This window comes from Oncorhynchus mykiss, chromosome 21 (assembly GCF_013265735.2).
Source record: "Oncorhynchus mykiss isolate Arlee chromosome 21, USDA_OmykA_1.1, whole genome shotgun sequence".
In the NCBI taxonomy this organism is placed as follows: domain Eukaryota; kingdom Metazoa; phylum Chordata; class Actinopteri; order Salmoniformes; family Salmonidae; genus Oncorhynchus; species Oncorhynchus mykiss.
The window spans coordinates 40476951-40621129 of record NC_048585.1 but is presented as its reverse complement, the minus strand read 5'-3'; the positions used below and the strand labels follow the sequence as shown (position 1 = coordinate 40621129).

Here is a 144179-nt window from a genome sequence, read left to right as displayed (position 1 = left end):
GAAGAGAGAAGAATGGTTGGTAGGTGATCAAATACTTATGTCATACAATAAAATGCTAATTCATTACTTAAAAATCATACAATGTGATTTTCTGGATTTTTGTTTTAGATTCCATCTCTCACAGTTGAAGTGTATCTATGATAAAAAAAAAAATACAGACCTCTACATGCATTGTAAGTAGGAAAACCTGCTAAATCGGCAGTGTATCAAATACTTGTTCTCCCCACTGTAGCTCCTCCTTATATTTATATATTCCTTATTTCCTTTGTTTTAGGTTGTGTGTATTGTGTGTATTGTTGTGAATTGTTAGATATTACTGCACTGTTGGAGCTAGAAACACAAGATTTTCTCTACACCCGCAATAACATCTGCTAAACATGTGTATGAGACAAATAACATTTGATGTGATTTGACATGGAAAGGTGTAGAAAGGACCAGGGGCTACCTAGGTAGCCGAGAGGTTTTGTGTGAATTTTGACATTACTTACGTACAAGTTGTAGAATGGGGGACTCAGACCCTGGTGCTGCCGTGTCTGTCTGGGACTCTGGGACCCTCAGTGAATATGTCACACCCTGATCTGTTTCACCTGTCTTGTGCTTGTCTCCACCCCCCACCAGGTGTCTCCCATTTGTCCCCATTATCCCCTGGGTATTCATACCAGCGTTTTCTGTTTGTCTGTTGCCAGTTCGTCTTCTCCTGTCAAGTCTTACCAGCGTGGTTTCCCATTTTTGAGTCTTTCTAGTTCTGACCATTATGCCTGCCCTGGCATGTCCCCTTGTATAATATATATTTTGACCTGTTTCTGGGTCATATCCTGAGTCATGATAGAAGTGAACCTGAATGACATCATGGTACAGATTCAGCCTGAACAGGCACAGGACATAGAGACTGAAGTTCTTCTCAGATCCAAGCACCAGCCCTAGCCAAGACAATCAGCAACTGCCAGCCAGACATGTGTAACCTTCTGATGGAACTAAGAGCCATTAAGGCCCGACTAACAGCTTCAGAGAACATTTGGAGAAACTGAAAAACATTGAGGCTGCTGTTGACTCCAGCAGGGGTAACCAAAAGTAATCAAAATAAAATGTTTAAACAGATATATTTCTATATCATGTATTCAAGGGTTCAGAATGAGAATGTGTTTGTTTTGTAGCCACATGCCTGTTAGCCGAAGACAAATGTCCATTCCTAACAAGAATGGACAAAGTTTTGAACTTAAAGGGGAAGTTCACACATTTTTATATGTGGCCTTATTTTAACTCTTTATGTGCTTGTAATTGTTCCCCCAAACTGTTTTTTAAGTTTTTTAAATATTTTGTCATAACTTGCCATAGACTACAACGCATTATTAAAATGTGTCTAAATGAAGAATGATGAAGAAAAAAATAACTGTTTGGCCATAATGACCATTGTTATGTTTGGAGGAACAAGGGAGATGCTTGCAAGCCGAAGAACACCATCCCAACCGTGAAGCACAGGGGTGGCAGCATCATGTTGTGGGGGTGCTTTGCTGCAGGAGGGACTGGTGCACTTCAGAAAATAGATGGCATCATGAGGGACGAAACTTATGTGGATATATTGAAGCATTGAACATCTGAAGACATCAATGGGTCTTCCAAATGGACAACTCCATGTTATTGGAGTGGCCATCACAAAGCCCTGACCTCAATCCTATAGAACATTTGTGGGCAGAACTGAAAATAACATGTGCGAGCAATGAGGCCTACAAACCTGACTCAGTTACAGCTATGTCAGGAGGAATGGGCCAAAACTCACCCAACTTATTGTGGGAAGCTTGTGGAAGGCTATCTGAAATGTTTGACCCATGTTAAAGAATTTAAAGGCAATGCTACCAAATACTAATTGAGTGTATGTAAACGTCTGACCCACTGGGAATGTGATGAAATAAATAAAAGCTGAAATAAATAATTTCCTCTACTGTTATTCTGACATTTCACATTCTTAAAATAAAGTGATGATCATAACTGACCTAAAACAGGGAATTTTTACTAGGATTAAATATCAGGAATTGTGTAAAACTGAGTTTAAATATTTTTGGTTAAGGTGTATGAAACTTCCGACTTCAACTGAATGCTTCTAAGAGTAGTTCCATTCTATTTATTTTTCATGGAGTCCTTGAACATGTACCCTTGTTTCCCTGAGTCCTGAAGACACGGTAACATTGCACAATGTTTCATGCGTAACGATGGGTGCACACCATCCACCCCTTTTGAGTATATAATATACTATAATATACCATATATAATATAGTATAATGTTCAGTCTCTGGATATAAAATAGACGAGTTCAGAGCGAGAATCTCCTTCCGGAGAGACATCAGGGATTGTAACAATCTCTGTTTCACGGAAACATGGCTCTCTCGGGATATACTGTCTCTGTAAGTAGAGCCAGCTGGGTTCTCAGTATATCGTGCAGACAGAAATGAAGAACTCTCCGGGAAGAAGAAAGGAAGGGTGTATGTTTCATGATTAACCACTCATGGTGTGATTGTGATAACATATAGAAACTCAAGTCCTTTTGTTCTCCCAACCTAGAATACCTCACAATCAAATACCGACCGTATTACCTCCCAAGAAAATTATATTCGATTATAGTCACAGCCGTGTATTTTCCACCTCAAACTGATACTACAACGGCCCTCAAAGACCTTCACTGGACTTTATACAAACTGGAAACCACATATCCTGAGGCTGCATGTCACGGTTTTCTTGATGAGAAGGAGAGTCGGACCAAAATGCAGCGTGTAGATTGCGATCCATGTTTTAATGAACAAACGTAAAACACGAATCAATGCAAACACTACAAAATAAAGAACGTGATGAACGTAACGAAAAACACATAGACAGGAACAATCACCCACAAACACACAGTGAAACCCAGGCTACCTAAATATGGTTCCCAATCAGAGACAATGACGAACACCTGCCTCTGACTGAGAACCATATCAGGCTGAACATAGAAATAGACAAACAAGACATGAAACATAGAATACCCACTCAGATCACACCCTGACCAATCAAAACATAGAAAATACAAAGTAAACTATGGTCAGGGCGTGACAGTACCCCCCCCCCAAGGTGCGGACTCCGGCCGCAAAACCTGAACCTATAGGGGAGGGTCTGGGTGGGCATCTGTCCGCGGTGGCGGCTCTGGCACTGGACGTGGACCCCACTCCATGACAGTTTTAACCCCCCTCCTAAACGTCCCTAAATAGGTTACCCACCACAATGATAACATGGGACAGAGGGACAGCTCGGGACAGAGGTAACTCGGGACAGATGGGTAGCTCAGCACTGAGAGGAAGCTCAGCACTGAGAAGAAGCTCAGCACTGAGAAGAAGCCCAGGCAGGTAGTAGAAACTACCAGAACCTGGCTGGCTGGCGGTTTCAGCAGATCCTGGTCGACTAGCAGATCTGGGAGAATCTGGTCGACTGGCGGATCTGGGAGAATCTGGTCGACTGGCGGATCTGGGAGAATCTGGTCGACTGGCGGATCTGGGAGAATCTGGTCGACTGGCGGATCTGGGAGAATCTGGTCGACTGGCGGATCTGGGAGAATCTGGTCGACTGGCGGATCTGGGAGAGTCTGGTCGACTGGCGGATCTGGGAGAGTCTGGTCGACTGGCGGATCTGGGAGAGTCTGGTCGACTGGCGGATCTGGGAGAGTCTGGTCGACTGGCGGATCTGGGAGAGTCTGGTCGACTGGCGGATCTGGGAGAGTCTGGACGACTGGCGGATCTGAGAGAGTCTGGACGACTGGCAGATCTGGAAGAGTCTGGTCGACTGGCAGATCTGGAAGAGTCTGGTCGACTGGCAGATCTGGAAAAGTCTGGTCGACTGGCAGATCTGGAAGAGTCTGGTCGACTGGCAGATCTGGAAGAGTCTGGACGAGTGGCAGATCTGGAAGAGTCTGGACGACTGGCAGATCTGGAAGAGTCTGGACGACTGTCAGATCTGGAAGAGTCTGGACGACTGTCAGATCTGGAAGAGTCTGGACGACTGTCAGATCTGGAAGAGTCTGGACGACTGTCAGATCTGGAAGAGTCTGGACGACTGTCAGATCTGGAAGAGTCTGGACGACTGTCAGATCTGGAAGAGTCTGGACGACTGTCAGATCTGGAAGAGTCTGGACGACTGCCAGATCTGGAAGAGTCTGGACGACGGGCAGATCTGGAAGAGTCTGGACGACGGGCAGATCTGGAAGAGTCTGGACGACGGGCAGATCTGGAAGAGTCTGGACGACGGGCAGATCTGGAAGAGTCTGGACGACGGGCAGATCTGGAAGAGTCTGGTCGACTGGCAGATCTGGAAGAGTCTGGTCGACTGGCAGATCTGGAAGAGTCTGAACGACTGGCAGATCTGGAAGAGTCTGGACGACGGGCAGATCTGGAAGAGTCTGGTCGACCGGCAGCTCTGGAAGAGTCTGGTCGACCGGCAGATCTGGGAGAGTCTGGTCGACCGGCAGATCTGGGAGAGTCTGGTCGACCGGCAGATCTGGGAGAGTCTGGTCGACCGGCAGATCTGGGAGAGTCTGGTCGACCGGCAGATCTGGCTGCTCCATGCTGACTGGCTGCTCAATACTGACTGGCAGCTCTGGCTGCTCCATGCTGACTGGCAGCTCCATGCCGACTGGCAGCTCTGGCTGCTCCATGCTGACTGGCTGCTCCATGCTGACTGGCGGCTCTGGCTGCTCCATACTGACTGGCAGCTCCATGCCGACTGGCAGCTCCAGCTGCTCCATGCTGACTGGCTGCTCAATGCTGACTGGCGGCCCTGGCTGCTCCATGCTAACTGGCAGCTCTGGCGGCTCCTTGCAGACTGGCAGCTCTGGCGGCTCCTTGCAGACTGGCAGCTCTGGCGGCTCCTTGCAGACTGGCAGCTTTTGCGGCATCCTGCAGACAGGCAGCTCTGGCGGCTCCTTGGAGACTGACAGCTCCTTGCAGGCTGGCAGCTCCTTGCAGGCTGGCAGCTCCTTGCAGACTGGCAGCTCTTTGCAGACTGGCAGCTCCTTGCAGACTGGCAGCTCCTTGCAGACTGGCAGCTCCTTGCAGACTGGCAGCTCCTTGCAGACTGGCAGCTCTGGCTGCTTCATGTAGACTGACAGCTCTGGCTGCTCCTTGCAAACTGACAGCTCGGGCTGCTTCATGCAGACGGACAGCTCAGGCTGCTCCATGCAGACTGACAGCTCAGGCTGCTCCATGCAGACTGACAGCTCCTTGCAGGCTGGCAGCTCCTTGCAGGCTGGCAGCTCCTTGCAGACTGGCAGCTCCTTGCAGGCTGGCAGCTCCTTGCAGGCTGGCAGCTCCTTGCAGGCTGGCAGCTCCTTGCAGGCTGGCAGCTTTAGCGGCATCCTGCAGACAGGCAGCTCTGGCGGCTCCTTGCAGACTGGCAGCTCCTTGCAGACTGGCAGCTCCTTGCAGACTGGCAGCTCCTTGCAGACTGGCAGCTCCTTGCAGACTGGCAGCTCTGGCTGCTTCATGTAGACAGACAGTTCTGGCTGCTCCTTGCAAACTGACAGCTCAGGCTGCTCCATGCAGACGGACAGCTCAGGCTGCTCCATGCAGACTGACAGCTCAGGCTGCTCCATGCAGACTGACAGCTCCTTGCAGACTGGCAGCTCATTGCAGACTGGCAGCTCGGGCTGCTTCATGCAGACTGGCAGTTCTGGCTGCGCTGAACAGGCGGGATACTCCGACAGCGCAGGAGAGGAGAGAGGCTCCGGCTGCGCTGAACAGGCTGGAGATTCCGGCAGCGCAGGAGAGCAGAAAGGCTCTGGCTGCGCTGAACAGGCGGGAGACTCCGGCAGCGCAGGAGAGTAGAAAGGCTCTGGCTGCGCTGAACAGTCGGGAGACTCCGATAGCGCAGTAGAGAAGAGAGGCTCTGGCTGCGCTGAACAGGCGGGAGACTCCGGCAGCGCAGGAGAGGAGAGAGGCTCTAGCTGCGCTGAACAAGCGGAAGACTCCGATAGCGCATGAGATGAGAGAGGCTCTGGCTGCGCTGAACAGGCGAGGCGCACTGTAGGCCTGATGCATAGTGCTGGCACAGGACGTGCAAGGCTAGGGATGGGCACAGGAGGCCTGATGCGTGAGACTGGAACCAACTTCACCAGCCGACTAAAACGGACCTCAGGACGAGTATGGAGCGCTAACCCAGGTGCCATCAAATCCCTGACACGTTCCGTCAGGCGAATTCTATGCAAAATGCACCAACACAGCAACTCCCTCATTTCTCTCTCCTCCAATTTCCCCATTAACTCCTTCACAGTCTCTGTTTCACTCACCTCCAACACCGGCTCTGGTTCTGCTCTCCTTGGCTCCTCACGATAAACAGGGAGAGTTGGCTCAGGTCTGGCTCCTGACTCTGCCACACTCTCCCTGAGCCCCCCCCCAAGAATTTTTTTGGGCTGACTATGGGGCCTCCGTCCGCGCCGCCTTGCTTGCTTCGCAAACTCCATTCTCCTATATCCTTCCGCGCACTGCTCCATCGAATCCCAGGCGGGCTCCGGCACTCTCCCTGGGTCGGCCGCCCACCTGTCGATCTCCTCCCAAGTCGTATACTCCATACTGCACTCCTCTTTGGGCTGCTCCTGTTGTTTCTTCTCCCGCTGCACCTTTGGGCGGCTACACTCCCCTGGTTTAGCCCAGGGTCCTCTCCCGTCGAGGATTTCCTCCCATGTCCAGAAATCCTTATTACGCATCTCCTCGCGCTGCTCCTGCCTGTTGACACGCTGCTTGGTCCTTTTGTGGTGGGTGATTCTGTCACGGTTTTCTTGATGAGAAGGAGAGTCGGACCAAAATGCAGCGTGTAGATTGCGATCCATGTTTTAATGAACAAACGTAAAACACGAATCAATGCAAACACTACAAAATAAAGAACGTGATGAACGTAACGAAAAACACATAGACAGGAACAATCACCCACAAACACACAGTGAAACCCAGGCTACCTAAATATGGTTCCCAATCAGAGACAATGACGAACACCTGCCTCTGACTGAGAACCATATCAGGCTGAACATAGAAATAGACAAACAAGACATGAAACATAGAATACCCACTCAGATCACACCCTGACCAATCAAAACATAGAAAATACAAAGTAAACTATGGTCAGGGCGTGACACTGCATTTATTGTAGCTGGGATTATAACGCAGCAAATTTGAGGAAAACGCTACCGAAGTTCTACCAACCTATTGAATGTAGTACTCGTGCTGCTAAAACACTCAACCACTGCTACACCAACCTCCGGGATTCCTACAAAGCCCTCCCCCGCCCTCTCTTCGTCAAATCTGATCACAACTCCATTTTGCTCCTCCCTTCCTATAGGCAGAAACTCAAACAGGAAGTACCTGTGCTAAGGACTATTCAACAATAGTCTGACCAATCAGAATCCACACTTTAAGATAGTTTTGATCATGCAAACTGGGATATGTTCCGGGGTAGTTAAGTTCCAGGGTTCTTAGCTTATTGCTGAGGTTTGAGGGCGCTATGGTGTAGTCAATGAGCTGTAGTCAATGAATAGCATTCTCACGTAGGTGTTCCTTTTGTCCAGCTGGGAAAGGGCAGTGTGGAGTGCAATAGAGATTGCATCATCTATGGATCTGTTGGGGCGGTATACAAATTGGAGTGGGTCTAGGGTTTCTGGGATAATGGTGTTGATGTGAGCCATGACCAGCCTTTCGAAGCACTTCATGGCTACAGACGTGAGTTCTCGGTAGTCAATTAGGCAGGTTACCTTAGTTCTTGGGCACAGGCACTATGGTGGTCTGCTTAAAACATGTTGGTATTACAGACTCGGACAGGGAGAGGTTGAACATGTCAGTAAAGACTCTTGCCAGTTGGTCAGTGCATGCTCGCAGTACACGTCCTGGTAATCCGTCTGGCCCTGCGGCCTTGTGAATGTTGACCTGTTTAAAGATCTTAATCACATTGGCTGCGGAGGACATGATCACACAATCTTCCAGAACAGATGGTTCTCTCATGCATGTTTCAGTGTTATTTGCCTCGAAGCGAGCATAGACTTATGGCGGAATACAGCTCATTCAATGCTGTCTTAGTGCCAGCCGCTGACTGTGGTGGTATGTAAACAGTTACGAAACATACAGATAAAAACTCTCTAGGTATGTAGTGTGGTCTACAGTTTATCATGAGATACTCTACCTCAGGCGAGCAATAGCTCGAGACTTCCTTAGATATCGTGCACCAGCAATTATTTACACAAATAAAAGCTGGTGCCTCAAAGCGAGCATAGCAGTAGTTTAGCTCACCTGGTAGGCTCGTGTTGATGTCCACCATTGCTCCTCTACCCAAGAAAGCAAAGGTAACTGAACTGAATGACTATCGCCCAATAGCACTGACTTTTGTCATCATGAAGTGCTTGAGAAGCTAGTTAAGGATCCTATCACCTCTACCTTACCAGATATGTCATGTACTGTCATGTTGTCTTGTCTCTGTCCTTTCCCTTCACCCTGTCTCCCTCTGCTGGTCGTGTTAGGTTACCTTTTCTCCCCCGCTTTCCCCCAGCTGTCCCTTGTCTCCTCTAACTACCCATTCACCCCGTTCCCCACCTGTTCCCTTTTTCCCTCTGATTAGGTCCCTATATCTCTCTCTGTTTCTGCTCCTGTCCTTGTCGGATTCTTGTTTGTTTGTGTCATTCATGCCTGAACCAGACTGTCGTCATGTTTGCTGTAACCTTGTCCTGTCCTGTCGGAATCTGCCGGTCCATCTGAGCCTACCTATGTTTGGTAATTAAAGAAGCTCTGTTTAAGTTGATTCGCTTTTGGGTCCTCATTCACGCACCGTAACAGAAGAATCCGACCAAGAATGGACCCAGCGACTTCGGATCCTCTCCACTCAGCCGTCGAGATCCAGGGAGCGATGCTAGGCAGACACAAGCAGGAATTGTCTGCTGCTCGACATGCCGTTGAGACCCTGGCCACCCAAGTCTCCAACCTCACAGAACAGGTTCACCATCTCCGCCTCGATCCACCGGCCACTTCCAGGGCTTTCGAATCTCCGGAGCCCAGAATCAATAACCCGCCGTGTTACTCTGGGGAGCCCACTGAATGCCGCTCGTTCCTCACCCAGTGTGATATTGTGTTTTCTCTCCAGCCCAACACTTACTCCAGGAGCACTGCTCGTGTCGCCTACGTCATATCTCTCCTTATTGGACGGGCTCGTGAGTGGGGCACGGCAATCTGGGAGGCAAGGGCTGAGTGTACTAACCAGTATCAAGACTTTAAGGAGGAGATGATACGGGTTTTTGATCGATCTGTTTTTGGGGAGGAGGCTTCCAGGGCCCTGTCTTCCCTATGTCAAGGCAATCGATCCATAACAGACTACTCTATTGAGTTTCGCACTCTTGCTGTCTCCAGTGGCTGGAACGAGCCGGCCTTGCTCGCTCGTCTTCTGGAGGGTTTCCGCGCAGAGGTAAAGGATGAGATTCTCTCCCGGGAGGTTCCTTCCAGCGTGGATTCCTTGATTGAACTCGCTATTCGCATTGAGCGACGGGTTGATCTTCGTCACCGAGCTCGTGGAAAGGAGCTTGCGCTCTCCGTCGCCTCCCTCTCCGCATCACTACCATCTTCCTCTGCCGGCTCGGGTGCTGAGCCCATGCAGCTGGGAGGTATCCGCATCTCGACTGAGGAGAGGGAACGGAGAATCACCAACCGCCTCTGTCTCTATTGCGGTTCCGCTGGTCATTTTGTCACTTCATGTCCAGTAAAAGGCCAGAGCTCGTCAGTAAGCGGAGGGCTACTGGTGAGCGCTACTACTCCTGTCTCTCCTTCAAGATCCTGCACTACCTTGTCGGTCCATCTACGCTGGACCGGTTCGTCAGCTTCCTGCAGTGCCTTAATAGACTCTGGGGCGGAGGGCTGTTTTATGGACGAGACCTGGGCTCGGGAACATGACATTCCTCTCAGACAGTTAAAGGAGCCCACGGCCTTGTTCGCCCTGGATGGTAGTCCTCTCCCCAGGATTCAGCGTGAGACGCTACCTTTAACCCTCACTGTTTCTGGTAATCATAGTGAAACCATTTCTTTTTTAATTTTTCGTTCACCTTTTACACCTGTTGTTTTGGGCCATCCCTGGCTAGTTTGTCATAATCCTTCCATTAATTGGTCTAGTAATTCTATCCTCTCCTGGAACGTCTCTTGTCATGTGAAATGTTTAATGTCTGCTATCCCTCCTGTTTCCTCTGTCTCTTCTTCACAGGAGGAGCCTGGTGATTTGACAGGGGTGCCGGAGGAATATCACGATCTGCGCACGGTGTTCAGTCGGTCCAGGGCCACCTCTCTTCCTCCACACCGGTCGTATGATTGTAGTATTGATCTCCTTCCGGGAACCACCCCCCCCCGGGGTAGACTATACTCTCTGTCGGCTCCCGAACGTAAGGCTCTCGAAGATTATTTGTCTGTAGCTCTTGACGCCGGTACCATAGTCCCCTCCTCCTCTCCCGCCGGAGCGGGGTTTTTTTTTGTCAAGAAGAAAGACGGGTCTCTGCGCCCCTGCATAGATTATCGAGGGCTGAATGACATAACAGTGAAGAATCGTTATCCGCTTCCTCTTATGTCTTCAGCCTTCGAGATCCTGCAGGGAGCCAGGTTTTTCACTAAGTTGGACCTTCGTAACGCTTACCATCTCGTGCGCATCAGGGAGGGGGACGAGTGGAAGACGGCGTTTAACACTCCGTTAGGGCACTTTGAATACCGGGTTCTTCCTTTCGGCCTCGCTAACGCTCCAGCTGTCTTTCAGGCATTAGTCAATGATGTCCTGAGAGACATGCTGAACATCTTTGTTTTCGTTTACCTTGACGATATCCTGATTTTTTCACCGTCACTCCAGATTCATGTTCAGCACGTTCGACGTGTCCTCCAGCGCCTTTTAGAGAATTGTCTTTTTGTGAAGGCTGAGAAGTGCACTTTTCATGCCTCCTCCGTCACATTTCTCGGTTCAGTTATTTCCGCTGAAGGCATTAAGATGGATCCCGCTAAGGTCCAAGCTGTCATTGATTGGCCCGTCCCTAAGTCACGCGTCGAGCTGCAGCGCTTTCTCGGCTTCGCGAACTTCTATCGTCGTTTCATCCGTAATTTCGGTCAGGTGGCAGCTCCTCTCACAGCCCTTACTTCTGTCAAGACGTGCTTTAAGTGGTCCGTTTCCGCCCAGGGAGCTTTTGATCTCCTCAAGAATCGTTTTACATCCGCTCCTATCCTTGTTACACCTGACGTCTCTAGACAGTTCGTTGTCGAGGTTGACGCGTCAGAGGTGGGAGTGGGAGCCATCCTTTCTCAGCGCTCCCTCTCTGACGACAAGGTCCACCCATGCGCGTATTTTTCTCATCGCCTGTCGCCGTCGGAATGTAACTATGATGTGGGTAACCGCGAACTGCTCGCCATCCGGTTAGCCCTAGGCGAATGGCGACAGTGGTTGGAGGGGGCGACCGTTCCTTTTGTCGTTTGGACTGACCATAGGAACCTTGAGTACATCCGTTCTGCCAAACGACTTAATGCGCGTCAGGCGCGTTGGGCGCTGTTTTTCGCTCGTTTCGAGTTCGTGATTTCTTATCGTCCGGGCTCTAAGAACACCAAGCCTGATGCTTTGTCTCGTCTCTTCAGTTCTTCAGTAGCCTCCACTGACCCCGAGGGGATTCTCCCTGAGGGGCGTGTTGTCGGGTTGACTGTCTGGGGAATTGAGAGGCAGGTAAAGCAAGCACTCACTCAAACTCCGTCGCCGCGCGCTTGTCCTAGGAACCTTCTTTTCGTTCCCGTTCCTACTCGTCTGGCCGTTCTTCAGTGGGCTCACTCTGCCAAGTTAGCCGGCCACCCTGGCGTTCGGGGTACGCTTGCTTCCATTCGCCAGCGTTTCTGGTGGCCCACCCGGGAGCATGACACGCGTCGTTTCGTGGCTGCTTGTTCGGTCTGCGCGCAGACTAAGTCCGGTAACTCTCCTCCTGCCGGCCGTCTCAGGCCGCTTCCTATTCCCTCTCGACCGTGGTCTCACATCGCCTTAGATTTTGTCACCGGACTGCCTTCGTCAGCGGGGAAGACTGTTATTCTTACGGTTGTCGATAGGTTCTCTAAGGCGGCTCATTTCATTCCCCTTGCTAAGCTTCCTTCTGCTAAAGAGACGGCACAAATCATCATCGAGAATGTTTTCAGAATTCATGGCCTTCCGTCAGACGTCGTTTCGGACAGAGGTCCGCAATTCACGTCTCAATTTTGGAGGGAGTTTTGCCGTTTGATTGGGGCTTCCGTCAGTCTCTCTTCCGGCTTTCACCCCCAGTCTAACGGTCAAGCAGAACGGGCCAATCAGACTATTGGTCGCATCTTACGCAGTCTTTCTTTTCGCAACCCTGCGTCTTGGTCAGAACAGCTCCCCTGGGCAGAATACGCCCACAACTCGCTTCCTTCGTCTGCGACCGGGCTATCTCCTTTTCAGAGTAGCCTCGGGTACCAGCCTCCGTTGTTCTCATCTCAGTTCGCCGAGTCCAGCGTCCCCTCCGCTCAGGCTTTTGTCCAACGTTGCGAGCGCACCTGGAAGAGGGTCAGGTCTGCACTTTGCCGTTATAGGGCGCAGACTGTGAGAGCTGCTAATAAGCGTAGAACTAAGAGCCCTAGATATTGTCGCGGTCAGAGAGTTTGGCTCTCCACTCAGAACCTTCCCCTTAAGACGGCTTCTCGCAAGTTGACCCCGCGGTTCATTGGTCCATTCCGTATCTCTCAGGTCATTAATCCTGTCGCAGTGCGACTTCTTCTTCCGCGATATCTTCGTCGCGTCCACCCGGTCTTCCATGTCTCCTGTGTTAAGCCCGTTCTTCGCGCCCCCGCTCGTCTTCCCCCCCCCCCCCCATCCTTGTCGAGGGCGCACCTATCTACAGGGTCCGTAAAATCTTGGACATGCGTCCTCGGGGCCGTGGTCATCAGTACCTAGTTGACTGGGAGGGGTACGGTCCTGAGGAGAGGAGTTGGGTTCCCTCTCGGGACGTGCTGGACCGTGCGCTGATTGATGATTTCCTCCGTTGCCGCCAGGTTTCCTCCTCGAGTGCGCCAGGAGGCGCTCGGTGAGTGGGGGGGTACTGTCATGTACTGTCATGTTGTCTTGTCTCTGTCCTTTCCCTTCACCCTGTCTCCCTCTGCTGGTCGTGTTAGGTTACCTTTTCTCCCCCGCTTTCCCCCAGCTGTCCCTTGTCTCCTCTAACTACCCATTCACCCCGTTCCCCACCTGTTCCCTTTTTCCCTCTGATTAGGTCCCTATATCTCTCTCTGTTTCTGCTCCTGTCCTTGTCGGATTCTTGTTTGTTTGTGTCATTCATGCCTGAACCAGACTGTCGTCATGTTTGCTGTAACCTTGTCCTGTCCTGTCGGAATCTGCCGGTCCATCTGAGCCTACCTATGTTTGGTAATTAAAGAAGCTCTGTTTAAGTTGATTCGCTTTTGGGTCCTCATTCACGCACCGTAACAAGATATCCTAGACCGACATCAATTTGCTTACTGCCACAATAGATCCACAGATAATGCAATCGCCATCGCACTACACACTGATCTATCCCATCTGGAGAAGAGGAATAGCTACAGTGGGGCAGAGAAGAGAGAAGAATGGTTGGTAGGTGATCAAATACTTATGTCATACAATAAAATGCTAATTCATTACTTAAAAATCATACAATGTGATTTTCTGGATTTTTGTTTTAGATTCCATCTCTCACAGTTGAAGTGTACCTATGATAAAAAAAAAAATACAGACCTCTACATGCATTGTAAGTAGGAAAACCTGCTAAATCGGCAGTGTATCAAATACTTGTTCTCCCCACTGTAGCTCCTCCTTATATTTATATATTCCTTATTTCCTTTGTTTTAGGTTGTGTGTATTGTGTGTATTGTTGTGAATTGTTAGATATTACTGCACTGTTGGAGCTAGAAACACAAGATTTTCTCTACACCCGCAATAACATCTGCTAAACATGTGTATGAGACAAATAACATTTGATTTGATTTGACATGGAAAGGTGTAGAAAGGACCAGGGGCTACCTAGGTAGCCGAGAGGTTTTGTGTGAATTTTGACATTACTTACGTACAAGTTGTAGAATGGGGGACTCAGACCCTGGTGCTGCCGTGTCTGTCTGGGACTCTGGGACCCTCAGTGAAGATGTCACACCCTGATCTGTTTCACCTGTCTTGTGCTTGTCTCCACCCCCCACCAGGTGTCTCCCATTTGTCCCCATTATCCCCTGGGTATTCATACCAGCGTTTTCTGTTTGTCTGTTGCCAGTTCGTCTTCTCCTGTCAAGTCTTACCAGCGTGGTTTCCCATTTTTGAGTCTTTCTAGTTCTGACCATTATGCCTGCCCTGGCATGTCCCCTTGTATAATATATATTTTGACCTGTTTCTGGGTCATATCCTGAGTCATGATAGAAGTGAACCTGAATGACATCATGGTACAGATTCAGCCTGAACAGGCACAGGACATAGAGACTGAAGTTCTTCTCAGATCCAAGCACCAGCCCTAGCCAAGACAATCAGCAACTGCCAGCCAGACATGTGTAACCTTCTGATGGAACTAAGAGCCATTAAGGCCCGACTAACAGCTTCAGAGAACATTTGGAGAAACTGAAAAACATTGAGGCTGCTGTTGACTCCAGCAGGGGTAACCAAAAGTAATCAAAATAAAATGTTTAAACAGATATATTTCTATATCATGTATTCAAGGGTTCAGAATGAGAATGTGTTTGTTTTGTAGCCACATGCCTGTTAGCCGAAGACAAATGTCCATTCCTAACAAGAATGGACAAAGTTTTGAACTTAAAGGGGAAGTTCACACATTTTTATATGTGGCCTTATTTTAACTCTTTATGTGCTTGTAATTGTTCCCCCAAACTGTTTTTTAAGTTTTTTAAATATTTTGTCATAACTTGCCATAGACTACAACGCATTATTAAAATGTGTCTAAAACATGTTATAAAATGCTCCAAACCAACTCATATTACATCAGAGTCTCTGTCTGGATAATGTCTCTGCACTCAATTTAAAAAACAAATGTTCCACTGTCCCATAAAACCATACTGTATGTAACCCTCTCACTAGAGAGGGTTTGTTTTACTCCATGTGTAACTCTGTGTTGTTGTATGTGTCGAACTGCTTTGCTTTATCTTGGCCAGGTCGCAATTGTAAATGAGAACTTGTTCTCAACTTGCCTACCTGGTTAAATAAAGGTGAAATTAAACCAGGCTTGAATTTGACTCTCACAATATTACCTTACATAGAATATCTCAACAGCATGGGATGTTTGGTGAGAAGCACATCTCCAATAAGAATCCCTATTGTAAACTATCTAGGGTGATGACAACTAGGGTTTAACTTCAGATAGAATGATTTTTGTTATTGTATAAGGATTTGCTTTCCGATGCATTAAATTAAATTGAAACTGTAAATGACTCCATCAAAGCAACATACACAAGGTTCAAGACGTGTATTATTACATTTTCAAAGCACCAAATCAAAATAAATAAAAAATAATAAACCCCAATGAGTCGTGCGCAACCCCCACGTCCAAGTTATTTCAAGCTTGGTTAAACCCCGTTGGCGCGCGTTGGAGCTCAAAAGAACGAGGACACACATAAAGTCACCCCACCGTTGTGGTTACTCACTACTCGTAGATATTCCCTCAGTGAAGTATATCAGTTCCGGGAAGGTTTCCTCACAAGATCCACAGCAAGTACCGCTATCAATGCAGACAGTACTCCTCAGCAATAACCGATATCCCATGGGACAATGAACTAGTTAATCTTCCCCAAGCAATTCTCTCTCGGGGGTTGCACGATGCTAGGCTATCCTCAAGGCTGTCAAATACCTCCACGATGAGACGGTAGCTTCAATCTTTAGTAAGTCTTTCTTAACAAAATTATAATAACTCTTATAAAATCAAATCAAAACTCAGTAGGTATGGGTTTTGTTCTATTTTTATCGTACTCTTTTATCATTTTTCTTCACCAACGGTCATAATGTAATGTCCATCCTTTTTCCAACGTCTCCCTTTCTACCAGGTCATCTCTCCCATTGGCCACAGCTTAACAAGCTACCTTATTGGTCAAAACTTAAACTTAATACTTGGTTCTAACAATAATAAACTCAATACTTGGTTCTAACAAGGGTATTAAACATATTTCCATATATATTTTTTTGTTGTTGTTGTAAACAGTATCATTCACTGTGATTTTATTTGTTGTTGAGCATAGACACTTACTGTAATACATTTCCATTAAAATGGGTCAAAATAGCTTTTTAGTGGTCTCTGTGGGGAGGGGAAAACTGAAAACTAGCTGTTATTGGCAGATAGTTTTCAAACTCTCTTTGTTATTTTACATTTACGTGTTTAGTCATTTAGCAGAAATTCTTATCCAGAGCTACTTATAGGAGAAATTAGTGTAAAGTGCACATTTCACCTTGTCAGCTCAGGGATTCGAACCAACAACTTTTTATTGGTTTATTAACCCGTTTACTGCATAGTGATGTCACCATTGAAAGCCAAAATTCTTGCCCATGCAAATCTGTTGATTAGAAGGTCCTGTGAAGACAGGAAATAACTGATATAACACTGGAAATAACACTGATCCAATTTTTTCACACTTTACAGTGTTAGTTTCACCAGCTGTTGTCAAAATGATATATGATCTTCCTAAATATACGATCTGCCTAAGTATTTGTTATTACATATTTGTTCAAATAACTGTTTTCCATTTCAGGAGAGGAAACTTCAAGCTTTGACATTGAGGGCCAAAACCACAGAGTTCAGAGAGGAACAACAGCAAACCCTGCTGGACGAACTGAGAAGACAAATTGAAGGTAAGGGACAAGGGATATTGAATATGAGCCACAGAATGATACAGTACATCTCGGGTGACACTTATATGGAGTAAACAGTTAAAGTCTGTGCAAAAATACTGTAAAACCCATTGCAATCTGGCAGGGTGAGTTAATTAAAAACTTTTCTTCAATGTAAGGAGGTAATAAACTATAGTTTAGTAAACTGAGCAATACGTAAATATAATACACGTTGTTTAATCAAAGTTTCAAATGGTTTAAACCGGCCATTTTATTTTAAGGTTTAAGGTATTTTTTTTTTAACCTAGAGCAGTATCTAATCTGTGTGTACATAACATTAGGAACACCTGCTCTTTCAAAGACTTCCGACTGACCAGGTGAAAGCTATGATCACTTATTGATGTCACTTGTTAAATTCACTTCAATCAGTGTAGATAAAGGGGAGGAGACAGGTTAAAGAATGATTTTTAAGCCTTGAGACAATTGAGACATGGATTGTGTATGTCTGTGCCATTCAGGGGGTAAATGGGCAAGACAAAAGATCAGTTCTGTAAAGTACTTAATTAAGTAAAAATACTTAAAAGTACTACTAGTACTTAAGTAAAAATACTTTAAAGTACTACTTAATTCGTTTTTTGGGGTATCTGTACTTTACTTTACTATTTATATTTTTGACAACTTTTACATTTACTTCACTACATTCCTAAAGAAAATATTGTACTTTTTACTCCATAAATTTTCCCTGACAGTCAAAAGTACTCTTTACATTTTGAATGCTTAGCAGGACAGAAAAATTGTCAAATTCATGCACTTATCAAGAGAACGCGTGGTCATCCCTACTGCCTCTGGCAGACTCACTAAACACAAACGCATTTTTTGTAAGTAATGTCTGAGTGTTGTAGTGTGCCCCTGGCTATCCATACATTTTAAAAACCAGAAAACGGTGCCGTCTGCTTTGCCCCTTCTACCTACATGTACATATTTCCTCAATTACCTCAACTAACCTGTACCCCAGCACATTGACTCCGTACCTGTACCCCCTGTGTATACTGGAGCCTCATATTTATTTATTTATTTACTTTAGTTATTTAGTTTTTTATAACTCTATTTTTCTTAACTGCATTGTTGGTTAATAGTTTGTAAGTAAACATTTCACGGTAAGGCCTGCAACTGTTTTATTCGACGCATATGACCAATAAGATTTGATTTGAACGTATCTGTTTGATTTATAGAGATAACACCTATACCCATTTGTAGCAGACAGATGGAAGCTGTTCCTATCACATTTTGAATGTAATTGCTTTGATTTTGATTTGATTCCATTTTTAATATAAGGAATTTTAAATGATTTATACTTCAACTTTTAAGTTTTGATACTTAAGTATATTTTAGCAATTACATTTACTTTTGATACTTAAGTATAATTAAAACCCAATCATTTTACCAAATTAGAATTTTACTGGCTGACTTTTACTTGAGTAACTTTCTATTAAGGTATCTATACTTTTGCTCAAGTATGACAATTGGGTACTTTTTCCACCACTGCAAAAGATTTAAGTGACTTTGAATGGGGTATTGTAGGAGGTGCCAGTAGCACCAGTTTGAGTGTGTCAAGAACTGCAACGCTGCTAGTTTTCCCGTGTGTATCAAGAATGGTCCACCACCCATAGGACATCCAGCCAACTTGACACAACTGTGGGAAGTGTTGGTGTCAACATAGGCCAGCATCCCTGTGGAACTCTTTTGACACATTGTAGAGTACATGCCCCTACGAAAGGAGGCTGTTCTGACGGTAACTCAAAATTAGGAAGGTGTTCCTAATGTTTTGTACACTCAGTGTATATGACTTTTTAATGTTTTAAATGAACATACATGAAGTAGATTAAGTTTAAAACTAATTTATTATGCTTGTTAGCAGATATTTGTAGTCCAAACTTGTATTGAATACACTTTGCTTTCCCTGAATCATTTCAATACAGATCTTCAAAGGGTTTTATTGCAACATTGTCAATTTTATAGAATCACCACTTAATGTAAACTAGTATTAGATTGAATCAATGGACAAAGTTGTAGTTGTGTAATATACCCTTTTCAATTTGTTGTGAGAAAATTATATACAGATTAAATCATGTTGACAGTAACAATCTAGGAACAAGCTCAGTAGCAGAGCTGTCTGGGATAAATACTTACAGTAGGTCTCTACGACCTACTAGTCATAGATTCATTCGAGAATGAAATTTGCTCATGATTACAACCTGCAGGCCTTTCAGGGTGTCAGAGTCACACTGCCAATACCCGTGTTCCTGCCATATTTCTTGTTTATGCATCTTTCACAGTCACGGAGTAGTCTCAGGTGTCTAAGCAACAGTCTATCTTAGGAATGAACAAGATGATATCACTCAGATCGTCCAGGCTCTCCTGTAGCTGTTCAGCAGCCTGTCTGATCGTCTGGATGAACTTCGTGGTCTCTGACGTGACGTCAGCCTTTGGTTCTTCACATCCAGGGTTCAGCTCCGTGGTGGAGTCTGATTCCACCATTTCTAACTCATCAGTATCACCAGACTGTTCATTCGCCTTCGACTGTCGGATGGATCTCTTTGGCATCCATGGCGATGAAGAAGATATCAACCGCTACAAAAAAAGCGGAAAATATTCCTGTCGCCACCTCTGCCACACGCGCTGCCACCTTGCCAAGAGCTCTGGGATGCACACCAGGTCCCTCCCAAAATACCCCAGAATTTGCATTGAAATTGTAATTTCCTATGTTAAAAGAGACACTTGCCCTCAGTGTCTCCAAATCCTCAGCGATGTCTTGTAGAGATGTCACCACAGAGTTCATCTTCTCCTGGAACTCCTCGATGATGTTCTTGATGGCTCGGTGGTCGGTGGACTGATTGACCATGTTGGTAATGTTGGATATTGGCTCCACCACCGACAGCCACCCCAACACCAACCCCAGTGACGATCGGGGAGGCGCCCAGAGTGAAGGGAGCCAGGATAAGCCCCACTATAGAGGTGATTCCTCCAGCTGCCCTAATAACACCTCCCCTCAGACTGCCTATGGTGGTGCCTTTGTGCATACTCTCCAAGCCGTCTGCCAGAGTTCTCAACTTGTCCAAGGTGGTCTGGAGTTCCTCCACAGTTCTCACTCTATAGAACATTTATTTATACAGATCATTTGATTGAATGAAAGAATGAATGAATGCATTTATGGATGGATGAATGGATTAATGAATGAATGAACAAACAAATCATACGATTTTATCATACAATCTTGAATTGCAAACCTTTTTTGTGAGGAAACTGATAATGAAGGGTTTTGCCATGATGTCCCTGAAGGCCGAATGGTCGGGTCTTGTTGGAAGGTGTCACACGGGAGGTCGCAGATCTCAGATGAGAAGCTCTCTGGTAGAGATGGGTAAGAATGTCTCAATATTTGGGGGATGAGCTTGATTGTGCTTGCTGCAACAAACTGTCAAGAAAGACTGAAGAGCTCCTCTGTTTAAAATGTTTTTATGTTCATACTGTGGTAACTTGCAAACATATTGGGATGATGTTCCAGACACATATTAATCCTAGTCCTGGACTAAAAAGCATTCTCAATGTAGTTTAAATCTGTGTCCAGGAAACCACCCCTAACATCTTCTTTCTAAACTGAAAAATAAACACAAATATTAGTCACCTTGGAAAGAGTTATTGTGGCTTACAGTATGGGGTGAGTTAACTGCAGGAGGTTTTCAACATCAGAGAATATGTCTCCAGCACTAGAGTCAAGTCTGACGTCTGTTAATTCTTATGGCGGCAATCACGTTAACGGGATCGATATGACAACAGCCAGTGAAAGTGCAGAGCGCCAAATTCAAACAACAGAAATCTCATAATTAACATTCCTCAAACATACATGTGTCTTATACCATTTTAAAGGTAATCTTGTTGTTAATCCCACCAAAGTGTCCGATTTCAAATAGGCTTTACAGCAAATGCACCACAAACGATTATGTTAGGTCACCGCCAAGTCACTTCAGCCATTTTTCCAGCCTAAGAGAGGAGTCACAAAAAGCACAAATAGAGATAAAATTAATCACTAACCTTTGATGATCTTCATCAGATGGCACTCATAGGACTTCATGTTACACAATACATATATGTTTTGTTCGATAAAGTACATATTTATATAAAATAATCTCAGTATACATTGGCGCGTTATGTTCACTAGTTCCAAAAACATCCGGTGATATTGCAGAGAGCCACATCACTTTACAGAAATAGTCATTATATTTGACGATGAAAATACAATTGTTAGACATGGAAATATAGATACACTTCTCCTTAATGCAACCGCTGTGTCAGATTTGTTTTTTAACTTTACGGAGAAAGCAAACCATGCAATAATCTGAGTACAGCTTTCAGACAACAAAGCAACAAAATGATATCCCCCATATTGGGTAGTCAACAGAAGTCAAAAATAGCATTATAAATATTCACTTACATTTGATGATATTCATCAGAATGCACTCCCAGCAATCCCAGTTCCACAATAAATGTTTGATTTAGTTTGATAATGTCCATCATTTATGTCCAAAGAGGTACTTTTGTTAGCACGTATGGTAAACAAAGTCGTGAAGCGCTTTCCCTAGTTGCAGACGAAATGTCAAAAAGTTACGTTACTGTCCATAGAAACATGTCAAATTATGTATGGAATCAATCTTTAGGATGTTTTTAACATAAAACGTCAATAATGTTCCAACCGGAGAATTCCTATGTCTGTAGAAAAGCAATGGAACAGGAGCTAACTCTCTCGTGACCGCGCCACAGAGCCTGTGGCAATCTGCCAAACACCTGGCTCAGTCCTCTCACATTCGCCCCCACTTCACAGTAGAATCCTCAAACTATTTTCTAAAGACGGTTGACATCTAGTGGAAGCCTTAGGAAGTGCAACATAACCCATATTCCACTGTGTATTCAATTGGGTCTGGGTTGAAAATCGACCAACCTCAGATTTTCCACTTCCTGTTTGGATTTCTTCTCAGGTTTTTGCGTGCCATATGAGTTCTGTTATACTCACAGACATAATTGAAAAGTATTTAGTCAGCCACCAATTGTGCAAGTTCTCCCACTTAAAAAGATGAGAGAGGCCTGTAAAAAATGAGAAAAAAAATCTAGTAAGATTTTTAATGAATTTATTTGCAAATGATGGTGGAAAATAAGTATTTGGTCAATAACAAAAGTTTATCTCAATACTTTGTTATATACCCTTTGTTGGCAATGACAGAGGTCAAACGTTTTCTGTAAGTCTTCACAAGGTTCACACACATTGTTGCTGGTATTTTGGCCCATTCCTCCATGCAGATCTCCTCTAGAGCAGTGATGTTTTGGGGCTGTTGCTGGGCAACACGGACTTTCAACTCCCTCCAAAGATTTGCTATGGGGTTGAGATCTGGAGACTGGCTAGGCCACTCCAGGAACTTGAAATGCATACGAAGCCACTCCTTCGTTGCCCGGGCGGTGTGTTTGGGATCATTGTCATGCTGAAAGACCCAGCTACGTTTGATCTTCAATGCCCTTGCTGATGGAAGGAGGTTTTCACTCAAAATCTCACGATACATGGCCCCATTCATTCTTTCCTTTACACGGATCAGTCGTCCTGGTCCCTTTGCAGAAAAACAGCCCCAAAGCATGATGGTTCCACCCCGATGCTTCACAGTAGGTATGGTGTTCTTTGGATGCAACTCAGCATTCTGTGTCCTCCAAACACGACGAGTTGAGTTTTTACCAAAAAGTTATATTTTGGTTTCATCTGACCATATGACATTCTCCCAAACTTCTTCTGGACCATCCAAATGCTCTCTAGAAAACTTCAGACGGGCCTGGACATGTACTGGCTTAAGCAGGGGGACACGTCTGGCACTACAGGATTTGAGTCCCTGGCGGCGTATTGTGTTACTTATGGTAGGCTTTGTTACTTTGGTCCCAGCTCTCTGCAGGTCATTCACTAGGTCACGGGGGGTGTGGTTCTGGGATTTTTGCTCACCGTTCTTGTGATCATTTTGACCCCACAGGGTTTTTTTTTGACCCACAGGGTGAGATCTTGCGTGGATACCCAGATCGAGGGAGATTATCAGTGGTCTTGTATGTCTTCCATTTCTTAATAATTGCTCCCAAAGTTGATTTCTTCAAACCAAGCTGCTTACCTATTGCAGATTCAGTCTTCCCAGCCTGGTGCAGGTCTACAATTTTGTTTCTGGTGTCCTTTGACAGCTCTTTGGTCTTGGCCATAGTGGAGTTTGGAGTGTGACTGTTTGAGGTTGTGGACAGGTGTCTTTTATACTGATAACAAGTTCAAACAGGTGCCATTAATATAGGTAACGAGTGGAGGACAGAGGAGCCTCTTAAAGAAGCAGTTACAGGTCTGTGAGAGCCAGAAATCTTGCTTGTTTGTCGGTGACCAAATACTTATTTTCCACCATAATTTGCAAATAAATTCATTAAAAATCCTACAATGTGATTTTCTGGATTTTTTTCCCCTCATTTTGTCTGTCATAGTTGAAGTGTACCTATGATGAAAATTACAGGCCTCTCTCATCTTTTTAAGTGGGAGAACTTGCACAATTGGTGGCTGACTAAACACTTTTTTGCCCCACTGTATTTATATATTCTTAATTCTATTCCTTTACTTAGATTTGTGTGTATTGTTGTGAAATTGTTAGATATTACTTTTTAGAAATTAGTACACTATTGGAGCTAGAAACACAAGCATTTTGCTACACCCGCGATAAGATCTGCTGAACACGTGTATGTGACCAATAACATTTGATTTGATTTGAGTTCAACAGGTGCGTCCCCTTATGATAGTGTTAGGGTTCAACATTATCCATGATATTTTAGGAAACAATCTGCAAAAATAGACCAATAAGGATATGTTATGATATAATCCTTTGAGATACAGTTGTTGACCAGAATAAGCACACATAAAGCACACATAAACAGCAACATGTCTACGATTCACATATATACAGTAATCTTAATAATTTTTGTATGTTTATTGGCATCACCCACAAGAAGTATTATTACAGTTTCTATAGAATACTACAGAACTTAGTGTAGTATCCCGCAATCATAGGGCTCCCGGGTGGCGCTGCGGTCTAAGGCACTGCATATCAATGCTGGAGGCATCACTACAGATGCCCTGGTTCAATTCCAGGCTGTATCACAACTGGCCATGATTGGGAGTCCCATAGAGTGGCGCACAATTGGCCCAGCATCATCCGGTTTTGGCCCGGTGTAGGCTGTCATTGTAAAAAAGAATTTGTTCTTAACTGACTTGCCTAGGTAAATAAAGGTTGCATTTAAAAAATAAATAAAATGTGTAGTACTTACTATAGAATGTTGTAGCATACTGTAGAACACTGTATATCATTTGCATATACCCTGCCCATTCGCCTCCCCCATGTCGCAATTTGTGCCACCCATAAGTTAGAAACATACATTCACCATATATTGTGTTCCCTACCAGTTATCTCTTCAGACCTCAGTCCTACCTAAAAGTTATGGAAAATGTGTTCTTTTAGCATTTCTCCAGTAGCTTTCCTGAAGCCTCCACTTCTATGTCAAAGATAATAAAACAAAAATACTATAGTAAATACTACAGTAATGTCTAGAAAAACACTACAGGAAATACTACAGTATAATACAGCACGCAACAACACCACAGTAAATACTACGGTGTCGTACAGTGCAAAAACACTACAGTAAATACTACAGTATTCTACAATCCGCAAAAACAATACAAAAACAATATACTATAGTATATGCTACAATTTTCTTTACAGTATACTGTAAATACTGCAGTATACTACAGTAAATACTACAGTATTATACTGTAGTATTTGTTACGTGGGCATTCAGAGTTTATGGTCCATTCCACAGATGGATAATTCAGGGTCCAGTGTATTATAAGTAGTGTGAAAATTCAGTGTGTGCAATCCTCATTAATTGAGCTTGAGAAATTCTGTACAATATTTTTTTTTACCAGTTAACAGCAGCATGTTTACAATTCACACATAACTAAGGTGACCACAATACTAAACATTTACTGACATCATTCAGAGTTTATGGAAACCCAGAAACAAACTTTGCATGCTGGCCATCCTCTTGATCAATGGGATAATCTGCAGTTGCTAGAGTACATCCATTTTTAGATATTTAACGGAATAATACACTCCCCTCTGTACTTATTTGCACAGCGAAGCTAAAATGTGTACATTTTATGCTCTATGCTCAAATGTTTCATATGAGGCGACAGTACAGAATGTCAGCTTTTATTTGAGGGTATTTTCATACAGATCTGTTTTACCGGTTAGAAATGAAAGCACTATGTATCTAGTCCCCCATTGGAATTATTTTTTATTTTTATAAATTCATAGATAGTGTACTAAAGTAGTCAACATTTTAGTATTTGTTACCGTATTCATAGCACACAATGACTACATCAAGCTTGTGACTCAGAAAACTTGCTGGATGCATTTGCAGTTTGTTTTGTTTGCGTTTCGGATTATGTTTTGACCAACGGGCACAAAATGGTGAATAATTTATTGCCACTTACATTAAATAAGATCAGAAGATGTTTCTGAACACTTCTACGTGAATGTGGATGCTACCATGATTATGGATTATCATGAATGAACCATGAACTATAAATACAATATGCTGAGCTCTTTAATATTACCAATATCATGGTAGGTTATGTAAGGTATGTCAGTCTGCCACCAGACTATAATGGAATAAACTCTTTTGAACTGTTTGTCTCGATTGAATTGACTATGTTTTATTGTGTTGATGCTTTGTGTATTTTGCCTGTAAACATCTCCTAAAAAAGTGCTATACAAAACAATGTATGGTCATTAGTGTCTCTTTCTAATGTCTCTCAAATACAATAGATTTTTCTTTGTCAAGCTGTCATTAATTTAACTGTGGTGCATAATCTATTTCCTAGAAAAGGTTTGTGGAGCGTACAGTATGTCCTAATCATTGGTGACCACAGGAGGTCGCTGTTACATTTTGTAAGGCTGTTTGTATGGGTGAGAAATAGGGCCATTCAGTAGGCCTATATAACATTGTTGGAACCATATTCCCAGGGCTGGATTAAGAAATCATAGGCACCGGGTCTGTGCTTTTTTTATATACCCCCCCCCCCCCCCCCCCACACACACACACACACACACAGACACGCACACACTTCCCGACACACCATCATTTTCTGTAAACGAATCCGTGCACCAAGATGCAATTCGACGCGTGGTAAATGTACTATTGAAGAAAAAGCCCCTTTATAATTAAGCCATAATCCAATTTGCAATGTGGCATAGGCTACAGTTGAGCAGAGGCGTTTTTACGATTTCCACTCATGGGGAACATTTGTTCAGGGTCCAGAAAAAAAGGCTTTTAAAAATGCATTTCATGCAATTCTAAGTCATTTACATGGAAGAAGACATTAGCTGAATCTTTTTTAATACCACACAAATGACCGAAATGAGTGGTTACTCTGACACAGACAAATTGAGATCAATCTGGTTTGGAATTTAAACAAACAATAGCCCAGGCCAATGAAGCAACACACAGATTGTGCAATAATAGGAGGCAATATATAGAGCATGTACTGTATATATTATAGACTACAGTAGGCTAGGGGAGACAGGGGATAGTTGTAACACTCCCAATATCTCTAATCAGGAACAAGTGACAACTAACGACACCTGCCTCTGATTGAGAACCATACTAAGCCGAACACAAAAACCAACATAGAAAAACAAACATAGACTGCCCACCCCAACTCACGCCCTGACCATACTAAAACAAAGAATAAACTAACAGAACTATGGTCAGAACGTGACAAGCTACAATCATGTGACTCACTGTGCAATTGGTCAGTTTAGTCCTCAACCATCATGTGAAGAAGCAAGACCCTGTGATAGACTCTGCAGGTTTGATTGACAAAACAATTTTTTGTTGTTGTTTGATGGCATCACCTGCTTTGTCATTAGATTCACCAAACTTATATCTGGTTTATAACCAGTGTGTGTAGATATATTTGATGTAAGTTAGCAATGCTAAAGTTTGAACATGTAGCTAAAATTGAAGATAGCTAATGGCTGCAAGGGTCAGGGTTAGTTGTAACAAGCCTAAGAATGCCTGGGTTCTGGGAATGCAAATTATGGGCCCACCAAGCCTTGGGGATTTCATTTGTTTTTTCCATTAGGAACACCACAAACATTCAATTGTTTAGTCCACATGTTGTTGTTTAGTTGTCAGATGTTGTTGTTTAGTTGAGAAGGGCCAGTTAATGGATCGTATTATTATGTTATTTCTGCTGCACAAAATGTTAAACATGGCAATGTGGTTCTCATGTTCTCAATAAAGGCGTATAATATTTAGTTGCATGTCATGATATACGATTTTTCTTTCAAACTGTTCAATTTCACCCCAAGCTTTGTTACAACTGACCGGGGAGGTGGGATAAATTGTAACATTTCACTCGTTGTATATGTCACACTGGTATAAAGGGATCGGGAGACAGGCGCAGGAATGCGTAATAGGGTTTTTTATTTACCCAAATTACCACGTGCCATGTAAAGGCACGGGGACGAAGACCAAACAAACACGTATACAAGACACAGGGTTGAGACCCAAACAAAAGAGCAAGGAGTACCTCGAATAAATACACCGGGGCGAGACCCGTAACATACACTCACACAGTGATACCACACGGGACGACACCCGTAATCATCTGCGCAATACAAGCGGCACGAAAGCCAAAACAAAACAGCACAGGTACTCACACAACCAATGGACATTGTAACAATCATCAACAAGACAATAGTGAACAAAGGGCACACTTATACAATTACTAATCAGGAGAATATGGGGACCAGGTGTGCGTAATGACAGTTCAGTTCCTAGAGGCCGGTGACGTAGACCTCCGAAACCTCCGAAACTGGTGCACGGAATGAGCAACAGTACCGGAGGGATCCGTGACAGTTTGAACTAAAAATTGTCAAAGACTCCAACCACCCTAGTCATAGACTGTTCTCTCTGCTACTGCACAGCAAGCGGTTCTGAAGTGCCAAGTCTAGGTCCAAAAGGCCTCTTAACAGCTTCTGCCCCCGAGCCATAAGATTACTGAACAATTAATCAAATGGTTACCCGGACTATTTGCATTGACCCCCCCTCACCCCTTTTTTTTACTCTGCTGCTACTCGCTGTTCATTATCTATGCATAGTCACTTTACCCCTTCCTACATGTACATATTACCTCAATTACCTCGACTAACCTGTATCCCCGCACATTGACTTGGTACCCCCTCTATATAACCTCGTTATTGTTACTCTTTTATTTTTTTAACCTTAGTTTATTTAGTAAATATTTTCTTAACTCTTATTTTTCTTAACTGCGTTGTTGATTAAGGCCTTGTAAGTAAACATTTTACGTTAAGGTCTACCTACACATGTTCTATTAGCGCATGGGACCAATAAGATTTGATTTGAACGTATCTGTTTGATTTATAGAGATAACACCTATACCCATTTGTTGCAGACAGATGGAAGCTGTTCCTATCACATTTGAATGTAGTAGCTCAAACAATTTCTGAGAAATTGACAAAAAATGCTAAAAGTGTTACAACCATCCCCGGTCTCCCCTAGTACATACAATTTCCAGTAGCACACTAACTCATGCACTCACCTAATAATGATGATGAAGCCATAGGCTACTACTCATGGAGATGGCCTGTGTGCGCATCTTGGCAATAGTCTATCTCAAGACGAGCTACTTTGAAAAACAGTGCTGCTGTTTGCAAAAAAAAATTGAGTTGTTGGTTCTACAGACAGATTAGTCTGCTCTTTTAAGCAGTAGGCATTTGCTTTCCAAACTGCACATTTTTTCCCGCTACTGTATATTAACAATTTGCAAAAGGCAAACAGACAACCATAGAAATATCATCCATAGATGGCAGTACTCATTCAGGTCAGGACTGGCAGCCATTGCTAGTGTACCAATCAGTTTAATAGTCAAATGGCCAGGGTAAGAGGTTCCAAAACCCTTCTATGGAACACATGTCTATGGCCACAATGCAACAGGCTGTATATGGGGTGTGCATGCTGGCCAGCCTTCCTAATGGAGGGCAACCCGTAACTGCCAAAATAAAGGAAACTGTCACGACTTCTCCCGAAGTCGTAGCCTCTCCTTGTTCGGTCGGTGCTCGGCGTTTGACGTCACCGGTCTTCTAGCCATCATTGATCCATTTTTCATTTTCCATTGGTTTTGTCTTGTCTTCCCACACACCTGTGTTCAATCCCATTCATTACCTGTTGTGTATTTAACCCTCTGTTTCCCCTCATGTCTTTGTCAGAGATTGTTTATTGTCAGTGTAGTGTTTTTTGTATAGGTGCGCGACGGGTCTTCGAACCCATATTTGTTTATATTAATTTTTCTTATTAGTGTTATGGAGCATGTTACTTGGACATATATTAAAAGACTCCATTTTACACTCCGTTTGACTCTCCTGCGCCTGACTTCCCTGCCACCTATATACATATATCTGACAGAAACACTTGAGTAAATGAGGGATACAAATATGTCATGATGTGGTGTATTTTTCCTTGCATGGTTTAGGTCCCCTTGTAGAATCTATGCCAAGGCACATTGAAGATGTTCTGGCAACTCGTGGTGGCCAAACACCCTCTTAAAACATTATCTTGCTGTTTTCTTTATTTAGCCAGTTGCCTGTATTTACTTGTGTTCAGATTTAATACAAAGTAATTTTTTTGGCTAAATTATGTTCTCTGGTGTATTTTGAACATTGAGTGCAGACTCATGTGGTTGGATGAAAAATATATCACATATATATATTTTCCATTTTTTTTTGGGGGGGGGGGGGGGGGGGGGTCTTGGGCCCCCTACAGGTTTGGGCCCTAACTCGGACTCACACAATTGACCAGTCAAATGTATTTATTACGCAGTTGTTATTTTTTATTTATCACAAGCAATAGACATTAGACCGGTGGAAGTCTGTCCTTTGGTCTGCAGAGTCCAAATGTGAGATTTTTGGTTCCAACCACTGTGTCTTTGTGAGACGCAGAGTAGGTGAATGAATGATCTCTGCCTGTGTAGTTCCCACCGCGAAGCATGGAGGAGGAGGTGTGATGGTGTTTTGCTGGTCACATTGTCTGTGATTTATTTAGAATTCAAGACACACCTGGCCACCACAGAATTCTGCAGTGAAATCCCTTCCCATCTGGTTTGTGCTTAGTGAGGGGAACCATCGTTTGTTTTTCAACAGGACAATGACCCAACACACCTACAGGCTGTGTAAGGGCAATTTGACCAAGAAGGGGAGTGATGGAGTGCTGCATCAGATGACCTGGCCTCCACAATCACCCGAACCTCAACCCAATTGAGATGGTTTGGGATGAGTTGGACCTCAGAGCGAAGGGAAAGCAGCCAACAAGTGCTCAGCATATGTAGGAACTCCTTCAAGACTGTTGGAAAAGAATGCCAGGTGAAGCTGGTTGATAAATAAAATCCAAATAACTTCACAGATCTTCAACACTGTTGAAGGAAACACTGTATCCCATGCTTGTTCAATGAACCATAAACAATTAATGAACATGCACCTGTGGAATGGTCGTTAAGACACTAACAGCTTGCAGACGGTAGGCAATTAATGTCACAGTTATGAAAACGTAGGACACTAAAGAGGCCTTTCTACTGACTCTGAAAAACACCAAAAAGAAGGGTCCCTTCATGAGGACTGCAGATGTGGCCAGGGCAATAAATTGCAATGTCCGTACTGTGAGACGCCTAAGACAGCGCTACAGGGAGACAGGATGGACAGCTTATCGTCCTCGCTGTGGAAGACCACGTGTAACAACACCTGCACAGGATCGGTACATCTGAACATCACACCTGCTGGACAGGTACAGAATGACAACAACAACTGCCAGAGTTACACCAGCAACGCACAATCCCTCCATCAGTGCTCAGACTGTCCGCAATAGTCTGAGAGAGAATGGACTGAGGGCTTGTAGGCCTGTTGTAAGGCTGGTCCTCACCAGACATCACCGGCAACAACGTCGCCTATGGGCACAAACCCACCGTCACTGGACCAGATAGAACTGGCAAAAAGTGCTCTTCACTGACGAGTCGTGGTTTTGTCTCACCAGGGGTGATGGTTGGATTCGTGTTTATAATCGAAGGAATGAGCGCTACACCGAGGCCTGTACTCTGGAGCGGGATCGATTTGGAGGTGGAGGGTCCATCATGGTCTGGGGCGGTGTGTCTCAGCATCATCGGACTGAGCTTGTTGTCATTGCAGACAATCTCAACGCTGTGCGTTACAGGGAAGACATCCTCCTCCCTCATGTGGTACCCTTACTGCAGGCTCATCCTGACATGACCATCCAGCATGACAATGCCACCAGCCATACTGCTTGTTCTGTGTGTGATTTCCTGCAAGACAGGAATGTCAGTATTCTGCTATGGCCAGCGAAGAGCCCAGATCTCAATCCCATTGAGCACGGAAGTTTACATACACTGAGGTTTGAGTCATTAAAACTCGTTTTTCAACCACTCCACAAATTTCTTGTTAACAAACTATAGTTTTGGCAAGCCGGTTAGGACATCTACTTTGTGCATGACACAAGTCATTTTTCCAACAATTGTTTACAGACAGATTATTTCACTTATAATTCACTGTATCACAATTCCAGTGGGTCAGAAGTTTATATACAGTAAATTGACTGTGCCTTTAAACAGCTTGGAAAATTCCAGAAAATTATTTTATGGCTTTAGAAGCTTCTGATAGGCTAAGGTGTATGTATACTTCCAACTTCAACTGTATATATAATATATACTGTATATATTTCCTAAAACATATATTTTTTTTGCCTCTTGGTCCAGGGGCTTCAGCCCCAGTAATTAATCCCCCCTGCATTAATCCATTAATCCGGCACTGCATATTCCCATTCTCATTCATTCATAACCACATTGTATTGTAAACCTTGTATACAAAATAATCTATTTTCAAAAGAATTGATTTGGATGTTGAGGTATCAGCAAGTGGTGCAGTGCATTCGGAAAGTATTCAGACACCTTTACCTTTTTCCCACATTTTGTTACATTACAGCCTTGTACTAAAATGGATTATATGTTTTCTTCATCATCAATATACACACATTACCCGATAATGACAAAACAAAAACTGTTGTTTAGAATTTTGTTTTAAATATATTAAATAAAAAACGGAAATCTCATATTTACATAAGTATTCAGACCCTTTACTCAGTACTTTGTTGAAACACCTTTGACAGCAATTATTGCCTTGAGTCTTCTTTGGGTATGACGCTACAAGCTTGGCACACCTGTATTTGGGGATATTCTACCGTTCTTCTCTGCAGATCCTTTCAAGCTCCGTCAGGTTGGATGGGGAGCGTTGCTGTGCAGCTATATTCAGGTCTCTCCAGAGATGATCGATCGGGTTCAAGTCCAGGCTCTGGCTGTGCCACTCAAGGACATTCAGAGACTTGTCCCGAAGCCGCTCCTGCGTTGTCTTGGCTGTGTGTAAGGGTCATTATCCTGTTGGAAGTTTAACTTCGCCCCAGTCTGAGGTCCTGAGCGCTCTGGAGCAGGTTTATGTGAAAACATTTTTTTCCCCCTCATCAATCTACACACATTACCCCACAATTACCCCATAATTACCCCATAATGACAAAGGAAAAAACATTTAATTTAGATTTTTTTATATATATTAAATAAAAAACTGAAATATCATATTTACTTCAGTATTCAGACCCTTTACTCAGTACTTTGTTAAAGCACCTTTGACAGCGATTAATAACCCATTCAGCACTAGAATACATTTTTAGCTGCTTGGCAATTAAACTCGGTTAACTAAAATCTCGCGTAATCGGTCATTACCTGGCCAATATGGGTTCGCTTTACACTAGGTCTACAGTGTAAGTATATAATCTATTCTAGATATTAAACATAATTGTGTATAAGGAATAAGAGGTACAATCCCTGTATGTAAGGACAACACGATTCTCTGTGAAATAAATACAAAACATCCTACCTGCGTGGTCTTAAAGTTTGGAACATTTATCATCTACGAGAACTTTGAATGCATGTTTTATGATAAAGTTTCAAAGTGTGCGTGTAATTCCTACGCCTATAAACCAAGGAATTGTAGGTTAATTTAACGAGCAAATATCAAATGCGCTAATCATGGTATAAAATTAGCATCAATAAACATAATGTAATTACATGTGGGTGGAGTGACAACGTTTGATTGTTTATTCATTTCTTTAACGCTGGAGGAAAAAATGGAAAGTTTGAGTGGAGCCCCGGCGGTTGAAAGTCAGACTGTAGCTCTCTTGTTAACTGTGTGAGGCGCACGGAGAGAGGGAGGAGAGGGAGGGGTGTGGGACCAACATTAGGAGACAGGGAGGGAAAAAAATTGTACACGCTTGCCTTGCAGAATCGGAAATAACGGCAGAGGCGGAGATTGACGGGGAAGACCGTGTGACGCCAATCATACTGTTTTCTCTTGCATGTTGTCTGTGAAACAAAAGTTCTCAGTCACAACCGACAACACACTACCCGACCACGTTGCGGGACTACAACGGATTTAACGGGCCATTGGAATAGGGGAATATTCTTGCGTGGAGACATTAATATAGTCTCTATAGCAGTGGATGGTTGGAGGAAGCGGGTCCAGGAAAGTCACAGACGACAATGTAGGCAGCCCAGCCGGAGTCATATCATGGTAAGTCCCTTCTGTTCTGCAGACTGTAGCCTAGGTATGTAGAAACAGGCGGCCATAGTTTCCTGCCTGGCCTGCTTTTATACCCGAAACAACTATAATGGAAAATAATGCAGTTTTAACGAAATGATAAAGCAAGTAAAATCATATACTATTTGATGTTATAGGCCTATAGACCATAGAGTAGTGGCTATAGGTTATTCTTGCTATTGTCCTAGACATAGCCTATCTATCAGTATAATCACGACTTTGTTAATGGAACGTTGCAGGCTAGTTTATAGGCCACTATGTAGTTTAGACATTGCAATAAAGAGTTTAACTTTAACTTGCCGCCTCTCTTTGCAGATATGTACTCGTTTCCCCCTTAAACAAACATGGAAATTCCCTAACAGCAAACTAGCCTGTCGCGTTGAATTTAATGCGTCCTCCTCTTTGAATAGCCTGTCGACGTTCAGCATAGATACAATATTTAGGTTTAGGAATTTAAATGTAGGTTTTTATCTCAGTGTGTAGGCTATTGCATACGCATTGACATGGCGTTAAAGTTGCATGCTACATATTAGGGCTAAATGGTGATGCTAGGAAAGTCTTCTCCATGTTTTCATCATTATGTCTATTTCCAGACTGGATCATTGAGAAGGAGTGAGCAATGGAACAGTCACCGAGACCTCTCTGTATAACAATACCACTACTGTTCTTCTTTTGACACCCAGACTTCAATTGTTACCACTATTTTTGACAGACTGACAGAGACAGGGCGAGACAGAGAGAGGGTTGGGGGGGTGGGGGGGGGGGGGGGGGGGTGGAGACAGACAGACATAGAGAGAGATAAACAGGCTCACAGAGAGAGAGAAACAGAGAGGGAGAGAGAGAGAGAGAGAGAGAGAGAGAGATGGACAGAATTAGCTCTTTTACGGTTTCTCCCGCTGTGGACTGGGTGGAGCCGCCTGGCAACTGTGAGACAGAGACAGACAGAAAGAGTGAGTGAGAGAGGAGAGAACGAGAGAGAGAGAGGGAAAAAGAGAGAGGGGAAGGGGGTGGGGACTTTTAAGAGAACTTGGAGAGTAGCGACAGTGGTTTGGGTGATGACGCATTTTCCACATTGGACCTGAAATAAAGAAAGAGAGGGAGTGAGAAAGAACGAACGAACAAGGGATGGAGGGAATGCAGGGGAGTGAGAACATGAGTAGAGGGATTTTATTTCTCTGTTTATGAAGAGGCAGAGTGTGGAGGAGAGAGGGAGAGGGGGATGGAAACACCACTTGCGCCACTAAACCTCAACTTGATCTATTTCTCTCTTTTTTCTGTCATTCTTCTTTTTCTTTCTCTTTCTGTCTTTCTCTCTCACACACATGCACACGTGCAAAATCGCATGTGATATTGCAAACGTGACACTGATGCAAGCATACAAATACACACACATGCAACTGATGCAAGCGTACACACACACACACTCACATACACACTCACAAACACACACACACTGAGAGTAATTCTCAGTGCCAGACGGCATTCCATTGCCTTGTCTCTAGTTATTTTGAAACACTTAGGGGACATGCCAGGCTGACCAATCAAGGCAAGGGGGATAATCACAAGACAAACTGTGGCGAAAGGCTGAGATGAGGCAAAGACAGGGATGAGGAGGAGAGGTGACAGAATGAGAATGATTATTGAGACGGAGACGCAAATCCAACATATCAATGATTCATTTGTAGACAAACTGGAATGAAAGCCAGACTAAGTCGGTGGCCCGAAAGACACATCTCCTTCAAATGTTGACATTTAGTTACATTGACAACCAAACACAATTCAATAGCACTTTTGCAGTGCAGTAAATAGCCTATTAACTATTAACAAATGATATGTAGGATTAACATCTCCAACTAAACCCAAAATAAAAATTAAAGAATAGGATTAAGCCAGTGGCTCAGATGAAACCACCCAAGCCTTAGATATCCTGTAAATGTCAATATTGAATATGACTTTTGTAATACCGTAAGTAAATAGCCTAAAGTTAAGGCTATCTCACAAACTACATAACAGTATTTATTCAACCTTAAAATGAGTAACACATCCATGGCCACATTCTGACACTAGCCTACTGTAACTATAAATGTCTTACTATGTGATCATAGAAAGCGTTCCTGTTCAAGATAGCATGCAAATGAGGCAGGTCTGTGGAGATGTTCCTAATTGCTATAATCATCTGTGCAGAATCTCGAACTGCATTGATCATTTGCACGATGTACTTTTAATGTCATCTCAACTGCAATCCAGGTCATTTGGTTGTGCCATTAGATGAAGCACAGTGACAACACGTTAAGTTGTTGTGTTAAAACAAAATATCTGACACAGTTTTTTTTCACTGGAATGTGGCTGTGCTTTCAAATGGTTGAAAGGATAGTGATGAAACACTGAGAATCCTGCAAACGTCTTGCTCATTAAGAACTCTTTTTATTTTTTTAAATATTTTTTTTTATATATATTGACTTTCAATCTCGTTTGCCAATGTCTCAACCAAATATTACTCAGATTTCCACGTTGAAATGGCGTGGTGTGCCCAGTGGGTTTCCCTCTCATGGTTTTTGTTATTTAGGGGGATTCGGGAGAGGAAATCAGTATCTTTATAGACTGCCTTCCATCTCACTCTCACTCCCTCCCTTTTCTATCTCCCTCGCTTCATCCCTCTCGCTCTCTACATCTGGTTCACATCACTATTGTTTCCCATCGATCTCTCCAAGTAGTTTAGCCTCCTCCTTCTCTCTCTCTTAGCCCCCCATCTCTCTCTCTCTCTCTCTCTCTCTCTCTCTCTCTCTCTCTCTCTCTCTCTCCTGCTTCGTCTCTCCACCTCTGACTTTTCCTCTGCACTCTTTTATCTCCCCCTCTCTCCCTTTTCTCTTTCTCTGCCAAGCATCTGTTTGGAGGGCTCCTCTAGCCTGTCTTCCGTTCCAGGGCTGTGTGCTGCATGCAGGAGAGAAAGGCAGGAAGTCTGACGGAAGAATGACATACCCGTGCCCTGACCATGCAGAGGCCTCCAGAATAATCACTACAGAGTACACACACACACACACACACACGCACACATATGGACACACGTATGCACAGTGTTGTGAAAAATTATTTTTTTCTTTATTTTTGCATATTTTGGACACTGAATGTTTGTATATCTTCACCCAAAACCTAATATTAGATAAAGGGAACCTAAGTGAAGAAATAACACAACATTTGGATCATTATTTTAATTATGTTATAAACAAAGTTACGCAACACCCAATACCCCTGTGTGAAAAAGTAATTTCCCCCTTACACTCAATAGCTAGAGTGGCATCTCTAGCCGCACTGGCTGCGACCAAACACTTCCTGTTGTTGTTGATCATTTCAGGTGCTGCCACAACATTTCAATCGGGTAAAGGTCTGGGCTTTGACTTCCTGGTGTGTTTCGGATCAGTGTCTTGCTGCATGATCCAGCTGTGCTTTAGCTTCTGCTCACGAATGGGTTGCCTGAATGCATGGTTCCTTCAATGATGGCAAGTCGTCCAGGTTCTGAGGCTCTGCATTCCACAGTAAGAGCCTCATACCAACGGTCAAGCATGGTGGTGGTAGTGTGATGGTTTGCTGCCTCACGACCTGGACGACTTGACGTCATTGAGGGAACCATGAATGCTGCTCGGTATCAGTTCGTTCTGAAGGAGAATGTCAGGGCCTTCCGTCCGTGACCTGAAGCGCACCTGAGTCATGCATTTCTCCACAGCGATGTGAGTGAATGATCAACAACTACAGGAAGGGTTTTGTTGCGTTCATTGCAGCTAAAAGAGGCACAACCAGTTATTGAGTATAAGGAGGCAATTACTTTTTCACACAGGGGCATTGGGTGTTGCATAACTTTGTTAATAAAATACAAATAATTATCAAAACGTTGTGTTATTTATTCACTCGGGTTCCCTTTATCTAATATTAGGTTTTGGGTGAAGATATACAAACATTCAGTGTAAAAAGATATGCAAAAATAGACAAAAACAGAAAGGGGGAATTACTTTTTTCACAGCACATTATGCACACAGTCACACACACATACAAACACACACATGGACACACATATGCATGTATACAGACACACACACACACACACACACACACACATTCACACCCTTGTACGCACACACACACACACACAGTACAGTACAGTACTACCTAAGTTGCGCTAACCTGCCCTGGAGAACCAAAGCACAGACCGGACAAAACACATCTAGCCACTTAGTTAAGATGGAAAGCCTCACTCGGAGGGAACTAATTTCCTTCTACATTTTACATTTACCCATAGAGTTCTGGTCAAAAGTAGTGCACTCTTTGGATAATAGTTTGCCATTTGGGATGCAAGCAGAGACTGTTTCAGAGGAATGAGGGCATTAGAGCTGTACTTTGTATACCCTTTATTTTACTACAGGAAGTCACAAAGCGATAAAGAATACATTTCCCAAGGTAAATCTAGGCCCGGAATAGGTTAGCATAACCAGAAACGTTTCAATAGGACGTGTCAATAGCATTAAACGTTACACATATACGCACTAACATTAAACTGTACAGAGCATACATGTTTTGCTGTTGAGTCTGTGGAATGGATATTCATAGCATTCGGAAACCATAGTAAACAGTAGGCCTGCACGCTGCAATCTGTTGTACTGTAACTTGATAACGATCCATTTCTTTCTTTAGAAATATATATCGTAGATCAAAACATTGAATGTTGGATGTACATGAAACACTAGTAGGCAATACATCCGTCTGTTATTGGTAGGGTTAGGGTTAATAATAACTTCATGAGGCTGTTTTCATACATAGTAGTGCTCAAAACATTGCGGTGAGACAAATATGGCGAGGCCTAGGGCTTAGAGCAGTGGTACCATGCAGAAGGACAGTGTTGCATCTAGAGGGAGTTGGTGAAGAAAGATGATTTGGCTTTGAAATAAAAAATGCACATAAAGTTACATGGACTCATTCTGTGTGAAATAATAGGAGTTGACAGGATTTGTTTGATGACTACCGTTTCCTCTGTCCCCCGTACATACAACATCTGTATAAGTCCCTCAGTCAAGTATTGAATTTCAAGCACAGATTCGACTACAAAGACCAGGAAGCTTTTTTTCCTGAAAGCCTCATAAAGAAGGGAAGTGATAGATGAGTAACGATAATGAATCAGACATTGAATATCTCTTTAAGCAACGTCAAGTTGAGAATTATGCTGAGGGATTTTTTCCCCGGATGAAACTCAACGGGATGGAGCTAAGCACAGGTTATGTCCTAGAGGAAGACCTGCTTCAGTCTGCTTTACACCAGACACTGGGAGAGGAATTCACCTTTCAGCAGGACAATAACCTACAACACAAGGCCAAAGCGGGAGTCGCTTACCAAGAAGACAGTGAACGTTCCCGAGTGGCCAAGTTACAGTTTTGACTTAAATGTTCTTGAAAATCGATGCCAAGAAGTAAAAATAGATGTCTAGCCATGTTTCCCAACACTTTGACAGAACTTGAAGAATTTTAAAAAGAATAATGGGCTAATATTTCACAATCCAGGTGGGCAAAGCTTTTAGAGACTTACCTAAGACGATTCACAGCTGCAATCGCTGCCAAAGGTGTCTCTAACATGCACTGACTCAGGGGGCGAATACATATCCAGTCGAGGTATATTAGTGTTTCCATTCATCTTTAAAAAGTGTTAGAATTGTTCTTCCAGAGTATTTTTGTGTAGATTGTTGATAGAAAATGACAAGTAAATCCCTTTTAATCCTACTTTGTTAACACAATAAAATGGGAAGAAGTCCAAGGGGGTGAATACTTACTGTGTGATACTACTGCTCATTCAGCGATCCACCTTCACAGTGTGGAGTATGCCGATATTATGCAGATTATGCAGAGTGTGGAGTAAGGATGCAGATTATGCAGCGCGTGGAGTAAGTATGCAGATATCATGCAGATTATGCAGCGCGTGGAGTAAGTATGCAGATATCATGCAGATTATGCAGCGCGTGGAGTAAGTATGCAGATATCATGCAGATTATGCAGAGCGTGGAGTAAGTATGCAGATATCATGCAGATTATGCAGAGCGTGGAGTAAGTATGCAGATATCATGCAGATTATGCAGCGCGTGGAGTAAGTATGCAGATATCATGCAGATTATGCAGAGCGTGGAGTAAGTATGCAGATATTATGCAGAGCGTTGAGTAAGTATGCAGATATTATGCAGAGTGTGGAGTAAGTATGTAGATATTATGCAGATTGTGCAGAGCATGGAGTAAGTATGCAGATATTTGGAATATGTAGCTAGAATGTACCGTATCTAAACTGGGACTGGCATTATTTGAATTGGGAGCTTACTCTTATTTGAAGTGCACTTCTCAGGAGTAGTCAGCAGGAGGTCGTAGACTCTGTACCCTTTAACAGCATTTATCTCTACCTAGAGCGCAACTGATTAGTGACTGATTTAACTTGGTCCCAGACCTGTTTGTACTATCTTGCCAAGACAATAGTATGGTAAATGTCATGCAAAACAGCTCAAACAGATCTGGGACCAGGCTAGTGTTGATATATAATCAATCTTCAACCAATTACTCCTATAGACTCCCCAAGGTCATATTACAGATGATGCATGAACTCTAGTTAGAGTAATCAATGGTTGGAATCACCTACAGTAAATAATTTGGCTCTGCAGCTTGAATAGTTACTTAGGGCTGTTTATCTTATTAAGTCCTGACCTGGGCTAAGTAGAATCATTCATGCCACTGACCCCGAACAACATCTGCTGACCTCTTAGTTAGATTAATTTCAAGTGTAGAAAAAGTTATTTTGTGTAAAACAGTTCGTACTGTGCTCTAGCTCTGTTCTCTCTCTATAGCTCTCTTTCTTATTCTGGTTCTCATCCTCTCTCTCTCTCTTCCTCTCTGTATCCTCTCTCTCTCTCTCTCTCTCCCTCTCTCTTTCTCTCTCTCTCTCTGCCTCTTATTTGACTGTTAGTCCACTTCCAATTCTTTTGGCCACATTCTTTCACAGTTTGTTTTTCTTTCCCTCCCTCCATCCCCCCTTTTCCAATCTTTCCCCCCTCTCTCTCCCAGAAACCCCCTCCCGGCCCTCTCTCCCCAGCCGTCCTTTTATTTTTCCACACACTTGTTTTACCATTCCTCCTTTCTCTCTTTCTTTCTCAGTCTTTCTTTACCCATCAACATAAGTATTTTCTAGAAGCTCGGCACAATATGCTTTCTGTGAGGGGGATCTCACCATAATTATTGTCAGATGACTGAGAGATTATGAGAGCGGGAGAAAGAAAGTAGGAGAGAGGAATTGGGAGAGTATGGAGAATGGAGGGAAAATGATGAAAGAAGAGCGGTAGAAGAGGAAACATGGAGAGAGGGAGGGAGGGAGGTAGGAAGAGAGAAAAAAAGGTTATGGGTCGCCATGCCGACAGTCCTGTATAAAAATAAACAGTGTGCTGCTAGCTCTCTACTCTGTCACCCTCCACCTCTCTGGCAGACCTATCGTGTGTGTGCATGTGCCTCTGTGTGCATGTGCGTGTATACGTGGATGAGTGTGCAAGTGCGTGTGTGTGCATGTGCCCGTGTGAGTGTGTGCGTGTGCGTGCGTGTGTGTGTGTGTGAGAGAGAGAGAGAGAATGAGCAAGACTGAGTTAGTGAATAGGAGTGGGAGCCCAATCTGTGCACTATATACAGTACTAGTCAAAAGTTTGGACACACCTACTCATTCAAGGGTTTTTCTTTATTTGTACTATTTTCGACATTGTAAAATAATAGTGAAGACATCGAAACTATTAAATAACACATATGGAATCATGTAGTTACCAAAAAAATGTTAAACAAATCAAAATATATTTAATATTTTAGATTCTTCAAAGTAGCCAACCCCACACTCTTGGCATTCTCTCAACCAGTTTCACCTGGAATGCTTTTCCAACAGTCTTGAAGGAGTGCCCACATATGCTGAGCACTTGTTGACTGCTTTTCTTTCACTCTGCCGTCCGACCCATCCCAACCCATCTCAATTGGGTTGAGGTCGGGTGATTGTGGACGCCAGGTCATCTGATGCAGCACTCCATCACTCTCCTTCTTGGTCAAATAGCCCTTACACAGCCTGGAGGTGTGTTGGGTCATTGTCTTGTTGAAAAACAAATGATGGTCCCACTAAGCGCAAACCAGATGGGATGGAGTGTCACTGCAAAATGCTGTGGTAGCCATGCTGGTTAAGTGTGCCTTGAATTCTAAATAAATCACTGACAGTGTCACAGGAAAAGCACACCCACACCATCACACCTCCTCCTCCATGCTTCACGGTGGTAACCACACATGCAGAGATCATCCGTTCACCTACTCTGCGTCTCACAAAGACACGGCGGTTGGTACTAAAATTCTCAAATTTGGACTCATCAGACCAAAGGACAGATTTCCACCGGTCTAATGTCCATTGCTCGTGTTTCTTGGCCCAAGCAAGTCTCTTCTTATTATTGGTGTCCTTTAGTAGTGGTTTCTTTGCAGAAATTCGACCATGAAGGCCTGATTCACGCAGTATCCTCTGAACAGTTGATGTTGAGATGTGTCTGTTACTTGAACTATTTTGAAGCATTTATTTGGACTGCAATGAGTCTGGTAACTCTAATGAACTTCTCCTCTGCAGCAACGGTAACTCTGGGTCTTCCTTTCCTGTGGCGGTCCTCATGAGAGCCAGATTCATCACAGCGCTTGATGTTTTTTGCGACTGCACTTGAAGATACTTTCAAAGTTCTTGAAATGTTCCTGATTGACTGACCTTCATGTCTTAAAACTGCTTTGGGACACGGGGCAGTATTTATCACGTCCGGATGAAAAGCCTGCCCAGAGTAAACTGCCTGCTACTCAGGCCCAGAAGGTAGGATATGTTAGTAGATTTGGATAGAAAATACTCTGAAGTTTCTAAAACTGTTTGAATGATGTCTGTGAGTATAACAGAACTCATATGGCAGGCGAAAACCTGAGAAAAATCCAACCAGGAAGTGGGAAATATGAAGTTTGTAGTTTTTCAAGTGATTGCCTATCCAATATACAGTGTAAATGGGGTCATATACTTCCTAAGGCTTCCACTAGATGTCAACAGTCTTTAGAACGTTGTTTCAGGCTTCTATTGTGAAAGGAAAGCGAATAAGAGCTGTTTGAACCAGGGGTCTGGCAGAAAGCCGTGAGCACGAGCTCCGTTCCCTTTCATTTCTAAAGACAAAGGAATTGTCCGGTTGGAATATTATTAAAGATTTATGATAAAAACATCCTAAAGATTGATTATATACATCGTTTGACATGTTTCTACGAACTGTAATGGAACTTTTTTTACTTTTCGTCTGAACTTAGTGCCCACGATTGGTGAACCTAGCGCGCGAACAAAAAGGAGGTATTTGGACATAAAGATTAACTTTATCAAACAAATCAAACATTTATTGTGGAACTGGGATTCCTGGGAGTGCATTCCGATTTGTATTTGTATTTATTTCACCTTTATTTAACCAGGTAGGATAGTTGAGAACAAGTTCTCATTTGCAATTGCGACCTGGCCAAGATAAAGCGTAGCAATTCGACACATACAACGACACAGAGTTACACATGGAATAAACAAAACATACAGTCAATAATACAGTAGAACAAAAGAAAACAAAAAGTCTATATACAATGAGTGCAAATGAGGTAAGTTAAGGAAATAAATAGGCCATGATGGCAAAGTAATTACAATATAGCAATTAAACACTGGAATGGTAGATCGGCAGAACAAGATGAAGATCATCAAAGGTAAGTGAATATTTATAACGCTATTCCTTACTTTTACTGACTCCGTAACACGGCGGGTATGGCTTTTTTTGGTGGCTGAGCGCTGTACTCAGATTATTACATGGTGTGCTTTCGCTGTAAAGCTTTTTTGAAATCTGACACAGCAGTTGCATTAAGGAGAAGTTTATCTTTAATTCTATATGTAACACTTGTATTTTTCATCAAAGTTTATGATGAGTATTTCTGTAAATTGATGTGGCTCTCTGCAAATTCGCCAGATGTTTTTGAGGCAAAACAATACTGAACATAACGCCCCAATGTAAAGATTGAGATTTTTGGATATAAATATGAACTTTATCGAATAAAACATACATGTATTGTGTAACTGGAAGTCCTATGAGTGCCATATGATGAAGATCATCAAAGGTTAGTGATTAATTATATCTCTATTTCTGATTTTTGTGACTCCTCTCTTTGGCTGGAAAATGGCTGTATATTTTTTGTGACTAGACGCTGTCCTCAGATAATCGCAATGTATGCTTTCGCCGTAAAGCCTTTTTGAAATCGGACACTGTGGTTGGATTAACAAGAAGTTTATCTTTAAAATGGTGTTTAATACTTGTATGTTTGAGGAATTTTAATTATGAGATTTCTGTTGTTTGAATTTGGCGCCCTGCAATTTCACTGACTGTTGTCGAGGTGGGACACTAGCGTCCCACATATCCCAGAGAGGTTAAAGTAATGATGGACTGTCGTTTCTCTTTGCTTATTTTAGCTGCTCTTGCTATGATATGAACTTTTAACAAGGCACACCTGTTAATTGAAACGCATTCCAGGTGACTACCTCATGAAGCTGGTTAAGAGAATGCCACGAGTGTGCAAACTTGTCATCAAGGCAAAGGGTGGCTACTTTGAAGAATCTCAAATATAAAATATGTTTTGATTTGTTTAACTCTTTTTGTTTGTTACTACATGATTCCATGTGTGTTATTTTATTGTTTTGATGTCTTCACTATCATTCTTCAATGTAGAAAATAGGAAAAATAAAGAAATACCCTGGAATGAGTAGGTGTGTCCAAACTTTTGACTGGTACTGTAATACACTATAGGGAATATATAGGGAATAGGGTGCCATTTGGGGCTCAGCTCTAGCTGGAACTCCAGGAATTGTTTGACACTCCCCAGACCATGCAACAGGAAGTTGTGTGTGTGTATGTTTTTTGTGCGTGTGTTTGTGTGTGCGCATTTGTGAGTGGGACAAGCCAGCTGTTTAACACAAACACAGACATAGCAGCAGCCTTTCAATGTCCGGTTATGGATTAACTCTCTCTCTCTCTCTCTCTCTCTCTCTCTCTCTCTCTCTCTCTCTCTCTCTCTCTCTCTCTCTCTCTCTCAGGGCTCAGAGGCAGTGGAAGATTGTGTGCAGGGGGCTCTCTCGTCCCTCTACCCCCCCTTCGAGAGCACAGCCCCACCTCTCCTCTCTCAGGTAAACACACACGCACGCACGCACACACACACACACACACACACACATACACACACAGATGTTTACATGTTTGCTTATACATGTGTGCTTACGTGTGTGTGTGTGTGTGTGTGTGTGTGTGTGTGTGTGTGTGTGTGTTTGCCTATCTGTGCAGGTTTTCTCTGTGTTAGAGTCGACTTATCAGCATGACAGTCTGAGGTACCTGCTGGATTACTTCATCCCAGCAAAACACCTTCTTCACAAATTACAGCAGCATGCCTGTGTGAGTACACAAACACAAACACACACACACACACACACACACACACACACACACACACACACACACAAGCAAGCAAGCTCACGCGCCACTCCCCACAACGTAACAACATCTACTGTATTTGTAAACATGTAAACATACACACACATGCACGCCTGCACATTGTCGCCCACTTTAGTCTCCGTAACTCCCTCTCTCACAAATGCACAAATAAACAGACCTGGACACATTTTTTCTTTCACACACACATTGGGGAACATTCTCCCACATTGTGATTTTCACACACGCACTCAAAGTGGTCTCTGTTTTCATTGTCGCTCGTTGAAGCAGCCTGGGACGGGAGTAGAAGCATGAGTCATGGTAATAATTCTTTCCATATGTGACTGCTGTGCACTGGGAGAGAGGGAGGGGGAGGAAGAGGAGAAAGAGAGAGAGAGATGGGGGTTGGGAGCCGGCCCAGGGTGTGGGGGAGTGAGGGAGAGAATGGACAGGGAGGCAGTCATTTCACTGTGGGAAAGTGTGTGTGCGAGTTGCCGACTAGAGAGAACTGATTGAGAAATGGGGGGGAAGGAGAGTGGGGCAGAACACTGGGGTACATTGAAGGAGAAAGAGGAGGAAAGAGTGTGTGTGGGTGATGGGGGGTAGATAGAGAGACAGAAAAACATGAGTGAGGGATTGATACTCAAAACAGAGGAATGCAGAAGTTATGTTATATGTGGGGGTTGGGGAGATGTGGGGGTCTATGTTGAGAATAAGAGTTTCCAATGACAATGAACAGAATAGGACAGAATGGGAGAGAGTAAGAAATAGAGTGAGAGAGAGAGAGTGAGAGAGATGCAGAAAGAGGGGGCAGCAGGGCCAGGAATATAATTTGATAATGGTCTCGTGAGTCGGGGAACATTGGATGAATCAAAGCAGAGGGGGGAGGGAGAGGGCACATGTCATTGGCTAATTGGGGAATGAGAACAGCTAAGGGATTCTAACAGAGTTTAGTCCTCACAGCATGACACACAGAGAGGAAGGGAAGGAAGAGCAGAGAATAAGGTAGGTAGGTAGGTACAGAATAGTTTTACATCTGTTGTGGTGCAGTTTATGGGGTATTGACACTCTCGTGGGAGGCAGTGCTGGTTTCTTTAGGTATTTCATAGTAGTTCTTTGGCTCTCTCTCAGAATCTCTGTGATGTGACTCGTCTCTGACTCTCTCATGCCTGTTTCACTGTGACTCTGTTTTGCTCTGTTCCTGTCTCGGTCTTGGTTGCTGGTCAGTGTCCGCCCTGTTTTAATTCTCCTTCCAGATATTCTGACTATACATCAATATGTTACTGACTCATTCTCTCTCTCTCTCTCTCTCTCTCTCTCTCTCTCTCTCTCTCTCTCTCTCTCTCTCTCTCTCTCTCTCTCTCTCTCTCTCTCTCTCTCTCTCTCTCTCTCTCTCTCTCTCTCTCTCTCTCTCTCTCTCTCTCTCTCTCTCTCTCTCTCTCTCTCTCTCTCTCTCTCTCTCTCTCCCTATCTCTCTTCCAGTCTCAGTATCTGGGTTGTCTGTTCCTCCACTCCGGTTGGCCCCTCTGCCTCGGGGAGAAGGTTGTGGTCCAGCTCTCTACTCTGGACTGGAGGCTGCTGCGCAGTACCGACTTCTACTTGCAGGTGGTTCCCTTCTCCACACGCTGCCCCCGCCTGGCCCTCAAGTGTTTGGCCCCCGGGGGCCGCAACGTCCAGGAGGTCCTGGTGCCCGAGTCACAGCACCCCCTGGTGTTCACTACAGAGTGGCTGCACAGTGTCAACAAGGAGAGGGGCTACAAAAGAGAAGGTGAGAGATGCAGGGAAGGAAGGGAGGGAGGAAACAAGGGAGTGTGGGAAAGGAGAAAGGAGTTGACGTAAGAGAGTGTATGAATTTCTCTGTCTGTCCCTTTCCTCTCTCTCCATCCTTCCCTCTCCCCCTCTCTTACCCTCCCTCTCTCCGGCGCTCCCTTTTTCTCACTCCTTTCTCCTATCTTTCCCCTATTTCTCCTTCCTTCCTCTCATTCCTCCCTCTCTTTCTCAGGAGGTGGAGGGTTAGATACGTGTCTGGTCAGTACGTGTGACGGGGTGGTCCGCCTACCGTGGGAGGAGGTGGTCTACCCCAAGTTCATCCATAACCCATCGGACGACCTGACTACCATGGCTGACCACCCAACCTCTGTCTCCGACCACACCACCGACCTCACCCCGGTGGTGGGCCTCGGCCTGGGTGGCTGGGGGGGCTCCTCCTCTGGAGAACCAGACTCCTGTTCCTGGGACGAAGAAGACGATGACCTACCTCCAGACAGTGTAGATGCAGAGGCCGTTCTACCCCGCCGACGGTGCAGCGAGGACGGGTTAGGGAGGACGACGAGGCATCACCAAATGGCTGGTGATGGGGACTACGTGGAGCTCCTGGAGCCCAGGGGGGGTCCGGACGGCGGCGCAGACCCCAGGCAGAGGTACCTGGAGATGCATGGGATCTGTAAGACCAAGACCCTGCCGCTGTGTAGGAGGAGCAAGGCTATCAAGCTCCGCAGAGGGAAGGCCTGGGGGTACGGGCGACTGGACGCAGCCGGGGGCAGTAGGGGCGTCCTGGGGGGTAAGAGGGACTCTGTGACCCACCGGGGGGACTGGTTACCCCCCCGCCCCCTGCCTAGAGTTATCGATGTAGGCCGAGCGAGACGGTCTGAGTCATACCCCTCCTCGCTTCAGAACTCTGACGAAGGGGAGAAACAGGCCCTCGGAAACGACCCAGAAGGCCTAGGAAGCCAGGGGCTGTATTTTGATGGTCCGTCCAAGGAGAGGAGGCCCGGGGTGGGCAGGGAGACGGAGGGCAGTGGGTGTAACGTTACACAACCATGCAGGGACAGCCATGGAAGTAACAGTTTGGTAGCGAGCAAGACAACAAATCCCAAAGCAGTGCACGTTGTAGAGAGCCAATCGGATCAAAGCTCTCGCTCTGAATCTGTGTTTGAGGAAGCTGATAAGTCACTGAGTGGAGACAGCGACACCATGCCCACTACAGACACACGAGGAAGTGGGGAGAATGCGGCGAGGCCATTGATTGATATTCCAGGAAATGGGGAGAATGTGGACAGCCCGTTAGCAGATGGATCTGAAACCCAGAAAGGAAGACATTCCACTAGTGACTCTTGTGTACCAGACAAAACAGCAGACTCGACAGAACACAGAGGGACGGAACGTTCTCTCTCTCGACCCGGTACTGACGCTGACCCAAAGGGAGCAACAACTCCAGAAGAGAGGGCCGAAGGAAAGACGGAGGAGATAGGAGGGTGTCCTAGAGGAAAGGAAGTAAAAACGAGAGGATTCAGGGCACCCAGGTAACTTCATAACTTCTTATAAAGATGCTTAATTTGTAACTTGGGAGGTGTCGGAACAAAAAGTGAGCCGAGAGGGTGCTCTGAGATACCGTAACACTTGAAAAAAAAGATCACCTTTATACTAAAGCAATAATAAAGCATGGCATGCGTTATCGTTGCTTTTGCGTGCTGACATAGAGCAGCAGAGTAGATGCGCTTGCAGAAGTTGCACACGTGGGAAAATGTGGCCCATTTTAGATGACTGGCGACATTATCAGAATCTTTTTTTAAATACCTCACAAACGATCAAAATGGCAGGCTACTTTGACACTCACAAACTGAGAATTTTGAGATCATTTAAAAACGACCCTGTCTTCAATCCATCAATAGTCTAGGCCTAGGTGTGTGGATCAACATATTGTACAATATGAGGAGGAAATGATAGTCCTAAAAAAAAAATCCAGTTTCACTCAATCACTGATACGCAGCTCACTCACCTGCGTGTTTTACTTTGTAAAACAATGCTGTTCGCTCAACAGGTCTATTTGGAAATGAATAACACATTTTGTACCCTATAGACCAGTGGCCATCAGTGCCATTTAATATGTTTTATTTTATTTGCATGGCCTTATTTCTATTACAGCATATTGGATGACTGTCATTCATATTCCATTCACCCAGTTCAATGTAACATCGAGAGGTTTAGCCTACTACATTTCCTATACCCATCATGATGTTGCTACAACCTAGCTTACGAATGAAAGTTTAAAACATAGTTTGAAAGAAAAATGTGAGTGATCAAGGGGACAGATACTGTCTTGCACACTCTTGCCTGCATCTAGCTGATCTAGGGCGTAATCATTAGTCCAGTTGCAGACGTTTTTATTGGACAAATTCAGGTATGTTTATCCCGTTTCATTCAGTTTGCTTCCATTTGAGAAACATTTTTCAACAGAATCGGTGGAATGAATACACCTCTGATCACACACAAACACAGTTCCCTTTCATAGCAGCCACATACAAACATCATGATCACTTTGCTTGTTGTATAATTCCATCCCGCATCTACGCACTCTCCTCCTCTCACCTTTTCCCTTCACTTGTGGACTTCAGTGCACAATACAACAGCTGTCTATGACCAGGCGAAAACCTTTTCCAAGTTTCGTATCATAACCGCAATCCGCTACACACAGCCTACAGTTGAAGTCAGAAGTTTACATACACCTTAGCCAAGTATATTTAAACTCAGTTTTTTCACAATTCCTGACATTTAATCCTTGTAAAAAATTCCCTGTTTTATGTCAGTTAGGATCACCACTGTATTTCAAGAATGTGAAATGTCAGAATAATAGTAGAGAGAATGATTTATTTCAGCTTTTATTTCTTTCATCACATTCCCAGTGGGTCAGAAGTTTACATACAATCAATTAGTATTTGGTAGCATTGCCTTTAAATTGTTTAACTTTGGTCAAACGTTTCGGGTAGCCTTCCACAAGCTTCCCACAATAAGTTGGGGGAATTTTGGCCCATTCCTCCTGACAGAGCTGGTGTAACTGAGTCAGGTTTGTAGGCCTCCTTGCTCCCGCACGCTTTTTCAGTTCTGCCCACAAATATTTTATGGGATTGAGGTCAGGGCTTTGTGATGGCCACTCCAATACCTTGACTTTGTTGTACTTAAGCCATTTTGCCACAATTTTGGAAGTATGCTTGGGGTCAATGTCCATTTGGAAGACCCATTTGCGACCAAGCTTTAACTTCCTGACTGATGTCTTGAGATGTTGCTTCAATGTATCCACATAATTTTCGTTCCTCATGAAGCCATCTATTTTGTGAAGTGCACTAATCCCTCCTGCAGCAAAGCACCCCCACAACATGATTTTGCCATCCCCATGCTTCACGGTTGGGATGGTGTTCTTCGGCTTGCCAAGCCTCCCCCTTTTTCCACCAAACATAACGATGGTCACTCTGGCCAGTTCTATTTTTTTGTTTCATCAGACCAGAGGACATCCAAAAAGTATGATCTTTGTCCCCATGTGCAGTTGCAAACTGTAATCTGGCTTTTTTTATGGCGGTTTAGGAGCAGTGGCTTCTTCCTTGCTGAGCGGCCTTTCAGGTTATGTCGATATAGGACTTGTTTTGCTGTGGATATAGATACTTTTGTACCTGTTTCCTCCAGCATCTTCAGAAGGTCCTTTGCTGTTGTTCTGCGATTGATTTGCACTTTTCGCACCAAAGTACTTTCATCTCTAGGAGACAGAACGCGTCTCCTTCCTGAGCGGTATGACGGCTGCGTGGTCCCATGGTGTTTATACTTGCATACTATTGTTTGTACAGATGAACGTGGTACCTTCAGGCGTTTGGAAATAGCTCCCAAGGGTGAACCAGACACTGAGTTTGAAGGTAGGCCTTGAAGTACATCCACAGGTACACCTCCAATTGACTCAAATGATGTCAATTAGCCTATCAGAAGCTTCTAAAGCCATGACATAATTTTCTGGAATTTTCCAAGTTGTTTAAGGCACAGTCAACTTAGTGATTGTAAACTTCTGACCCACTGGAATTGTGATACAGTGAATTATAAGTGAAATAATCTGTGTTATTGCACAAATTATGATGAATTTGTGTCATGCACAAATTAGATATCCTAACCGACTTGCCAAAACTATAGTTGGTTAACAATACATTTGTGGAGTGGTTGAAAAACGAGTTTTAATGACTCCAACCTAAGTGTATATTAACTTCCGACTTCAACTGTACATCGTTGTCACCATATTATCTAACGTCATAGTTGACATAGCTCCTAGAGCTAACGCGTTAGTCCCCACTAAAATCATGCAGTACAGTGCACAGCAAGCAGTAACATCGGCAAGCCCCGGTGGCAAAAATTTATAAAACCAAAGCTTACCTTGATTTGGAAGAGTTCCAATGTTGGATAGCCATAGCCAGCTAGCTAACATAGCATCACTCTCTGTTTGAGTAGGCTAAACTAGCTAGCTGCTTTCTCTCTCTCTCTCTCTCTTGCTTCTCCTTCATTTTTGAAGAAATTAATTTGTTCAAAACTGTTCAACTTTTGTCTTTCTCTCTCTTTAAGTCAACTACTCACCACTTGTTATCCGATGCGGTGCTATCTAGTTGTAGCTAATGCTTTCAGTACTAGATTTATTATTTTATCCTTTGTTTGGGTGGACATCATGTCAGTTAATGCTGCAAGAGCTCTGATAGGTTTGAGGACATTCTCATAATTAATGTGTAAGTCTATGTAAAGGGACGAGAATATTGAGCCTCGTAAGGTTTTGAATTGAAGTCAATGTACCCAGAGGAGGACGGAAACTAGCTGTCCTCTGGCTACACCATGGTGCTACCCCAGAGAGTGCTGTTGAGGCTACTGTAGACCTTCATTGCAAAACAGTGTGTTTTAATAAATTATTTGGTGATGTGAATATATTTAGCATAGTTTTATCTAAAAAAAATATAATTTTTTAAATGTTTAAAATGTTTTATTTATCTTAAATTCACTGAGGAGGATGGTCCTTCCCTTTGTCCTCTGAGGAGCCTTCACTGCTACAGACAGATTAGTCTTCTCTTTTCAGCAGAATCCATTTGCTTTCCCACCTGGGTTTCCCGTGATTGTATTTGAAATGTTGATTTGGCTGCATGCTGTTCACTGACAGATTTGACACTTGTTCCTGGCTGTAGGCCTTTGATTGGGCTACACACAATCCACAGCTAGGCCATAAAAAAATATGCTATTGATCCTCTGTGGCTAAATTATAGGCCTACTCCTGGTGTATTATTTGATTTATTTCAATTTATCAGGGGTGCTGCAAAACCTCCAACATCTTTCCTGCTGCTATGATTCTGTAAGGAAATACATGTTTTTAGTAAGCAGGAGAATTACAGAGAAGGCAACTTGAATTAACTATGATTTATTTTATTAGAATTTTTACATTTCAAACAGAGCAAATCATTTTTCATGCCACGAGAGGTACCGCATCCTGGCCAATGGGTTCCGGAATGAAACAGTGAAAAATTGAGAGACCCCAGTTCCTGTTCCGGCAGGATCTGGCTCAAATTAAGCACTGAATGTAATACCGTTTTGTGTGCAGGTACAATTCCTTCACATACGGATATAGTACACTTACGGTCTAATACAGGTGATTTTTGTTGTTGGACATAAAATATTGTAAAATCACCAGGAAATCAGCTCCAAGTGATTTTAATTTAGGAAATATGTTCTCATGTATTACCACACATAAAAAGAGAAACGTATGTGATCGTATCCCAATATAATCAAGGTTTAAAATGTTGATGTTTTTATGAAATACTATATCGTTTTGGGCTTCTTGCTGTCATTTAGTAGTGTGCAAATTATTTATAATTATAATATCATTGTACATAATTTGTACACTACTAAATTAATGTGAATTATTATGTGGATTGTAATTAATAGGATAATATTTTTTTAGAACCTCAATTAGCAACAGGGTGATCAAATTAAGATCCTACATCTGTAGGAATCAACCATAACTATTAACCGCACACTCAGTATTACATCCCTGTATGACATCACTGTATCTTCTCTCTCAGGAGGAAGAGGAAAGGGAGAGGGGGAAAGGGGAAGGCTAAAAGTGGTGGTCGTGGCAACCAGAAGACTCGAGACCAGGCCGGTTCCAAACCACCAAGTAAAACACCTCAGCGTGGTCCCGCCATCTCCCCGACAACCAACCTGCCAATCACTACAACCAACCTATCAGAGGCAACACAGCAGCCTGAGGGGGCGGATAAAGAGGTCACACCAGTCAATGAAGGACAAGAAAAAGCTGAGATTGGGGAAAGTAATACAGGTTAGATTTTAGCTTCTTTTTGAGAAGTTTTAATGTCAATTGGATAAAAAGTATATGGCTAGAATACATTATTCTCATGCCTATTCTTGCTTTTACCAACAGAAAACCAGGTTGTCCAATCAGAAGTCTCACCTGACACAACTACTAGCCAATCAGGCACATCCTTATCTAACCACTCTACAGAGGAGTTAGGGGCAGAGACATCTCCTGACCTATCAAATGGCCTATCACCTAAAGCCCCTCCTCTCCTAAGGGAATTGGACACAGAACTCCTCCAATCAGGAAAGCTGATGTTGACAGGTGGGTCATCTTTTATATCCATCTCATTTACTATCCTTCCATCCCTTTACCCTTACTTTCCTTTTATTCATACTTATCCACCCTTCAACACTCTTGCAATTATCCACTTTCATCCTCTCTCTCTCTCTCTCTCTCTGTCTCTCTTTATCTTATTCTCTCTCTCTCTACCCCCTCCTCCTCCCACCCTCTCTCTGTCTGTAGGTACGGTGGACAGGCTGGGACGGGCTGTGGTTGTCACTGAAACGCACTTACCAGAGGACGGTTGCCGTGCGGACGAGATGGGCCGTGTCTTGGCCTGTTATCACAGGATCACCCGGTAATATTCTGTCACTATGGGAAACTGTCCATATCACAGTCTCGTCTGGGGGACCCTTTATAGCGTAACACTCATAGCACTACTGGCAGCTTCTCTATATAGTGTATTTATTCTAATTAAAAAATGTTTTATGCATTATTGGGAAGGGCACATAAGCAAGCATTTCACTTTTGGTCAACAATTGTGGTTTACAAAGTATGTGACAAATAACATTTTATTTCACCTGATTTTGATTTGAGCTAGCTATGACACTTTATATAGTGGTTTTTATAGTTGTTTTTGACAGAAACTGAAACTCGAAGTTAGGTGTTTCATTTTATTCTGCCTTCACCTCTCCCCCTATCTCTTTCTCCCTCAATCAGCTCTTCTGCTAAAGAGCGAGGCCTAACAGTAATAGTAGACAGTAGACAATCTCCTCCCTCCGCTCTCTGCCTCGCTGCACTGAAACAATTACAGGTGAGAAAGAGTTAAATGTTGAAGTGCTAAGAGTGTTTATACATGTACTGTATGTGTTTATATGTAGACATGTGTTTATGTTGAGAGGGCGTCTCTAATGTGTGTTTGTACGTCTGTGTGTGCGTGTATGTGCGTGCGTGCGTTCCAGGCTGTGGTCCCGGGAGGTCTTGGCTCTGTCCTCATTCTGGTGGAGGAGCAGCAGCAGGAGTCATCTACACACAGTCTAGAAGGAGTAGAGGTGACTACACACACACACACACTTCTCTCGTGTCTCATCAACACAAGCAATTCGCTACACCCACAATAACACTGGCTAAATAAGTTTGAGTGACCAATCCAATTTGATTTGATTTGATTATCACTCCATTTGACCCGTGTCACTTTAATAGAAAATGATGTCATATGTTTTTATAAAATGGACTATCCTTCATCCTCCCTACTCGTCCCTTCAGTGGCAATTGTTGCTGTGGACTATGAAACTATTTTACATCCACGGGCTTATCAACACTAAAGATAACAATTACATTTTAGAAAAACTATGGCAACACTAGCTATCCTCTCATGGAATTTGAAAGGCCTTAATATGTCTATCAAGTGTTTCAGCCGTCTTGATATTCTAGCTATGAACCATATTGACATACAGTAGCAATGCTCCAAGAAACACACCTGCACCAAAAGTACACACATGGAATAGGGAACCTTTGTGATGGACCGCCTCGGTCTTATGTAGCAACATTTGAAATTGTTTTTTTGCATTGGATAAAAGTAGAGACTGCAGTTGAGGAACAATTGGAAAGAAATTCTGCTTTGAAAGTTAATCAAATTGTATCCCCACTTCTGAGAAAATGGCCCTCGAATGTTTTGGTACACCTACTGGAGAGCTTGTCTTTGTCTACACACCCATTCAGCATCGTTCACACCATCTTAAGCCGTAATCATTAAAGAGATGGGTGGGGCTAAGTTTATTTGACACATGCACAGAATACAGAAGGTGTAAACGGTACACTGAATTGGTTACTTGCATAGTAGTTTTTTCAAAAACAGAAAGTGTCCAGGTAAAAATATTTTATAACTATTAGATGACGCTTACCCGACACACTTGTCTAAGTTGATGGGTCATGTGAAGGAAATGCTATAACCACCCCCCAGCCACATCTAGCTGAGTGGATGGGAAACTATTGTCTAGACATGTACACATGTTCATGAAATACAGTAGATGGCCGTAATCACCCCCAGACACACCTGGCTAATGTGATGGGTCATGTAATAATCCGGCCAAAGTGGAGTCTTTTTGTTTAGACATGTAGCTAGCTAGGTAGCTAGCTAGCTAAACAATGAACTGGTATAATCCCAACTCATACTTTTACCAATACAAACATTGTCATAGCTGTAGTATGAATCTGCAGGTAGCTAAAGCTTACAAACTAGCTTGCTAACATTAGGCTATAACTAGCAATGCAAATGGGTTTCTGATTCAAATAATATTACTACACAATTCATACACGTAACGTTAGCTAGCGTGCCAGCAAGCTAATTAACAGTACGCTTTTTATTTATTTATTTTAATTTACCTTTATTTAACTAGGCAAGTCATTTAAGAACAAATTCTTATTTTCAATGACGGCCTAGGGTTAACTGCCTGTTCAGGGGCAGAATGACAGATTTGTCTACACACCCACCATTGTCAGCTCAGGGATTTGAACTTGCAACCTTCCGGTTACTAGTCCAACGCTCTAACCACTAGGCTACCCTGCCGCCCCAACCTGTCTAGGACACTGGTTCCGCTAACGGAAACCCCCAACATTCTGCTGAAAAGGCAGCGCGGGAAATTCAAAAATATTTTTTAGAAATATATTTCACACATTAACTTGCAAGAAAAACACATTTTTGACAAAATTAGAAACTTATCTGAAAATGTAGCTAAACTCTTACCCATATACATGGATGAACACTTCACAGCAGACTGGAACCATTTAACTCTGTTTTGTTTGTAGCTACATCTTGTTTGGCAAGCGTTGTGTCAAGTCACTCCGGGTCACACTGACCGTGGAATGTGCAGAAAGTAGCCCATCACTTTTTCCAACTCATCTGTCGATGGCGCCTGCTAAATTCAGGCCAATAACAAAAAAACTAGGCTCGTAATTTAACAATTTTATTCGTATTTATGGATGGAATACAAGTTCGATATTAAGGCACATGAAAGTATACATATTCCTGAAAAGAATTCTGCAAAAAAAAAAAAACATTTTGATAGAAAAATATGTTTATGTTCAAATGCCTCTCCTGTGAAGTAGTGGTATGTGACATATGTCTAGTTTCCTGAAATGAGTCACATTTGTACAAACTGGAAGCTATTTTGTCAGCCCCCAAAAAACTAAGGGTGTAATCGTAATGATACATAACAAACTCGAAATCATCATCCTTAGTAAAGGCAAAGACCAAGAAGACAGAATCACTTTCCTTAACTGTATCCATAGTGGAAAGAAAATTGCCTTTATTAATCTGTATGCTCCAGAATCATATGATCCTACGTTTTCTGATTCTCTGAACAGCATATTGATCGAATGAACTGAATTCCAACTTGTTATTGGGACAGACATGAATGTCATTCTGGACATGCGGGATACATCTAATAAGACCAACTACAATCCACAGGCCATACAACATTCAGTATACTCTGATTACAACCTCATTGATGCCTGGCGAGCTCTAAACCCTAAAGCAAAAGAGTACACTTTCTATTCAAACAGGCACAAAACATTCTTCCAAATCGATTTTGTACTATTATCTACTCCTCTATCAGACCTTTATTTTCAATTTTCACCGAAAATGACATACCCAAAACGAACTGCCTGTAGCTCAGGACCTGAAGCAAGGATATGCATATTACTGATACCATTTGAAAGGAAACACGGTGAAGTTTGTGGAAATGTGAAATTAATGTAGGCGAATATAACACATCAGATCTGGTAAAAGATAATACAAACAAAAAAAACGTTATTTTCTTTTTTCCATCATCTTTGAAATGCAAGAGAAAGGCCATAATTTAATATTGCAGTTTAGGAGCAATTTAGATTTTGGCCACTAGATGGCAGCAGTGTATGTGCAAAGTTTCAGACTGATCCAGTGAAGCGTTGCAATACATCCGGAATTTTGTATCAAGTCTGCCCAAATGTGCCGAATTTGTCAATTGATACATTTTCAAGTACATAACTATAGGGAAAATTATATGGTAATACAAAATGTATATTTACACACTCCCAGGAAGGTCATACATGATGGAAAATTAGCTTTAACAATATTTACCTTCAGCGGTGAATGTATCAAACCATTTGCCGTAATAAAAGTGTTTTGTTGTTGTGGACTCTCCTCAAACAATAGCATGGTCTTTTTTCAGTGTAATAGCTACTGTAAATTGGACAGTGCAGTTAGATTAACAAGAATTTAAGCTTTCTGCCGATGTAAGACATGTCTATGTCCTGGGAAACTTTCTTGTTTCTAATCACATTAGCACATGTTAGCGCAACCGTCCCGGTGGAAGGACACCGATCCCGTAGAGGTTTTAATCAAGAAAATAGAAATACGACATATGAGCCTGATCATCATGCTTATTACTGCCAGATACACATTTCAGAATCTCCTAAAAGAGACACAATATGGCGCTTTAATGTTTGCTTACTACAAAATCCTACATTCTGTGAACAATTTGAAATTGAATTGAATTAATTTATAATGATTAACAAAAATGCGGTCGATGATCCTCAGATTCTATGTGATGCCATTAAAGGTTTTATTAAAATGTATTTGCATCTGGGCAGAATAAATCCCAATTAAAGAATATATTAGAATTGGAAAAGCTGTTATCGACGTTAGAGCGTGCTCAACAAACACTTTTTTCAGAATAGGGTAGCGACTACTCTCTTCCAAGTTAAAATGTAGCTAAATATATTGATAAGACAGAGAGGAGAGTTTGCCATCCATGGAGTTAGACTCAACCATTACTTCCATGGTAATCGACCCATGGTAATCGACCCATGGTAATCGACCCATAGTAATGGACCCACACAAGCCAGTTTGAGTCCTTTTTTTAAGATATAACTCCCGAGATCCATTACAATTTTTGTAACCAATTAGATCCACTGTTACTTGAAATGATTAACAAAGTTGTTCACAAAGATTCATTTGTAAATATGGCACTAATTTTGCTTTTCTAAAAAAAGGTAAGGAAGTCACCCAGTGCTCTCACTACCACCCTCCATCTTTGATAAACACAGATATTAAACTGTTTTAGAGAATTATGTTGTCCCGTCTCTAAACGTACATACCCAAATTGGTACATCTGGACCAAAGCGGAGTTTATGGGATTTATGGGATATGTGGGACGGTAGCGTCCCACCTCGCCAACAGCCAGTGAAAGTGCGGGGCGCCAAATTCAAAACAACAAAAATCTCATAACTACAATTCCTCAAGCATACAAGTATTTTAAAGATAAAATTCTTGTTAATCCAGCCACAGTGTCTGATTCCAAAAAGGCTTTACAGCGAAAGCACCACAACCGATTATGTTAGGTCACCATCAACTCACAGAAAAACACAGCCATTTTTCCAGCCAAAGAGAGGAGTCACAAAAAGCACAAATAGAGATCAAATTAATCACTAACCTTTGATGATCTTCATCAGATGGCACTCATAGGACTTCATGTTACACAATACATGTATGTTTTGTTCGATAAAGTGCATATTTATATCAAAACATCTCATTTTGCATTGGCGCGTTACGTTCAGTAGTTCTAAAACATCCGGTGAAAGTGCAGAGAGCCACATCAATTTACAGAAATACTCATCATAAATGTTGATGAAAATACAAGTGTTATACATGGAATTAGCGATATACTTCTCCTTAATGCAACTGCTGTGTCAGATTTTTTTTTTAACTTTACGGAAAAAGCAAACCATGCAATAATCTGAGTACAGCGTTCAGGCAACAAAGCAGCCAAAAAGATATCCACCATATTGTGTAGTCAACATTAGTCAGAAATAGCATTATAAATATTCACTTACCTTTGTTGATCTTCATCAGAATGCACTCCCAGGAATCGCAGTTCCACAATAAATGTTTGATTTGTTCTATAAAGTTCATAATTTATGTCCAAATGGCTTCTTTTTTTATGGTAAACAAATGGTAAACAAATCCAAACCCGCGTTCAGGTCCAGCCGAACGTCGGACGAAAAGTTCCGTTACAGCCCGTAGAAACTTGTCAAACTAAGTATAGAGTCAATCTTTAGGATGTTTTTAACATAAATCTTCAATAATGTTCCAACCGGAGAATTCCTATGTCTGTAGAAAAGCAATGGAACGAGAGCTAACTCTCTCGTGACCGTGCGTCAGAGCCTGTTGCACTCTGTCAGACACCTGGCTCAATCCCCTCTCATTCGCCCCCACTTCACAGTAGAAGCCTCAAACAAAGTTCTAAAGACTGTTGACATCTAGTGGAAGTGCAATATGACCCCATTTACACTGTATATTGGAATGGCAAAGAGTTTAAAAACTACAAACCTCGCCTGCCATAGGAGTTATGTTATACTCACAGACATCATTCAAACAGTTTTAGAAACTTCAGAGTGTTTTCTACCCAATACTACTAATAATATGCATATATTAGCATCTGGGACAGAGTAGCAGGCCGTTTACTCTGGGCACCTTATTCATCCAAGCTACTCAATACTGCCCCCCTGTCACAAAGAATTTAAAAAAGGATTATTCTCAGATAACCTCCGTCGTCTATTACATTTCTTACATGCTTTATCAGAGACCAAAGCTCATTGGGAAGTTCTATCTCTCGAGGGGATAAGTGGTGGAGGAGTTGGGGGGGCGGGTGGGTAGACTAACAACCAGCCTGTGTTGCTGGGCGGGGTGGGAATGGGTAGATGCGGAGGGTTGGACGGAGACATGTTGGGCAGGGGGGAATGGGATGGGTAGTTGGAGGTGTAGGCCCACCTCTTTTTGTTTGTATTTATTTATTTATTTTCTTGAGCGGCAGCCTGCAGGTACATATGGTATAAACTGTGTAAAATAATGTGAATATTGTAGCTGTAAACCCCCCCCAACAACAACAAAAATGACAAGGCAAAACAAAAGCACAAAAAAAATGAAGTAGTAATATTTATTGAATTGTACCTTTTTCAAACCACTGCGCCAACCCAAACTTGACTGGCTCAAATATTTTCTTTTCACAAGGTCTTTTTCATCACAGTTCCAGCAACTATGGTCAGTGCGTAACCAGACCTGCTCAGTACAGCTTGATTTGGCCTGGCTCCGTTTGGCTCAGTAGTGTGAACAGTCTTCTAGATCCTGACCCTTTATCACTTCCTTCCCAGAATCTGATGTTCTTTTCTCTGTGTCCTGTGTAGGTGCACACGGTGCGAGGGACAGGGGTCCTTCAGCAGTATATAGACAGGCAGCAGCTGCCCCTGGAGATGGACGGAGACTACAAACATTGCCACTCTGACTGGCTGGCCTTCAGACTGGTGAGAGATGGCGGGAGGGAGGGAGGGAGGAATGGAGTTAAGGTAGAGGAAGGAGAGAGAGAGATGGAATGAGACTACAAACACTGCTGCTATGATTGGCTGGCCTTCAGACTGGTGAGAGGGGAGAGTGAGAGAGAGAGGATGAGATGGGGAGGGGAATGTGTGGATGGAGGGAGGGAGGGAGAGAGAGGGGAAGAGGGGAGAGGGAAGGCAGGGAAAGAGAGAGAAAAAAGTCTGTTCCCAGCATGTCTAGCATTCAGAATGTCAAATTTGAATGTCAAGACTTATAGTCATAAAGTGCAGCCTATTCTTTCTCAAATCAATTCAGATTCCACATGCAGCTAAATCAATACGGCGCTATTGGCATTTTGAATATGAGACTGGACTGATTTGTCTATTCTCATTTATTTAAAATGGAATAGGCTGCACTTTATGACTATAAGTCTTGGCATTCTGTGCTAAACTTGACATTCTGAGTGCTGGACGCACGAGCGCACACACTCACGTATGTTAGCCATGGCATTTGACTTGAATTAAAAACTTAACTCACAAACAATGTCATTTCTTTAAATGCTTACGATTTCTGTCCTGTGGATATTAAAGGTGCAATGTGCAGAAATCGCTCCGCCATTTCCTGGTTGCTAAAATTTAGAATAGTTCGCCTATTTCAGTTTAAGTGGCAAAACAATCAATGTTTAGTGTAGAGAATTATTGTACCATCTAAACCTCTGTGAAATGTATTTTCAATAACCCAAAATATTGTATTTTCAGTTGTTTGAAGCTGGTGTACAAAAGCGAACGTAAAAGATGCATAAAACGGGAAGCATAAAAATAGCACACATAGAACACATCTACCGCTTCTTAGACCTGCTTTCAATGACATTGGCAGATTTATAACTCACATTTCTATGTGATTTTGTCGGGTCACCCAAAAAGTTACATATTGCAGCTTTAAAGTTATCAAATCAGCAGTATCAATGGTCACGTTTTCACCATCAAGCCCTTCTATGTCATGTGCAATATAAGCTAATATATCTGTGTCCCAAATGGCACCATATTCCCTATGTAGGGCACTACTATGGACCAGAACTCGATGGGTCCTTGTCAAAAGTAGTGCTCTGGTCCATAGTAGTGCACTATGTAGGGAATAGGGTGCAGTTTAAACTATAGACTAAACTATACTACGTTACTCCTGTCCCGTTTCTGCTGTTAGAGTGTGGAGAGTCTAACTGAGTGTTGTGAGAGCGCACTCTCTCTGTTGGAGGATGCACTGCAGTCTATGGGCACAGCACCACTACCAGACTGTATCAAGGTAGGATACATGTATTACTGTATCACCACATCTATGTTGTTTAAGATGGTACCAGTGAGGTTTTATGGGGTGAAATACTAGAGGTAATAACTGAGGAACTGAATTGAACTGTTGAGTAAACTTGAGGAGCTTTTGAAAAAAATTGAAGAACATTTGAGTAAATGTAACATACTTTCTGTATGTGATCCATTTGGCTGTACAACACAACACAAGGTTAACCTCAGTGTTTTTTTTAAACTCTTTTCCAGACTGTTCCTCTAAGTGTGGAAAAACACAGACAGCTGATGACGAGCATCCTAGTCGACCAACGGCTGACTGAGCTGCAGCGCAAGGGTGGGGCCTGGCTGGCAGGGCTGGCCAATGGCACATCAGGACTGGCAAAGCGGTCCCCAGACTGCAGGTACCACCATCTACCCTATCCCATCAGTGTATCCAAATGATAATGCAGTTCAAATAGATTATCCTATAATAGATATAACGTATGAGGTGTGTTTTTGAAAGCGTTTCCTAGTGTAATACTTCTCAATCTGCTATCTCTTTTATTAAAGGGATACTTCAGGATTTTAGCAATGATGCCCTGTATCTACTTCCCCAGAATCAGATTAACTCGTGGATACTATTTTTATGTCTCTGTGTCCGGTATGAATTAAGTTAGAGGTATATTTGCAAGCCAATGCTAACTAGTGTTAGCACAATGACTGGAAGTCTATGGGTATCTATTGTTTTGGGGCGAATCCTAACTTACACATTTTCATTTAGTCATGCATTAATGTCAATGGGAGACTAAGTGGATATGCGACTTAAGTGGAAGTTAGGATTCACCCCTATATCATCATATTCTATATGACCTTTGAACTCTTTGCGCCTTCAGAGCTGCTCTGGCTGCGACCTCTAACCTCTATGACAGCGTGGATGATTCCCTCCACCGCCTCGTCCAGGTGTCCAATCAGAGGGGCAGTGACCTGGAAGCCCTTGGACGATTGGCTGCCATGGTGGACAAGCTGGAAAAGGTAGGAGAGAGAGAGGGAAGCACAGAACGAACAGTATAATATTGTAATAGTACAGTGTGGAGCGGCAGTTAAATAGCTGTCTCTTTGAAACGGTTGTTTAGAGAAAACAGACTGTTACAATTGGATACTAATGGTATTTCAAATGTCTGTTATTTCGTCGCCCGTTCTACTTTAACTCACCCTCCCACCCCCTCTCGACCTCTCTCTATCAGTGCGAGAGGGAGATAGAGCAGATCCAGGATCAGTTGGAAGACTACAGGGAGCCTCCCATCTCTCTCAGCAGGCTCTCCCTCAAACAGCAGAAGTTCAAGACTTTCAGAGAGTCGGCCAACGTGAGTGTGTGCGTGTGTGTGCCATGTGTGAGTTTGTGTGCATGTGCACACATGTGTTGTGTTTGTGTTGTGTTTCTGTATAATATACTGTATATGTTCCTCATCTGTATATTGTGTGTGTGTGTGCGTGTGCATGTGCGTGTGTGTGTGGGTGTGCATAGGAGCTGCACACTGAGACCCTGGCGATTCTTGGAGATCTGGAGAGCTGGTCTGAGCTGGACTGGGGGGGACTGATAGAGGTGCAGGTCAGGGTACCCCCGGTCAGAGAGAGACTCAGAGACATGTCTCACTGTCTGTCTGACTGCTGGACAACACTGGACAACACACAGAGACTACTGTCCACACTGACCGAGGTAAACACACAGAGACAACTGTCCACACTAACCGGGTTAAACACACATAATACTGGCCAGAACGGAGCAAATGGAATGGCATCAAACACCTGGAAACCACGTGTTTGATGTATTTGACACCATTCCACTGATTCCGCTCCAGTCATTATCATGAGCCCGTCCTCCCCAATTAAGGTGCTACCAACCTCCTGTGACATGTACATACATACACAGTACACACACGTACATGACACATGACACGCTATGTCACAGCACACAGCACACATGACACACACACACATACACACACACACACTGAAATACCCACAATTCAAACTAGTATACAGTAACAGCAACAAACACAGTTATGACACTGTCAACTAACCCTTATTTTTTTTTTTATACCCTTCCCCTCTCTCCTCTCCCAACCTTTCTCTACCTCTCTACACCCCTCCAGGCCAACCAGTGGTGCGACGTCATCTCCTCCACCTCTCCCTCCCCCTCCACCCCCCTCTCCTCCCTCCCTCCCATTCCGCCATCTCGTTTTCAGGACGCCCGTGCCTTAGCCTTGGAGCTGGGTGGTGGAGCTCTCCTGGACCTGTGGTCTCAGACCCTTGAGAGATACCAACGCACTGTGGCCCAGGTCAGTCATTCAGTCACTCAATCTATCTATTTATCTATCTATCTATCTATCTATCTATCTATCTATCTTTCTACAGAATAAATCTATCTATCTACAGTATAAATCTATCGACAGTATCTACAATGTCTGTCTGTCTGTCTGTCTGTCTGTCTGTCTGTCTGTCTGTCTGTCTGTCTGTCTGTCTGTAGTATCTCTCTCTCTTAACAATGTTTCTGCTACTGTTCCTCAGGTCAAACCCAGGCTGCTGCAGCAGGCAGAGCGAGGGCAGAACCAGGGCCAGGCCCGGCCCAAGACCCCCTCCGCCTCCAGTCTGTGGGACCTGATGGGGCCCGAGGGAGAGGGAGACTGGGGTGTCGGGGCCGGGGGAGGGGAGGGAGGCCTCCAGTCCTGGGGGTCCCTGGCTTCACTGTTTCGCCCACAGACCTGCTCCACGCTGAAGATAGGAGAGGAGAAAGGGAATAAGAAGGAGGGAATGGGAGGAGGTGGAGGAGGAGCGGGAGGAGGGAAATTTCTGCAGAATCTGTTGCATCCGGCAAAGAAGAGCGTAAGTGTTTGTGTGTGTGTGTGTGTGTGTGTGTGTGTGTGGTGGATATAAATACTGCATGTATTTATGTGTGTTTTAGATTATAATGGATTGCATAACATCTCCAGTGTGTTAGCGATCACCTGCTGGGTGGCGATTCAGCATGTAGAATCGTCAGGAAACAGAAAATGACGGCCAAAATTCTGGTCAAAGGCTGCTTTTAGCCGTTCGCCTTTATTGTGCCTCTTCTCTTACATTGTACAATCCTAGATCCATCACCTCCCTCTCCATCTTCCTCTCCTCTCTCCCCTCTCTCTCTCTCCTCTCTTCCCCCAGCCCACAGAAGCCCCTTTGCCCCCCAAACCCCCCAGGAAGCGTCACCCCAGCTTCGACCTCCAGGCCCTGCTGGCCCCCCGTCGGGGCCCTGCAACCGCCAGGCCTGTAGAGCCTCCTGTGGGTGCAGCCAGCCGTAACTCCCCCCTCACCTGGCTGGGGCGCCGGGCCCTCACAGACCCTGTTATCACCGCTGGGATGGCAGCCGCCGTCCCCGGATGGAGAGAGGGAGGAGGAGGAGGAGGAGGGATTGGGGGAGGAATAGGAGGGGTGCAGGGGGGATCAGGGGTGCTCATCAGAGGTGTAGAGGTGAGCAGCAAGGAAGTGGTGGACTATACCGGAACGCCAAGACAACACGTGCTGCTGAGCCGAGCGGAGAGGGAGACGGGAGGGGAGAGGCAGGGCACCACCACCGCACAGAGGTATGGTGTGTGTGTGTGTGTGTGTGTGTGTGTGTGTGTGTGTGTGTGTGTGTGTGTGTGTGTGTGTGTGTGTGTGTGAGAGAGAGAGAGAGAGAGAAATGCAGCTTTCTTCCTCTTTACCCTCCTTTCTGACTTACCTCTTCCCTCTCTAACTTTCTCTCTTACTTCCTCCCTCTCTCTTTCTGGTTCTCCCTACCCCTTTCTTCTGTCTCTTCATTCCCTCTCACTCTCCCTCCTTTCTCCGTACAGTAAACTGTACCTATTGTGGTGCAGGATGCTGAGTTCAGAGAGGCAGTACGTGGCTGTATTAAAGGGGGTGGAAGAGACCTACTTGCCCCTCCTGGAGGGTCCAGACACCCCCTCCTCCCTCAGGGGGAAAGCAGATCTCCTGTTCCCCAAATGGGCCAGCCTCAGCTCCTTCCACTCACAGAACCTCCTCCCAGCCATGGAGGGAGCTCTACTGCAGAGTCTGCTGCAACAGGACCTCTTCAGTAAATACGTGAGTGGGTCGATCATAGAGTTGGAGAGAGGGCTGTTTTAGCATGAGCAGTGCCATCCAGGGTACTGTAGAAGTAGATTTTTTTTTAAATATATATAAAAATGAAGTATTTTACTTTCTCTCTCTCTCCATACCAAACCCCTCTCTCACACACAAATAGAGAGAGGAGTTTCTCCAGTACTCTCACTACATCAGGATTAAACCAGAATTGGACTCCCCGTTGGTTACTCAAGCTGCAGACTTTTTCAAGGTAAGAGACTGTCTCGTAGCAAACATTTTTTTTATTGAAAACAGAGTCAGTGGAGGCTGGTGTGAGGAGAACGTCTCATTACTTGGATGGAATGAGTGGAATGTTTGATACTGTTCCATTCAAGCCCTTCCTCCGATTTAAAGTTCTACCAGCCACCACGGAACAGCATCACATTCACTAGCTTAAGCCCATTACAACAACAGCATTATATAGTATGGACAATTAAAACAGCATTGTATACACGGAAGCCAATTATAAGTGTAAAGTATACTCAAATAACTCATTAAGGTTGGATTACACTAAAACCAATCAACAGGCTTTCAACACACAACAATAAGCACAGTCTGATACACACACAGGGCATAATCTGATCACAGCTTTAGACTGAGAAAACATGAAAAGAAGAACATCACATAGATGGGTTTTAGTAGAGATCTGAGGGTTGAATATTTACTGTAGTTTGGAGCTGTGTCAAATGCTGGAGGTGCAGTTTTTGAAACGGCCACCGGGTGACAGTAGAAGATAAAATATTTCTAAGTACTGTGTCATGAAAATGATGAAGGTAATAACAATGATGATGATGTCGACCATACTGTAGATGGCAATGATGCTGAAGTCCTCTCCTTTCTCTCCCCCCTTCCCACCCTCTTCCCTCCCCAGCTCAGACTCCCGGCCACCCCTCCTCTCTCCCCCCTGTCGTTCCCCCATTGTCTCCAGGCCCCTACACTGAGACTGGAACAGTACTGCGATGCCTTGGAAGAGCTGGGAGGGCTAAACCCTGCCTCCGACTCCTCCCTCTCCGTCCTCAGACACGTCCAGCGTCACGGCGAGGACCTCCGGGCCAGCGACCTAATCGTCGGGTGTCCGGTGAGAACGCCAGACTTAAAACTAAATTCTCAACTCTGGGCGGAAGCCAAATTAAAATAGATAAACCCCCATACTGGTATAATGATCCCAAAGTGTTGGACAAGGTTTCAACCTTAAATTGGGAATGCGTCCTAAATAGCACCCTTTTGACCAGAGCCCATAGTGCACTTCTTTTAATCAGCGCCCATGGGGCTCTGGTCAACAGTAGTGCACTGTGAAGGGAATATAATGCAATTTGGGACTTCGTCGGGACAAACAGTTCAATAAGCATCACATCACATTCACTTGAATAACTCAATTTGTCCATAACCACAGATCTAGAATCAACTTTCCCTACGTCAGCTCTAACCATAGCCATTTGGGGGGTTAAGCCAAAACTGACCGTAGATCAGCACCTAGATGCAACTTGTTTCATCCTATTTTTATAAGCCAATCCTACTCCTGTTTTCTGCTTCCTGTCCTGTAGTTCTGTTGCTTCTATGACACAGTTCTATCAATCACCATGGTGACACACATACTCATACACACATACTCATACACAACACAAACATACATGCGCACACACACGCAGGGAGCGAGAGAGAAACACACGCGCATGCAAACACACACATACACAAACACACACTCACTGTCAGTCTGACTGATGACATACTGCTTTGCTGAGTCACCTACAGAGTGGATTATATAGCTAGGTTAAACCCTCCCACATAGCTACTAGAACACACCCACAAACACACACAGGCAAAAACACATGACCCACACACACACACAAAGAGCTCTCTGAAAGTTAGCTAAATAACAGAACAGAGAGTGGTGGAGGAGTTAGGTTTGACGCATAGCTCGGGTTACATGAACCTCACATCACTTGGATGGTTAAAAATAGCTTGTTTCAAAAGCCTCTCTTGAACAACACAACGCGGTTTGGTGGGCGGTAAACTGTGTGTGTGTGTGTGTGTGTGTGTGTGTGTGTGTGTGTGTGTGTGTGTGTGTGTGTGTTAGGTCCCAGTGGCGGAGCGCGGAGAGCTGGTGCGTCAGGGGGAGCTGTTGGTGTGTGGGGGGACCAGGAGGAAGAAGACAGGGGTGAGGAGTGTGTTCCTCTATCAGCACCTCATCATCTTCACCAAGCAGAAGAGTCCCGGCCCAGGACGCACCGCCTACAGCTTCAAACACAGCATCAAGGTAACGGACACGCGCACACTCATACACGGGTGCACACACAGACGTGCGTAAATACGCACACACCAGCATGCGCAACCACGCATACGCGCGCGGGCATGCCCGCAAACTCACACATATGGCCTCAATCAGAAAAATTGGGCCCAAAATCCGTCATTTCCAAAACAGCGGGGCTATGAGACGAAGGTCCAATACCACATGAATCCACTATGTGTACGGTTCCGACCTCTATTCTCTCCACATCTCTCTTTCTCCCCCTCCCCTCCCCCCTCCCTCTCTGTCAGACGGGTGAGATGGGTCTGACCCAGAGTGTGGGTGAGGAGGGGGTGAGGTTCGAGGTGTGGGTGCGTCAGGCCCCTCGTATCCGGGACTGCCTGACCCTGCAGTGTCAGAGTGGAGAGGGGAGGGCAGCCTGGACACACGACATCGCTCAGCTCCTCTGGACTCACGCTATACACAACACAGGTACAGTATGATCCCTGACATTTTACTCTGACCCACAGAATTCGAATAAGATTTTAGTCCTGTGCTCTGAACTCTCACCTCTCACCCCAGCCATATACAACACAAGTTCCAAACTATTGTAGCGACCTTAACCCCATTCACCTTGTCAAAAGGTGTTGGGTTGACGGTCGCCGGACTTGGGTTTGAGTCCTGGTCGGGGCCACCGTTCAAATTCACTAGTGTAAGATATTGCATTATGAATTGAACATGTAATGGAATTCTCTCTCTCTCTCTCTCTGTCTATGTCTCTCTATCTCTCTTCCTCTCTGTCTCTGTCTCTCTCTTTCTATGTCTCCCTCGCTGTCTCTCTCTCGGTCTCTCTCTCTTTCTCTCTGTCTCGCTCTCTTTCTCTCTTTCTTTCTCAGAGTTGTGTTTGAAAGAGACAATGTGTATCGGTGTGTCTAGTAAGATACTGCTAGACGCCACAGGAGCACCGGTAACATCTGAACTCGACTCTATCTACAATCTGAATGACAGAGGTGCGCGCGCGCGCACACACACACACACACACACACACACAAAGACACACTGTCAGAAACCACAAAAATATTATAAACACCCTGTGTGTAATACATATGCTGTCCACCAGATGTCTCCCTGTGAATAATGGTATTTCACAGTGAAGAATCATGCTCTGTATCTGCGGTGTTGCAATTTTAATTTCATTACAAAAGCTTTATTGGCAGGCGACTGACCTCCACTCTCTTTTTCTCACACTCCTTTCCCCCTCTCTCATACCTCTCTTTCTCTCTCTCTCTCTGTCTGTCTCTCTCTCTCTGTAGTCCACAGTAGCTGTTCAGACTCTTCCTCTGTTGGCAGTCAGAAGGAGGGGGGGTCGCCAGCCTCTGGGAGGGGACAAACACAGGTGAGTTTCACAGACACACGCACGCAGACACAGACACGCACACACACGTACACACACACACAATCGAATACACACAAACACACACAGACACACATTCACACTGTGCTTCAAGTGAGATGTTTGTCTCCACAGAACCAGTCTCCTTCCACTGCGGTGTAATCTTCATCTCAGCAACAAACGTGAGTGATCTTATCTTGCACACGTACTGTAATCTCTCTCTGTTTCCTCCATCACTCTCTTTCTCTCCCTTTCCTTGTCTGCCCCGTCAACCCACAATCTCTCCTTTTGAACGTCTAAATCAGTCAAATGCTTTGACCCCTTTTTCTCCTGAATGACTGAAGACACACCTGTGTCACCAAAACCCCAGGTTAACCCTTTAGAGTTCGTATATCAAACACCTCAACCTTCATCTACCTTTCTCCGCTCACTCTCCTCCCTTCCCTCCCTCCCTGTCCAGAAACTGGATTCTGGACCTAATAAAGACCAACACAACATCTCTATGCAAGCCACTGGAGGGGTCAAACTGGACAAGAAGTAAAGGACCAAAGAAAAAAGGGCATACAGGAAACAAAGAGACATTACGGCCCTGACTAACCCAGGACCTGGCATCAGCAGAGCCTGCTGTCGGTGGCCATGTTGGATCGGCCGGACCCAGTTGCTCGCCGAGTCATTGATACCGTGGACACTCCAGCCACACAGTAGAGCCATTGTCCTCCTTCAGCGGCTCCCCACTAGGCCAAACCACTCTGCCTGAACCACTGACTGGCGGCCATGGCCTTCGTGCTTCCACTATCTCCTAAAACATACAGGAGCATTATAGGAAATATAGCTTTATACTGAAATTTTGCCTTTTACAATGCTGTTTAAACAGGGACGTTTTTTGGGGGGGATGTTAGTACTGTAGTAGTATTATAGATTCTGTCTGTGTGGCCGTATATGTGGTATAGTATAGGCTAGGTGTGATTGTGATCTATGCAAATGAGTACATATGGCCCTGCATGTATGGGTGCACACATTACGCAGAGTGTGGAACACACGCATACACTCTGCAGACAGTCTTATTGTGCTATAGACAGTAGAGTACTGTTCCGACACTGTGGCCATCTTACAGCTTAGTACAGTAGCTATAGACCAACCAGAGGGCAGATATCAACCAACGATAGGCATGGCGCCCTACTCTCAGTAGGTCTTGCCTGGAAGTAAAGAGTAGAATAAACAATAACATGGAAATGAAAAATGTCAACATCTTATTATAACCAAACTATTAATCTCAGCACTCAGAACCAAATAAGCTGTTAAATAGAGACGACCAACGTCTGTATTTTGAGGTGGTTTGTTAGTGAGGATGTAAAGCAAGCGGGAATCTGGGCCAAATGGTTACAGTGTGTCCAATTGTTATTGTTGATGGTTTAAGGAAAGGTGGTATCGTGTCTTATTCAGGCGTAAGTCTTATGGTAAACCGTATAAGTTGTTTTGGTGCCTTATAGCACTGCTCTGTCTAAAGAGACAGTAGCTATGGGACTCGATGTCGTATTCTCCATTGGTCTTTTCAATGACTATTTCATTGAATGATTTTGTGATTTCTCTTTTTCATTATAAGCCATAATATTGCAATCACCAAGTGTACAAATGTTTGATTTGCTGGCATAAGTTCATGCAACATGACGTCGGTTGGGTCGAGTGTGTCAAATTAGTCATTTGTTTATGTCTGAGTCATGTGCTTATAGCTTTATATACGTTATTCAAAATGAAGGAAAGTGTTCCATGAAATGGAGATGTCTGTTACCTGCCGTATTATCTTGTTGTGAATGGAAAGATTCTTTATTTTTGAATGCAGTATGCACTATCAGCTTACGCCTCCAACTTTAATACAATACAGTGACAATGATACATCATTTGATGGGTGCTTATATTTGTCCTAATTAACACATGCACAAGTGTGTAATAATGTGCATGTGTGATTTGGAAATGACTTTTTTTTTTTGCATATCCCAACTCTCCCTGACACCTCAGAGAGTGGGTTCACAGCCGGGGTTGGCCATTATCAACAGCGACCCTGGAGCAAATAGGGTTAAGTGCCTTGCTCAAGGAGCACATTGTCATATTTTTCACCTTGTCGGCTCGGGGATTCAAACTAACCAACCTTTCAGTTACAAATACATGAGGGTTGAGTTCATTTACAACTACAAATATAAGTATTATTAAGTATAAACGTTGTGTCTCTAAGCTAGTCAATTTTGGGAGCAAACTGAATTTAAATGGTGTTATTGTATGATATAAAGGGCACTAACAGATAGCCTGTATGCCAGCTATGTAGGTAGGTTAGTCTGCCTAATACACACAGATAGCAGCAACCCTTGTCTCTCTCATCAGATTTCATGGGTGTCATAGCAACTCCATATCCAAATTAAAAAGTGCAAATGGATATTGAACCCATTGAATCAATATCTAATTTGTCTGATTAGGAGGTATGCAGTACTCATACAACAGTACTAGCTTGGTGCTGCAGAATATATTGCATTGTATTGGAAGCTATTGTTTTCACCAGGAGAGAAGTCTTATAATATGTCTTCAGAATAATGAACACTTTTTAACCATCCAGCTGTAGATTTTCATATTCGAAGCGTCTTTTTATTACGCTTTGACATGATTCGTAGTTTTACATGTAAATACAACGGGGTTTTTGTTCACGTCTTTTTTTTTAAGTGTCATCTTACCTATGCAGTTTTATGCCAAAAATATACTGATGTTTACAGTTTCGAAATAAATGCTTGTTCTGTTTTTGTTGAATGTCTGCATGCTATACGGTTACAATGTACTTGATACGCGTTATACTTCAATTGTACTTCAATTGTACTTAGATCATGTGTACCTTTCCTATTGAAATAAAACTGGACGGAAGCCATTGAAACTCGATAACCTGTTAGTGGTATCGCTTTGGATACAGAGGATGTTGCCATGTGGGTCCCACTTTGCATTCCAAGTGACTTAAACCAATGTATTTACATAGTAGTAGAATAGTCAGGTACAGTGTAGTTGCAGACAGTGTAGCACATTGTTACATAACACTTACTGCTAGTAGCAATACTTACTGACGGGGTTTTGCAGTTCGTGTACCTGCACATTGATCATTGCACAGAAATTCACTAAAAACGTGTGTGTACTGCAACTGTGTTCCCCTAGATCAGCAGCAGTTAATCTCTGGCAAACCACCAACAGAACCTTGGATGACTAGATGACTATGCGCAGAGGGTCAAATACTCCACAGAGAAAGAAGAAAGGAGTGAGTGAGTGAGTGAGTGAGTGAGTGAGTGAGTGAGTGAGTGAGTGAGTGAGTGAGTTAGTGAGAGAGAGGAATGAGGGATGAAAAGTGGGGAAGTGGGGAGCGAGAGGAGTGAAACAGGAAGGGGCTGACCCTCTGAGAGAAAAGGGTGAGCGAGAGAGGACGGGAGAAGAGGGAAAGAAGACAGGCAGACAGAGAGGCACGGAGAGGGGAGACGACGTGCACGAGACGATGTGCATGGAGGGAGAAGAAAGAATGAAGGAGACGGAGGAATAGAGAGGGGGCTTATAGAAAAAAAGAGAACGAATAGGCAGAGACACAAAGAACCAGGGGTGGTATTGCAGTATAGCCAGGCAGGGAGAGAGAAAAAGTAGAGAGAATTAGAGAAGTTTTTATTTTTGCAAGGGGAATGGGGCGAGAGACAGAGAGATCGTAAGTGAGAATGTGGCAGAGGGAGAGAGTAGGGCAGACAGCGAGAGAACTGAGAGGGCAAAGAGAGACAGAGCAGCAGTGAAAGAGAGGCAGAGAGAGGGAAAGAGAGAGAGAGAGAGGTAAAGGGGGGATGTTGACAAAGCAGAGAGAGACTCTAGTTGAACAAAGAGAACGTGGAGAGAATGAGCCGGGTGCAACATCAAAGGGATTTTTCGGGTCTGGTTACCGGGACAACAGACATTTGCATGCGATTAGCTTTTTACATCATATTAAGATGGGGGTGAGGGGGAGAGCCAGGGGCAGGGAGCAATAGATCATACAGCGGAGTGAGAGAATGAGTCGGTGTTGCGAAAAGACAGAGAGGGAGAGGAAAGAAATAAGAGAAGTGAGAGAGAGAGAGGGAGAGATGGGGGGGCAGACAGGTGACAGAGAGAGAGAGAGAGAGAGAGAGAGAGGGGGGGCAGAGAGGCAACAGAGAGAGAGAGAGAGAGAGAGAGAGAGAGAGAGAGAGAGAGACATTGGTCATCTCCTGTGGATCAACTGACTTATGGGCTGCCAACAGAGATGATGTATGATTTATGCCATCAACATGGGTTGCTTTTCAAATGGCACCATTTTCTCTATGTAGTGCATAGGGAAGAGTGGCAACTGGCTCAAAACAGCAGCACACCTTGCCCTTAACTGCACATACAGAATTAACGTCAACAACATGCATACCAGGTCGGCGAGAGATGAACTGCTTCTCTTCTAGTTTTTATGAGAAATTAATAAACAAATTCCAGATTGCCTGCATAATCAAATAAGATTCAGCTCAGACACCCATTCATACCCCACAAGACATGCCACCAGGGGTCTCTTCATAGTACCCACGGTCCCAAAAACAAATTCACGGAAACCCACTGTATTATACAGAGCCATGATCGCGTCGAACTCCCTTCCATCTCCAATTACTCAAGCAAAGCAGAATTACCTCGAAAAGATGTATTAAGCAACATCTCATGGAATGGCGGGGACCGTGAGAGGACACACACACACACTAACACACAGACTCACACTTAACAGGCACATTATTTTTGTTGTTGTGTTGTTTGTATATCTTTGTCTTTTAAATGTGTGTGACTGTCCTTGTCTATCGGTGTACCCGTGTTTTGTTACTTGTCATGTTTTGTGTTTTGTTGTGGACCCCAGGAATAGTAGCTGCTGCCTCTGCAAAAGATAATGGGGATTCAAATAAACAAATGACAAACAGTGCACTACTTTTGACCAGGTTCCATAGAGATCTGGTCAAAAGTAGTGCACTACATAGGGTGCCATTTTGGGCACACCCTGAAGAGATACAGTATATGTTAAAAGACATCTCAGCACTGATAAACATCGCTGCCAGAGAGAGTCAATACTGAACTGGACTGTGTACTGTGTGAATAGATGAATGGACAAAACATTGACCCAGACAATGCACTGTGATAGGAGAGAGTGCTATACTATAAACCTGTATACTGCATACTGTGATATAATACTGCATGCTGTAATACTGTAGCTAATACAATAGATAGATAGATAGATAGATAGATAGATAGATAGATAGATAGATAGATAGATAGATAGATACTGTAGATACTGTAGATAGATAGATAGATACTGTAGATACTGTAGATACTGTAGATAGATAGATAGATAGATAGATAGATAGATAGATAGATAGATAGATAGATAGATACTGTAGATACTGTAGATACTGTAGATAGATAGATAGATAGATAGATAGATAGATAGATAGATAGATAGATAGATAGATAGATAGATACTGTAGATACTGTAGATAGATAGATACTGTAGATACTGTAGATAGATAGATACTGTAGATAGATAGATAGATAGATAGATAGATACTGTAGATACTGTAGATAGATAGATAGATAGATAGATAGATAGATAGATAGATAGATAGATAGATAGATAGATAGATACTGTAGATACTATAGATAGATAGATAGATAGATAGATAGATAGATAGATAGATAGATAGATAGATAGATAGATAGATAGATAGATAGATAGATTGATAGATAGTTTATGTATCTATCTATCTATCTATATTAGTAAATATTGCCAAATCTGATTTTCAATTTTACTTTGACCAAAACTATTTTCTTCCCCCTGTTCAATGAAAGAGCACTTTTGGTTTTGATCATTCATGCATACATCAGACATGTGAATAGCCAAATCAGATTCCACACACACATAACCTGTTTATGGTACACACTCCCAGACATCAACACAAAGACCAGACATAATCTGCCTCTCTTTCTTTCCTTCCCTTCTCACTCTCCCTCCATCCTTTGTCTCTCTATCTCCCTTTCTCTTTCTGTCATCTCTCTCTCTCCATCAATACCCTCCTTCTTCCTCTCTCTCTCTCTCTCCCTCCCTCCATCTTTCCTCTCTATTTCCCTGTCACCATCTCTCCCTCCCTTTTCTACCTCTATCTGATTATTTCTCTCTCCCGCCATTTCCCAGCTTCTCTCTCTCTCTGCTTCTTCTCCTCTCTCCCCCCCCCCCCCCCCCCCCCCCCCCCCCTCTCCATCTCTCTGTCTCCCTGCCCTGCGTTGCCAGTGTGTGATGCCTCAGTGCCCTCAGTATTGTGGCTGGCCGCATTATGCCAGTGGGCGTCACTCTGCCCGTTGTCACGGCAGCATTGTGATGGGGGGGTGGAGTATTACAGTATCAATACCCTGACACTGCGACAAAAGGACAGCAGCCACAGCCACATATCACTCCACCTCTGCACTCCTTCTTCTTCCCTCATCCCTCGTTGTCTCCCTCTCTCTCGCTCCCCTTTTCTCCCCCCTCTCTCTCTCTCTCTCCTCCACGTCAATTGCCTCCCCTTTCAATTGATTTCCTTCCACCTCTCCTCTAAATATGTACATATTGATCCCTCTCCCTCCTTCCTTTCTCTCGCTCCTTCTCTCGTTTTTTTTACTCCAACATCTATCAGATTTCATTCTCTCCATCCAGAGACCTCCTCCTCCCCTACCTCCTTATCTCACTTCATCTCTCTCTTTCTCTCCTCCCACCCTCATCTCTCATTTCATCACCCCCCCCTCCATTCTCTCTCTCCCCCTCTCTCTCTCTCTCTCTCTCTCTGTGCGATCTCTCCCCCCTCTCTCTCTCTCCCCCCCCCCCTCTCTCCCCCCCACTCTCTCTCTCTCTCTCTCTGCGATCTCTCCCCCCCCTCTCTCTCTCTCCCCCCCCCCCTCTCTCTCTCTCCCCCCTCTCTCTCTCCCCCCCTCTCTCCCCCCCCACTCTCTCTCGCTCTCTCTCTCTCTGCGATCTCTCCCCCCCTCTCTCTCTCTCTCTCTCCCCCCCCCCCCCCTCTCTCTCTCTCTCTCTCTGTGATCTCTCCCCCTCCCCGCCAGTTTTTTTGTTTGTCTCTGTCTCACTCACTCTATGCATATTAATTGGTGCGTTTCTGCTGCGGCGGAGAAAACAATCAAAGCATTACACACACACACACACACACACACACACACACACACACAGCCTCAGGGGCGGGTGATGATGCCATTGTGGCAGACACAAACACGTACACATATGCCACGAAGGTACATGCACACACGAACACGCACATATACACACACACACACACATATAGGTCTATACAAATAGACACACAATACAGACACACATATGCCATGATTGTACATGCACACAATTACACACACACTCACTTCCATACATACAACAAACAGACATGCACTGCACATATGCCACTCACACTGATACACAATAGATGGCGATTGGTAGTAGATTATGGCAGGCAGACAGTATCAGCATCATCTCTAGCCCGTAAGGCAAATGTGTAACTCTTATTTGTATTATTATTGTTATTATTGTCGTTATTATTATAGAACATTGCAATGACTGATATGTGGTTGTCTTACCTAACTTAGATGAATGCACTGACTGTCTTCTAAAAATGACCAAAATGTAAATGTCTATTATTGTATAATGAACAACTCATATTTAAATACAAAGAGCATGTTTTAAAGTGTTATTAAATAAAATCATGTATTACGTTCTACAGGTTTGTGAGAATATATGAGGGCTGGTGATAAGAGCAGGAGAAATATAATGGTCAGGATGCTATTTATAGTAGTAGGCCACTAGGCCTACAAGGGACATCAGGTGAAGGAAATATGAATGAAAATACTCGGCTGTGTGTGTGTGCGTGCGCACGCGCGCGCGCGCGCGGAAGGGGCGATGAGGGATAAAAGCTCTACCTCACCACTTCACATCATCTTGACTCCTGTTTTTTTTTTTTTTTTTTTTTTTTTTACAATAGTTCTTAAAGTTCTTACAAATTAGTAGAGAATAGACGCCAGTGCCTGTCCTTATTGATAGGCCTAATACATAAAAAATAAAAATAAATGTCCAGATGCTGAAGTCAGTACCTCGCGCGGGTACAGTAAATTGGTGGAGGGGCGCGTGGGCCGGTTAAAGGCAATGCACCTGCGCCACCACGAGCGCGGGCCCACGTGGGGCGAAGTTACTTTTACCGCGTGCTGTGCTTGGGTATTGAAATATCTGATTTAGAAGAGGAGGATGATTCAGAAAAATTCCGAGTTCAATTTGAAACTTCCGATTCGAATCATGATGAAAAATATGAATTTTTGTTTCAACAGTGAAAAGTCACTTTTTAGTCACTGATCCAGTGAGTAAACCGAAACAGTTATAAAACAGTGATAACAACAGCCTATCAATCTTTCTTCAATTTTTCCAACTTTAAAACCATAGGCTTCCGGGATGTGTTACCAAACAACATTCAGATACCTCACGTCAAATCTTTTTAACTTGTACGCACTTCGATAAGACATATGTCTGCAAACTTTTGTAGGTTTATATCTATGCTATAGAGTAGAGGCCACCTGATAGTAGGTTATATAGTGTCGTTATTTTTGGGCTGCAACTGAACCGGGCAGTCTGCCCCGTGTGTCAGTGTTCTAAAATGGTGCTCGTGAGATTATAATTACATTTGCAACCTACATCACTCGCCCTCCCACTCTCCTCTCTCTCTCTCTCTCTTTTATTCACTCACTTACTCACTACTGCACAATAAATGGATGTTTGAAAAAATGTGTGAGAGAGAGCGAAAGGGAGGAGGAGAACAGGGTGAGCTAAGGGAGGGGGAAAACGGCGTATGCTTGTATACAACAACCCCTGATTTCCATTTTTTCCCCAACTCGTAATGTATTTAATTCAAGTGAAACGTAATCATGACGTGTCCTGTCATTAATCCGCCCGCCGCCTCTCCCGTAAGTACATAGAGTCTTACTTTCATCATAAATATCTAGTTAATTTACAATAAATACTATCCATACGTTTACATGTGCACTTTTATATAGGGTGGTATGGAACTGCGGTTGTGTAGCACTATAGTAAAACCTCTCCAAAATTGTTGTATTTGTCGCGTTTGTTGTTGTCTCCATGAACAACAAATATCTGACGACGACTTTTTCTTTTTGCAAATCCGTGTAATCACCCTATAGTTGCAGTGATTGAAGCGCATTGTAGCTCCATTTTATCTCGCTTTTTAAAAACATTTTTTTTTTTACACACATTACAGTTTTTATGTTTCAAGTTTTATTAGTCGGTATGTAGGCTACGGGATACACATGGTATACACCGTCCAACGAAATGTGTTTGTATTGTGAGTGGATTGTTGAGAGTGATTGGCGGGTTGCACTATAGTGTGTGGCGTGTGTGTGTGCTGCATGTATGTTCCCATGCACTCTTCGGCACTTTTCTGTGTGTCATGTATGAAGCCGGTGTTGTATGTGCGCGCGTGGCCGACCGTCTGCATGCGTTAGCCCTATACGGTGACATGACAAAAGTGAGAACGGATTCTATATCATGATGGATTATTTTCAGTTATAACTTGGGGCCTAAACTGTACTACTTGAATTGTCGGATAACGTATGCCTACTCCGTAAAAATGGTTTGTAAATTGTAAATTGAATTACGTTATGCTATTTGAAGTGCACTAAAAGTCAACTAAAGTGAACGCACAAGTAGGCTAACCTATAAACTAACACAAAGTTCTGTATTAAATGTATTGCTATAGCCTAAGGAATACAATCATTGGCTACTGCAGAAGATATGCCAATTGCATTCATCCATGCATAGGCCTCTACACATCGGGTTTAATTCACAACATGAAAACGTATATCGTAGCTTTTGACAAAAAATAAGTTGCAAATTTGATCAATCGCTATGTTCTTTGATTTCCGTTTTATTTTTGGGTTAACTACATGTTCGAGTGTGATTTACAAAGCTGCAACGTAGGAACGTTCTAGGTAGAGACGATAAACCAGGATAATTATTTTGTTGGAGACGCATTTACGTACGGCTCATTGTTTTTAAGATGACCAATTTAACCAGATGTAGCCTAAATAGGTAGCCTAATCTATTCGTCCATGCTACACCTATCCAGCTGTAGGCCTATCCAACGGTTTTTAAAACCATAGTCCTCCCACTATGCTACTACTATATTTACTACGACTATTACAAGGCTACTACTATTACAACCGGTAAACTTGTCCTAGCGTCACCTCTTACGAGTGCAAGCTTCACTGTAGCCATAGGCTACCTCTCTCCTTTGGGCTACAGTGATTTCGCAAGAAAGTAGCAAGTGTGTTGCGTGCAACATCTCATTCTGAAAATACAAGTTGTTTCCCGGCGGTTGATATAAGTTATAGGGTTGTTTTCTGTAGCCTACGTGTGCTGGATAAAATGTGATCATGTTTGATTTAGTTTGAGGGGGATGGATGGGGAGGTTGGCAGCGAAATTCAAGATGAAATCCATGATGGCACTTTTCTCGTCCTCCGATTTCTCCCCGCAACACTCATGTCTTTTCCCCTCCCTTTCAGTCTTTTGTTATAGAAAATTTAGGAACAAAATGGATGGAGCATGGGGGAGCGATATACATGACACACAGAGAGTAGGCAACGACCGTGACTCGTCAACGGCTTTGAGATTAAACAATCGTGTTACTATGTCCACTTAGGGGATTTAATAATATTTTAACAGCTAAAGAGCAGCTGCGAAAATGACTAATCTAATCTCGTTTTTTGGACGTTATGTAGACTAGGCGTCCGCGCATTGTTTGTTGATAGTTATTTATTTCATTAATGTGGCTGTTTAATTGAGATGGCCGCGAGAGAGAAGGCAGGGGAAAGAGCGACTGAAAATGGTTGCACGTTATTGACGCACATCATAAGGGAGAGCAGGAAATTCCTCTCCAGATAACAGGCAGACGTGTCATCTGTGGTGACCGGAGAAGAGCGAGACTCCGGTCGCTGTGTTTCAAACCCCATAGCGACAGAACATGTTTTAGACATGTTTAAATGCCCAGTTTTCATAGGCCTACTACATACCATAGTTTGATTCAACACTTTAGATGTGTCCACAGGAAATCAATGTAATGTGATAAGTGTACAGCCTTCTTTTTCTTTTTTGACATTTTCAGCTTGCAGTCTAGTTTGGGATTTCCCACCTGAAGCAAACAGTCCAACTTTAACTAGATACACTCTAGCTCCCTAAAAGGTATCTTATTATTTAATATTTTAACACTTTTCAATAAGTGCCATCATTTGAGGGACAGAGTGTGTCATCTTTAGATGCTGTTAAAAATCAAGATAGAGCGTTGGGCTTGGATTCAGTGGGAAGAATTCATGATTTTTATGGTAATTTATGTTTCCTGTCTCTTACTGTCTTGTACCCTACCTCCTCAGAACAACACTTGAGGGATGCAACATCCAGGTGCTCTCTCTCTCCCTCTCTCTCTCTCTCTCTCTCTCTCTGTTTCACACATACTCAAGGAGCATTCCAATCAAGCCACTGATTGATTTAATTGGGTCATTAAGGCTCTGTGGGATAGATAGATAGATAGATAGATAGATAGATAGATAGATAGATAGATAGATAGACAGACAGACAGACAGACAGACAGACAGACAGACAGACACCTGCTCAGTGAGGGTGCATGGTGACATGTAAAGACTGCTTCTCTGCCTGAATTCGGTTCGAAAATGTTTCTGCAGCGTAGTATAAACCCATACTAGTAGACCTGTACAAGCAATCACTCCTAGCCCTTCAGCAAGTTTAGAGTAGCATATCCCATTCACATTTTCAGCTCTCAAAACATTCAATGCTGTTGTAGCATACAAAGAAACCTGACTAGGGCAAGTACTCCTCTTAGAGTTAGACCTTTAATGGTTGAATTAACATATTGCAGATAGTTGTATATAACAATGTGTACTTACATTGTCATTACACTGTAATTAAGGTAATCAGACCGGTAACCTCTGATCCAACAAGATTAGATAGGTGAAAGCAAAGGCTGTATCACATAACTTTAGAGTTAGTGTGATGAGGCCAATTATAAACTGGGTGGTTTGAGCCCTGAATGCTGATTGGCTGACAACCATGATATATCAGACCGTATACCACGGGTATGACAAACATTTGTTTTTACTGCTCTAATTACGTTAGTAACCAGTTTATAATAGCAATAAGGCACCTTGGGGGTTTGTGGTATATGGCCAATATACCACACCCTCTCGTGCCTTATTGCTTAAGTATACTATGGATGCATCCCAAATGGCACCCTTTCCCCTATATGGAGCACTACTTTAAGTAGTGCGTTAAATAGGGATTAAGGTACCATTTGGGACTCACGCTATAAGTCAAATTACATTTCATTTGTCACATACGCCGAATACAGCAGGTGTAGCGTTTCACCTTACAGTGAAATGCTTACTTACAAGCCCTTAACCAACAATGCAGTTTTAAGAAAATAAGAAAAGTAAGAGATAAGAATAATAAATGATTAAAGAGCAGCAGTAAATAACAATAGCGGGGATATATACAAGGGGAACCGGCATAGAGTCAATGTGCGGGGGCCCCGGTGTCGAGGTAATTGAGGTAATATGTACATGTAGGTAGAGTTATTACAGTGACTACGCATAGATAATAACAGAGAGTTCCGGGGGGGGGGGGGGGGGGGTAGAAGTCTGGGTAGCCATTTGATTAGCTGTTCAGGAGTCTTATGGCTTGGGGGTAGAAGCTATTTTAGAGGCCTCTTAGACCTAGACTTGGCGCTCCAGTACAGTGTGGTAGCAGAGAGAACACTATGACTAGGGTGGTTGGAGTCTTTGACAATTTTTAGGACCTTCCTCTGACACCGCCTGGTATAGAGGTCTTGGATGGCAGGAAGCTTGGCCCCTGTGATGTACTGGGCCGTACGCACTACCCTCTGTAGTGCCTTGTGGACGGAGGCCATACCAGGTGGTGATGCAACCCATCAGGATGCTCTCAGTGGTGCTGCTATAAAACCTTTTGAGGATAGACCTTCTGAGGACCCATGTCAAATCTTTTCAGTCTCTTGGGGGGGAATAGGTTTTGTTGTGCCCTCTTAACGACTGTCTTGGTGTGCTTGGACCATGTTAGTTTGTTGGTGATGTGGACGTCAAGGAACTTGAAGCTCTCAACCTGCTCCACAACAGCCCCGTCGATGAGAATGGGTGCATGCTCAGTCCTCCTTTTCCTGTAGTCCACAATCATCCCCTTTGTCTTGATCACCTTGAGGAAGGTTGTTGTCCTTGCACCACACGGTCAGGTCTCTGACATCCTCCCATCATGTCAGTGATCAGGCCTACCACTGTTGTGTCATCAGCAAACTTAACAATGGTGTTGGAGTCGTGCCTGGCCATGCAGTCATGAGTGAACAGGGAGTACAGGTGGGGACTGAGCACGCACCCCTTGAGGTGCCCCCGTGTTGAGGATCAGTGGCGGATGTGTTGTTACCTACCCTTACTACCTGGGGGTGGCCCGTCAGGAAGTCCAGGATCCAATTGCAGAGGGAGGTGTTTAGTCCAGGTGTCCTTAGCTTAGTGATGAGCTTTGAGGGCACTATGGTGTTGAACGCTGAGCTGTAGTCAATGAATAGCGTTCTCACATACAGTAGGTGTTCCTTTTGTCCAGGTGTGAAAGGGCAGTGTGGAGTGCAATAGAGATTGCATCATCTGTGGATCTGTTGGAGATGTATGCAAATTGGAGTGGGTCTACTGTTTCTGGGATAATGGTGTTGGTGTGAGCCATGACCAGCCTTTCAAAGCATTTCATGGCTACAGACGTGAGTGCTACGGGTCGGTAGTCATTTAGGAAGGTTACCGTAGTGTTCTTGGGCACAGGGAATATAGTGGTCTGCTTGGAACATGTTAGTATTACAGACTCAGACAGGGAGAGGTTGAAAATGTCAGTGAAGGCACCTGCCAGCTGGTCAGCGCATGCTCGGAGTACACGTCCTGGTAATCCGTCTGGTCCTGTGGCCTTGTAAATGTTGACCTGTTTTAAGGTCTTACTCACATCGGCTGCAGAGAGTGTAATCACACAGTCGTCCGGAACAGCTGATGCTCTCATGCATGTTGCAGTGTTGCTTGCCTCAAAGCAAGCATAGAAGTTATTCAGAAAGTCTGGTATGCTTGTGTCACTGGGTAGCTCTCGGCTGTGCTTCCCTTTGTAGTCTGTAATAGTCTGCAGGCTCTGCCACATCCGAGACGCGTCGGAGCCGATATAGTACGAGTCGATCTTAGTCCTGTATTGACGCTTTACCTGTTTGATGGTTCGTCGGAGAGCATAGCAGGATTTCTAATACGCTTCCGGGTTAGAGTCCCGCAGAGAGCGGCAGCTCTACCCTTTAGCTCAGTGCAAATGTTGCCTGTAATCCATGGCTTCTGGTTGGGGTATGTACGTGCTGTCACTGTGGGGGACGACGTCCTCGATGCACTTATTTGATGAAGCCAGTCACTGATGTGGTGCACCCCTCAATGCCTTCAGAAGAATCCCGGAACATATTCCAGTCTGTGCTAGCGAAACAGTCCTGTTGTTTAGCATCTGCTTCATCTGACCACTTTTTTATAGACCGAGTCACTGGTGCTTCCTGCTCTAATTTTTGTTTGTGAGCAGGAATCAGGAAGATAGAATTATGGTCAGATTTGCCAAATGGAGGGTGAGGGAGAGCTTTGTACACGTCTCTGTGTGTGGAGTAAAGGTGGTCTACAATTTTTTTCTCCCTCTGGTTGCACATTTAAAATGCTGACAGAAATGAGGTAAAACTGAGTCAGTGTATGTTGACCGTTATAAGGATCATAACTTACTGTTAGCTAGGGAATGTAAGCTAGGGGTCAGCTTGCTGCTTGACCACTCAGTCTCCTAGCCAACATCAATATTCATGATGTTATGGAATCTGTCTGGTCCAGACCAGTAGGGCTCAAACTACCAGTTGATGTAGCTAAAAGTCACTCACACAAATGTTACAGAAGGTGTAACACTTGTTACACATAGAAGTCGTAATGAGGACACGTTGGAGCTTAGATTGGCCTAATTGCTCTAGTTTTATAAAGTGTTATGTCCTTATAGAGTTGGGATCTACATATTTGGAAGTTTGATTGAGGGACTCATCCATGGAATGCGTCTGCTAAGACGATCTGACCTCTTTAATGCACGGTCGCATAAAAATCGGGTTAATGCATTACACTTCCAGTTCACATTCATAGCCTACATATTAATTCTGCATAGTCTTATGCCCCTTCACATACTTCTCTTCATCTGGATGATAACTATAAAGAGGAGAGGAGGCAAGAACGGGGTCGTGTCCAGTAGACAGAAACGTTTTCTTCTATTGCATAAAGTTTAGCAACGGTGTGCCCAACCAAACATTGCCAGTTGAAGGAAAAACAGAGAGAGGAGGAAAGAAAGCGGTGAAGTGAGGCCAAAGGTCAAGAATCAGGACACAGCGAGTGAGAGAAGTCAGACAATCCACCCTCCATTCAGAGAAGCCAAAGAACAAAAAAAGAGCGGTAATGAAAAAGTGCAAGCCAGATAAAGTGAGGGGAGCGAGGGAGGGAAAGAAGAGAGAGGGGGTTCAGGGAAAGGTGAAAGCCCGGAAATGAATCCCGTCTGTGGGGAAGTTTTGCCGCGTGACCACGGTGATAAAAACTACAGCAGGCCCTGAGTTACTGTACCACACAGAGAGAAGAAAACACACACACACTTTCCCTCACACAGGCCCTCACTCACACATACACACACTTAAAAACACACGTAAGAAATCAGACACACAAACGCACTAACACCCACATAAACACACATAGGCTCGATCACACACACACACACATTTGAACACACTGGCCTTCATATGCATACAGTATTTGCAGCACACACACTAATAACAAGACACATAAACTGTAGACACGCACACACTGACAAGAACAGTTAAAAAACAGGTACACAAACTCACACACTTAAGGAAACACCCCCAAATCCTACATACAGTTGAAGTCGGAAGTCTACATACACCTTAGCCAGGTACATTTAAACTCAGTTTTACACAATTCCTGACATTGAATCCTAGTAAAAATGCCCTGTCTTAGGTCAGTTAGGATCACCACTTTATTTTAAGAATGTGAAATGTCAGAATAATAGTAGAGAGAATGATTTATTTCAACTTTTATTTCTTTCATCACATTCCCAGTGGATCAGAAGTTTACATACATTCAATTAGTATTTGGTAGCGTTGCCTTTAAATTGTTTAACTTGGGTCAAACGTTTCGGGTAGCCTTCCACAAGTTTCCCACAATAAGTTGGGTGAATTTTGGCCCATTCCTCCTGACAGAGCTGGTTGTAACTGAGTCAGGTTTGTAGGCCTCCTTGCTCACACACGCTTTTTCAGTTCTGCCCACAAATGTTCTATAGGATTGAGGTCAGGGCTTTGTGATGGCCACTCCAATACCTTGACTTTGTTGTCCTTAAGCCATTTTGCCACAACTTTGGAAGTATGCTTGGGGTCATTTTCCATTTGGAAGACCCATTTGCGACCAAGCTTTAACTTCTTGACTGATGTCTTGAGATGTTGCTTCAATATATCCACATAATTTTCGTTCCTCATGAAGCCATCTATTTTGTGAAGTGCACTAATCCCTCCTGCAGCAAAGCACCCCCACAACATGATTCTGCCATCCCCATGCTTCACGGTTGGGATAGTGTTCTTTGGCTTGCAAGCCTCCCCCGTTTTCCTCCAAACATAAGATGGTCATTATGGCCAAACAGTTCTATTTTTGTTTCATCAGACCAGAGGACATTTCTCCAAAAAGTACGATCTTTGTCCACATGTGCAGTTGCAAACCGTAGTCTGGCTTTTTTATGGGGGTTTTGGAGCAGTGGCTTTTTCCTTGCTGAGTGGCTTTCAGGTTATGTCGATATAGGCCTCGTTTTACTGTGGATATAGATACTTTTGTACCTGTTTCCTCCAGCATCTTCACAAGTGCCTTTGCTCTTGTTCTGGGATTGATTTGCACTTTTCGCACCAAAGTACTTTCACTTTAGGAGACAGAACACGTCTCCTTCCTGAGTCGTATGATGGCTGTGTCGTCCCATGGTGTTTATACTTGCATACTATTGTTTGTACAGATGAACGTGGTACCTTCAGGCGTTTGGAAATTGCTCCCAAGGATGAACCAGACTTGTGGAGGTCTACAATTTATTTTCTGAGGTCTTGGCTGATTTCTTTTGATTTTCCCATGATGTCAAGCAAAGAGGCACTGAGTTTGAAGGTAGGCCTTGAAATACATCGACAAGTACACCACCAATTGATTTAAATTATGTCAATTAACCTATCAGAAGCTTCTAAAGCAATGACATAATTTTCTGGAATTTTCTAAGCTGTTTAAAGGCACAGTCAACTTAGTGTATGTAAACTTGTGACCGACTGGAATTGTGATACAGTAAGTTATAAATGAAATAATCTGTCTGTAAACATTTTTTGGTAAATTGGCTTGTGTCATTCACAAAGTAGATGTCCTAACCGACTTGTAAAAACTATAGTTTGTTTACAAGAAATTTGTGGAGTGGTTGAAAAATGAGTTTTAATGACTCCAACCTAAGTGTATGTAAACTTCCGACTTCAACTGTATGTATGAACGGCAGTGTATGCAATTCAGCACACATTGTCGACTACTCTGCTGTAACAAGTACCTAAGGGCCATAACAAATTAGACGAAAGCGCTCCTATGACCCCCATCACACATCTGTCCATAGATATCCTGATTCTCAGCAGCTGCCTTCAGTTAACATTATGATGAGCCTTTAAACATTATCTTTGATACATTAGGATCCACACCCTAAGATCTTAATTTGATCACTCTTTTTGTTCCTAAGTGTTTTCCTGCACAGCATGAAATGCAAACTTGTCGTATAGTCAAGGTAAAAAAGTATTCTAAAGTTTGTTATCTCTACTATAAAATGTCAGACATGATTTGCCCTAACGAAAAATGTATAAACCCCTTCAAAAAATGTCCATTCATTATAATCCACATATTAATTCACATTATTTACTTGGTGTAGCAATTTGGCTCAAATTAAGATCCTCCATCTGTATGAAGAATCATAACCACCGTGTACTGACTTGCTTGAACTGTGTCCTGCTCAAAACCACAAATATAGTTACGTTGGTACATTCTTTGTACACTGAGATCTAAAGTCGTACAAATACACATACTCTGTACCGCACACACTGTACCTACACACGTTCGTAGTGATATGAGCACGTGACATGATCTATACAAACTTCCACATAGAGTATATGGCCCAAACACCTGTCAATATGTACAGCTAAAAGAATGTGCGTGTGTGCGAGCGTGTGTGCGATGGTAATGGAAAACATAAGAGTCATTTTAAGCGCTCAGAAGTCTTGGTTAAATCAGCCGTAGGCGTCAGTTAGTGCATGCTTTGTTACAGTTCCGTTGGGGGAATCTGATCAAGCACACGTTCGTCATCTGAATCAAATGAATTGTAGCTGTGTTGAAATCTACATGTACTACTTGTTTGTGTTGGTTGATCACACCATGTACCTCTCTCTCTCTCTCTCTCTCTCTCTCTCTCCCTTCCCCTTTGTCTAGCACCTTATCTCCTCTCTCCATCTATCCACATTTGGAGAAGCTTTATTGGTATGACAAGGCTGGTTGGGCACAGTGGCCGCTGTCACGGCAGAACAATGCAGTGGTGACGCTGATATTAATATGATAATGCCATCACATCAGACGATACTAACACACACACACACCGCACACACACACTGTCCACCGCCTCGCTACCACCATGAATACCTACCTACAACAAAACCCCAGTTCGCAATCAGCCTTTTTTTTTTTTTTTCATATTTAGAAAATGCAAATCACATCACCATTGGATCTTTTCATTCGGTTATGTTTATTTCGCTGTCTCTCTCTTTCTCTTCTGCCTCCCCACCTCTCTCTCTTTCCCCCCATTTCTCTCTCTTTCACTGTTTGTCTCTTCTTTTTCTCCTTTCTCTCCTCGCCATGTTGGCAGGCCCCAATCTACCAGCTGATATCAGCATTCCCTGGCACTGTGCCAACTGGCTCCAACGCAGGAGAGAAAGAAAGAGGGAGCGAGAGAATGAAAGAAAATTAGTGAATAATTGAGGGAGGAGGGAGAGAGAGAGAGAATGAGAGAGAAAGAGAGGGGGATGGGAGGAGTATGGAATCAGGGAGGGAGGGAGTGCGAGAAAGAAATAGAGACGGGGGAAGAAAGAACAATAACGGTGGATTAAGAAGGAGAGAGGGAAGAGAGGGAGGAGAAGGAAGAGAGCGAGAGAGGGGATATATGATTGATATTGTGTGATATCCCTGCTAGTCATGGCGGAGCTAAAATGTCAACTGGATACATGAGAATGTCTTTGTGATTCTGGCGCGCTGACACACACAAACACGCACAGACATACTGTCTATATGAACACACAGATGTAGGGTACTAGTGTTTGGCCATAATGATGATGATCGTGTGTTTGTAATGTTTTTTCTCGGCTCTATCACTACAGTTGTGGGTTCGAACAAATGTCTGAAATATATTTAGTGTCTGTTCTTGTATTACATGAATAAATTCAAATGCGGTAGGTGTGTTGTTATGTGTGGTTGTATGTGTTCTGTGTGTGTGTTTGGTTGGTTGTGTTTCTTTAGGCTCGGATGTGTGTGTGTGTGTATGTCCATTCCTGATGAAGCTGCTGCTGTATGTGTTCACAGGAAGGGTGTGTGGGGAAGTCAAAACATCTCGCGCCCATCCTGTTTGGGACAGTCCATGTCCTGTGGTGCCCTTAGCTCACACACACACTGACACACATGTACGGACATGCACGTACCAACACACACACATGGACACACACACACACACACACACACACACACACACACACACACACACACACACATATATCATATACAGACATCAAACATATGGTTAAGTACACAATGTATCTTGCAACATCAAACAGGTGACCGACCACCTGTTACACATTGAAGCACACACACCTGCAGGCAGGCAAGCGGACAGACAGGCAGGCAGGCAGGCAGGCAGGCAGACAGACAGACAGACAGACAGACAGGCAGACAGACAGACAGACAGACAGAGACGCAGGCAGGCAGACAGACAGACAGGCAGGCAGGCAGGCAGGCAGGCAGACAGACAGACAGACAGACAGACAGACAGACAGACAGACAGACAGACAGACAGACAGACAGACAGAGACGCAGGCAGGCAGACAGACAGACGCAGGCAGGCAGGACATTATGTTATTTTTGGTGTAATGGGATATGCAGCAGGGTGAGTTGCAATATGTTTGGTTTAAAATCTTTTTTAAACATATGTTTGAACATATTGAATGTATGTGTTCCCCAGAGGACTAAAGGAGGTGGCCGTCAAAGCAGTGTGTCCCCCGTCTGCCAAGAAACTGAAACATGGAATAGCAGTAAACACACGACTGGTGAGTCCCCATACTAACTGTACACATAGTCAAGCATGGCATAGTCATACACACAGTACTGGTCAGTACTGCATCATCATACCTTTATCCTCAAATAGCCTACTGACCTGTTCTGACCTCAGTACACAGAACAGTGTTGAGTCCCCACACTACTCCTTCTTACGACTACATTTCCATTGAAATACAGATATATTCCTACCATAAACGGGTTCATCTCAATTGTCCGAAGTGTCTTCCTCCTGTACTATATCCATTCCCTTATCTCTCGTTATCTCTCTCTCTTTATCTCTCTCATTTTATCTCTCTCTTTACCTCTCTCTCTCTCTTTATCTCTCTCTCTATTTTTCTCTCTCTCACACACAGAGAATGGATTCTCCTCCTGAATGTGTGTTGGCTCTTTCATGTGAGCTGCCCCAGTCACCCCCAACACTACCATCGCTGGACCACAGTCCCCAGGCCTCTCCTCACTCTACCTCCCACCTCTCCCCTTCACACAGCCCCCTGGACCTGCCCCTAGCCCATAGCCCCTCAGCCCTGTCCCACACACCAGAACCCCTGTCGAACACCCTAGACACCACCCCCTACTTCCCCTTCTCCTCCTTCCCCCTCAACCACCACAATGAGGAAGAGGAGGAGGATGAAGATGAGCTGTCAGCCCCTCCGTCCCCCACCCCGGCCGTGGCTCTCTTCCTGGGGGGTCTTCCGGAGGTGTGTAGCCCCTCTTCGGAGAGCTCTCCTCCGGTCACTCCGACATCATCGGCCCCTCTCCCCGGGTTCGGGGCCCTGGAGCTGGCCCTGTCCTCCGGGCAGCAGGGTGCCACCTGTAGTGATGAGCTAGACCTCCAGCTCTTCCATAAGGACGGGGGGAGTCTGTTAGGGTCTCTGCCCGGGAGGAAGGGTGTTTCTAGGGGAGCGGCCGGACTCAAGTTCCCCTGTCTGGTTTGTGGGAAGAGATTCCGCTTCCAGAGTATCTTGTCGCTCCACGCCCGCGCTCACAGTCTGGACCGGGACCGCCGCGCCTCAGCTCTGTACCGCAACACCGGCACCATGACCGGGAGCATCATTGGGACAGGGTCCACGGCGCATCTCAAAGCCCACCAGAACCACAACGACGTGGGACAGAACCACCACAGCCACCGCCAGAGTCCCCTGCTGTCTGTATCTCTAACCCAGGGACTGAGAGGGGAGGATGGGGATGCTCTAGAGGAGGCTCTGCAGGTGGATCACCAGACCCTCCAGCCGTTCCTAATGGATGACAGCACACCGCTGAGCCCTCCACTGACCGAGGAGGTGCCCCTCTCCCTCACCTCCCCCTACTCCTCTTCCTGCGGCCTGGGTGGCACAGGTCCTGCCATCTTAGAAGAAGCCGCCCTGGCCACAGTGGCAGCGCCCGCATTCCGCTGCCACGCCTGCAAGGGTAAATTCCGCACGGCCTCTGAGCTGTCTCGTCACGTCCGCATCCTCCACAACCCGTACAAGTGCACCCTGTGCTCCTTCTCTGCCAGCCAGGAAGAACGCCTGGCCGCACACCTCCACGACAGCCACCCCTCCCTGTCCCTCTCTCCCCCGGTGGAACTCCCCGCCCTGCCCCCCTACACCCCCAGACACCCCCCCATCATAACCACCACCACTGCCATCATCCCCACACCCATCCCAGACACTCTCGTTCCCACCCCCAACCCGACCCCCACCCTGGCCCCAGGGGCTCCGCCTCTGCCGGCCTTCCGCTGTGAGACGTGCGGCCAGCGCTTCACCCAGTCCTGGTTCCTGAAGGGCCACATGAGGAAGCACAAGGATTCTCTGGACCACAAATGTCAGGTGTGCGGCCGTGGCTTCAAGGAGCCTTGGTTCCTCAAGAACCACATGAAGGTAGGTAACCTAGTGTGTGTCACAGGAGATTGGTGGCACCTTCATTGGGGAGAACGGGCTCAGGGTAATGACTTGAGGGGAATCAGTGGAATGGTATCAAATACATCAAACACATGGTTTCCAGGTGCTTGATGCCATTCCATTTTCTCCGTTCCGGACATCATTATGAGCCGTCCTCCCCTCAGCAGCCTCCACTGGTATGTGTGTGTGTCTATGCTAGGGTCTATGTTAGGGTTGCTCATTTTGGGGAATATACAGAGGTGGAAACTTTCCGTGGGAATTAACGTGAATATATGGGAATTAATAGGAATATATGCAAATTAATATTTAAATGTAGATGTTTTTTTTGCATTGGATATATATACCATATCATATGGAGACAGAAACATAAACCTTTTACCTTATTATAAGTAAACATAATTGCAAATGATTGAATCCTTCCAATATATTTTTTTTTTTACAAATGTAGTTATGAATTGAACTTTAATTACATGAGTTGACTCTTCACGTGGGATGATTTCACTGAACAACAAAAGAAAGGGAATATTGAATGACCCCCAATGACCCATCGCATCTCCCAAAAACGTTTTCGACATACATCTATAAAATGATAGTCTAGAAACTAAAGCTTTGGTTGTCTTCATCTCAGGCTTCCATGTCTTCTCCCTGGACCTCCTCAATGTCCACCTCTTGAACACAAGACTCTGAGGCCTCATCTTCACTGTAACTTTCCAACCTTGTTGAGGATGGCTCATTGTCAGGCTCAAAAAGCCTCAAATTTGCCCGGATGGCCACCAATTTTTCAACCCTTGTATTGGTCAGCCTGTTGCATGCTTTGGTGTGTGTGTTCTCAAACAAGGACCAGTTGCGCTCTGAGGCGGCTGATGTTGGTGGGATTTGGAGGATGATGGAGGCAACAGGGGAAAGAGTCTCAGATCCACAAAGTCCCTTCCACCTGGTGGCTGATGAGATATGTTGGCACGACTGCCATATTGCATCTCCATCCCAAAGCCCTTGCTTGGAAGTGTACTTCGCCAGACTGCCAAGAACCTTGCCCTCATTCAGGCCAAGGTGGCGAGACACGGTAGTGATGACACCATAGGCCTTGTTGATCTCTGCACCAGACAGGATGCTCTTGCCAGCATACTTGGGGTCCAACATGTACGTTGCCGCATGTGTGGGCTTCAGGCAGAGGTCTTCACGCTTTTTTATGCATTTCAGAACTGCAGTTTCCTCTGCATGGAGCGACAGTGAAGTGGGCAGGGCAGTACGGATTTCTTCTCTTACATCTGCAAGCAGAGTCTAAATATCAGACAGGATGGCATTGTCTCCCTCAATCCGTGCAATGGCTACTGCTATAGGTTTCAGGAGTTTCAGGCTGCTTACCACTCTCCCAAAATCATCCAGGAGGATCCTCTTGATGGGGCTATCCATATCGGCAGACTGTGATATGGCCATTTGTTGGAGAGACTCCTTCCCCTCCAGGAGACTGTCAATGATGACAACACCAACCCAACGGGTGTTGCTGGGCAGCTTCAATGTGGTGCTCTTATTCTTCTCACTTTGCTTGGTGAGGTAGATTTCTACTATAACTTGATGACCCTTCACATACCTAACCATTTCATTGGCTCTCTTGTAGAGTGTATCCATTGTTTTCAGTGCCATGATGTCCTTGAGGAGCAGATTCAATGTATGAGCAGCACAGCCAATGGGTGTGATGTGAGGGTAGGACTCCTCCACTTTAGAACAAGCAGCCTTCAAGTTCACAGCATTGTCACTAGTGCACATACCTTCTGTGGTCCAAGGTCATTGATGACTGCCTTCAGCTCATCTGCAATGTAGAGACCAGTGTGTCTGTTGTCCCTTGTGTCTGTGCTCTTGTAGAATACTGGTTGAGGGGTTGAGATTATGTAGTTCATTATTCCTTTCCCCACAAACATTCAACCACCCATCAGAGATGATTGCAATTTTTTCTGCTTTCTCTATGATTTGCTTGACCTTCACTTGAACGCTGTTGAACTCAGCATCCAGCAAATTAGTATGTGAAGCATGTCTGGTTGGAGGGGTGTATGCTGGGCAAAGAGCATTCAGAAATCTCTTCCAATACACATTGCCTGTGAGCAACAGAGGTGAACCAGTTGCATACACAGTTTGAGCAAGACATTCATCAGCATTTCTCTGACTACGTTCCTCGATTGAGTCATAATTTCAGGAGGACCATGAGCTATTGCTATCGATAAGGTGTCTGATTCATCATTTTCACCTCGAATAGAAGTAGAGGGACTTTTGTCAGGGGTTGCTTGTTGTGAGCGCTGAGGGAACTTTATGCACTTGGCCAGATGATTCTGCATCTTTGTTGCATTCTTCACAATATGATTTGGCACAGTATTTGCAAATGTACACAGCTTTTCCTTCTACATATGCTGCAGTGAAATGTCTCCACACATCAGATAGTGCCCATGGCATTTTCCTGTAAATATTAGAAAAAAATGAGTTAAAAAAAACAAACAAATACAATTCCATGTACAGATAAATAGTTAAGCAGTTAGATTAAACAACTCCTTTGTAAGATAAACATGTATGCAAACAGGTGAATTAACACTAGTAGGCTCAAGCAAGCAAAAACCCACATGGTAGCAAAAACTAACTAGCAGAAATTGTTAACAAGTTAGAAATTATTTAAACATTACTTTGCTGTAGGCTACTATTTACTAGTTAACCAAAAAGTATGTATGTCATATAAAATATATTCACCACACCCAGTATTGTAATCAAAACTTACTAGAAAGCATGTAGTTCTTGTCTCAGACAGTGTAGTAGCGTGGGAGCAATAGCATCTCATCAGTGTGCAAGATCTTGAGAATCAGCTGTACATGTGATGGAAGAATGCACTGTGCATACAGAGGGTTGCGATTCCATTGAATTGGGGATAGTTTAACCAAAATATGCCACAAGACCTAGAATTGCCTTGTCTGTATCCCACAAAAAAAAGGTTCACTGTTATAAGCTAACTGTTCTGATGAATTTAAACAAAATCCCCCAAATTCCCGGGCTTAACTTCCCATGGAAAATGTCTGGGAAAATTCTGGAAATTTACCGGAAAGTTTCCAACCCTTTGCAACCCTAGTCTATGCTATAATTGCATGTGTCAAACGATTGAAGACATTGGGCATTTATTATACAAGTGACTTTATGACCTCTATTACAGGTGCACCTCAACAAGCTGGGCCTGAAGGCAGGTCTGGGGGGTCTGGGGGGGCTGGTGGCTCCTGTGGCCGGGGCTGAACATAGAGGCCCCAAAGGCTCGGTCACCAGCCAGGGCCTCAACGCTCTCTACTCCAGTCTCTTGCTGGCTCGTGGTGGAGGGGGGAGAGGGGGACGATCAAGGGCTGAGCGGGACGGCGCCGGAGTCTCTAGTAAATCGGCCATCTTGGGCTACCTGGGGTTGCCCAGCGATGGCGGTGGCGGCGCCAGCTGCATGGAACGGCTGCAGGCCGTGGCTCAGGTGGCGGAGATGGGGAATGGGAGTGGAGGAGGAGGGGGAGGAGGAGGAGAGGCAGCGGCAGATGGAGGGGACCAGATCGCCATGTGGCAGCTGGTAGCCCGTAGCCTAGTAGCAGCTCAACAGGCCCAGCAAGCCCAGCAGGCTCAGAGGCAGAACCAGAGGACCCAGCACCTGCACCGAGCCCCATCCAGGAGCTCCGTGGTGGGGGAGGCTGAGCAGGTCAGGGCCTACCTAGGAGGTCTGGATCCCCGAGAGGAGCCTCCGTCCTCCGGAGCCCCATGGGAGTGCCCCGACTGTGGGAAGCTGTTCCGGAGCCTGCAGCAGGTGGTGGCGCACGCCCGCGTCCACGTCCAGCGGCCCCATAAGAACCACGGTCACCCCCCGCGCTACGCCGGAGGAGGAGAGGAGGATGGAGGAGCGAGCCGGAGTGGGGGAGGACGAGGAGGAGGAGGAGGTGGGAGAGAAGGTAGTAGCGAGGGAAGACAGGAGTCCAAACTTCAAAGTGGACCTCAACATCAGTCAGCAGCCGGAGGAGGGTTCCACTCAGTGATGTCACAGTTCCAAGGTACAGTGACATGGCTTCACCTCTCCAAAACGTCCGCAACATGTCTTCCGTTTATTTGACATTTTCATTAGAGAGAATAAGGACACAAATAAAAAGCTTGTAGCAGAGTGGGAGAGTAGCAGAGTGTGAGAGTAGCGTCTAGCAATGCAATTAACTATCAATACCACTTTCTTATTCTCTCCCTTCCGTCTTCCCCTTCTTGCTCTCCCCCCTCTTTCTCTTTCCCCCTCTCTCTCCCTCCCCCCTCTGTCTCTACTCCATCACCCTTTCTCTCACCCTCCCTCCCTTGTTCCCTCTCTTCCGGCTCTCCCTCCCTCTCTCTCTCCCTCTCTCCCTCGCACCCACCCTCTCTCTCCCTCTCCCTCTCTCTCTCTCTCTCTCTCTCTCTCTCTCTTTCTCTCTCTCTCTCTCTCTCTCTCTCTCTCTCTCTCTCTCTCTCTCTCTCTCTCTCTCTCTCAACCCTTCCTCTCTCTCCAGGAGAGAACGGTCTATCTGGGTCATCTTCAGGTTCGTCTGTGACTTCTAGGGAGCGTGTGCGAGGCACAGGGGTGAAAGACTGCCCCTATTGCGGTAAAGCTTTCCGCTCGTCCCATCACCTTAAAGTGCATCTGAGAGTTCACACAGGTGAGCCTGCCACTAGCCCCCAACCCCCAACACACCTAACAATGGCTGGATCCCAAATCGACCCCTAGCCCCTAAATCCTACACCCTAGGGCTTATGACACTTATTCTGTGTCTATACAACCTAGGGCCAATGCACTCCTGTAGATCTGAGATGATTGATAAAATCAAGCTCACAGCCATGCAATCTCCATAGACAAACATTGGGCAGTAGAAGGGTCTTCCTGAAGAGCTCAGTGACTTTCAACGTGGCGCCGTTATAGGATGCCACTTTCTAACAAGTCAGTTCGTCAAATTTCTGCCCTGCTAGAGCTGCCCCGGTCAACTGTAGTGCTGTTATTGTGAAGTGGAAACATCTGGGAGCAATAACGGCTCAGCCACGTGGTAGGCAAGATCACAGAACAGACCACATAAAAATCGTCTGTCCTCGGTTGCAACACTCACTACCGTGTTCCAAACTGCCACTGGAAGCAACGCCAGCACAAGAACTGTTCGCCGGGAGCTTCATGACATGGGTTTCCATGGCCAAGCAGCCGCACACAAGCCTAAGATCACCATGCGTTGGCTGGAGTGGTGTAAAGCTTGCCGCCATTGGACTTTGGAGCAGTGGAAACACGTTCTCTGGAGTGATGAATCACGCTTCACCATCAGGCAGTACGACGGACTAATCTGGGTTTGGCAGATGCCAGGAGAACGCTACCTGCCCAAAACCATAGTGCCAACTGTAACGTTTGGTGGAGGAGGAATAATGGCCTTGAGCTGTTTTTCATGGTTTGGGCTAGACCCCTTAGTTCCAGTGAGGATGAAATCTTAACGCTACAGCATACCATGACATTCTAGATTATTCTGTGTCTCCAACTTTTTTGCCACAGTTTGGGAAGGCCCTTTCCTTTTTTAGCATGACAATGCCCCCGTGCACAAAGCAAGGTCCATACAGAAATGTTTTGTCGAGATTGGTGTGGAAGACCTTGACTGGCCTGCACAGAGCCCTGACCTCAACCTCATCAAACACCTTTGGGATGAATTGGAATACCGACTTTGAGCCAGCACTAATCTCCCAACGTCAGTGCCCAACCTCACTTATGCCCTTGAGGCTGAATGGATGCAAGTCCCCGCAGCAATATTCCAACATCTAGTGGAAAGCCTTCCCAGAATAGGGGAAGCTTTTATAGCAGCAAAGGGTGGACAAACTCCATATTAATGCCCATGATTTTGGAATGAGATGTTTGACGAGCAGGTGTCCACATACTTTTGGTCATGTAGTGTGGCTTCATCTCACCTTCTGATCGGCTGTATGGAAATGTCGCCATATTGCTTCTACCTGTCCAATGAGATCTCAGAGTGGCTAGGAAGTAGGAGCTAGAGGTCCATTTGGAATTCAGCAAATAATCACTAACAATACAATCTACTCTAGAACACTAAACCTTAACTACATGCACACTGACCACATTTACATGTGCCATTAAATTCATGTGTTCTCAAGTGTTTCTGAGTCCTAAATGTGACCATCTCCTCTGTCTGTTGTAATTAATTAGGTGAATCATTATACTTAAGTAAATTGCTACTAGCAATAATCACTTTCAACACCTCCGAGGCTGATGGGGTTTTTAATCTAATGTCCTCCTTATCAAAGCCAATCAGGGTTTTAGATTGTGATGGGATACTGCCATCTGTGGTTTGTAATATGGTACTACAAGCTCATATAATACTTGAACCCTATAGTTTCCCCTCTTTTATTCCATAGCAGAAATCCAGGAATCAAGGTCCATATAATTGTTGTTGTTTTTTTTCTCTGTGGTCAGAAACAGACTAGGCGTAGGGCAGTTCAGGCAAATACCAGATGGGCTGGTCCATATTTTGTCTAGGGGTCCTGTATAAATTGTTTGTTTTTTGTGCAGAATTAGAACAATACAAATGTTTCTCTCCATGTATAGTATAGCATAGCATAGTATAGTATAGTATAGTGTAACATCTACTGACATTCCTCCATTACTATATGCCCTTGATAACCACAACTAGTTTATGTACCTCTTTCAGGGGAGAGACCGTATAAATGTCCCCACTGTGACTACGCGGGAACCCAATCAGGCTCTCTAAAGTACCATCTCCAGAGGCACCACAGAGAACAGAGGAACGCCATGGGGGCCTCTTCATCCACCGCCTCCTCCCCCGGCCTCACTTCTGCCTCTCTGGGAGGTGGTGGAGGAGCTCCACGGGGGGAGGGAAGGGATGGGATGGCCAAACAGCGCCGGCCCCAGAGCTTCACCCATGGCTCAGCCGCCAGAATCCCGGCAGAGACCGCATCCTCCAGGCACAACCAGCACCAGCCCTGGATCCTGGGCCTTCCCGAGCAGAGAGACAGGGACCATGGGAAGGCCATGGGAGGACTGAGGGAGGCAGATCTGGAGAGCCAGTACCGGTACCTATCCGGGGTGATGGGGGCGCTGTACCAGGGGGGGATGGAGGGAGGGTGGACGGGGGAGTCCCCTACCTCCACCCCCACCCCGCCCCCGCCAAAGGCGCCCAAAGTGTCTCGTCGCAAACCACTCACCACCAGCCGCATGGTGCCAGCTAACGGGAGGGAGCGGATGGGAGGGGGATCAGCTCGGGGCACCCAGGAGGGAGGCTTGTTGTCCCAGCCCCTGGATCTCTCCCGCCGCCCCTCCCCTGGGCTCGGAGGTCTGGAGGAGGATGGAGTACCGGGAGGGGGTGGTGGAGGAGGAGGAGGAGCAGGGGTCACCCTTAACCAGTGCCTGTTCTGTCCCTTCCGTACCTGCTCAGCCGAGCTGATGGCCATGCACCTCCAGGTCAACCACACCAGCAAGTCCAGGCGTAAGAGGGGGGCCCACAACCCCAGCTCCCTGGGAGAACACGGGCCCCAGAGGCCACCCCAACCCCGGGCTGACCCAGACCCCCTAGCCCTGTGGAGGTAAGAGATGCGTGTTTACATTTTATATTTGCATATTCATAATTTAGCAGAGGTTCTTTCCCAGAGCTACTTATAGTTAGTGCATTCAACTAAGTTTAGTAGGGGGAAAAAAACATATTACAGTCATTGCAAGTAGACTGATGTCCCTATCCTATCCTAGGTACCTGAGCGAGAGTGAAGATAGGGCCCCCCTCGATGAATGGGCCTCATCCAGGGTGGAGAGGGAGAGAGGGATGGAGAATGGCCTCACCCCAGAGGAAGTGGACCTAGAGGGCAGCTACAATCTCCACCACCCCCTGCAGGCTTCTAACCAGGCCTCCACCACACCCAGGAACACAAGGAGTGGCCTCGCTGGCCTGGGGCAGGAAGGCAAGCTGGAGGAGGATGGGGAAGAGGAGGAAGAAGAGGAGGAAGGAGAAGAGGAGGATTTGGAAAGGGAGAGCAGTAGTCCAGGGGATTCCCCTACAGAGCATGGGATGAGGATGTCTCTATCCATGTCAACTGCCCTCGGCTCTGACCGTCTTACACGAGAGGAGGAAGCAGTGATGGGAGACTAAACGGCAACAGCATCATCCTGCAGAGAGATGGGAAGAGGGAGTTCAACTAGACAGTGCAGAAGTGTAGGAGTCAAATGTTAGGGGTCATTATATCACTTCCTTGTTCTCTTACATACAGCAGTTCAGGGTCATTGACATGTTAAGTCCGCTGACAAGTATAACTAAGGACCACGGACTGAGATGCACCTCCATTGAGAGGGTTGTGTAAACATCATCTCTCCTAAGGAAAAAAATCATACATTTTTCTCTCGCCTTTTAATATTTACATCCCGGGAGTTCAGTGCAGTCCTCTTGATTTTCTCAACCAACCACAACCCCCCTTGTACATACAGACAGTGCAGTGTGAATCCTTTCTCTTCAGGACTTTTGAGGCCTTGAGTTCTATATTCCAGAGTTTCCTGTTTTCCATTCCATCCCCTATCAAGAGGGCTAATTGTGATGATTTGCTCGAGATCGTCCTCTGGCTGCTGTTAAGTCTTAATATTACTATGTGAGAACAAATAAACTGTAACATTCTACCATTCCGGAGAACACAAAAATGATTTTATCAGACCTTATACTTCATGTTTTGAGAATAATACTACTTCTATGAGTAACGTTGTTGATTAGTTATACTTTAGCAGAACAAGTGTCAAAAGAAGCCAAACTTCATCCCAACTGCCGTTTAGATAAGATACCACTCCTTGTCACTTTGACATTTCAAGTTCATATGACGGTCTGTTCAAGAGCACTGATTCGATAACCGTGGTTCAACCACAACCATTCAAGCCGTCAACTCAAACTAAGCTATCCAGCTGTCAACAACAAATAACACCACAGGAGCAACTTTTTACCAGATGAAGATGGCAATGATTAGGGATAAGGTAACCCCTGACCCTGATATCACTGCCTCTCATTGGTCAGATTGCTGTTCCGAGGTCACCATGGGAACAGTTTGTCATTTCCTGTTTTCCCCTCAGTTTAGTGCCTGTCTATGTTTGGAATGTCGTCAAGGGAGTTCTACAGTATAGCCCTCTGTTTCTGGGCTCTTATAGAACAATGATATCTGAGAATACAGTATAAAGCTAAAGTATATATGTAAAAAATTGGTTCTAGGCTATTGTGAATAGAAATCTGTAGTGTTAAACAAAGAGCTGGTGTGGATCTTTCTCTTTTCACAAGAGACCGGTAGCATCTCTATGTGGATTCTGTGGAAAAAAATTATAAAGCACTTAGTCGATGAAGATGAAACATCAAGAAATATTCATATGAATGAAAAGAGGTCAAGGTGAAAGGTCAATAAGTGAAAAGGGAGGTTAAAGGTCAGAGGTCAGCATTTACAGCAGAAATACCAGCGTGTTCAGAGTTATTTCTACATTGTCGTGGTGGCCAACGGACCATTAAACAAACAGAAACAAAGCAAAAGTCTGTTTTGGGGGACACAGGACAGACAGACAGACGGACAGTGCATCCTGAACACAATCAGCTGGCACGTCTGGTCAGGTGACCAAGACTCCACGACCGTGTCACACTCTTTCCTTCCATTCCTTTTATGATGAAAATAACAGAAAAAACAAGGGGAAGGAAAAATGGATGAGAGAAAAGGGTGAGTTCCCTCACAGAGCGGAGGATTCAAGAAAGCAAACTGTTGTAGTCTTGGGGTATGCCGTCTTTTAGATGACTAGATTTCTGTCTTTCTTTCTTTTAAGTGAAGAAGAACGGGAAAGAAGAGTAAGCATTAAAAACATTAACAAATCCTTAGATACATCCCAGTAGAATATGTGTAGCTTTTGTAAAGACAAGAAGAAAATAAAAAATAACTTTCTATGTTTATTTTCATTTCAAGAAGAGAAGCTTACAGAGAAGGTTATGAATATACAGTAGGTAATGATAAAAAACTATAAGGCTTGTTGTTGTGAGGAAAAGACTAGTCGGAATGTCATGTCTATAAAGAGCACTGTGCAAGGTTTATAATTTCCCAAAGTAGTTGTTTTTATTTTGACTATCGATAGACCAAACTTTTTTTTTTAAAGAAAATGTAAGGTGTCACTTTCTGTTGGAGTGTAAAAGCTGCAGTTTCAATCCACTCGCCCAATCAATCAATCAAGCATTCAATCAATCTATAATCCAATCAAAACATTATCATTGTATTATTAAGTGCTTTGGATGAGACTCAAGTTTACATCACAATATATAAAAATATTCATCTCTGCCAAATTTTGATTGATCAATTTGTACTATAGCCACGGTATTGGTTTAGCGCATCGTACTACACACAGCATGTTCTGCACACAGTGAACGAGCAAACATTTCATCATAAAAACAATTAAATAAACTACTTACGATTGTAAACGTCACAAAATTATTTGATTGGATAAGTCTTTCCTTCTCGCCCTCCTAACCCCATTGGTTGACAGCGAGAGCTTGGGATTGGAACCTAACCCCATTGGTTGACAGCGAGAGCTTGGGATTGGAACCTAACCCCATTGGTTGTAGGCGAGAGCTTGGGATTGGAACCTAACCCCATTGGTTGTAGGCGAGAGCTTGGGATTGGAACCTAACCCCATTGGTTGTAGGCGAGAGCTTGGGATTGGAACCTAACCCCATTGGTTGTAGGCGAGAGCTTGGGATTGGAACCTAACCCCATTGGTTGTAGGTGAGAGTTTGGGATTGGAACCTAACCCCATTGGTTGTAGGTGAGAGTTTGGGATTGGAACCTAACCCCATTGGTTGTAGGTGAGAGTTTGGGATTGGAACCTAACCCCATTGGTTGTAGGCGAGAGTTTGGGATTGGAACCACAGTCTTACTTTTGGTTTATGTGCATTATGTGTTTTACTTCTATCCTTATTAGAGCACCTTATATGAGTTTAGCAGTTCCCTAAGTGGTGTTTTCTTAAAGACTTAGGTTGCACCCGTAATGACACCCTATTCCCTATATGGTTCACTACTTTTGACCAGGACCATTCCCATATAGGCCCTGGTCAAAGTAGTGCACTATTTAGGGAATAGGGTGTCCTTTGGGACAATAACCTGTAGTGTCAATGCCACCGTGCCTTCTGTGTCAAGCACTTCCTGGAGTTGGTATTTTGTAAGCTCACCAAAAGCACTTAGCCCACATCTCTCTTTCCCCTAGTATATCACCTATTTATTCACCTCATTCTTCTTGACTTATTTTATCCTCTCCTTGTCTGTCACTCCAACTTCGACAGGGGCCAAGTGGGTTGTTGCCTTATTTGAACAATTTCTTACCATCAGACATAATATCACTTGGAGGTCATAATGCTAGCATCGCTAGTAGCCCCCAGTGTAGGAAACAAGGTTGATTTCAGCTAACCCGTGGCAAACCAAAGCCAAAGTTTAATGGATAAATCTTAGAATTAGGTGCCAAAACCTGTCCATGGGGACACTAAACACGTTAAATTAAGATAATATAATTCAATGGTATTATCAAGATATTATATTGTCATTCTCTCTATCCTTTTAATGTATGTGTACATCTCTCTTTTCTTTTTTCTCAACTTCCCTAACCTCTCTCTTCTTCCTTTCTTCCATAACCTCTCTCTCTCTCTCTTCCGTAACCTGTCTCTCTCTCTCTCTCTCTCTCTCTCTGGCACCATTAGAAGGTGATGATGTGTACTATCTGGTATTGAGGCCTTTTATTCTTAGATTTGTATTTTCAATTTGTGTGATGTTCGTACGTTCGTTCATTCGATGCCCGATGAGATGGAGTAACGCTATTCTTCTTCTTTTTAAAATTATTATTATTGTTTTGGCATTATTAAGGAGAAGAAGAGGAAAAAAAATAATAAGAAAAAAAAATGTCTTGTTGAATGTTGTACAGATAGCACTAGAGATGTGTTTTTAATAAGAGAGCGCAAACCCAAGCTCTAGTCCCGCCCACTCCTCCCTCCCATTGGCAGATAGGACAAGTGGCTTGCCAAGGATAGTACAAGTGACCCGCCAATCATTTAAATGAACTGCCCTCCAACTGACAAACATGTTCGATCCAGTGAATGTAAACTACATCATGATCTTAAATTACCCACAGAATATGTCATAATGTGAAAATGTGAATGTCCCAGACAGTCAATGGTTCATCTGAAATATTTCCTAAATTGCTTCTTGCAAGGAATCTCTCTGAAATATGCTAGAAATCTTTTAACCGGTGGCTAACTATATTGTTGACCCATAATTTCCTAGTTTCACATGCATTTTGAAGTGCAGATGTTAGAGTACTGTTGCAGTGTGTGTGACTGACATAGGTCATAGGGCCCTTGTCGAAAGTAGGGCACTATATAGGGAATCGGGTGCCATTTGGAACAAAGCCACTGTCTGTTGGAGAGGTGGAAGGGAGTGCTGGGTTTGGGCTCTCGTGTAGATGACTGCCATTGCAGTGAGGGAAAAACTGACCTAACCTAACATAGTAGTGACTAATATGAGTTTGTGGACAGATTTTAAAAAAACACACACATTAGAGATACATTAATAAATGCAAACAAAGGAAAAAAAGGGTTGACAGTTTATTTTTGTGAGTCATGTCATTTCTCTTATGCTATTTATACTGTTATTTCAATGTCTGTGTGTGTGTGCGTGTGCGTGTGTGCGTGACAAAGGTAAAGAAACATACAGAACACTCCATAGGGAAACCTTGAGAGGAACCAGGGGCCGGATTCACAATTGTTTCCGAGTAGGAGTGCTGATATAGGATCAGGTACCCCCTGTCCATATTCATTATTATTATCATAATCATATTCATTACGACCTTAAAAAGCTGCACTGATCCAGGGGGGATTCATACTCTGAGATGCTTGATACATATGGCCCAGATCTATGTAGTGATGGGACTTCAGCGGTTTTCAGCATCCATGTGTCTTTACACCATTGAATCATCACAGTGCAGTGTGCCGTCATGCTAAATGATGTTATCAAATGAGTATGTCTACTCAATGTGCACGACAACACTGTTGAAATACCGGAAGGGACATCAAGATCAGTCAGTACATTAAAGACAATTTTAGCAAAGTGGCACGCAGCCTCTCACCTCTCCACAACTAGTATACATCCGAAATGGCAGCCTATTCCCTAATTAGTGCACTACTTTTAAACGGGGCTCATGGGGCTCCTGTCAGAATTACTGGGGTGCCATTTGGGATGTACAACCCTTGACTGTAAAAATAGACGGTGGAAGTATGTCGCCCTCTAGCGGAAATAACACATCCATGTAGATTCTCTGGTATTATGATTCTGTGACAGGAGGGGCACGGAATAATTATGATTTGACTGCAGTAAGAGGGGGACTATCTGTTTTCCTGGTAGATACGATAAAAAATTCGGGAAGGAAAATAAATGTGTGGTTCGCATTCCCGCTAGGCGATCAAAGGGGAATGTAGCACATTGCGGGTCTCATGGGCACATATCCAACCTTTTCCTGACATATTGGATGAACAAGAAGCACAGAATACATTAAACCTCATCACTGTCTGTCATGAAATATAAAGTGACGGATGATGTCGGTCTATATTGACAACTATGCGTTTTATAGCGCATGCACCATATTCTTCACGAAGTCATCCAATGTTACGCATTTCGAGTGAGTCTCAATGGTGTAACTTCTACTTTAACACCAGATTAAACTTCCTCGGTCATCATTTGTTGTTAAGATATGTTACTTTATGTATTCCTACGTGATTTATTAGACGAAAGACTAATGTCCACGAGCCGTCAGCGCATCACAGCTCCGTTGGCACGAGGGCAAGTCTCCAGTGAGTGGGTGAATGCGCGTGTGAGTGGGCGAGCAAGAAAGGGGAGAAGAGAGGGATGGAAGGAGAGAGAGAGAGGGAGGGGGAAGCGGAGGTACAGGGGATTCTGATGTTCTCTGTTGCACACAACCGCACTGCTCGCCCTAACTGCACTATCCATGCTGCTGTATCCTAGACTGTCTGCATGAGACGAGTCAGTTGACTGTTTAGCCTGTCGAAGCATTTCTCGGCTCGACTCTATACCTGTCCCCGACTCTTCTCTTTTTTTGGCCCACCTTTCTAGTTTCTCTTCAAAACCTTCGATCGACTGAAAGTGTTTTTCCAAGGAAAGAGATCGTTGAAAGTGCCTGTCTAAGCGGCTAGAAGAGAAGAGAAGTGACTTGTCTGCAGAACTCTCCGCGCTGCACGTTCTCAAGATGAGCGAGGTAAGTATTCAGCTCAACTGTGATCAGTTTAACAGTTCAAGCTGCAGTTGTTGTTAGGCTATACTAACGGTGTGGTTATGATTCTTCGGCGGTTATTCTACTGATCATAGGCTATAGATGCTTTGGGAATTCACTATATAACACCCCTTCGATTATGTTATACGCATAATTCAGTAAGTCCAATAGTTATGCTACTACATGAACATTATAGAACATTTTTGTTTAACATCAACAAGTGAACATATACATTGTATTTGATTTTACCCTGCCCACATAACTAATTGTCTAGATGAGTATCTTTGCGATGATACCACCACAGCTCACCGCACCCCCGCCCCCCAATCCCCGCAACCCATCCAAGGTGCGGTAAAAAAATATATATATATATATATATATATATATTTTTAAATCAAATGTATCGGTTTCAGAGCGCAGCTCTTCACATCTTCTTGCGACTCGGTTGGCGCCGGTCCCAAATAAAGCGGGCACTGTACCAAAAGGCACAAGGCGAGAATCACTGCATCGCCAGTGGGCATTGTGAACAGCCGTTCATGGGTGACAATAGTACCTTCCGCCGCGGGTGAATTGTCACGCCGATGTCAGACACACCTGCTTCACCGAATGGAGATCTATTTTATTATGACACATCTGGGCTAAATAGGCTACACGCCTATCATGGGCTTACACCATGATGTAGCATGTCCATTTAATTTCTAATTGATCAAAAGTACTTCATGGTCTTCATGGTTTACCTGTAAGGCCCATTGTTTTTTTCTGGCATCCATTTAAAATAGACATTTCTCCTACATGTAATTTGACCAAACTAATCCTAATCTAGACTAAATTGAACATCCTTTATAATGTTTTAAACTTCTAAGTGGCACCTTATTCACTTAAACAGTGCATTCAGGCAGTATTCAGATTGTTTCTCTTTCTCCACATTTTGTTACAGCCTTATTCCATTTTTTTTTGTTTATCCTCAGCAATCCACACATAATGACAAAGCAAAACAGGTTTTTAGACATTTTTGCAAATATATTATTTATATAAGTATTCAGACCCTTTGCTATGAGGTTCAAAATTGAGCTCAGGTGCATCCTGTTTCCATTGGTCATCCTTGAGATGTTTCTACAACTTGATTGGAGTCCACCTGTGAAAATTTAATTGATTGGACATGATTTGGAAAGGCACACGCCTGTCTATATAAGGTCCCACAGTTGACAGTGCATGTCAAAGGAAAAACCAAACCATGAGTTCGAAGGAATTGTCCTAGCGCTCCGAGACAGGATTGTGTCAAGGCACAGATCTGGGGAAGTGTACCAAAACATTTCTGCAGAATCATTCTTAAATGGAAGAAGTTTGGAACCACCAAGACTCTTCCTAGAGCTGTCCGCCCAGCCAAACTGAGCAATCGGGGGAGAAGGGCCTTGGTCAGGGAGGTGACCAAGAAGCGATGGTCACTCTGACCGAGCTCCAGAGTTCCTCTGTGGAGATGGGAGAACATTCCGGAACGACAACCATCTCTGCAACACTCCACCAATCAGGCCTTTATGGTAGAGTGGCCAAATGGAAGCCACTCCTCAGTAAAAAGGCACATGACAGCTCGCTTGGCGTTTGTCAAAAGGCACCTAAAGACACTCAGACCATGAGAAACAAGATTCCATGGTGTGATGAAACCAAGATTGAACTCTTTGGCCTGAATGCCAAGATTCACGTCTGGAGGAAACCTGGCACCATCCCTATGGTGAAGCATGGTGGTGGCAGCATCATGCTGTGGGGCTGTTTTTTAGCGACAGGGATTGGAAGACTAGTCACGATCGAGGGAAAGATGAACGGAGCAAAGTATAGAGACATCTTTGATGAAACCTGCTCCAGAGCACTCAGGACCTCCGACTGGGGCGAAGGTTCACCTTCCAACAGGACAACGACCATAAGCACACAGCCAAGACAATGCAGGAGTGGCTTCAGGACACGTCTCTGAATGTCATTGAGTGGCCCAGCCAGAGCCTGGACTTGAACCCGATCGAACATCTCTGGAGAGAAAATAGCTGTGCAGCGACGCTCCCCATCCAACCTGACAGAGTTTGAGAGCATCTGCAGAGAAAAATGGGAGAAAACTCCCAAAATACAGGTGTGCCTAGCTTGTAGCGTCATACCCAATAAGACTCGAGGCTGTAATCGCTGTCACCGGTGCTTCAACAAAGTACTGAGTACAGGGTCTGAATACTTATGTAAATGTAACATTTCATAAAAACATTTATTTGTATAAATTTGCACACATTTCTAAAAACCTGTTTTTGCTTTGTGATTATGGGGTCTTGTGTGTAGATTAATTAGGGAAAAAACGATTTAATTCATTTTAGAATAAGGCTGTAATGTAACAAAATGTAGAAAAAGTCAAGGGGCCTGAATACTTTTCTGAATGCACTGTACAGTTGACCGGGGAAGCTCTAGCAGGGCAGAAATTTGAGAACTGACTTGTTGGAAAGGTGGCATCCTATGACGGTGCCATGTTGAAAGTCACTGAGCTCTTCAGTAAGCCATTCAACTGCTAAGCCATAAGAATCCTGAACAGCTAATCTAAAGGCTACCCAGACTATTTGCATTCCCCCCCCCCCCCCCCCCGCCCCTTTTTTTACGCTGCTGCTATTCTCTGTTTAATATCTATGCGTAGTCATTTTAACTCTACCTACATGTGCATATTATCTCGAATAACCCGTGCCCCCGCACATTGACTCTGTTGTTCCGGTACCCCATCTATATAGCCTCGCTATTGTTTTACTGCTGCTCTTTAATTATTTGTTACTTTTATTTCTTATTTTTTGCTTGCAATTGTTTTTATTTAACACGTATTTTTCTTAACTGCATTGTTGGTTAAGGGCTTGTAAGTAAGCATTTCACTGTAAGGTTGAAATGTTGTTATTTGGCGCATATGACAAACAAACGTTGATTTGATCTATGGAGACTGCATGACTGTTCCCACTTTTATACCTCTGTCAGAAACGGGTGTGGCTGAAATAGCCGTGTCCACTAATTTGACCAATTAGTGTATTTACGCAACTGCGCACAAGTGCCTGAAGGTACGCATACGCACGCACACACACGAAAAGAGAGACAGTGAGTGTGGGAGAGAAAGAGAAAGAATGATTGTGTTCTTGTTGTGCTTCTAATTAACAGTGAGTAGGCTTCCCCTTCACTAAACTTGTTCTATTTTAGGCGGGTGGGGATAATTAGCAGGTCTTATTAATTGCAGTGGAAGGCCAGTCCTCCCCCCCACAGCTCTCTCTCTATCCTTCTCTCTACACCCCCCCCCCCCCCCAAATCTCTACCCCTACCTTTCCCCCACTCTTTATCTCTCTCTCTCTGTCTCTCTCTCTCCTTCCCTCTCTCTCCTCTTCTTGACTGTGATTGCAGTGCCAAAGCCAACTGGCATGTTCAAGTCTTATTGGCTTTTCCCTCATTCCCCTCTTCTCCTCCTCCTCCCCTCCTCTCCTCTGACAGGGAGGTAATCCCGTCATTTCTGTCTATAAATAAACACGTTCTACTGCTGAGGAGCTTCCAGGGGGGTAGTTGCTCTTTCTCTCTCCTCTGCCTGGACCCTACCAGAATTAGGATGCCATTTTGGGCCTTCCTGTAGGCTACTATATTGTTCTGACAGAAGTGTCTCTCTTTTCGCACCAATAACAGGTTATGCTTTGGTGGCTATTCTCTTTCCCCTCCAATGCATGTAGTTTTCAGTCCTAGTAAGCCTTGGGGCTTTTTTGAGGTTGTTCTCTTATTCAACCGTGTTGGGTCCCGTGTAGCAAGTCGATGCCTTTCCTAAAAGGGGCTTCCGATTCGATTTTCCTCCCTCCAGTGTTGGGTTTCTGTAGCTATGCTGTTTTTCTTAGAAAGGTAGAGTGTTATTTGCGGTTGGAGTAAAGACCACCACATGCTGCGAAAATGATGAAATTGAACCTTTTTTCAGTAAAGGGCAATTAAATGTCTAAAGTCAAACCTGTCATGTTTTCTCCTTCTCTCCCTTTGCACCTTCTCCTTTCCTCCTCTTCAAGACCCCTTGTCTGTTTCTCTTTCAATCTCTCTCCCTATTTCTCTCGTTCCCTCTCTCTTTCCCTCCAGCATCAGGCATTGGCATCCCACATGGAACTCTTATTCCCTACATAGTGCACTTCTTTTGACCAAAGAAGTGCACTATGTAAAAAGTAGTGCACTACATAGGGAATAGGGTGCCTTTTGGGGCGCAGGGGTCATAATCATCCAGCACCCAGGTGTCAGTCTATTTTTGAAGTACGTTACCAAATGCACTCCCTTCTATCAACCTAGTTACTGTACTTACATAAAACCACTATCTGGAAATGGTGTCATTTTATGGCCGATATTTCTGGTTGGAGAGCGAGGGAGCGAGTGTTGGTTGAAAGTCATAGTTAGATCTTGAGAGAACGAGAGAGAAAAAGAGAGAGTGAGAGAGAGCTGGCAGAGTACAGTTTACAGCCCCATGGACAGTTGGCAGAGTACAGTTTACAGCCCTATGGACAGTTGGCAGAGTACAGTTTAGAGTCCCATGGACAGTTGGCAGAGTACAGTTTACAGCCCTATGGACAGTTAGCAGAGTACAGTTTACAGCCCCATGGACAGTTGGCAGAGTACAGTTTACAGCCCCATGGACAGTTTGCAGAGTACAGTTTAGAGCCCCATGGACAGTTGGCAGAGTACAGTTTAGAGCCCCATGGACAGTTGGCAGAGTACAGTTTAGAGCCCCATGGACAGTTGGCAGAGTACAGTTTACAGCCCTATGGACAGTTGGCAGAGTACAGTTTAGAGTCCCATGGACAGTTGGCAGAGTACAGTTTACAGCCCTATGGACAGTTGGCAGAGTACAGTTTACAGCCCTATGGACAGTTGGCAGAGTACAGTTTACAGCCCCATGGACAGTTGGCAGAGTACAGTTTACAGCCCCATGGACAGTTGGCAGAGTACAGTTTACAGCCCCATGGACAGTTGGCAGAGTACAGTTTACAGCCCCATGGACAGTTGGCAGAGTACAGTTTACAGCCCCATGGACAGTTGGCAGAGTACAGTTTAGAGCCCCATGGACAGCTGGCAGAGTACAGTTTAGAGCCCTATGGACAGTTGGCAGAGTACAGTTTACAGCCCCATGGACAGTTGGCAGAGTACAGTTTAGAGTCCCATGGACAGTTGGCAGAGTACAGTTTAGAGCCCCATGGACAGTTTGCAGAGTACAGTTTACAGCCCCATGGACAGTTGGCAGAGTACAGTTTACAGCCCTATGGACAGTTGGCAGAGTACAGTTTAGAGCCCCATGGACAGTTGGCAGAGTACAGTTTACAGCCCCATGGACAGTTGGCAGAGTACAGTTTACAGCCCTATGGACAGTTGGCAGAGTACAGTTTACAGCCCCATGGACAGTTGGCAGAGTACAGTTTAGAGCCCTATGGACAGTTGGCAGAGTACAGTTTACAGCCCTATGGACAGTTTGCAGAGTACAGTTTACAGCCCCATGGACAGTTTGCAGAGTACAGTTTACAGCCCTATGGACAGTTTGCAGAGTACAGTTTACAGCCCCATGGACAGTTTGCAGAGTACAGTTTAGAGCCCTATGGACAGTTGGCAGAGTACAGTTTACAGCCCCATGGACAGTTGGCAGAGTACAGTTTAGAGTCCCATGGACAGTTAGCAGAGTACAGTTTACAGCCCCATGGACAGTTGGCAGAGTACAGTTTAGAGCCCCATGGACAGTTGGCAGAGTACAGTTTACAGCCCCATGGACAGTTGGCAGAGTACAGTTTACAGCCCCATGGACAGTTGGCAGAGTACAGTTTACAGCCCCATGGACAGTTGGCAGAGTACAGTTTACAGCCCCATGGACAGTTTGCAGAGTACAGTTTACAGCCCTATGGACAGTTGGCAGAGTACAGTTTACAGCCCCATGGACAGTTGGCAGAGTACAGTTTACAGCCCTATGGACAGTTGGCAGAGTACAGTTTACAGCCCTATGGACAGTTGGCAGAGTACAGTTTACAGCCCTATGGACAGTTGGCAGAGTACAGTTTACAGCCCCTTGGACAGTTGGCAGAGTACAGTTTACAGCCCTATGGACAGTTGGCAGAGTACAGTTTACAGCCCTATGGACAGTTGGCAGAGTACAGTTTACAGCCCTATGGACAGTTGGCAGAGTACAGTTTACAGCCCCATGGACAGTTGGCAGAGTACAGTTTAGAGCCCCATGGACAGTTGGCAGAGTACAGTTTACAGCCCCATGGACAGTTGGCAGAGTACAGTTTACAGCCCCATGGACAGTTTGCAGAGTACAGTTTAGAGCCCCATGGACAGTTGGCAGAGTACAGTTTACAGCCCCATGGACAGTTGGCAGAGTACAGTTTAAAGCCCTATGGACAGTTGGCAGAGTACAGTTTACAGCCCCATGGACAGTTTGCAGAGTACAGTTTAGAGCCCTATGGACAGTTGGCAGAGTACAGTTTACAGCCCCATGGACAGTTGGCAGAGTACAGTTTACAGCCCCATGGACAGTTGGCAGAGTACAGTTTACAGCCCCATGGACAGTTGGCAGAGTACAGTTTAGAGCCCCATGGACAGTTGGCAGAGTACAGTTTACAGCCCCATGGACAGTTTGCAGAGTACAGTTTAGAGCCCCATGGACAGTTGGCAGAGTACAGTTTACAGCCCCATGGACAGTTGGCAGAGTTCAGTTTACAGCCCCATGGACAGTTGGCAGAGTATAGTTTAGAGCCCTATGGACAGTTAGCAGAGTACAGTTTAAAGCCCCATGGACAGTTGGCAGAGTTCAGTTTACAGCCCCATGGACAGTTGGCAGAGTACAGTTTAGAGCCCTATGGACAGTTAGCAGAGTACAGTTTAAAGCCCCATGGACAGTTGGCAGAGTACAGTTTAGAGCCCCATGGACAGTTGGCAGAGTACAGTTTACTGCCCTATGGACAGTTGGCAGAGTACAGTTTACAGCCCCATGGACAGTTGGCAGAGTACAGTTTACAGCCCCATGGACAGTTGGCAGATTACAGTTTACAGCCCCATGGACAGTTGGCAGAGTACAGTTTACAGCCCTATGGACAGTTGGCAGAGTACAGTTTAGAGCCCCATGGACAGTTGGCAGAGTACAGTTTACAGCCCCATGGACAGTTGGCAGAGTACAGTTTACAGCCCCATGGACAGTTTGCAGAGTACAGTTTACAGCCCCATGGACAGTTGGCAGAGTACAGTTTACAGCCCCATGGACAGTTGGCAGAGTACAGTTTAGAGCCCCATGGACAGTTGGCAGAGTACAGTTTAGAGTCCCATGGACAGTTGGCAGAGTACAGTTTAGAGCCCCATGGACAGTTGGCAGAGTACAGTTTAGAGCCCCATGGACAGCTGGCAGAGTACAGTTTAGAGCCCCATGGACAGCTGGCAGAGTACAGTTTAGAGCCCCATGGACAGTTGGCAGAGTACAGTTTAGAGCCCCATGGACAGTTTGCAGAGTACAGTTTAGAGCCCCATGGACAGTTGGCAGAGTACAGTTTAGAGCCCCATGGACAACTGGCAGAGTACAGTTTAGAGCCCCATGGACAGTTGGCAGAGTACAGTTTAGAGCCCCATGGACAGTTGGCAGAGTACAGTTTAGAGCCCCATGGACAGCTGGCTAGATGATGATGACTACACTACAGAGCCGTGACAAATGCCCATACAAACACATGCTGAACACAGTACCTTTCCCCCAAAACAGTTTTCTCAAAATTCTGGTTGAAGGATTATGGATTTCCTGCTTATTCCCTTCTAATTCGGCGAATCTTCCAACTAGGATTTTTGTCAAATTTACCAGAATGTGTACAGTATGGAGCTGTGATAAATGGCCATACAAACAGATGGCTGAACACAGATTGCCATCACAATGATTTCATTGAGTAGTACAGTATTGAAAACAAACAAAAAACATCTTTAATGTATCAAATGGCAAACAGAATGCATCCCAAATGGCACCATATTCCCTATATAGTGCACTACTTTTCAAAAGGCCCCTGGTCAAAAGAAGTGCACTAAAGAGTAAATAGGGTGCCGTTTGGGACCGTAAATTCCTAGAATAGAAAGCTTGTCTGGCTAAAGCACACATCATGTTGGCCATGTGTATATTAGGCTATATCTGTCTATCCCTTGACTCCATTTTCCCGACCGTCTGTCTCGATAAGCAGGAATCTTCCGTTCTCATTCACCCGCTGTCTTCTCTCTCTCGGGTTCCCTGTGTTTCTCTCACTCTTTTCCCCACTGTCGCCCCCCCACTCTCCCTCTCTCTCTCTCTCTCTCTCTCTCTCCCTCTCTCTCTCTCTCCCTCTCTCTCCCTCTCTCTCACTGTCTCTCCATCGCTCTCTCTTCATCACTTACAGCAAATCCCAGACACTTAAATGCTGCAATCTGTCTCTGTCTAGCATCCCTCCCTCCCGCGGTCCCCCTTTCCCTCTTCTCTCTGGCTTTCTCTCTCTTGGCCTCATGTTCATGAATTAATGCATTAACAGCGACAAATAAGTAAGGAAGAAATCGTTGACAAGCGAGAAGGGAGAAAGAACCTGTGAGAGAATAATAAGAAACCTTAGGGGATTTGAGTGTTAGCCAGCCATCCATGTAGAGATAAGAATGTAGGAGAGGGAGGGTGTGCGTTTGTGTGTAAGAGAGAAAGAGAGTGGGGGAAGAGGAGGGGGGGGGAAAGGTAAAACGAAGGTCTATTCACAGTGAGAATGTGTTTATCGTGTGGGTTGTGTCTCTCTTTTCACTCTTCAACCTTGCTCTCTCTCCATCTCTCCCTCTCTTCATTCCCTCCCTCCTGTGTGCTTGCTTTCTTTCTCCCTCCTGTCCTTTCTTTCTGCCCTTCATTCAGCTAGTCATTCAATCCCACCTCCGTGCAACCCTTATGCCTGGTTTACTTCTCGAGTCCCCCTGTCCTTTCTCCCTTCTTCTCTCTATCTCTCTCTCTCCCTCTCTCTCTCTCGCTCTCTCTGTCCCTCTCTCTCTCTCTCTCTCTCTCTCTCTCTCTCTCTCTCCCTTTCTCACTCTTCCTCTTACTCAAGCCCCTCTCCTCTCCTGCCTGCTTCATTTCAATGTGTCAGTTATTACCCCCCCCCCCCCCCCCCCCCCTCGTGAGTACAAGAACAGAGAACAAAAACACAGCATAGAGAGGGAACCATTGCCTCCAGGCAGTGTGTGTGTCAGTCAGACAGGCAGAGAGAGATGGGGAAATGGGGAAGGGGGGGAGAGGGGAAATGGGGGAGGGGGGAGAGGAGAGGGGAAGGGGGGGAGAGGAGAGGAGAGGGGAAATGGGGGGAGAGGAGAGGGGAAATGGGGAAGGGGGGGAGTGACAACGGAGAAGACGATGATGGATCACAGATGGTTGATAGGGAACATAAAGCTATAGCTTAGTGACACTGATAGCCCAGATAGATTTGCCATACGCTGTAATACTGATCCAAATCTATATCGGCGTCCACAGTATTTCAGTGTACAGTATCGCTCTCTCTCTCTCTCTCTCTCTCTCCCTCTCTCTCTCTCTCTCTCTCTCTCTCTCTCTCTCTCTCTCTCTCTCTCTCCCACTGCACCGCTGACAGTGATTGAAAGCTGAGCTTTCTCAGTGAAATCTGCCGATTTAATGCCACCCGTGGAAGCCTCTATATGCTCTCTCTCTTACTCCCTCAGCGAGCTTTTGCTCTTACTCTCTGGCTTACCAACATTTGCAAGTCCCCCTTGTCTCTCTCTCTCTATATCTCTCTCTCTCTCTCTCATTTATCCACCCCGTCTTTCTTTCTCTCCCTCTCTCTCCCTCACCCCTCTCTCTTTCTTCCGTTCTATCTCCCTCTCCCCCTCTCTGGTAAACACATAATGAGACACACACTCAGTCTTCGTCATTTACACGAGTCTCTAAGGTCTCGTTATCCCTGACTAGGGCTGACTGTATTATTTTTTGTTTGACCCTATCGCTAAGGCCGGAGTGGCAGGCCGGAGATTGTTTTATGCACGGGCCATTCTGCGCCGGCGTCAACCAGGTGCAATGTGGACGTCGAGGTTACGCAGGGTCACAGTGCACACGTGCATGCCCACACACACTCCTACTGTACTCCCCCTTACACACACATACACACATCTCTCTCTCTCTCTCTCTCTCTCTCTCTCTCTCTCTCTCTCTCTCTCTCTCTCTCTCTCTCTCTCTCTCTCTCTCTCTCTCTCTCTCTCTCTCTCTCTCTCTCTCTCTCTCTCTCTCTCTCTCTCTCTCTCTCTCTCTCTCTCTCTCTCTCTCTCTCTCTCTCTCTCTCTCTCTCTCTCTCTCTCTCTCTCTCTCTCTCTCTCTCTGCCCCAGACGCATAAGCGTAGTGCTAATGAGGAGACAGTCTTAAAAACACAGATAGAAAGAGAGAGGGAAACGACAGAGAGATACAAGATAGGGAGATGAGAGGGGGGATGAAAGAGAGGGGGAGATGAGAGAGAGGGGGAGGTGAGAGGGGAGAGAGAGAGAGAGGGGGGAGATGAAATAGAGGGGGAGATGAGAAAGAGAGAGCATAAAATGTCACCTGTCACACACAGGGAGGGGTTACACACACACACCGCACACACACACACACACACACACACATATGTGTGTAAACTACTGGGTAATGGTAATAGACTTAAAGGGGAAAGGAGAGAAAAGAACACAACACTGTCTCCTGAGTGGGCCCTTTGCGTCTCTGGCGATATCACTCTCATACAGGCTTTTTATATTCAGGCAGTTGATACTTGTAGTATACTATGTAGTGGATCGTGGTTCTGTAGTTGATGTTGGTTATATGGTGGTTCTGTAGTTGATGTTAGTTATATTGTGGTTCTGTAGTTGATGTTGGTTATATGGGGGTTCTGTAGTTGATGTTGGTTATATGGTGGTTCTGTAGTTGATGTTGGTTATATGGTGGTTCTGTAGTTGATGTTGGTTATATGGGGGTTCTGTAGTTGATGTTGGTTATATGGTGGTTCTGTAGTTGATGTTGGTTATATGGGGGTTCTGTAGTTGATGTTGGTTATATGGTGGTTCTGTAGTTGATGTTGGTTATATGGTGGTTCTGTAGTTGATGTTGGTTATATCGTGGTTCTGTAGTTGATGTTGGTTATATGGTGGTTCTGTAGTTGATGTTGGTTATATGGGGGTTCTGTAGTTGATGTTGGTTATATGGTGGTTCTGTAGTTGATGTTGGTTATATGGGGGTTCTGTAGTTGATGTTGGTTATATGGTGGTTCTGTAGTTGATGTTGGTTATATCGTGGTTCTGTAGTTGATGTTGGTTATATGGTGGTTCTGTAGTTGATGTTGGTTATATCGTGGTTCTGTAGTTGATGTTGGTTATATGGTGGTTCTGTAGTTGATGTTGGTTATATGGTGGTTCTGTAGTTGATGTTGGTTATATGGGGGTTCTGTAGTTGATGTTGGTTATATGGTGGTTCTGTAGTTGATGTTGGTTATATGGGGGTTCTGTAGTTGATGTTGGTTATATGGTGGTTCTGTAGTTGATGTTGGTTATATGGTGGTTCTGTAGTTGATGTTGGTTATATGGGGGTTCTGTAGTTGATGTTGGTTATATGGGGGTTCTGTAGTTGATGTTGGTTATATGGGGGTTCTGTAGTTGATGTTGGTTATATGGGGGTTCTGTAGTTGATGTTGGTTATATGGGGGTTCTGTAGTTGATGTTGGTTATATGGGGGTTCTGTAGTTGATGTTGGTTATATGGGGGTTCTGTAGTTGATGTTGGTTATATGGTGGTTCTGTAGTTGATGTTGGTTATATGGGGGTTCTGTAGTTGATGTTGGTTATATGGTGGTTCTGTAGTTGATGTTGGTTATATCGTGGTTCTGTAGTTGATGTTGGTTATATGGGGGTTCTGTAGTTGATGTTGGTTATATGGTGGTTCTGTAGTTGATGTTGGTTATATGGTGGTTCTGTAGTTGATGTTGGTTATATCGTGGTTCTGTAGTTGATGTTGGTTATATGGGGGTTCTGTAGTTGATGTTGGTTATATGGGGGTTCTGTAGTTGATGTTGGTTATATGGGGGTTCTGTAGTTGATGTTGGTTATATGGGGGTTCTGTAGTTGATGTTGGTTAAATGGGGGTTCTGTAGTTGATGTTGGTTATATGGGGGTTCTGTAGTTGATGTTGGTTATATGGGGGTTCTGTAGTTGATGTTGGTTATATGGGGGTTCTGTAGTTGATGTTGGTTATATGGGGGTTCTGTAGTTGATGTTGGTTATATGGTGGTTCTGTAGTTGATGTTGGTTATATCGTGGTTCTGTAGTTGATGTTGGTTATATGGTGGTTCTGTAGTTGATGTTGGTTATATGGGGGTTCTGTAGTTGATGTTGGTTATATGGGGGTTCTGTAGTTGATGTTGGTTATATGGGGGTTCTGTAGTTGATGTTGGTTATATGGTGGTTCTGTAGTTGATGTTGGTTATATGGGGGTTCTGTAGTTGATGTTGGTTATATGGGGGTTCTGTAGTTGATGTTGGTTATATGGTGGTTCTGTAGTTGATGTTGGTTATATCGTGGTTCTGTAGTTGATGTTGGTTATATGGTGGTTCTGTAGTTGATGTTGGTTATATGGGGGTTCTGTAGTTGATGTTGGTTATATGGGGGTTCTGTAGTTGATGTTGGTTGCATGGGGGTTCTGTAGTTGATGTTGGTTATATGGGGGTTCTGTAGTTGATGTTGGTTATATGGGGGTTCTGTAGTTGATGTTGGTTGCATGGGGGTTCTGTAGTTGATGTTGGTTATATGGGGGTTCTGTAGTTGATGTTGGTTATATGGGGGTTCTGTAGTTGATGTTGGTTATATGGGGGTTCTGTAGTTGATGTTGGTTATATGGGGGTTCTGTAGTTGATGTTGGTTATATGGGGGTTCTGTAGTTGATGTTGGTTATATGGGGGTTCTGTAGTTGATGTTGGTTATATGGGGGTTCTGTAGTTGATGTTGGTTATATGGTGGTTCTGTAGTTGATGTTGGTTATATGGGGGTTCTGTAGTTGATGTTGGTTATATGGTGGTTCTGTAGTTGATGTTGGTTATATGGGGGTTCTGTAGTTGATGTTGGTTATATTGTGGTTCTGTAGTTGATGTTGGTTATATGGGGGTTCTGTAGTTGATGTTGGTTATATGGGGGTTCTGTAGTTGATGTTGGTTATATGGGGGTTCTGTAGTTGATGTTGGTTATATGGGGGTTCTGTAGTTGATGTTGGTTGCATGGTGGTTATGAGTTGTTGATGCTGGTTATGTAGTTGACAACGGCTCTGACATAGGGCAGGTTACGTTGTTGACGCTGGCTATAGAGTTGACACTGTTTATGTACTCGACACTAGTGGTGTCGCTGATAATGGTTACAGATGTCGGACCTTAATTTGACCGATATTGTCACAGCAAAATAATCCTGCAGCAACAGGATTTTGACATTTAGTCCGTCATTTTGCTTGATCGTGGTTAGGCTATTAGCTAGCCAAATGTAGGATACATGAAAAGTGCAATGCTATTAATATAACTAACCGTATGTTAGTGTTTTCAGTGGATCTATGTGCATCACAAAGATCATCTGCATCACCTGGGGTGCAGGAAAATTGTCAGCATCAAAAGAGCGATTCAATTAAGGTCATACATCTGTATGTTTCTGTTAAAGGTGATAATGGTAATGTAGTTGATAACTGGTTATGTAGTTGACACTAGTTGCTGATAATGGTTATGTTTCTTGTAAGGGTGATGATGGTTATGGAGTTGATACTGCTAATGCTGTGTGTTAGAGCCATCCTGTTGTAATTGACACCTCTGCTCTTCCTTTCTCTTCCTCTCTCCAGCTCAGATCCACTGGGAATCCCAACAGCAGCCAGACGCCGGCATCGGACAACAAAGGTCTGCCTGACTGTTTATGTATTCAGACGCCGTACTCTGTGAACTTTATGTCTCTCCATCTGTCTCTCTCTGTTCCCCTCACACTCTCTCTCTCTGTCTCTCCCTCCCTCCACCTCACACTCTCTCTCTGTCTCCCTCCACCTCACACTCTCTCTCTGTCTCTCCCTCTCTCCCCTCACACTCTCTCTCTGTCTCTCCCTCCCTCCACCTCACACTCTCTCTGTCTCCCTCCACCTCACACTCTCTCTCTGTCTCTCCCTCTCTCCCCTCACACTCTCTCGCTGTCGCTCCCTCTCTCCCCTCACACTCTCTCTCTCTGTCTCTCCCTCCCTCCACCTCACACTCTCTCTCTGTCTCCCTCCACCTCACACTCTCTCTCTGTCTCTCCCTCTCTCCCCTCACACTCTCCATCTGTCTCTCTCTGTTCCCCTCACACTCTCTCTCTCTGTCTCTCCCTCTCTCCACCTCACACTCTCTCTCTGTCTCTCTCCACCTCACACTCTCTCTCTTTCTCTCTCCACCTCACACTCTCTCACTGTTGCTCCCTCTCTCCACCTCACACACTCTCTCTGTCTCTCTCCACCTCACACTCTCTCTCTTTCTCTCTCCACCTCACACTCTCTCGCTGTCTCTCCCTCCCTCCACCTCACACTCTCTCTGTCTCTCTCCACCTCACACTCTCTCTCTCCCTCTCTCCACCTCACACTCTCTCGCTGTCGCTCCCTCTCTCCCCTCACACTCTCTCGCTGTCGCTCCCTCTCTCCCCTCACAGTCTCTCTCTCTCTCCCTCTCTCCCCTCACACTCTCTCTCTGTCTCTCCCTCTCTCCCCTCACACTCTCTTTCTGTCTCTCCCTCTCTCCCCTCACACTCTCTCTCTGTCTCTCTCCACCTCACACTCTCTCTCTGTCTCTCCCTCTCCCCACTTTCTGTATCTGTATCCTTAAACTTAGCTAACCGGGTGAAAGCCACATTTTCAAGATTCTGTCTGGATTTACTGGAATTTCTTTTTTAGGGCAAATGCATAAACAAAATGTACGCCTCCATATTTGGCCCCTCGTTGTGTTTTTATTCTCCAGGACACTAAAAATAGAATTGATGCGTTTGCTTGTCTAGGACCCTCGACTGTACATCTTCTCTCCAGCCACTTTGGACTGTTAGAAGAGCTCTCTCTCTCTCTCTCTCTCTCTCTCTCTCTCTCTCTCACATCGTACATCTCCCTCCCCCCCCCCCTCTATCTGTCTTCTTCACCCCCCACCTCTTGTCTTCATCTCTCTTCTGAAGTGTCCTCCTCACCTACTCTCTGTCATTATTGTTCCCATCTCCAATTAGTGGCTCAATCTCGTCATCGGAAGGCTCCTTCAGATGTGATAAACAGTGATGCTGAAACTACCAGACCTGAGTTCAACTACTATTTGAGATAATTTCAAATGCTCTAACCGAGCTTGATTGAGCTTGCCTGGCACAATGGATCCAAACCTTTCCCGTCTGGCACTCCCCGGGCAGGCTAAAAGAAAACACTTAAAAGTATTTGAGAGACTTCAAATAGTATTTGAACCCAGGTCTGGAACATACAGCAGCACGACGAACACACTAACTCACCCCAAATACTTAACCACTGCCCTGTCCCCCTTATGGCCGGGCCAAACTTGAGCAAGTTGAACATGGGTGTGGGAGCAGCGCTAGTGTGTGTGTGTGTGTGTGTCTTCACTCGTGCGAGTGTGTTCCATGTCCCTATGTCCGCTTTTAAAGAGCGATACCTTTTCCTGCTCAAACCTTGATCGTGGCTTGATGTACTGACGGATGTGTTGATTGTTCGGTGGATTAAGTAATAGGCATATTGATAGATTGACATGTATTGATTAATGACCCCCTCCAGAGAAGGCGGTTGACTCCAAGCCTCCGACGGCCGGGGAGGAGGAAGAGGAAGTGGACATTGACCTGGAAGCACCGGAGACGGAGAAAGCAGCACTCGCCATCCAGAACCAGTTCAGACGGTTCCAGAAGAAGAAGAAGTAGAGCGACAGAAGGAGAACCAAGAAAGAAAGACAAAAAAATATATATATATATATAACCCCCCCAAAAAAAAAAAAATTCCGCAGAACAGAGAAAGAGGGACTGAAAGGATGGAGGGTGAGAGGGTGGAGGGGGGGGAGGGGGGGAAGCAGGAATTGAATAATTGAAAATTAGACAACCAACCGATATCCTCGCTGTGAGAGAAAGAGAGGACAAGAGACGAGAGGGGAAGGAGAGAGATGATAAAGCGGAATTTATAATCTTGCATGACCAATAACCCCAGTCACCACCATCTTTGCAGATATCCTGATATGTACCCCATGCACCCTCAACCCAAATGCACCCTCCATTCCTTGTCCCACCGCACAGACACACGTCCCCATGCACCCCCCCCCCCTCCCCCCCAAGAACCCCCAAATTCCCAAGAGAGGGGGAAACTGTCCCCCTTGAGAACAGAGAACAAAAGTCCTCTGACAGACAAAGCACATCTCTTACTCCCAAATGAAACAACTGGCTACCGCTCACGTCAAACAAAAAAAAATCACATTCTCTCTTTCATTCATTTAAGTCTCTCTCTCTCTCTCTCTCTCTCTCTCGATAGAAAAGGGCAGAGTTACTAGCTCAGGTTTTTAGATTGCTATAGTTAGCCAGTTTGATACGGCTCTATACCTCTCTTCCTTTCACTTCTGTTTCCCGCTGTGGTCCAGACATCCGATCGCGCGGATCAGCTCGACTGCTCCTCACCTCGTGTGATGACGTCGTCCGACGGTTACCACGGTAACCACTGTTACCTTGGTTAACACCTTGAGGTGGCTGGCAGTGTGCCCGCGCCGAGATCGATAGACGGATGGAAAAGTCAGTTGCAAGTGCCGTTACCATTAGAAATACTACAGGGTCCATACAGGTTTCCGGGCCTTTTCCCCCCCCCATCAATCAGTCAGTTACTAATGCTCTTATTGGGTCATGAAAATCAATACCAATATCAAATATCATGTAACCCGTCAAGAAACAGAGTATAGTATAGTCAGAGTATACAGAGTATAGTATAGTCAGAGTATACAGAGTATAGTATAGTCAGAGTATACAGAGTATAGTATAGTCAGAGTATACAGAGTATAGTATAGTCAGAGTATACAGAGTATAGTATAGTCAAAGTATACAGAGTATAGTATAGTCAGAGTATACAGAGTATACTATAGTCAGAGTATACAGAGTATAGTATAGTCAGAGTATACAGAGTATAGTATAGTCAGAGTATACAGAGTATAGTATAGTCAGAGTATACAGAGTATACTATAGTCAGAGTATACAGAGTATAGTATAGTCAGAGTATACAGAGTATAGTATAGTCAGAGTATACAGAGTATAGTATAGTCAGAGTATACAGAGTATAGTATAGTCAGAGTATACAGAGTATAGTATAGTCAGAGTATACAGAGTATAGTATAGTCAGAGTATACAGAGTATAGTATAGTCAGAGTATACAGAGTATAGTATAGTCAGAGTATACAGAGTATAGTATAGTCAGAGTATACAGAATATAGTATAGTCAGAGTATACAGAGTATAGTATAGTCAGAGTATACAGAGTATAGTCAACTAGCCGGTGTGTTCGAAATACCCGAACCGGCTTCTGGTCCCAGTCTGTCCCAGGTCTTAGTCACTTACAGTAGGTGTAGCTAAATGTTGTATTCTAGTGGTTCGGGCCTAGAGTAGAATTTATTCTGCTGTCACACAGGGTAACCTAAAACCCCCTGGTCCTTAAATACACACGCGATAACGTCTCTGGACCAGGTGCCAGCGACAAACCAAACCTGATCTGATCGCCCTCAGTTTTACACAGAGACATACAGCTGACAGAGAGGGAGAGAGAGAGAGAGAGAGAGAGAGAGAGAGAGAGCGAGAGAGAGAAAGAGGGAGAGAGAGAAAGAGGGAGAGGGAGAGAGAGAGTGAGGGGGAGAGAGAGAGAGAGAGAAAGAGGGAGAGAGAGAGAGAGAGAGGGAGAGAGAGAGAGAGAGAGTACAAGGAATGAGGAGACCGGAAAAATAGTTGGAAACTAACGCCCTCACAGCACAGTCACATAGTACCTATATATAACAATAGGAGCTACAAGGCCATGCCGACGCCCACAATCGCACAAACCTGACAAAAGTCTAACACACTTGACACTGAAGTCTGCACAAACACACAATCACACACACACACCCTTCCTACGCACAGAACCGATCCTTCTGCCTGTCGGGACCGTGTTTGCCCACACGCCCATGCCCCTCCTTTCCCCTCGTATGTAGCACACTGAACTGAACTGCTCCTGAAAGCCCAGACTCCTTACGTTTTAATCTCACTACTAATTAATAGTATTATTATTGGAATGAAACCTATTTTCTATTTCAAGGACAGAGCCGTTACAAGTGAAGGCACAAATAACACACGCAAAGTCATTCCGCATAGCCCCTTCCCAGCATTCCACTATCCAGCCCTTTAATTGAAGTAATAGAGGTGGGATGTGGATTGGGAGTAGGGGGGCAGGGGGCGGGGCGCGGGGTGGGGTTGAGATCTAGATCCTCCCTCTTTCTATTATCCACACCTTAAATGTCCCACCTTCCTTCTTAGTCTTTTCTCATTTACGCTTGTCTTTTACTAGTTCTTATGTATGGATATTTAACTTGAGACTTTTTCTAAGAACCCCTCACTCAGAGTAGGAATGTGGATCTGGGATCAGCTTAGCCTTTTAGGTCATTGTCATTATGGACGTGGAAGACCTGATCCTAGATCAGCACTCCTACTCTTAGACGCTTGCTAACTAAGTGTCCAGAGCTAGTTAGCTAGTTGTATCTAATCAGAGATTGCCCCATTTAAAATCCGGGCTATGGTCGTTTTTTTAAATTTCTTTGTTAACATGACCCCATTCCACTTCTCCCCTTAAAAGCAACCAAATGGTGGATGATTTCAAGAACATAGTGCTACAGTGACTGGATGGATGATGTGATGAAAGCCTGTCTTGGTTATTGTGCTTCTGAATGCATAATGGATTCTTCAAGGGGCATATACGGGAAGGGTCCAAAATGTCTTTAGTAAACAATTCTGCTCTCCTCCTTAAAAACCCTGTTGATGTCATTCCTGACAAGAGCACATCCCGTAAACCATGCGTGTCCCATTATCCATACTAGCATACTGTTGAGTATGCTTTGCAAATATATTATTGTACTTCACACTAAGGACTACCAGTGTCCTTGTACATCAAGCTGCTTCACACTACCGAAACAGGAGATATAGGCTTCCTGCCCAATGGGCCGTTCTGGCTCAGACAAGGCTTACCTACTGTACTAAGTAGAAGTTTGCTGGCGACATGGATATTTGGATATACACAGATATACAACTTGGAATTAACATTAGACTCAAACATAAAACACCATATACTGTTAATCCAACCCTTATATGACTGTAAGTCACGTTCTAGTAGCCTATACATCATCTATACAACGGGTGGGTCTAATCCTTGGTTATTGGTTAAAACCGCATTCCAGCCGGTGTCTATTCCATGAGTTGCCACCGGCTAAATCTATGACGTGAAAAATGCCTGTTTACTCTGTTCCATCTGACTGCGCAATCCACTGTCTCATCAGCCCAGCCAGGCAATTTATAAACTTATAAGCAATAGTAGACTAACCCAGTAAGGAGGCCCCACAAACACAGAGAGCTCACCAGTCATTTCAGGGAATCTGCAGCTCAAATGCCACCCCTTTCACTAGACAGTGCACTACAATACATAAGGGTGAGTAGTGCACTATTCTAGAGAACAGATTGTTCCAAAATAATTCACTATCTAGGGAGTAGTTTGGTCGAAGTAGTGCACTATCTAGGGAATAGTATGGTACAAAAAAAAAGCTGCACTATCTAGGGAATAGGGTGTCGTTTGGGATTGGCCCTCAATCAGGAAGCCGCATAGAACCCACCCCAAGTGAACTGGGTTAGGATCAATCAATACTTATATTGTCCAGCTATATTTAGTTATTTAATTAAATTGATTATCAATGTGTTATTTATTGATGATGTTTTAATTATGTATGTCGGTTTATTTATGTGAATATCTCACTACCTACAATACCTATATCTTTTTTTAAACATATTTGTTTTGTACAGTTGTAGGATCTTCAGTTAATCACCCTGTTGCAAGAGAACCTTCCTGCAATGCAGGACATTTAAAGCTTGTAGTTTGAGGTTTAAAATTTCCACTTTGAAATTTTAGACTTGATTTTCCCTTACGTAAAATGTATCAACCCCTACAAAAATGTCCATTCATTATAATACACATAATAATTCACATTTCCCATTGCTTCGGGATTATTTTCCTGCTGTACCAAACTGCCTCAAATTAAGATCCTACATCTGTATTTCAAATTGATGTCGCATTTGATGAGATTTATTGTGGGTTGTTGTTTTATTGCTTTAATTCCCCCTTCTGTGTTTTGGCATTTCAAACTATGAAAGGTGGGGGAGGTTTGGTATATATAAATATATTATATAGAGATGGTGTTGGGAGAGAGAATGCACTTGAAACACCCCTGTACTGTGTTTTTCCTGCACTAATAAAATTTGTGCAAATTGCTTAAGAATTCAACCGACGTGATGGTGGGTTGTGATTTCATATCCTCACATTAACACACAAATATTCTCTCTCTTCCTCTTTGACTAGCAATGAAGTCCACACACACACACACACACACACACACATACAAAGGCCATCCAGGGGAGAATGACTGCCCTTTCTTATTGAAGCCACGGCAGTTCAAGGCCGACTGCGGTACTGCAGGCATTGTTCGCAGAAAACAGGATTCCCCCATTATAGTGAATGGAAAATGCCAATCTTCGTGTAAGTAAAAAAACACATTTGAAGACAATCATGGTACCAATAGTTGCTTTAATACACCAGATGTATGTCCTTGAACCTATTATTTTAAAATCCCACACAGAAGAAGTTATAAGGATTATTTAGTTGCTAATGGCAGCCTGCAGTACCGCGGTAGGCCTTCAATTTGAGTTACTCAATGAGAGGGGGCAGCACTGAGCTAATCTGCAACATCACTTCCTGGAGTAGCTCCAACTGTGCATGTAATGTCTCCATGAGATGCCGTCTTCACCAACGTTATTTGGTTTCAATGCGCTATTGAGTCTTCACATAGGAATGAATGGTTTCACTTGATCGATGGCTTTGTCCATACATGCATACAGTCATTGAGGCACACACATAGAGTCCCACTCTGGTTCTCTATACCGTCACAGCTTCTTGGTCCTTGTGTAAACTAAGTTCAGTCCCCTTCTGGCTCTTGCCTCAATTGCCGTCCCTCTCTAGTCTCATGGTTCCATTGCGGTCCCGCTCTAGTCTGATGTTTCCATTGCAGTCCCTCTCTAGTCTCATGGTTCCATTGCGGTCCCTCTAGTCTCATGGTTCCATTGCGGTCCCTCTAGTCTCATGGTTCCATTGCGGTCCCTCTCTAGTCTCATGGTTCCATTGCGGTCCCTCTCTAGTCTCATGGTTCAATTGCGGTCCCTCTCTAGTCTCATGGTTCCATTGCGGTCCCTCTCTAGTCTCATGGTTCTATTGCGGTCCCTCTAGTCTCATGGTTCCATTGCGGTCCCTCTAGTCTCATGGTTCCATTGCGGTCCCTCTAGTCTCATGGTTCCATTGCGGTCCATGTCTAGTCTCATGGTTCCATTGCGGTCCCTCTAGTCTCATGGTTCCATTGCGGTCCCTCTCTAGTCATATGGTTCCATTGCGGGCCCTCTAGTCTCATGGTTCCATTGCGGTCCCTCTCTAGACTCATGGTTCCATTGCGATCCCTCTAGTCTCATGTTTCCATTGCGCTTCGTCTCTAGGGTCATGGTTCCATTGCGGTCCCTCTCTAGTCTCATGGTTCCATTGCGGTCCCTCTCTAGTCTCATGGTTCCATTGCGGTCCCTCTCTAGTCTCATGGTTCCATTGAGGTTCGTCTAGTCTCATGGTTCCACTGCGGTTCGTCTCTAGGGTCATGGTTCCATTGCGATCCCGCTGTAGTCTCATGGTTCCATTGCGGTCCCTGTCTAGTCTCATGTTTCCATTGCGGTCCCTCTAGTCTCATGGTTCCATTGCGGTCCATGTCTAGTCTCATGTTTTCATTGCGGTTTATCTTTAGGGTCATGGTTCCATTGCGATCCCCGCTGTAGTCTCATGGTTCCATTGCGGTCCCTGTCTAGTCTCATGTTTCCATTGCGATCCCTCTAGTCTCATGTTTCCATTGCGCTTCGTCTCTAGGGTCATGGTTCCATTGCGATCCCTCTAGTCTCATGGTTCCATTGAGGTTTGTCTCAAGGGTCATGTTTCCATTGCGATCCCTCTAGTCTCATGTTTCCATTGCGGTCCCTCTCTAGTCTCATGGTTCCATTGCGGTCCCTTTCTAGTCTCATGGTTCCATTGAGGTTCGTCTAGTCTCATGGTTCCACTGCGGTTCGTCTCTAGGGTCATGGTTCCATTGCGGTCCCTCTAGTCTCATGGTTCCATTGCGGTCCATGTCTAGTCTCATGTTTTCATTGCGGTTTATCTTTAGGGTCATGGTTCCATTGCGATCCCCACTGTAGTCTCATGGTTCCATTGCGGTCCCTGTCTAGTCTCATGGTTCCATTGAGGTTCGTCTAGTCTCATGGTTCCACTGCGGTTCGTCTCTAGACTCATGGTTCCATTGCGATCCCTCTAGTCTCATGTTTCCATTGCGCTTCATCTCTAGGGTCATGGTTCCATTGCGGTCCCTCTCTAGTCTCATGGTTCCATTGCGGTCCCTCTCTAGTCTCATGGTTCCATTGCGGTCCCTCTCTAGTCTCATGGTTCCATTGAGGTTCGTCTAGTCTCATGGTTCCACTGCGGTTCGTCTCTAGGGTCATGGTTCCATTGCGATCCCGCTGTAGTCTCATGGTTCCATTGCGGTCCCTGTCTAGTCTCATGTTTCCATTGCGGTCCCTCTAGTCTCATGGTTCCATTGCGGTCCATGTCTAGTCTCATGTTTTCATTGCGGTTTATCTTTAGGGTCATGGTTCCATTGCGATCCCCGCTGTAGTCTCATGGTTCCATTGCGGTCCCTGTCTAGTCTCATGTTTCCATTGCGATCCCTCTAGTCTCATGTTTCCATTGCGCTTCGTCTCTAGGGTCATGGTTCCATTGCGATCCCTCTAGTCTCATGGTTCCATTGCGGTTTGTCTCAAGGGTCATGTTTCCATTGCGATCCCTCTAGTCTCATGTTTCCATTGCGGTCCCTCTCTAGTCTCATGGTTCCATTGCGGTCCCTTTCTAGTCTCATGGTTCCATTGAGGTTCGTCTAGTCTCATGGTTCCACTGCGGTTCGTCTCTAGGGTCATGGTTCCATTGCGGTCCCTCTAGTCTCATGGTTCCATTGCGGTCCATGTCTAGTCTCATGTTTTCATTGCGGTTTATCTTTAGGGTCATGGTTCCATTGCGATCCCCACTGTAGTCTCATGGTTCCATTGCGGTCCCTGTCTAGTCTCATGGTTCCATTGAGGTTCGTCTAGTCTCATGGTTCCACTGCGGTTCGTCTCTAGGGTCATGGTTCCATTGCGATCCCGCTGTAGTCTCATGGTTCCATTGCGGTCCCTGTCTAGTCTCATGTTTCCATTGCGGTCCCTCTAGTCTCATGGTTCCATTGCGGTCCATGTCTAGTCTCATGGTTCCATTGCGGTCCCTGTCTAGTCTCATGTTTCCATTGCGGTCCCTGTCTAGTCTCATGGTTCCATTGCGGTCCCTGTCTAGTCTCATGTTTCCATTGCGTTCCCTGTCTAGTCTCATGGTTCCATTGCGATCCCTCTAGTCTCATGGTTCCATTTCGGTCCCTGTCTAGTCTCATGTTTCCATTGCGGTCCCTGTCTAGTCTCATGGCTCCATTGCGGTCCCTGTCTAGTCTCATGTTTCCATTGCGGTCCCTGTCTAGTCTCATGTTTCCATTGCAGTCCCTCTCTAGAGCTTGTGGTTCCATTGCTGCCCCTCTCTAGAGCTTGTGGTTACATTGCGGTCTCCTTGGGGTCTCCCTCTTGGTTTAACTTTGGTCGGACGCCACAGGGTGGTGTTTTTTTATCTCGACCTCCTTTGGATGCTGCTCTATTAAATAGGCCTCCTAATGATAAGAGAGATGGGGAAGAGAGAGAGAGAGAGAGAGAACATAGAGAGAAAATGAAAAGAGAGAGAGAGAGACGCTTCATTAGTGTCCCAGTCAGTCTCTACTGTCCCCTGGGGGCCACCGCTGTTCAGCAGCTACAGCCACACACACACATGCACGTACACACGCACACACACACACACACACACACAACGAGAGAGGGGAGCTCCACAGAGAACTTGGCATAATTAGAAGAAAAAAAACTCCCAGGAAAAGGCGTATGACACGAAACATAATCTAAAGGCAAGACACACACACGCAGACACAAGGACACACACAGAGAGAGACACACATAGAGAGAGAGACACACATAGAGAGAGACACACATAGAGAGAGACACACATAGAGAGAGACACATGCACTGGAAACAGAAGCATCGGAATTCACTGGGCAATGACTGGAGAGATTGGACGTGATAAACGTGATTTTGTGTGACGGGGATATGCAGTCCCCACACAAACACATGGTTATGCAGTTCTGTAGCCTTTGAAAGGAATGGTAGCTATCCTCTTAATCCTTGTGTGGTCTTAACATTCTGTATACTCCCCTTGTCCTAAGGGTAAAAATGACCCACCTTCACTAAACGCCTAAAATAAAGCAGCTTCATTGAATTTTAAACCCCAAATCTATTTTGCATGAAGAAACAACCTGTCATTCATCACAAACTTTGTGAATATCTGGGTTTTCCCTCTTCACAGTACAGAAAGACTGCATTTAATCAGTGGACACTCGTTTTCATTAGAACACACCTGTCATAATTGTTTTCTTTACTAAAGTAGAGGTTACTTATGATTATTATTGCTAAAGGTACTGCATAGGTGTAAACATATATTTTTTTTTAGCAAGAGATAGCACTTGTATAGCCTAAGAAAGTAGCAGAAATGTGCAGAAATGCATTTTATTGAAGGGAAACAATAACAGTCTTGAACTTTTTTCGCGAGATAGATACATTCTTATATACTGTACAATGGGGAATTCAACTACAAAATACTAGTGTTCTCCCATTTTTTTTTTAACCTTTGCCCCCACCCACAAGGTGTATAAACAACAACAATAAATAAGAATAAAATAAGATAATAGATACAAAACAAAAACTTGAAGAGCATAAATTAATCAACTCTAATTAGCACATGTAGGGCAAGTGTGTGTGCATGGACTTGATGTATTTCTCACATGTGCAGCACATATTATTTGTTTTCCAGTCCTTCTTTGGGGGACAGAATTGGCATCTCCTCCTCTTGTCCCAGCTGCAGCCTCAGGTGGATCAGGACAAGATTCAGCCCCCTGAACAGCTTTCGCCAGCGCTGCAGAGGCTGCTGTGTGGGGGAGGCGCTCCCTTCTTTGAATGTGTGGGGTTACATGTGCCTTTCCCAGCTGCTCCAGGAGCACCCTCCTGTTGTTCTGCTTATCAGGCATCCAGGTAGGGTTGATCTTGTTCCATATCACAAAGGCATTGTGTGAGGACACATCAATGATGTTATGGAAGATGACTAGGGGCCAGCGGGCAGTCATCCTCCTGCAGCTGTAAGTTCCAATCACCTTGTCCAGGTTGTCCACGCCTCCTTTGTTGTGGTTGTAGTCCAGGATGATGACTGACTTCCTGTCCTCACGACCACTGATCTCAGCCGTTTTGTGCAGTGTGCTCAGGAGGACCACATTCTTGCTCCTCTGGGAGGTAAGAAACTAGAGTGGTGGTGGGGGTGAAGGCAAACTTTGATGAGAAGGCCTATCTCCCCCTTGTTGCGAGGAGTGCAGGGTGGAGCTCAGGCTTGTTCTTTCAAAGCAACCATGGTGATTTTCCTCATCAGGAGCTGCTGGCTGAGTTCAATCAGTCCACACATTATCATTGTGTGTGTATATGTGTGTGTGTTTCTTTGTGGTTTTTGTGGTGTGTACATGATTTTATAACTGCCGTGTCAAAAATGACCCTAAGACAATGTTTGTACCCTGGTGGTGTACAGCTTTCATGGAAATATGAACAAAGGCGATGTTTCACTTTTTTAATGATTATTCTTCTTTTTTTAATGTTGGGGTCACTCTAGGAAAAGTAATCACATTTCAAGTTGAAAAAATATTATTTAGGGTGTTTTCTCTGCTGTTAAACAGAGTGGCGGGTCATTTTTTGACCCTTAAGACAAAACAAGGGTATTAAAACTGCTTACAACAGCAATTCTGTTAGTAATATCGAAGGTCTTACCACATAAGTGTGTTAAAAAGTCAAGGACGAAGGGAGGCATGACTTTAAAAATGGCAGAGATACTAGAAATGTACATTAATGTTGAGTCAAAGTGTTCTTCTAGTGTTAATCAGAGTATGTGTAACATATACAGTGCCTTGCGAAAGTATTCGGCCCCCTTGAACTTTGCAACCTTTTGCCACATTTCAGGCTTCAAACATAAAGATATAAAACTGTATTTTTTTGTGAAGAATCAACAACAAGTGGGACACAATCATGAAGTGGAACGACATTTATTGGATATTTCAAACTTTTTTAACAAATCAAAAACGGAAAAATTGGACGTGCAAAATTATTCAGCCCCCTTAAGTTAATACTTTGTAGCGCCACCTTTTGCTGCGATTACAGCTGTAAGTCGCTTGGGGTATGTCTCTATCAGTTTTGCACATCGAGAGACTGACATTTTTTCCCATTCCTCCTTGCAAAACAGCTCGAGCTCAGTGAGGTTGGATGGAGAGCATTTGTGAACAGCAGTTTTCAGTTCTTTCCACAGATTCTCGATTGGATTCAGGTCTGGACTTTGACTTGGCCATTCTAACACCTGGATATGTTTATTTTTGAACCATTCCATTGTAGATTTTGCTTTATGTTTTGGATCATTGTCTTGTTGGAAGACAAATCTCCGTCCCAGTCTCAGGTCTTTTGCAGACTCCATCAGGTTTTCTTCCAGAATGGTCCTGTATTTGGCTCCACCCATCTTCCCATCAATTTTAACCATCTTCCCTGTCCCTGCTGAAGAAAAGCAGGCCCAAACCATGATGCTGCCACCACCATGTTTGACAGTGGGGATGGTGTGTTCAGCTGTGTTGCTTTTACGCCAAACATAACGTTTTGCATTGTTGCCAAAAAGTTCAATTTTGGTTTCATCTGACCAGAGCACCTTCTTCCACATGTTTGGTGTGTCTCCCAGGTGGCTTGTGGCAAACTTTAAACAACCCTTTTTATGGATATCTTTAAGAAATGGCTTTCTTCTTGCCACTCTTCCATAAAGGCCAGATGGACGGCCAGGTCTTGGTAGATTTGCAGTGGTCTGATACTCCTTCCATTTCAATATTATCGCTTGCACAGTGCTCCTTGGGATGTTTAAAGCTTGGGAAATATTTTTGTATCCAAATCCGGCTTTAAACTTCTTCACAACAGTATCTCGGACCTGCCTGGTGTGTTCCTTGTTCTTCATGATGCTCTCTGCGCTTTTAACGGACCTCTGAGACTATCACAGTGCAGGTGCATTTATACGGAGACTTGATTACACACAGGTGGATTGTATTTATCATCATTAGTCATTTAGGTCAACATTGGATCATTCAGAGATCCTCACTGAACTTCTGGAGAGAGTTTGCTGCACTGAAAGTAAAGGGGCTGAATAATTTTGCACGTCCAATTTTTCAGTTTTTGATTTGTTAAAAAGGTTTGAAATATCCAATAAATGTCGTTCCACTTCATGATTGTGTCCCACTTGTTGTTGATTCTTCACAAAAAAATACAGTTTTATATCTTTATGTTTGAAGCCTGAAATGTGGCAAAAGGTTGCAAAGTTCAAGGGGGCCGAATACTTTCGCAAGGCACTGTATAAGAAAGTGCTATAAGCTCACTCCACAGCTAGCTTGAAATGTTGCTAGCAAATTGATCCTTCTCTTTTTTACCAGGCAAATCAGTTAAGAACAAATTCTTATTTTCAATGGCAGCCGTTAACTGCCTTGTTCAGGGTCAGAACGACATATTTTTACCTTGTCAGCTCGGGGATTTGATCTTGCAACCTTTCAGTTGCTAGTCCAACGCTCTAACCACTAGGCTACTTGACGCTCCAATAGAGCTCAACTGGTTCATACATTGCATGTGTTAGCGAGGCAGAAGGCCGTGGTACGGACAGTTCACCCTGAGTTGTACTAAGAGAGGGTGGATGGTATACTGCTAAGCTAGCACACTGACGTTGGTTTCACATGCACTTATCAAATTATATCAAATCAAATTGTATTTGTCACAGGCAACGAATCCAACAGCTGTAGACCTTACAGTGAAATGCTTAATTACAAGACCTTAACCAACAATGCAGTTCTAAGAAAAATACCTACAAATAATAATAAATAAAAGTAACAAATAATTAAGGAGCAGCAGTAAAATAACAATAGTGAGACTATATTCAGGGGGTACCGGTACAGAGTCTATGTGAGGGGGCACCGGTTAGTCAAGGTAATTGAGGTAATATGTACATGTCGGTAAAGTAATTAAAGTTACTATGCGTAGATTATAACAGAGAGTAGCAGCAGTGTAAAAGGGGAGGGGCAATGCAAATAGTCTGGGTGGCCATTTGATTAGATGTTCAGGAGTCTTATTGCTTGGGGGTAGAAGCTGTTTAGAAACCTCTTGGACCTAGACTTGCCGCTCCGGTACCGCTTGCCGTGCGGTAGCCGAGAGAACAGTATATGACTAGGGTGGCTGGAGTCTTGACAATTTTTAGGGCGTTCCTCTGACACCACCTGGTATAGAGTTCCTGGATGGCAGGATGCTTGGCCCCGGTGATGTACCGGGCCGTACGCACTACCCTCTGTAGTGCCTTGCAGTCGGAGGCCGAGCAGTTGCCATACCAGGCAGTGATGCAACCCGTCAGGATGCTCTCGATGGTGCAGCTACTGTATAGAACCTTTTGGGTATCTGAGGACCCATGCCAAATCTTTTCAGTCTCTTGAGGGGAATAGGTTTTGTCGTGCCCTCTTCACGACTGTCTTGGTGTGCTTGGAACATGTTAGTTTGTTGGTGATGTGGACGCCAATGAACTTGAAGCTCTCAACCCGCTCCACTTCAGCCCCGTCGATGAGAATGGGGGCATGCCCTGCTTCCTTTTCCTGCAGTCCACAATCATCTCCTTTGTCTTGATCACGTTGAGGGAGAGGTTGTTCTCCTTGCACCACATGGTCAGGTGTCTGACCTCCTCCCTATAGGCTGTCTCGTCATTGTTGGAGATGTGCCTGGCCGTGCAGTCATGAGTGAACAGGGACTACAGGAGGGGACTGAGCAGGCACCCCTGAGGGGCCCCTGTGTTGAGGATCAGAGTGGCAAATGTGTTGTTACCTACCCTTACCACTTGGGGGCTGTCCGTCAGGAAGTCCAGGATCCAGTTGCAGAAGGATGTGTTTAGTCCCAGGGTCCTTAGCTTAATGATAAGCTTTGAGGGCACTATGTTGTTCTCTGAGCTGTAGTCAATGAATAGCATTCTCACCTAGGTGTTCCTTTTGTCCAGATGTGAAAGGGCAGTGTGGAGTGAAATAGAGATTGCATCATCTGTGGATCTGTTGGGGCGGTATGCAAATTAGAGTGGGTCTAGGGTTTCTATGATAATAGTGTTGATGTGAGCCATGACCACCCTTTCGAAGCACTTCATGGCTACAGACGTGAGTGCTTCGGGTCGGTAGTCATTTAGGCAGGTTACCTTAGTGTTCTTGAGCACAGGGACTATGGTGATCTGCATGAAACATGTTGGTATTACAGACTCAGACAGGGAGAGGTTGGAAATGTCAGTGAAGACACTTGCCAGTTGGTCAGCACATGCTCGGAGTACACGTCCTTGTAATCCGTCTGGCCCCGCGGCCTTGTGAATGAAGACCTGTTTAAATGTCTTACTCACATCGGCTATGGAGCGTGTGATCACACGGTCGTCCAGAACAGCTGATTCTCTCATGCGTGTTTCAGTGTTACTTGCCTCGAAGCGAGCATAGAAGTAATTTACCTCGTCTGGTAGGCTCGTGTCACTGGGCAGCTCTTGTCTGTGCTTCCCTTTGTAGTCTGTAATAGTTTGCAAGCCCTGCTACTTCCTACAAGTGTCAGAGCCGGTGTAGTACGATTCGATCTTAGTCCTGTATTGACGCTTAGCCTGTTTGATGGTTCGTCAGAGGGCATAGCGGGATGTCTTATAAGCTTCCGGGTTAGAGTTCCGCTTCTTGAAAGCGGCAACTCTACCCTTTAGCTCAGTTCGGATGTTGCCTGTAATCCATGGCTTCTGGTAGGGGTATGTAAGTACAGTCACTGTGGAGACGACATCCTCGATGCACTTATTAAGAAAGCCAGTGACTGGTGTTGTGTACTCCTCAATGCCGTTGGAAGAACCCTGTAACATATTCCAGTCTGTTCTAGCAAAACAGTAGCTTAGCATCTGCTTCATCTGACCACTTTTTTATTCACCGAGTCACTGGTGCTTGCTGCTTTAATTTTAGCTTGTAAGCAGGAATCGCGAGGATAGAATTATGGCCAAATGGAGGGCAAGGGAAAGCTTTATACGCGTCTCTGTGTGTGGAGTAAAGGTGGTCTAGAGTTTTTTCCCTGTGGTTGCACGTTTAACATGCTGGTTGAAATTAGGTAAAACAGGTTTAAGTTTCCCTACATTAAAGTCCCCGGCCACTAGGAGCGCCGCCTCTGAATGAGCGTTTTCCTGTTTGCTTGTGGCCGTATACAGCTCATTGATTGCGATCTTAGTGCCAGCATTGGTTTGTGGTGGTAAATAGACATCTACGAAGAATATAGATGAAAACTCTAGGTAGAATGTGTGGTCTACAGCTTATCATGAGATACTCTACATCAGGCGAGCAAACGCTGAAGACTTTCTTAGATATCGTGCACCAGCTGTTGTTTACAGATATACATAGACCGCCATCCCTTGTCTTACCAGAGGCTGCTGTTCTTTCCTTCGATGCAGTGTAAAAACCCGCCAGCTGTATGTTGTTCATGTCGTCGTTCAGCCCTGACTTGGTGAAACATAAGATATTACAGTTTTTAATGCCCCGTTGGTAGTTTAATCTTGCTCGTAGGTCATCAATTTTATTTTCCAACGATTGCATGTTTGCCAATAGAACGGATGCCAGTGGGGGTTTGCTCACTTGCCTACGAATTCTCAGAAGGCAGCTCGACCTCCACCCCCTTTTTTCTGTCTTCTCTTCACACAAATGACGGGGATTTGGGCCTGTTCCCGGGAAAGCAGTATATCCTTCACGTTGGACTCGTCGGACTCATTAAAGGAAAAAGCTTCTACCAGTTTGTGGTGAGTAATCGCTGTTCTGATGTCCAGAAGTTATTTTTGGTCATAAGAGATGGTAGCAGCAATATTATGTACAAAATAAGTTTAAAAAATAAGTTACAAACAACGCAAAAAAACGAACAAAATAACACAGTTGGTTAGGAGCATGTAAAACGTCAGCCATCTTCTCCAGCACATACTATCATGCACCAGCTGTTGTTTACAAATATACATAGATATACCGCCACCCCTTGTCTTACCAGAGGCTGCTGTTCTATAGAGTATATAACCCGCCAGCTGTATGTTATTCATGTCGTCGCTCAGCCACGACTCGATGAAACACAAGATATTACAGTTTTTAATGTCCCGTTGGTAGGATATACGTGCTTTTAGTTCGTCCACTTTATTATCCAGCGATTGTGCGTTGGCCAATAGTACCGATGGCAAAGGCAGATTAGCCACTCGTTGCCGGATCCTCACAAGGCACCCCGATCTCCTTCTGCGAAACCTCCAACCGACTCGTTAAAGAAAAATGATTTGTCCAATTCAAGGTGAGTAATCGCTGTTCTGAGGTCCAGAAGCTTTTTTCGGTCATAAAAGACAGTAGCAGCAACATTATGTACAAAATAAGTTACAAACAATGCAAAACAAAACACACAAAAAATAGCACGGATGGTTAAAGCCAATAAAACGGTAGCCGTCCCCTCTGATGCCATTCTGTAATGTGAACTTAAACGGAGAACGAACTTGTCCAATGTACACTATTTAAAAGAGTCTGAATACACATTCTTTCAAATGACTAGTGCTAGAGATATGTTTGGTGCATCAGAGATGCGCTCCATTCGTCTGAAGTCCCATGATGCTGTAACTGCAGGCCTAGCTTATAGGTTGTCAGTAACATAAAGGGTGGGTACACACACACACACAATCTACCATCATCAATATCTATGGCAAGGCTGACTAGCTCAAGGGCACAACAAAGCACGGATCTCTCTACTGGGCGGATGGAAGGGGACCCTCAGCATGCAGACGTAGTGGGTGCGTGTTCGTGTGAGTATGGGCAGAGACCAACACACCTGACTGAATGCAGTCATAGGCGACACACAGCTGTGAGGAACAGACAGGGAACTATGAAGAGGGTGCCTACCTGCTGTGTTCAGGTATATTCTTCTAGAAGAAACAATATCGTCTCTGCCGGTGTGTGTGTGTGTTTGTTTGGGAAATCCGCCATTGTCATGGGAAAGCAGAGCATGTGTGTGAGAGAGAGGGGGAGAGAACGAGAGAGCTAGAGAGAGACAAGGGGTAAAGAGTGGGATCAAGAGAGAGAGAGAGAAAGTGAGCTAGAGAGAGCGAGGAGAGATAGAGAGAAGGGGGAAGACTAGAGAGAGAGATCAAGAGACAGAAAGAGGGTGGACAGAGAGAGAGGGGGATCAAGACAGGAAAAACACAGTGCAGCAGTGCTTCCCGCAGCTGTGCTAAGTGCTAGAGTGCGGGGGTGGAGAAAAGAACAGGAAGAGAAAGAAAGAGAGAGGGAGAGAGAGAAAGAGAGAGGGAAAAGGGGAGAGCTGTGGAGGAAGGGGGGGGGGGGGTATAGCAACTATTTATAAACCTGACAGGGAACACTAAGGTAGGGTTATGGAATAGAAGACAGCGAGAGACAGAGAGAGAGAGAACATGGACATACAGTAGAAGAGATGGAGGATGTCAAGATCAAATGATGCAAAGAGAATGGTGGGACTAAAAATTATGTGGCATCAGAACGAAGAGACGGGAGGGGTGTGTGTGAGAGAGAGATAGAGAGTGAGACAGAGACAAGGAGAGGGGGTAGGTTTAGAGAGAGAGAAAGAGAGAGCGAGAGGGGGGGAAGAAGGGGTAGGTCCAGAGAGAGAAAGAAAGAGAGGAGAGGTGTGAGAAGGGGGTAGGTCCAGAGAGAGAGAGAGAGGGGTGGGGGCATAGATGGATGATGAGAAAGGGACATGGTTGAGCTCCACAGAGAGAGAGAGTGAAAGAGAGAGAAGTACTGCTACCTTGAATGACACTGCGACAGTAAGACAACACGTGAGGGAGAGAAGCAACATCTCATGATTCCATGAATCTACTATCAGCACCAATGCAGCTGTGGAATTCTCCTCCCAGCTCACTGCAGTGGTTATGCTGGGAGTGTGTGTGAGAGAGAAAGAAAGGGGAAAGAGATGTGTGTGGGTGGGTGGGGGGGGGGGGGGTTACTGCAGTGGATATACTGTCATCATGAAGTACTTTGAGAGTCTAGTTACAGATCATATCACCTCCCTAGAACCACTACAATTTGCATATCGCCCTAACAGATCCACGGATGATGCAATTGCCATCTGAACAAGATTAATAACCACTGAACAAAATGATAAACGCAATATGCAACAATTTCAAAAGTTTTACTAAGTTACAGTTCATATAAGGAAATCACTCAATTGAAATACATTCATTAGGCCCTAATCTATGGATTTCACATGACTGTGAATACAGATATGCATTTGTTGGTCACATATATATATATATATATATATATATATATATAGATATATAGATATATGTATAAAAGTATGTGGACACACCCCTGCAAATGAGCGGATTTGGCTATTTCAGCCACACCCATTGCTGATAGTTGTATAAAATTGAGCACACGGCCATGCAATCTCCATAGACAAAAACATTGTCAATAGAATGGTCTTACTGAAAAGCTTAGAGACTTTCAACGAGTCACCATCATAGGATGCCACCATTCCAACAACTCAGTTCGTCAAATTTCTGCCCTGCTAGAGCTGCCCGGGTTAACTGTAAGTGCTGTTATTGTGAAGTGGAAACGTCTAGAAGCAACAATGGCTCAGCCGAGAAGAGGTAAGCCACACAAGCTCACAGAACGGACCGCCTAGTGCTGAAAATCGTAGCTCGTAAAAAATCTTCTGTCCTCAGTTGCAACACTCACTACCGAGTTCCAAACTGCCTCTGGAAGCAACGTCAGCACAATAACTGTTCGACGGGAGCTTCATGAAATGGGTTTTCAAGGCTGAGCAGCCGTACACAAGCCTAAGATAACCATGCACAATGCCAAGCGTTGGCTGGAGTGGTGTGAAAGCTTGCCGCAATTGGACTCAGTGGAAACGCGTTCTCTGGGGTGATTATTCACGCTTCACCAACTGGCAGTCCGACGGATGAATCTGGGTTTGGAGGATGCCAGTAGAACGCTACATGCATAGTGCCAACTGCAAAGTTTGGTGGAGTAGCAACTATGGTCTGGGGCTGTTATTCATGGTTTGGGCTAGGCCCCTTAGTTCCAGGGAAGGGAAATCTTAACGCTACATCTTACAATGACATTCTAGACAATTATCTGCTTCCAACTTTGTGGCAACAGTTTGGGGAAGGCCCTTTCCTGTTTCAGCATGACTATGACCCCATGCACAAAGCGAGGTCCATACAGAAATGGTTTGTTGAGATTGGTGTGGAAGAGCTTGACTGACCTGCACAGAGCCCTGACCTCAACCCCATCAAACACCTTTGGGATGAATTGGAAAGCCAACTGCGAGCCAGGCCAAATGCTAAATATCAGTGCCCGACCTCACAAATGCTCGTGGCTGATTGGAAGCCACAGCAATGTTCCAACATCTAGTGGAACGCCTTCCCAGAAGATTGGAGGCTGTTATAGCAACAAAGGGGGGACCAACTCCATATGAATGCCCATGATTCTGGAATGAGATGTTCAACGAGTACGTGTCCACATACTTTTGGTTGTGTAGTGTACCTTAAAAATTATGTAGGGGCGTGGATCAGAAAACCAGTCAGTATCTGGTGAGACCAACATTTGCCTCATGCAGCGCAACGCATCTCCTTCGCATAGAGTTGATCAGGCTGTTGATTGTGGCCTGTGGAATGTTGTCCCACTCCTCTTCAATGGCTGTGTTGCTGGATATTGGTGTGAACTGGAACACGCTGTCGTACACATCGATCCAAAGCATCCCAAACTTTCTCAATGGGTGACATGTATGGTGAGTATGCAGGCCATGGAGGAACTGGGACATTTTCAGATTTCAGGAGTTGTGTACAGAGCCTTGCGGCTGAGTCCGTGCATTATCATGCTGAACTATAAGGTGATGGCGGAGGATGAATGGGATGACAATGGGCCTCAGGATCTTATCACGGTATCTCTGTACATTCAAATTTCCATTGATGAAATGCAATTGTGTTTATTGTCCTTAGCTTATGCCTGTCCATACCATAACCCCACCGCCACCATGGGTCACTCTGTTCACAATGTTGACATCAGCAAACCGCTCGCTCACACGAACCCATACACGCTGTCTGCAATCTGTCCGGCACAGTTGAAACCGGGATTCATCCGTGAAGAGTACACTTCTCCAGCGTGCTAGTGGTTATCAAAGGTGAGCATTTGCCCACTGAAGTTGGTTACGACACTGAACTGCAGTCAGGTCAAGAACCTGGTGAGGACGACGAGCACGCAGATGAGCTTCCATGAGACCGTTTCTGACAGTTTGTGGAGAAATTCTTCAGTTGTGCAAACCAACTGTTTCATCAGCTGTCCGGTGACTGGTCTCAGACGATCCTGCAGGTATAGAAGCCGGATGTGGAGGTCTTGGGCTGGGGTTGTCTGCGGTTATGAGGCCGGTTGGACGTACTGCCAAATTCTCTAAAATGACCTTGGAGGCAGCTTATGGTAGAGAAATTAACATTCAATTATCTGGGAATGGCTCTGGTGGACATTCCTGCAGTCAGCATGCCAATTTCACACTCCATCAAAAGTTGAGACAGCTGTGTCATTGTGCTGTGTGACAAAACTGCACATTTTAGAGTGGGCTTTTTTTCCCCAGCACAAGGTACACCTGTGTAATGATCATGATGTTTAATCAGCTTATCGATATGCCATACCTGTCAGATGGATGGATTATCTTGGCAAAGGAGAAATACTCACTAACAGGGATGTAAACAAATGTGTAAACAACATTTTAGAAAAATATATATTTTTGTGTATATGGAACATTTCTGGGATATTTTATTTCATGAAACATGAGACCAACACTTTGCATGTTGTGTTAATATTTTTGTTCAGTATAAGAATGCTGTTTATCGACTACAGCTCGGCCTTCAATACCATAGTGGCCTCCAAGCTCATCACTAAACTCGGGACCCTGGGTCTGAACCCGGCCCTGTGCAACTAGGTCCTAGACTTCCTGACGGGCTGACCCCAGGTAATGAAGGTAGGCCACAACTCCTCCACCACCCTGATCCTCAACACGGGGGCCTCACAAAGGTTCATGCTCAACCCTTTTCTGTAATCCCTGTTTTCCCATGACTGCGGGGCCACCCACGTCTCCCACTCAATCATCACGTTTGCAGACGACACAACAGTGGCAGGCCTGATTACCAACAATGACGAGACAGAGTACAAGGAGGAGGTGAGGGCCCTGGAGGAGAGGTGCCAGGAAAATAACCTCTCCCTCAATGTCAACAAAACGAAGGAGCTGACCGTGGACTTCGGGAGACAGCAGAGGGAGCACTCTTCGATCCACATCAATGGGGCCGCAGTGCAGAAGGTTAGAAGTTCCTCGGCATGCACATCACTGACAACCTGAAATGGTCCAGCCATACAGACAATGTGGTGAAGAAGGCGCAACCTTGCCTCTTCAACTTCAGGAGGCTGAAGAAATTCAGCTTTGCCCCTAAGACCTAACAAACTTCTACAGATTCACCATTGAGAGCATTCTGTCGGGCTGTATCACCGCCTGGTACAGCAACTGCACCATCTGCAACTGAAGGGCTCTCCAGAGGGTGGTGCGGTCCGCCCAAGAAGATCATCAAGGATTCAGCCACCCGAGCCACAGCCTGTTCACCCTGCTACCATCTAGAAGGCAGAGACAGTACAGGTGCAAAGCTGGGATCGAGAGACTGAAAACAGCTTTTATCTCCAGGC

At 44.6% G+C, this 144179-nt stretch overlaps 2 protein-coding genes across 9 annotated transcripts; both read left to right on the top strand.

Moving 5' to 3' along the window:
- Positions 1 to 33315: 33315 nt before the first annotated feature.
- arhgef40 (Rho guanine nucleotide exchange factor (GEF) 40) lies at positions 33316 to 72939 on the top strand. 4 transcript variants are annotated; one of them, XM_036957824.1, is made up of 28 exons: positions 33316 to 33656; positions 44844 to 44933; positions 45088 to 45195; positions 46714 to 46999; positions 47234 to 48533; positions 53100 to 53332; positions 53456 to 53656; positions 53858 to 53972; positions 54335 to 54428; positions 54577 to 54666; positions 60839 to 60955; positions 62169 to 62267; positions 62516 to 62667; positions 63139 to 63277; positions 63490 to 63609; positions 63771 to 63962; positions 64399 to 64584; positions 64814 to 65128; positions 65444 to 65862; positions 66112 to 66361; positions 66522 to 66611; positions 67272 to 67478; positions 68478 to 68657; positions 68939 to 69119; positions 69524 to 69637; positions 69941 to 70023; positions 70156 to 70202; positions 70481 to 72939. In XM_036957824.1, exons 1-27 carry the CDS (start codon positions 33654 to 33656, stop codon positions 70180 to 70182), a joined length of 5391 nt encoding a protein of 1796 aa, XP_036813719.1. In that variant the 5' UTR covers positions 33316 to 33653; the 3' UTR covers positions 70183 to 70202; positions 70481 to 72939. The 4 variants fall into 4 exon arrangements, with proteins under 4 accessions (XP_036813719.1, XP_036813720.1, XP_036813718.1 ...); XM_036957825.1 differs by having other exon boundaries at positions 53100 to 53356; positions 53459 to 53656; positions 66136 to 66361; XM_036957823.1 differs by having other exon boundaries at positions 33317 to 33656; positions 53100 to 53356; positions 53459 to 53656.
- A 5928-nt stretch (positions 72940 to 78867) lies between these two features.
- Positions 78868 to 105164, top strand: LOC110500833 (zinc finger protein 219). Of its 5 annotated transcripts, none has more exons than XR_005038603.1 (8): positions 78868 to 79047; positions 90543 to 90627; positions 90991 to 92496; positions 95705 to 96566; positions 97044 to 97190; positions 99225 to 100116; positions 100277 to 103308; positions 103429 to 105164. XR_005038603.1 is itself a non-coding variant. In XM_036957821.1 (7 exons), the coding sequence occupies exons 3-7, from the start codon at positions 90994 to 90996 to the stop codon at positions 100671 to 100673; spliced, it is 3747 nt and encodes a 1248-aa protein (XP_036813716.1). In that variant the 5' UTR covers positions 78868 to 79047; positions 90543 to 90627; positions 90991 to 90993; the 3' UTR covers positions 100674 to 105164. The 5 variants fall into 5 exon arrangements, 3 of the variants coding, with proteins under 3 accessions (XP_036813716.1, XP_036813715.1, XP_036813717.1); XR_005038602.1 differs by having other exon boundaries at positions 100277 to 103388; XM_036957821.1 differs by having other exon boundaries at positions 97044 to 97136; positions 100277 to 105164.
- The last annotated feature ends 39015 nt before the right edge of the window (positions 105165 to 144179 follow it).

Coding starts and splice junctions, on each gene's coding strand:
- LOC110500833 (XM_036957820.1), top strand. CDS start 90,994: ATGGATTCTCCTCCTGAATGTGTGTTGGCTCTTTCATGTGAGCTGCCC. Junction 92,497..95,704: donor TCCTCAAGAACCACATGAAG/GTAGGTAACCTA, acceptor CCTCTATTACAG/GTGCACCTCAACAAGCTGGG. Junction 96,567..97,043: donor AGTGATGTCACAGTTCCAAG/GTACAGTGACAT, acceptor CTCTCTCTCCAG/GAGAGAACGGTCTATCTGGG.
- arhgef40 (XM_036957823.1), top strand. Junction 64,585..64,813: donor ACCAACGCACTGTGGCCCAG/GTCAGTCATTCA, acceptor ACTGTTCCTCAG/GTCAAACCCAGGCTGCTGCA. Junction 66,362..66,521: donor AGGACCTCTTCAGTAAATAC/GTGAGTGGGTCG, acceptor ACACACAAATAG/AGAGAGGAGTTTCTCCAGTA.